The sequence below is a fragment of the Thermobia domestica genome, chromosome 7 (genome assembly GCF_964235325.1).
Source record: "Thermobia domestica chromosome 7, izTheDome1.hap1.1, whole genome shotgun sequence".
Taxonomy (NCBI): Eukaryota; Metazoa; Arthropoda; class Insecta; order Zygentoma; family Lepismatidae; genus Thermobia; species Thermobia domestica.
The window spans coordinates 300,688,756-300,810,651 of NC_137460.1; the positions used below are offsets into that span (position 1 = coordinate 300,688,756).

The 121,896-nt window shown below is 36.1% G+C and overlaps 1 protein-coding gene and 1 non-coding gene across 2 annotated transcripts; both read right to left on the minus strand.

Annotated features, from left to right (window-relative positions):
- Positions 1–28,756: 28,756 nt before the first annotated feature.
- Spt5 (Transcription elongation factor subunit Spt5) lies at positions 28,757–121,499 on the minus strand. Its single transcript, XM_081766809.1, has 20 exons — positions 121,390–121,499; positions 109,863–109,962; positions 106,734–107,033; positions 95,938–96,173; positions 94,269–94,409; positions 88,959–89,284; positions 86,504–86,628; positions 84,673–84,856; positions 79,689–79,909; positions 79,011–79,264; positions 64,483–64,678; positions 61,931–62,056; positions 59,976–60,150; positions 57,535–57,653; positions 54,238–54,349; positions 51,195–51,362; positions 49,237–49,362; positions 42,975–43,139; positions 40,566–40,681; positions 28,757–29,177 (listed from the first exon to the last, which is right to left on the minus strand). The coding sequence occupies exons 2-20, from the start codon at positions 109,935–109,937 to the stop codon at positions 28,944–28,946; spliced, it is 3,399 nt and encodes a 1,132-aa protein (XP_081622935.1). The 5' UTR covers positions 109,938–109,962; positions 121,390–121,499; the 3' UTR covers positions 28,757–28,943.
- On the minus strand, positions 53,650–53,722 carry TRNAQ-UUG (transfer RNA glutamine (anticodon UUG)). The gene has a single exon. It is a non-coding gene; the product is annotated as a tRNA-Gln (tRNA).
- Positions 121,500–121,896: the final 397 nt, after the last annotated feature.

Here is a 121,896-nt window from a genome sequence, read left to right on the forward strand (position 1 = left end):
GAACTGGCACACTTGCTACAAAGTTGCAGCAAGCCTCCGAGGTAAGTAAAATTTAGCAAGTAAAAATCAAATTACGACATTTGCGGGTAACTCTTTCAAAAAGCCTGCAGCAGGTGTACAGTGCACGGAAAGTCTAGCAAGTTAAAATCCAACATAGTGAAAGACTTGCCGAAAACCAACATGCTATTAGGGATAGTATAAGAGGTTTCAGCTGCTCTTTCCACTGGAACTAAGTTACGTAAGAGGAGACTGTAGCGCCGCCACTTAAAGCAATTGGGTACCACGAACTACTAAAAGCAAAAACGAATCAAATCGTTCAGAGCACGTGAATTTGATAGAATTAGCCAATGATACAATTAGCTACTGCCAGTAGCAGACGATGCAGTTAGTTACGACTCTAGCTGGCAGTATCGCTGATATCACTTTCGTTGCATTGTGGGAAAGATTTGAATTTCAATTGGGTATATACGGAGTGATGCATTAGGGTGATCAGTGATTTTAGGCTCAGTGGTGACCCTTGATTATCATACTATCACTTTAAAGTGAAGTGTCTACTCTTCACAATTCCCAATTCCAATTGTGTACCGGTACCAACTTGTCCTGGTGTAGTGATTATGCTCGGATAAGCACTAGGGAAGGAAGGGGGGTCGACGCGAACTTGTACCTTCATCAGCCTAAGGGTCTAAGTGCCTCTGAATATATAACCCAGAATTTTAAAGGGAAAAAGAACAAAGTGTGGTTACAATGAATGTTTTCATTGCCAGGAAATTCCAACGTAATAGTAAAAACAAGGGAATCTTTTATCGTATTTTCGTAACAGCATATCCAACGAAGGTCTAAAAAAAGTATTTGATGGCCTTCCTTCAAAGACTATGATGAAATTTCGACTAACTGAAGAAAATGTCCGTAAACCAAGTTTCCTAATCGAACATACACCTGCCAAGAACGTTGGTAATCAGTGCATTAAATAGAACAATATTGTGTTATCCACTCCGTCAACATACGGTCAAACTGAGAAATCTTTCTTGCTACAAGAAGTTTTGTTGGCTAAACAGTATGTGTAACGTTTGCAGCAGAGTGTGAAAGTCTGGTCCCTCGAATATCGAACAATAATTTTGTCAAGGAGTAAGAAAAATTAAGGAAACATGCTAACAGCAGAGGTCATATGGGTGCTTTTTGAGTTTAAGCATGCATGATGCTTGGAACGAACAAGGAAGTGAATGTTGGGAGCAGATTATAATCCATACAAATCTCGAAGCCAAACCCAGCAACAGTGACAAAGTACCTATTCGGTTGTATGCTCTCTCGGCTTAAGACTGCATGAAATCTGGAACGACTAAGGAAGTGATGTCGCGGAGCAGATTGTAATCCTCATGAACTGCGAAAATAAAGCCAACAAATCAGTGGCAAAGATCTGATTAAATTGGGTTGATGCACTATCAGTTTCACGTCACATGAGACCTAGAATGAAGATGGAATGAATCTGCGGAGTAGACTGTAATCCACGTGAATTCCGAACATGACATGGGCTAATTGGCGACAACGGACATGTTTTAATTTGATTGGTGTTATCTCAACTTAAGGCTGTATGAAGCCTGAAACGAACATGGAAGTGAATGCTAAGGAGCAGATTGTAATCCACGCCTTTGGCGAAGCTGAAACCAGCAAATCAATGAGAAAGAGCCTGTTTAAAATGAGTGGGTGTTCTCTTGGCTTAAAGCTGCATTAGACCCTGAACCAAAAAGGAGTGAATGCTGCGGAGCGGAATGTGATCCACGGAAATCACGAAGATAAAACCAGCAAATCAGAGACAAAAAACCTGTTTCGATTGGCTAGGTATTCTCTCAGCTTAAGACCGGATAAGAGCTGTAACAAACAAGGATGTGAATGCTTCGAAACAAGCTGTAATTCACGGAAATCGTGAAGATGAAAGCAACAAATCTTTGATTGTATAGGCGCTTTTTCAGCATAAGGCTGCATGAGGCCTAGAAGGAACCAGGAAGTGAATGCTGCGGTGCATATTGTAATGAACACTAATCACGAAGCTAAGCCCAGCAAATCAGCGACAAAGAACCTATTTTACTTGGATAGTTGCTCTCTGCTTAAGGCCGCATGAGGCCTGAAATCTATAAAGAAGTGAGGATTGCAATCCAAACGAATCTCGAAGATAAAGCTAGCAAATCAGTGGCAAAGACCTATTTAAATTGGATGGGTACACTGTCAGCTTGAAGCCGCATAAGGAATAGAATGAAAATGGGATGAATGCTGCGGAGTAGAATGCTCACTTGCTGATCTGTTGGCAGGGGGCCCACCGGTGGCAGTAACCGCCAGACCGTTGAGGCGAGCGTACAGCTAGAGGTGGCATTAATTTTGCGGCGTCCTGTTTTTGTTCGTGTCGACGATGGATAATAATGAATATATAGAACAAAGAATCAACATCAAATTTTTGGTAAAGCTGGGGAAAAGCTCTCAGGAAATTCATAAAATGTTAAGGGATGTTTATGGAAATAACATACTGAAGAAAAACAGCTCTTTTCAAGTGGATCAAGCGTTTGCGTGAGGACCGTGAAGACTGCAAGGACAAGGCAATGCCAGGACGACCAGCAACCTCCTCTGTTGAAGACAACTGAGATTTCCGATCGTCGATTGACTCTCCAAATGATTGTTAATCAACTGAATTTTCATTTGTTCATGATTTTAAGAAAACATTTGAAGTTGAGAAAATTGTGTGCAAAATTGTCAGAATTTGTGCCCCGTAATTCAATCACAAAGCTAGTTCACCCTCCCTACTCACCAGACTTAACCCCTGTTTTTTCGAAATGTAATATGGTCATGTGAGGGCGGCGGAGGGACAAGTGGAGACAATAAAATGTGAAACGACAAGGCACCTGAAAAGCCTAACTTCTGAAGACTTCCATGGATGTTTTCAACAATGGATATGGAGATGGAAGAAGTGCATTGCTATAAATGGGGAGTATTTTGAAAGGGATAAAATTGATGTACCCTAAGTTTGTACAGTACAGTGTTTATGATGTCAGTTCGCGTATTTATTGGATAGACCACGTATTTATGCGTATGAATGTCTGCATTAAAAAAAAAAAGATTTGTTACGGTATCCCTTTGTGACACTAATTCCGGGAGCTGTCTAACGAATTTGGGACAAGTTTCCTTCTTTTCGTGGAAATTGCAATTGACTCTCTTTCAGTGAAGAAGTGGTTGAAGAAAGTCAGCTAGGCTGAGGGTAATCACCAGAGGAAATGAGTATAACACAATCAAGCGTCACGAGATTTTTTTGTACAAAAAAAAGTAATTTCTACAGTTTTTATGTAAGTTATTTTGTATTTGTTTAACAATTAGTTTACGGTATGTTACACTTCTCTGCCCTGTATTGTGCTGGAATTTTCATTAGAGTGATACATAGTGTTAAGATACTTGAGTTCAAAACTAAGTAACACTACGATATATTATATTTTAAAGGTAATTTAACTTAATTCTATTTACATTATATCTTGTGTTTATTAAATTTTATTATCTTACGAAAGGTTTAAAAAGAAATTATGCCATGGAGTTTATTCACATTATTTACGATTCTTGGTTTTTATTATGAAACAAGATACTGCAAGCTAGTATATTACATCAAGAGAACTTAGTAGTATTTGCGTCACCTGAGGACACTTTTTGGCCCCTGGGTTCCTGCCTCAGGACCCATGGTCCCTGGCCGGGGTCAATGACCTAGGGGTACATAGGACCACCCCCTAAATTTTGGCAGGGGTACATAGGACCACCCCCCTTAAATTTTGGAAATTGCCAAATCTAAAAATTTGATGTGGTAGCCTAGGACCATAGTATGTACCTCTATCAGTATTGGGTGTCTATGTCGTTCCCTTTCATGGGTAAAAAATTGCCAAAAAGTCAAATTTCGGGGGTTTTTGACCTAATTTATCCCCTTTGATGAGGTGTTCTTACCCTATATGGTTATATGGGCGTATACAGGGGTCCATTCCCTTTTATAAGACATGGGTATATTAATGCACCCCTTGAAAAATTTGGGAGGGGTACCTTGGCCCACCCCTTAAATTTTGGAAATTGACAAATTTAAACATTGGGTATTATAGTACAAGACCCTAATATGTATTATGATAAATTTGGGTGGTCCACCTCGTTCCCTTCTATGGGTACAAAATTGCCAAAATATAAACGTAAGCAATACGTAGTACCACGTGTTTGGTTTTTGGTCGATTTTATCCCCTTTGATGAGGTGTTATTATCCTATATAGTTATATGGTCATGTATAGGGGTCCATTACCTTTCATAAGATATGGGTATATTTGTGCACTCCTTTAAAAATTTGGGAGGGGTACTTTGGCCCACCCCTTAAATTTTAGAAATTGCTCATTTTATATATTTGGTATTATAGTACTGGACCCTAACATGTATTATGATAAATTTGGGTGGTCCACCTCGTTCCCTTTTAGGGGTACAAAATTGCCAAAATATAAACGTAAGCAATACGTTGTACCACGTGTTTGGTTTTGACCTAAGTTATCCCCTTGGATGAGGTCCTATTACCTTATATGGTTATGTATAGGGGTCTATTCCCTATCATAAGACATAGGTACATTTGTGCACTCCTTTAAAAATTTATGAGGTGTACCTTGGCCCACCCCTTAAATTTTAGAAATTGCTCATTTTATATATTTGGTATTATAGTACTGGACCCTAACATGTATTATGATAAATTTGGGTGGTCCACCTCGTTCCCTTTTAGGGGTACAAAATTGTCAAAATATAAACGTAAGTAATACGTTGTACCACGTGTTTGTTTTGGCTCAATTTATCCCTTTGGGTGAGGTCCTATTACCTTATATGCAGGGGTGTAGCCATGGGGGGGCCCATCGGGGCCCGGCCCCCCCAAATGACTTCCTGGCCCCCCAAATGACCAGCTTTTAAAACATCATTGTAATATTACCTCGCTTCAGTCACTTGAAAATAACAAAGTTTGCATATAATTGATAATTTACGGTAAAACAGTATGGGAAAATACTATTTTACTATACCAATCGAAAAATTGTATGGTATTTCCTCCTTATACCAGTCGGAAAACAGTATGGTTTATTTTTTTTATTTTTTTATTTTTTTTTTTTTTTTTTTTTTTACAGCAGATCACACAGTTTACTGCGATATATATTTGACACTTTGAAAACAAATGTTTCAACAATTTACTGTAAATACTACCAGAAAACAATGGTACTAAACTGATTTGTAAGTAGGCCTGCATTACATTTTTTATATGCTGTAACTAGTATTAAAAAAAAAACATTTATATCAGATTAAAAATTTGGTGAAAAACAACGTTTTTCAGTATGGATTTCAATTAATCGGTAATTTTCAATTATTTTTACATGTCACCACCCATCTTAGGAGTAATAATGGGGACTGAATTTAGATTTAAACGGCATCAGAAGTGGCACTGTTCGTATCAGCCACTCCGAAAACTATGATTCAACATTAATATTGGTCATTTTCGATCATTTTTGTATATCTCCCCCTTCTCTTCAAAGTGCACATTCAAAGTAAAGCTATAAAAAACATTCCAGGCCCGAAACTCATCTACGTTGAAAAGTTAATCGAAATCAGTCGGGTGGCTCAAGAGTTGTTACAAATGTAGTAATTTCATTATATATATATATATATATATATATATATATATATATATATATATATATATTACAGAGTGAATGGTAACTACGTGGACAAATTTGGGCGGGTGATAGTTCATCTAACAAGAAACAAAAAAAAAAAGTCGTAGTGAACATGGGAAATTCCATCCCGTTTAGGACTGACAGAGTGTCGAAAGCAATACATCATAGAGAGTGCGGTTAAAAATGTCACTTAGAAAGTCATACCTACTCTGTTGAAAAATGCATGTTTGGAAACACAGCTATGCGTGCGCACGGAATTCCCCAAAGGAACGGAGGGATTCCCGGATATGCTGTAAAGGAAAGAAGTGTGGATATGTTGTTAATCCCGTGCGCACATGTAGCTGCGTTTTTAAATATGGATTTTTCAATAGAGTAGGTATGACTTTCTAAGTGACGTTTTTAACCGCACTCTCCACGATGTATTGTTTTTAAGCTGTTGGCCACTGAAGTACATGTTCCCATGCCTTCAACACTCTGTCATTCCTAAACGGAACGGAATTTCCCCCATGTTCACTAGAACATCTTTGCTTTTTTAAAGATATAATATCACCCGTCCAAGTTCGTCCACGTAGTTACCGTTCACCCTGTATATATAGATAGATAAATAAATAATTACATTATTTCGGAAAGTTTCGAACTATAGCCTATATAAATTGAATCATACAGAAGTTATTCGAAGACGCACTAGACACCAGCATGACTGGTGAAGAAATCTGTGTGTATCACAATACAATAAAACTCGGTTTTGCGGCTATCGCAGCATTGCATTTACGTCACACGATTTTCTGGAGTTAGTTGTTAGTGATCGTAACCACCGCTTTAAAATTCCTTCGCGTTCCCACTTGTATCGCTATTTCTGAGAATATTATTTAAAACTTCTGATTCGAATCATTACCCACTCTTTCCTTCGAAGAAGTTTCGCATGTGAAACAGAAGAAACTTTTCTTTTTCTTGAAACATTTTTTGACGGAACAATGCACGATTTGTAGACCTAAAGATATTAAAAACCTAATTCATCGGATATTATTGTCGTACTACTTTATTATTATTATTTTTGGACTTGAATATTTCTGAAGAAATCGAGTTTATTCGCATTCTCGTACTATTTTTTTTTTTTTTTTTAAAGAATTTGTATAGTGGTAAACTGAAGTCCGAAGTGCAAAGAAGATGCTCGAAAGCTTGTTTACAAACGAGATGTCCCTGCTCCTTCACGTGTGCAGCCACTTTGAATCTGTGGTCGACGAGGAACAGAACTCTGCATCGTTAACACTGGCGAACTTCAAATGCACGAAGCACCGTGTATCTCGGAAGAAGAGGTCGATGTTATTTCTTTAAATCCTGTTTTAACTGCATCTTCCGCAGTACTTTCTTCTTGCCAATCACCAGTGACCTAAAATGATGGGTGCGACCTCCTTGGTTAATTAAACAACCTTATGGGGATAAAAGATTATTACGAGTCTACCATTTTCTAATACTTTGATTTGTTGGCGAAAAACGCTATAAATATATTCACAATAATATAAGCATTTTCTAATAAAAAGTTCTACCATTAAAAATAGTTTTTATTGTAATAACCCCTAAAATAATCAAAATAATGAAAAAATAAAGATCAAAAAGTGTTACGTAACAAAGAGGTGGGGTTCGGCCTTGCGTTACGAAGTGTGACAAGCAGGAGGGTGGGGTAAAATTGGTCAAAAATAGCGTTACGTAATATGTGGACGGCCCCTAGAACAGGAAATAAGACATACAGTACTGGCACAATTATTATGGATTTTTGGACAAAACATAATTTTTCTACAAAAACGACATTTAAGCAAACAAATAATAATGCAAATCAATTTTATTCACAAATAGTGAGTACGTCAATTGTAAACAACTATTTTAATATTTAGTTTGTTCACCCTTTGCATTAACAAGTGCTTTAACACGTCTGGGTGTTCCAGTGATCAACTTCCTGCACAATTCCCTGATTCTACCTGAATGAATACATACTTTGATAAGACGTTGTATGAGCTCTGCTTTGGTCGTTACGGGAACTTATTTCATCTTTCAATACAGACCATAAACTCTCAATCGGATTCATATCCGGGGAATTTCCAGGCCATGAGAGCACTTCTACACCATTTTCTTCAAACCAGGTCTTCACTGACCTTGCCGTATGACACGGGGCAGAGTCCTGTTGAAAAATCCAAGGTCTATCGTCAAACCAGTCCCTTGTTTGAGGTAGCAAACGTCTTTGTAGTACTTCTTTGTACTTATACTGGTCCATGGTGCCATCAACAATCTCCAAACGAATTGTTCCATGCACAGAAATGGCTCCCCAGACCATGACCTTCTGAGGGAATTTTACAGTCTTCTTTAACCATTCCGGTGTAAATTGCTCACCTGATCGCCTGTTACAGTCTGCACACGGTCGTTAAGCACTGCAACGATAGACTCGTCACAGAACACAATCTGCAACAATACAGGCCACAAAATAAGGCGTTGAACAGCTGATGAAAGTGATGGAAGCAATTGAATAACGAGTAAGCTTAATGACGTGAAAGTCTGCAAGGCTTAAAATTGGAAGTTAAGTTTAATATTTTGCATAATTTTAATTATTTGTGTTATTAACGTTTTTACATGAATATTTTAAACTCTTTCTTTCTCCCCTTGCTCAGATGTCCAGTCAACGTGAGCCTCTGCCCAGGCCTTGCGAGCCTGTTTCATCTTATCAGTAAGGCGAGGCTTTTTTCTGAGACGATATGCTTTTAGTCCACCTTCCAATAGTCTCTTATTTACTGTTCTGCGAGCAATGGTAGTGCCCTCTGCTTCAAGTTAGTTGGAAATCATTCTGCAAGATGCTCTTCTGTTGTTAATTGCCATTTTAATTATTTTTCTGTCCATTCTCGGTGTTGTTTTCTTAGGTCTACCACATTTTCCAACCCTATTTGATGCCAAACTGTGGCCATATTCCAATTTCTTCTTGATATTACTGACGGTTTGAGTTGAAACTTTAAGTTTCTTCCCTATTTCTTTCTGTTTTAAGGTGGTTTCTTTCAATAAAACACTAATCTGTCAAACTTTGCGAGAACTCAAATCACGAACTTTGCCCATGTCTGCTCAATTGCATAAACACATTAGAAAATCTGGGGAAAAAAGTTGGTATTAAACTTGAATGCACAAGCACACAAAACTAAAGTGATAACATGCAAATGGCAGGCGGACAATGCAATAAACACACATTTCTCCACGCAAATGCCAGACTATTACTGAGCTCTGTCCAGACAATGCAGTGATTGTGTCAGGGTTGTCAGACATTTTCTCTCTGTATTGCCAGACACTCCCGTATAAGACTGTAAAACCAACCTAAAATAACTAATAAATATTTGTTTGGTACTGGTGTGGTAAAGTAAATAAAATATTAGTTAATAAAATTGTTTGCAAGACATTTTTGCACAAAAGTTTTGTCTTTATGAAAAATCCATAATAATTGTGCCAGTACTGTAGATGTTAATAAAATAATTATGTTTTTTTAGTCACGAATAATAAATAATTATTTTTGTCAGGAAATCTTAAAGAAAATAAGTGAAATTTCAAAGAAAATTAGCCTTATGTAGATAGGTTCTGCGTACAAGGGCTTAAACTAGTTATGCAAAAGGTATATTCCGGGTCCGGTAAGGAATTTGGTCCGGGACAGTGATTATTGGTTAAACATAATAAAACTACCTGGAATATAATTTATGCACAAAAAGCAAATAATAATAATAATAATAATAATAATAATAATAATAATAATAATAATAATAATAAGAAGAAGAAGAAGAAGAAGAAGAAGAAGAAGCTGGAAACCAAAATTTGCCGGTTTTTTCATGCCTCAAAAACACTAGCTGCAACATAATTTCTTTTGGCTTTGTAGCTGGCCCCCCCTCAAAAACGACGGCCCCCCTACATAAACCTGCTGGCTACACCCCTGCTTATATGATTATATGATTATGTATATTGGTCCATTCCCTATTATAAGACATGGGTATATTGATGCACCCCGGGAGGGGTACCTTGGCCCACCTCTTTATTTTGGAAATTGCCCAATATAAACATTTGGTATAATAGTATAAGACCCTAATATATATATATATTACTATAAATTTGGGTGGTCCATCTCGTCCCCTTTCATGGGTACGAAATTGCCAAACTTTAGTATAACCACGTGTTTCGTTTTTGACCTAATTTATTCACTTGGATGAGGTCCTATTACCTTATATGATTATATGGTCATGTATATGGATCCATTTCCTATCATAGGACATAGGTAGATTGATGCACACCGGAATGGGTACCATAGCCAATCCCTTAAATTTTGGAATTTTTCCTATTTAAGCATGCGCTATCATAGTACATGACCTCAATATGTATCATGATAAATTTGGGTGGTCCACATCGTTCCCTTTCATAGGTAAAAAAAATTGCCAAAATATAAACATAAGCAATATGTTGTACCACGTGTTTGGTTTTTGGCCCAATTTATCCCGTTTGATGCGGTCTTATTACCGTATATGGTTATATGGTCATGTATATAGATTCATTTCCTATCATAAGACATGGGTACATTGATGCACCATTTAAAATTTAAGAGGGGTATCTTGGCTCATTCACTCAGTTTTAGAAATTGTTTAATATAAGCATTTGGTATCTTCGTACAGGTCTTCAATATGTACCACTATAAATTTGGATCGTCCACATCGTTCCCTTTCATGGGTAAAGAACTACCAGAAATCAAATTTCGGAGGTTATTGACCCCTATTTAACACGTTATATGGTTTATTACCTTTATATGTTTATGTTCTCTTTTAAATTTGGGAATTATAAAATAACATAATTTGGTAAACGTTTTCTAGGACCCATTGGTGTTCCTCTTATGGCCAAATATTCAAAAGTTAAAGGTTATTGACCGGCTTTATTATTGAATAACTACAAGATTTATTACTTTTTCATAAGACACAGGTGTATTTGTGTACCAATCTTAAATTTTGGGAGGGGTACATTTCTTATTGTCATATCAATAATTGGTAATTGTTCTTAAAATTGGATAGTATCTCATTCATTGGGTAAATCATTATGATCACGTGATCAGTTATTGACCTATGATGGGATTAGGAGTCCAGGACATTGGTACATTTAATCTTTGTAGGATAATTTGAGAATGCGTCATTGTTATTGATTATTACAGCCAAATATAAACGTAAGCAATACGATGTACCACGTGATTGACCTTGATGAGGTAGTGTACAGGGATACATAGCTAACCTTATTGAATCTTATGACTCATAGTCTTAAGGGAATACATGCTACAACACTGGCAAAGTTATTGTTGATGCAATTTGATTGGTTGATCACTATCTTTCGTGCAATCTGAATGGCTGATCACTATCTTTCGTGCAATCTGATTGGTTGCTGATTTTCAAATCTTTGCTGCAATCAGTTTTAAGTTTTGTTTAACATTTTAAAAAGTTTTTGAAATTTTTTTTTTGTTTGAAACTTTGGTTGGACATTTGTTTTCGTTTGATATTTTTAGTTTGAAAATTTTTGTTTCGAAATTTTTGTTTGAAATTTTTTTTCAAAATTGTTTGTTTGAAACTTTGGTTTGAAATTTTTTCGTTTGAAATTTTTAGTTTGAAAAATTTGTTTCGAAATTTTGTTGCAAAAATTTTGTTTCAAAATTTTTGTTTGAAAATTTTGTTTGAAATTTTTTGTTTTGAAATTTTTTTCAAAATTTTGTTTGAAATTTTTTTCGTTTAAATTTTTAAATTTTTTGTTGCAAAAATTTTGTTTGAAAATTTTTTGTTTAAAATTTTTTGTTCGAAATTTTTGTTTTGAAATTTTTCGTTTCCAAATTTTTTTGTTTAAAATTTTTAAGTTTGTGCACTCGTTAGTAAAGAACCGAAACTGTTTAGAACAGAACCTCTGGCAACATTGTGGTGCAATAGTACACGTCAGAACATGATAATGCAACGTCATCAGTTTTGCATCATATATAAGTATCGTTCGAGTTAGTATTCATGATAACATCATCATGGCTACTTGTTTGCAGTTTCTAAACACACGTGATGTGATGAAATCATTTACCAAGATTACTAATTTACAACAGTATGTGCCTTATAGAATCTTAGCTAGCCAAATGATCCCTACAAAGTTTGGATTAAGAATCGTAGTGTAGCTTGAAAATTATAAGAATATAATTTTACCAGCAAGATATTTTCCCATGGAAGCATCAAAACAAGAAGAACTGCTGCGTTTCTTAAATACTGGATCTGTATCTTTATGTTACAAAGGATTCTTGGGTCGAAGTCATCAATTTGAATTTAGTACACAGCCAGATTCGTCAGAAAATGTGATGAAATCATGAATTCAAACGTCAGCACATTCCTTTACGTCAGACATGGTTGTATAAATTTGGTTGGTCAGCATGACGTCAGCAACTGTGATGAAACCATGAATTCAAACGTCAGCACATTCCTTTCCAATGACGTCAGCCGTAGTTCTATAAATCAACCAATACACTGTCATCCCACGAAATCATTTGAGCAAGTGCTTTTCAGGAGGAAAGATGTGTACTTCTAACGATAAAGAGTTCATCTTCGCAAGCTATTATCCAATAAATATATTTCAAACAAAACATGTGATGATTGGTATCAGTGCTAGAACATTTGAACCAGTAATTCGATTGGGCAAAGCAGAACAATTTGGTGTACAACTGACCTTTGAAGAATGGCAAATATTATGTTCACGAATCGACCAAATGAACGATTATTTTCATGATGAGCTAAATGTGACCATAGTCAAATCATTAGGCTCAAATCATGAAGTGGTGCTGCGTACAGTCCTCGAAGAGAAGATGGTGCTGTTACGTAAAAAGAGTATATTCCATGTCCCTCGCAACATGGTGTATCTAACGCAAACGGAATGGAACAAATTCATCAGCGTATTTCAGTGTGTTAAACATGCAGTGGAAGTGTGCAACAAAACAAGTATATTTCTAAAAAAGTACTATTTTGAAAAATGTGTTATGCATATTGTACAACATGTACCTAGATATTGTGATGGTTGTCAACATCGTTCGTGGGTGCATACCTGTATTGATAAACAGTTTATTTGTGATCAAATGGACATTGAGTTTCCACCAATTGATATCGCAATAGACCTTAAAAGACTTCAATTGGAATTAAAATTATACGCTAAAGACAAACTAGTGCAAGAAGTTCAAAATACATTGTATCGACAATATCCAGAACCACTATCTAGTATGGATGTATGTGGAGTGTAATAAAATGATCCATTTCAATGAATTGTGTTTTTTCATTTCAAGTACAACCCCATATTCTGATGTGTACTATTGCACCACAATGTTGCCAGAGGTTTTAGTTCTAAACAGTTCCGGTTCTTTACTAATGAGTGCACAAACTTTTAAAAATGTCAAACCAAACTTTCAAAACAAAATTTTTGAAACGAAAAAATTTGGAAACGAAAAATTCAAACAAAATTTTAAAACGAAAAAAATTTTCAAACAAAATTTTGAAAAAAAATTCGAAACAAAAAAATTTAAACAAAAAAATTTGGAAACGAAAAATTTCAAAACAAAAATTTCGAACAAAAAATTTTAAACAAAAAATTTTCAAACAAAATTTTTGCAACAAAATAATTAAAAATTTTCAAACAAAAAAATTTCAAACAAAAAATTTTGAAACATAAATTTCAAAACAAAAAAATTCAAACAAATTTTCAAACAAAAACTTTCAAAAAAAATTTTTTCAAACAAAAAAATTTCACGTTTCACGGTTAACCGTCAAACTATCCGGTTTTAACTATTCGATTAACAAATAAAAACGGTTTTGATCAGATTTATCAGAGAGTGCAAAATGTTGAACGAAACCAAGATTTTTAAATGTTAAACAAAACTTAAAACTGATTGCAGCAGATTTGAAAATCAGCAACCAATCAGATTGCACGAAAGATATTGATCAGCCATTCAGATTGCACGAAAGATAGTGATCAACCAATCAAATTGCATCAACAATAACTTTGCCAGTGTTGTAGCATGTATTCCCTTAAGACTATGAGTCATAAGATTCAATAAGGTTAGCTATGTATCCCTGTACACTACCTCATCAAGGTCAATCACGTGGTACATCGTATTGCTTACGTTTATATTTGGCTGTAATAATCAATAACAATGACGCATTCTCAAATTATCCTACAAAGTTTAAATGTACCAATGTCCTGGACTCCTAATCCCATCATAGGTCAATAACTGATCACGTGATCATAATGATTTACCCAATGAATGAGATACTATCCAATTTTAAGAACAATTACCAATTATTGATATGACAATAAGAAATGTACCCCTCCCAAAATTTAAGATTGGTACACAAATACACCTGTGTCTTATGAAAAAGTAATAAATCCTGTAGTTATTCAATAATAAAGCCGGTCAATAACCTTTAACTTTTGAATATTTGGCCATAAGAGGAACACCAATGGGTCCTAGAAAACGTTTACCAAATTATGTTATTTTATAATTCCCAAATTTAAAAGAGAACATAAACATATAAAGGTAATAAACCATATAACGTGTTAAATAGGGGTCAATAACCTCCGAAATTTGATTTCTGGTAGTTCTTTACCCATGAAAGGGAACGATGTGGACGATCCAAATTTATAGTGGTACATATTGAAGACCTGTACGAAGATACCAAATGCTTATATTAAACAATTTCTAAAACTGAGTGGATGAGTCAAGATACCCCTCCCAAATTTTTAAAGGGTGCATCAATGTACTCATGTCTTATGATAGGAAATGAACCTATATACATGACCATATGACCATATACAGTATAAGACCGCATCAAACGGGATAAATTGGGCCAAAAACCAAACACGTGATACAACATATTGCTTATGTTTATATTTTGGCATTTTTTTCTCATGAAAGGGAAGAAGGTGGACCACCCAAATTTATCATGATACATATTGAGGTCATGTACTATGATAGCGAATGCTTAAATTGAAAAATTTCCAAAATTTAAGGGATTGGGTATGGTACCCCTCCCGGGGTGCATCAATGTACCTATGTCTTATGATAGAAAATGGGCCCCTATACATGACCATATAATCATATTAGGTAATAGGACCTCATCCAAGTGAATAAATTAGGTCAAAAACGAAACACGTGGTTGTACTAAAATTTGGCAATTTCGTACCCATGAAAGGGAACGAGATGGACCACCCAAATTTATAGTAATATATATATATATATATATATATATATATATATATATATATTAGGGTCTTATACTATTATACCAAATGTTTAAATTGGGCAATTTCCAAAATAAAGAGGTGGGCCAAGGTACCCCTCCCGGGGTGCATCAATATACCCATGTCTTATAATAGGGAATGGACCAATATACATAACCATATAATCATATAAGGTAATAGAACCTCATCCAAGGGGATAAATTGAGCAAAAACAAACACGTGGTACAACGTATTACTTACGTTTATATTTTGACAATTTTGTACCCCTAAAAGGGAACGAGGTGGACCACCCAAATTTATCATAATACATGTTAGGGTCCAGTACTATAATACCAAATATATAAAATGAGCAATTTCTAAAATTTAAGGGGTGGGCCAAAGTACCCCTCACAAATTTTTAAAGGAGTGCACAAATGTACCTATGTCTTATGATAGGGAATAGACCCCTATACATAACCATATAAGGTAATAGGACCTCATCCAAGGGGATAACTTAGGTCAAAACCAAACACGTGGTACAACGTATTGCTTACGTTTATATTTTGGCAATTTTGTACCCCTAAAAGGGAACGAGGTGGACCACCCAAATTTATCATAATACATGTTAGGGTCCAGTACTATAATACCAAATATATAAAATGAGCAATTTCTAAAATTTAAGGGGTGGGCCAAAGTACCCCTCCCAATTTTTTAAAGGAGTGCACAAATGTACCTATGTCTTATGATAGGGAATAGACCCCTATACATAACCATATAAGGTAATAGGACCTCATCCAAGGGGATAACTTAGGTCAAAACCAAACACGTGGTACAACGTATTGCTTACGTTTATATTTTGGCAATTTTGTACCCCTAAAAGGGAACGAGGTGGACCACCCAAATTTATCATAATACATATTAGGGTCCAGTACTATAATACCAAATATATAAAATGAGCAATTTCTAAAATTTAAGGGGTGGGCCAAAGTACCCCTCCCAATTTTTTAAAGGAGTGCACAAATGTACCTATGTCTTATGATAGGGAATAGACCCCTATACATAACCATATAAGGTAATAGGACCTCATCCAAGGGGATAACTTAGGTCAAAACCAAACACGTGGTACAACGTATTGCTTACGTTTATATTTTGGCAATTTTGTACCCCTAAAAGGGAACGAGGTGGACCACCCAAATTTATCATAATACATGTTAGGGTCCAGTACTATAATACCAAATATATAAAATGAGCAATTTCTAAAATTTAAGGGGTGGGCCAAAGTACCCCTCCCAATTTTTTAAAGGAGTGCACAAATGTACCTATGTCTTATGATAGGGAATAGACCCCTATACATAACCATATAACCATATAAAGTAATAGAACCTCATCCAAGAGGATAAATTGGGCCAAAAGAACAAACACGTGGTACAACGTATTGCTTACATTTATATTTTGGCAATTTTGTACCCCTAGAAGGGAACGAGGTGGACCACCCAAATTTATTATAATACATGTTAGGGTCCAATACTATAATACCAAATATATAAAATGAGCAATTTCCAAAATTTAAGGGGTGGGCCAAAGTACCCCTCCCAAATTTTTAAAGGAGTGCACAAATATACCCATATCTTATGAAAGGTAATGGACCCCTATACATGACCATATAACTATATAGGATAATAACACCTCATCAAAGGGGATAAAATCGACCAAAAACCAAACACGTGGTACTACGTATTGCTTACGTTTATATTTTGGCAATTTTGTACCCCTAGAAGGGAACGATCTATTATCATTCCAAATTTATCATAATACATATTAGGGTCCTGTACTATAATACCCAATGTTTAAATTTGTCAATTTCCAAAATTTAAGGGGTGGGCCAAGGTACCCCTCCCAAATTTTTCAAGGGGTGCATTAATATACCCATGTCTTATAAAAGGGAATGGACCCCTGTATACGCCCATATAACCATATAGGATAAGAACACCTCATCAAAGGGGATAAATTAGGTCAAAAACCCCCGAAATTTGACTTTTTGGCAATTTTTTACCCATGAAAGGGAACGACATAGACACCCAATACTGATAGAGGTACATACTATGGTCCTAGGCTACCACATCAAATTTTTAGATTTGGCAATTTCCAAAATTTAAGGGGGGTGGTCCTATGTACCCCTGCCAAAATTTATGGGGTGGGCCATGGTACCCCTGCCAAAATTTAGAGGGGATTGTCCTATGTACCCCTAGGTCATTGACCCCGGCCAGGGACCATTGGTCCTGAGGCAGGGACCCAGGGGCCAAAAGTTGTCCTCAGGTGACGCAAATACTACTAACTTACATAACGAAACTGTTAAATAACTGTCACTAAATCAGTATTTTAACTTCAAAATTGTATCAGCGAATGTTTGTAATATTGTAAAATCTTTGTACTCATCTTTTTCAGTAATTTCTTGGATTGCCAGAATTTAAAATATCTGGAATTTTGTGTCCTGAAAATGTTAAAGGTTTTTGGTCTGCAGAATGTTCTTTCTCAACTGAGATCCGCCGTACTGGCTGAGGCCGTTGCCGTCTGGAAACTTCTTTGAAAATCTGCAATCTCATGTTTTTTCGGTCATATAAAACGTTTTCTTCAAAATTTCAGAAAGTGTAGAAGAGAGAAACGAGAGACGCGGACTTAGACGCTAATCGAGTCACCAACGTAAAATCTCGGAGTAACTTCTGAGCATAGTTAAATCGTTTCATGAGTCACATCTTTGAAGTATTACGCGCCTCGCAGTGTGCGAATTGTAAATTATCATTTCGATATTATTTGTGTTTGAATAGCGTTTGAAGGATTCAAGGAAGACATTTTTGTTATGTGCACTGACCAACGAACTTAATAATTTTTGAGGATATTTTATATCAGCTGAGGACAGAACTGTGGATAAGGATCTTTTGACGGCGAGGAACCAGTGGCGCAACAGGTACGACATTCTTATTTTGACCAAATTCCTTTATCATTATCCTTCACGAATTCCAAATAGCAAACCACGAACAATCTAAATTTCTTGAAACCTTAATTTTGTACGATCCTGTATCTAATAAATCGAATTAACGTGAACAGAAAGACTATTATTTCCCGTATCAGCTTTAATAATCATCACTCTAAGATTTGCTTGCAATTTATACAATTCCTGCTCAAGTTTTAGGAGCATTTTTGAAAGAGAAATTTCAGATATTTCTCTAGTTTGATCTGGTTTTTACTCAATTGCTACTATCCCTATACACAAATACAATTAGAGTAAGCCAGGCTAACAATAGTAAAATATTGTAAGTTCTGAATAATTCACTACTTACTCTGTAAAACTCAACATTTTCAGTAACTTGTCATCTAGTCAATCGGCATTACATCGAGCTTCTGCGACTCTATTTTATAGTGAATTCAACATGGTTCACGATAAATCACGATTGTTATGTCCGTAACAAAGTCTCTCTCAGAAGCAGCTCGTCCTATTTTCACTTACAGAATTGCCTAGGAATAATAACATTTATTTTTGATTCTATGAAGGGCACAAGCAGTTGCGGATCATCAGTTTCTGACTAGATTGTGTGAGCAGTTCGCCACAGCAAACTATTAGACACGCTTCGCGCCAACTTCGAGTGCGACGGAGTACAGTGCATAAAGTGGTCTCAGATTGTACGGGTACAAGGTTCGAATTGAACAGGTAACCAAGCCGAACGATCCTCTATCAGAGGAACATTTTGCGAACCTAATGCTGACCTGATTTGATGAAGACAATGAATTCTTGAACCATGTGTGTTTTCCCGATGAGAGGCTACTTTTCATGTGAGTGGATTAGTTATTAACTGTAATGTAAAGATCTGGGGATCCGAAAATCTACATGTCATACACGAACACATTTGGATAGTCCAAAGGTAAATATGTGGTGTGGTCGAGTAATTGGCCCATTCTTCCTTGAAAATGCAGTAACTGCAATTGTGTACCTAGATACATTGATCAACTATGCCATTCCTCAGTACACAACATCAGACGGTTGTTGTCTTTTAACAAGATGGCGCTCCCCGTCATTGGGTAATTATCTTAATCGAACTTTTCCAAAACATTGGATAGTCCATTCCATTAACCCCCTGATCTCCTGACATAACCCCATAATTTCTATCTATGGAGCATATTAAAGATATTGTGTAGCATGCAACAGCTCCTAATGTTCTGATCTTGCGACAGCGTCACATACGTCATTCACACAATCTCCTCCAGAAATGTTGAATACGTGGCGTGAAATTGAATGCCGCTTGGATACTTTGCGTTGTGCCAGGAGTGCATGTGGAAGTTTAGTACTTAGAATGTAATAATGAACTTCGAGAGTTGATGCATTTGAGGTTCAATCCATAATTCGTTAACTGTACACAATCAAGAGTTGCTTTTAATCACGATAAACATTTATCGACAATTTGTATAATAAATGTTGCTTCTGCAATATAAAATTTCTGCATGTAATAAGTGTCTACGTGTGCTATTCACACATCCAGTGATGTAACTAAGGTGTGACAAACGGGACTTGTACCCCGGACGCCGGGTTGAAAGGGCACAAAATTGGGCAAATATTTATTTTCTCTATAAAGCAAGGAAAAGAGTTTAAAAAACTCAAATCCATAAAAAAAAAAAAATACACCAGAAATTTAACAGGACAACAACGATTCGCCAAAACCTTAGGATCATATGCATAGAGCATAAGTTAGCTTCAAAGCTACCTTTTCAGAATATCTTTGCACCCAAAAGAGCCAACAAAGTTAAATTTCAGTTCCAATTTTTTGTCTTTTCATTTAACTTACACCGATTTAGGAGATTCGCGAAATGTTCGAGTATGATACTCAAGACAACAGCTTGACTGTTTGTCATAATTAAATATTCTATTCTAAAGCAACAGACTGTTGATTCATTCTACACATATGCACGTCCCGATTTAATTCCAACAACATTGTGATTTGCAGTTATTATGATAAGAATATGTTAAGCATGCTACTTTCAGATTATTTGGCAATGAAATACTAATTACTTTGATGTTTTATCTTGTACTAAAAATTAAATTATGTACCTACAATTTTGAAATGAACCTTTACGTACCACTTGAATTTTAGAAATGAAATGAAATGAAATCTGTGAGTTTTACGTCTCACGGTTATGCCGGTTAGGCTAAAAGAGACGGTGATAATGAGAAATGAATGAAATGGTGGAATGAAGAGTGGGAGGAAACGGGAGAACCCCGAGAAAACCCACGAGCACGGTTTTTGTCCACCACAAAGTTCACTTGGCGGGAGCTGGGATCGAAGCAGGTACCCCAAGCACCGGAGCTGAACGCTCTACCACTGAGCCACCGCGCCCCTGCCTTGAATTAAAAATAGAATAGAAGAATTATTGGGTGATGCCAATATTAGGTGTAGTCGAGGAGCGTTTTGGTTTGGTTGATTAGGGGCGGGCGCTAAGACGAATTCTTGCCCCGGGTGACAACTAGCCCAGTTGCGTCGCTACACACATCTTGATCTAAATGTAATTTATGTAAGTTTATTTCCTTCGAAAAGTTACGGTACACTTTATAATTGTTTTATTTCTTTCACTTATGACGATAGATGCAGGTAAGATTGAGAGTTGTTAGCAAATCGAGACGTCCGTACCATCTTCAATGAAACCTGAAAATCAGGCTATCGTTGTGAATTTACAGACCGCTGCCTACACTGATCCTGTGGTAATCAGCAAGAATTTGCGTTGTTAACTTTGTTTTCTTTCACTTTGCTATACATGAATGAGTTCATTATTTGTCATAAATTTCCTGCAAGTTTCCCAGACAATAAAGGCTAGTTCATCTAGTCTAGACAAACAAATGTTGCAATTTAAAAAAAAAAAAAAAAAAAAAAAAAAAAAGAGTATGAATGGAAAGGCGTGTCTCCATACACTTGCCGACAGCCCTCATATAAAGTAATCAAGTACGACAGCTTCCGTATTTTTAGCAGAGTTGGTTTGAATAGACAAGGTTTCCCCGTTTCTTGCTTGGTTTCATTGACCTCCCAAAACTGTTTGTTGTTTCATTCGAGTTCAGCAGCGAGGCTATGGGAGACGTTGACCTACAGCTCAACATGGGATTCGAACTAAATGAGCTCCCACCGGGAATCAAACTGTAAAATACGTTTTGCAAGGACTTGTAAGAAATGAAGACAATTATCCTCACTCTCGGATGTTCAGGTGTCCAACATACACCAGAAGTAAATTTAACATTAATAGCAGTGGTCGAAATGAGACGGTATGCGGTGGTATGCCATACCGCCTCTGGTTTTTCAGTGATCAAGTTATACCGTCAGTGAAGAGTAGATAATAAATCCAGTTTTCTACACAGTACATAATTGATGAATAGCTTTGCAAACAAAAAGATTTTATTTATGTAGAAATAATTTCTAAGTTGACAACACCGACATTATTGTTGTTTTTCCTATCTTTTGTTTTTAAAACGAGGTGTCTTCAGAGAAGTTCATCTAGTTTATATTTTGATGTAAAATATAACATAAGCATGTCAAGCTTAAATTACTATTTAATAGTATTTTTCTATTCCCCAAATATCGAATTGTTTCTCATGTACGTGTGTGTCTTCTTGCCTTGAATATAAATGCATATAAATGTATTTATATCCATATGAATATAAATGTCGTGTTTTGAGCATGGACGAAATTAGGGGTTGTTTGTTGTGGAAGCGATCTTCCGGGGACTTGAAATATCCATCAGTCGAGTGGAGGGGGGTCGCAGAAAACTGTTAATATAAAACCTCGGTTTTTGAGGATTTTCGTGTATACTTCTTTATAATACAACGTAAGGTGATATGTTTTATTTTTTCAGACAGTTGTTGCCGGAGAAGTCTCTCCATGTCTCTCCCCCACGTAACTATAAGGAAACTCTTCAATGGTTTTTACTCATTATGTAAATAGAAACTCAATCTTTAGGCAACATATCCTCATTGTTTTTCAACATTTAGATAGCCAGTATGTCAAGTCAAAATCGAAATAAAACACACAGTCTCTGCTTTCTTTTTCCACTTCAAACACGGATTAACAGCATAAGACTGCCGTTGTTCAAATGCAGGCAAGTAGTCTATTGTACAAAGCAGAGTTTTTTCTGTAATTATTGTGGTAAGCAAAATTGTTTTATCAAAGAAATGTTATAGTCAATTTTAGAAGTATACCCCAGAATTTCCTGTTTTATTGTTATGAAACTATCTTACGTTAATAAAACTTATTGCTTCTGGAGTGAGATTCGATGCGGTGCACAAATAGGTGACTCAAAGGAGACTCGCTTCCTTTACATGAACACAAAATAGAGATTTTATGATCATAGTTCGTTACTTCCAAATTCACGAATACGTTATGTTCATCCCCTTTCCATTAGAAAATATTGATTCAGAAACAAATACGTTTGCCAGACAATATCTTTAAACCTAAGAATGCATACTACGGATAAATAGCAAGATGTAACTTTTACATCAGAAGTTTTCTTTGTATAATCGAATTGCATTTTTCTTTCCCTTCTATTGCTGCGAAAAGCGCTGCACGCAGTAAGAATTCAACTTTACGAAGAAATGTAATAACTAACGAAAAATCGTCAATTACACTTTATGTAATTTTCAGAATGGAAACAGGAGTCACATCGAGAAGGATTCGAAAATGAAACAAGCCAACCCTCAATTCACCAATCAAGGCGCTCAAGCTGTGCACCATTTCCTCCTGACAATGAGGTACCTGATGTCAAAATTACGGACGGAAGAAAGCACGCCGTGGTATATTGACGTTGAATGGAAGGAGCTAAAAAGATCCTGGCACAAAATCAAAAGAAAGGTTACTTCCTGCGTGTGAAACAGCCAAACGATTTCAATAATCAACTCAAGAAAACTGGTGACCACATGAATATCTAAGAAACATGTAGAGGAAACACAGTAGTAGATTTTTGAACGCACACGAAACATGAATTGACATTTATTACAGCCATATTAGAATTTTGGCATTGCAAACTGCAGAGACTCACGATTTTCAATTTCAAGCTATTGTCAGCTGAATTTTAAACTTTAAGTCCTACTTTAGATGTCTTCATTCGTAAGATATTACGGCAAACTTTCAAATCAATTTTCTCGTTAACCTATTTGGTCTAGGAATTAATTCGTGCGGTTGGTACGCACACATTGAAGCTGTAGTACAAACACAAAATACATAAATACCTTAAGAAAAATATTGTCCATCGCTAGCCACCACTTTCGCCCATCTGTCAGGCAATGTACGGATTCCGTGGCGAAAGAAGTCCTCATCCTTGGAAGCGATCCAGTCAGAGACCCATGTTTCGATATCTTCTGAAGAAGTAAACTGCTATCCAATCAAATCGTTGTTCATGCAATCGAACAAGTAGTAGTCCGAAGGAGCAACGTCTGTTGAATACGGCGGGTGGGGTAAAACTTCCCATCCGACATTTTCTAAATAGGTTTTGACCGGTTTTGCGACATGTGGGCGAGCGTTATCATGTTGAACAATAAGTTTATCATGTCTGTTCTCCCATTCTGGTCGTGTTCTGGCCAGAGCTTGCTTCAAACGCATTAATTGTCGTCGATAACGTTCTCCATTCATAGTTTAACCCGGTTGCAGCAGCTCATAGTACACCACACCTTTCATATCCCACCATATGCACAGCATAACCTTTGCACAGTGAATATCTCGTTTTGGTTGTGATGGACCTGGTTCACCTGGTTTCACCCAGGCCTTTTTTCGTTTAGGGTTCTCGTAATGGATCCACTTCACATCACCCGTAATAATTCGATGCAGAAACCCCTTTCTGCTTTGTCGTTGAAGCAGCAATTCGCAAATGGTTTTTCGTCTTTCAACGTCTCTGTCTTTCAATTCATGTGGAACCCAATGTGACATCTTTTGAATCATTCCCATGGCTTTCAAGCGTTTGGAGACTGTTGTTTGATCAACGCCTAATGCTGCTGCAAGTTGTTCCTGCGTTTGACACGAATCCTGCTCGAGCAATGCTGTCAATTCTTCGTCTTGAAATTTTTTTGGCTGTCCAGCTCGCTCTTGGTCTGCCAAGCCGAAATCACCACTTCTAAACCGTGCAAACCACTTCTGACACGTTCGCTCAGCTAGAGCATGGTCACCATGCACTTCCACCAAAATACGATGACTTTCAGTCGCACTTTTCTGCATGTTAAAGTAATGCAGCAGGACACCCCGCAAAAACACTTTATCAGGCACAAATTGCGCCATGTTCACTTAACTACAAACTGGTGTTGACGCTTTAATCCACTGCCCTATACTACGAACGATACGCGATGACAGGGGTTTGCAACACATGTGTGGATACACGGAACTGTGGGACGCTCCGTTCGTTGCGCCATCTCTTGTCCACCCGCACGAATTAATTCCTAGACCAAATATATGAAATTAAGTTTTCTAACTTTACTATGTTACTCACAAAGTATTTGGAAAACTACGTGGCTTGGCTATACCTCCTTTGCAACTAATGAAGTTCACGTCTCATATCGCTTATTTGTAATCGCAGTCAACTTCAGTTGACTAATCATGAGATACGTCAGTGTATGCTTCTAGATATAGCTGTTATGTATGTACACTCAGGTCCAAAATTATTGTCAAATGTCTATAAATATGTTGTTGTAGGAATATAATTTGATAACGAATTCTACCGGTATTTCTTACAATGTTAGTATGTATATAATCGGCAAAGACATGGATGTGACAAAGGGTTTTTCCTAGTAAGATAGTGAAATCGGCCCTTGATCCAAATTCGGTCGCTGTTGACCCAAAAGGTTACCCTTGACCTAAAACTATATCAAAAGAATTTTGACCCCTCCCCTTACCGAATTATCGTATCATACATGCTCAAAATTTTTTTTTTTTTTTATTTTGGTGGGGGTGATCGAAAAATTTTGAAAGTTTCACAGATTGTAGATACTACCTAGATGTAAATGTACATTTTTTTTCAAAAACATCGATGTATATTTTCTTTATTTTTTTGGGTGTCGAAATTTTCAAAAAAATTGTAGAAAAAAAATTTGGGTGGGACACGTCGTTGATTTTTTGGTTAAAGAATTTGTTATACCCTTAGGTACAACATATATTTTTTTTTTCGGGGCTTGAAAGTGATGGCAACATCGTCAAAAAGAAAAAAACTGAAAACGAACGTGTTTTTTGCACAATTTTTCTACCATTTTAGGGCCCTCAAGGTGAGGGCCCCTTCAAACAATCCTTTGTCAGAGTTCACAATCTTCCTTTCTCTTGCCTCCCTTCCGCTTATTTCGTTCTTCCGCTGCTTCGATTGTGTCCATTTCGGAATAGAAACACCAAATACATCTCCGTAACAGTGCTTCCACTTCAAGCAACTCTTGCACAACCAAGTTACACACCTCGCGTCGGCTCCGCGTATCTATCAGTGCTTGTTTCAGTGGCCACACATAGTGGCGCTCTCTACCGCGAGCTCTGTGTATAACTTGGTTGTGCAAGAGTTGCTTGAAGTGGAAGCACTGTTACGGAGATGTATTTGGTGTTTCTATTCCGAAATGGACACAATCGAAGCAGCGGAAGAACGAAATAAGCGGAAGGGAGGCAAGAGAAAGGAAGATTGTGAACTCTGACAAAGGATTGTTTGAAGGGGCCCTCACCTTGAGGGCCCTAAAATGGTAGAAAAATTGTGCAAAAAACACGTTCGTTTTCAGTTTTATTTCTTTTCGACAATGTTGCCATCACTTTCAAGCCCCGAAAAAAATATATGTTGTACCTAAGGGTATAGCAAATTCTTTAACCAAAAAAATCAACGACATGTCCCCCGAAAAAAAAAATTCTACAACTTTTTGAAAGTTTCAACACGCAAAAAAATAAAGAAAATACGCATCGATGCTTTTGAAAAAAATTCACATTTACATCTAGACAGTATCTAAATCTGTGAAACTCAAAAATTTTCAACGAAGCCCACCAAAATTTTAAAAATATTCAATTTTGAGTATGTATGGTATAATAATATGGTAAGGCGAGGGGATAGGGGGTCAAAAATTCTTTTGATGTAGTTTTAGATCAAGGGTAACCTTTTAGGTCAATAGCGACCGAATTTGGATCAAGGGCCGATTTCACTATCTTACTAGGAAAGACCCTTTCATGTCAAAAGAGAAGTAAATAAGAATAATAAAACGAAAATAAAACTTTCTTGACCATTTGGCAACATTTTGTTTTACTCATTCTAATTTTCGTATTTATAATTCTTTTCCTATGAAATTTACTACAAATATACATTTCCCGATTATACACATAGTATCAGTATTAAAAGTACCCTGCAAAATCATTATCAAATTATATTCTTACAAGAAGACAGTTATAGATATGCGACAATCACTTTGGACATGAGTGAACATAGATTTCGGAACTAAAGAAAAGAAGCTCACATGAATCATCAAATAATTATTCTTTACAGATTGAATCGAATATAGAAAAAGAATCAGAAGATCTTGTGGGCTGAGTTCACCTATAAACTTCCACGCTTCATTGGGATAACGAGTGCTACATGGGCAAAGGAAGAAAGTTATTAATTTGTTTTGTTCTGTTGATCTACCAGTTTGATTTATGAGATTAGTAACTGTATTATAGTTGTGATTTAAGGACATACGGCAATACTACGTTGATATATGTGATCGAAGAAACAGAGCTTTTGATCTAGAGGCAACAGTATTAGTAGTGTGTTGAGAGGTACTGTCTGAATATTCACTAACAAAGTAACCGATATTGATACCAGGACGTTCTCCCTCTCTTAAATTCGGCTGAGCATTTCTTCTGTGACATACGAAGGGGTACAATCACTATCACCTAAAGTAGCAGCCATGTTAGCGTGGATCTCCTGTAGCTTTAAGCTTTTCCTGTGGAGATATTCAATAACTTTCAGGGTTCATTGGGATAACGAGTGCTACATTAGCAAAGGAAGAAAGTTATTAAATTGTTTTGTTCTGTTGATCTACCAGTTTGTTTTATGAGATTAGTAACAGTATTATAGTTGTGATTTAAGGACATACGGCAATACTACGTTAATATATGTGATCGAAACAGAGCTTTTGATCTAGAGGCAAAAGTATTAATAGTGTGTTGAGATGTGCTGTCTGAATATTCATTAACAAAGTAACCGATATTGATACCAGGTGGTTTTCCCCTCTTAAATTCGGCTGAGCATTTCTTCTGTGACATACGAAGGCGTACAATCACTATCACCTAAAGTAGCAGCCATGTTGGCGTGGATCTCCTGCAGCTTTAAGGCTTTCCTGTGGAGATATTTAATAACAGCTATCGCCTTCAAATTCTCCACTTGGTCACACTTTGCTCACTCTTCTGTCTTTCTGGACCTGTAACAACGAAATAAAAGTCAATACTACTACCAAATTTGGTATGATATTATAGAAGATTCAATAAATACGGCCTAAAAGTATTGCATGTTTAGTTCAAGTATTTCTTGGTTAGGCCTAGACTCGATGCAGGGTTGGCAAAAACCATGGTTTTTATTGAAAAAACCAAAAAAACCAAAAAAAAACAGCTTTTTTGTTTAAACCCGGTTTTTTGGTTTAAACCCGTTTTTTTTTTTTGGTTTAAACCCGTTTTTTTTTTGGTTTAAACCCGGTTTTTTTGGTTTAAATAATTTACTCTATGTATTTATATTATTTATGGACAGAAATTAGTTTGTTTCGCCTTGGTGTTATTATGCAACAACAAGGTTATGCTGGATGAGGTCACATAAGCTTAAAGCGGAATCCAAACCACTTCTCGGCTTCATTCAAGAAAAATTGTCCATTTCGACACGAAACCGGGACTAATTGGTCACAAATGTGATTGCTAACTCACTCACGAAGGACTCCTGATAAAAATTCGTTGTACTGATCTTTCCATAGACCTAGTTGTTAATATAATTGTCAAGAGTCATTTCAGAAGGACAAAAAGATAAACAGTTACACAAGTAAAAACATTATACAATTATATATAAATCGGGAAACTCCCGCCTTAGCCATTGGGAAAATCCTGTTACTTTAAATGTATTTGTATATAAAATTTTAAGGTCAACGTATCACAATCACTACGCTAAAACTGAGGTATTAAATTACAAATTTGGTATGTAGATATCATTCAATAAAATTAAAACAAAGTCAAATCCAAGCTGATGTTGGAAGCTGTGTAAGCAGTTGATAAATTTTGCCAATTTCTATCAATATATTTAAGCAACCTTGGCTTCTTTATAAAACAATAGGCATTCAGGCAAGTAGAAATATATAATTTCGTTTCGTTTCGTATGTTTAGGCTTAACATCGTTATGAAATACCAAGGTTATCACGGAGAAGACTTTCGCTTACACATAGAATCGCTAATTGGTTTACACTTGAAAGATGGGTTGTGGTCGACCGAGAATTGAACACGGGACCCCTTGATTAAAAGGTGAAAAGTACATAAACGTAATGCAGATGGTTTCATATGTGGAGACGTCACCATGAAGTTCACACGATTTAAAGCATTTTTCGTTCTTTTTTTGTTTGGTTTAAACCATGGTTTAAACCACCTTGGTTTAAACCAGCCAACCCTGACTCGATGTAACAACCCTCATACTCTTGAAGCATATGATGAAGGGACGTATCGGCTTTTTGAGTAGATCAATTATAATGTGCGGTGAACGGTTAAAACTCCCAACATATTAAGACTTCCAATGAAAATAACTTTTTATCCTTAAGTGTTTATTTCCAATACAGAATAATAAAGGAACATAGATAGTGATTTACAGTGAACTGTACAAAGTGCTTTTTGGACCACAAACAGTTAAAATAGTTAAATTATACATTGGAATAGGTCCAATACAATAACACGCTTCGACTTGCTAATATTTTCTATTTTTCTTAAAAAAATTCTAGGACCTCATTTTACACAAGTATCGCAACTGAACCATTTTGACGTCACCCTGGCTGAGCTTCACGACGCCCTCCATGTTGTCGATGGAGAGCAACGTCCCCACGGCCTCCCGCTCGTCTCCCATGATCACCTTCACCTGGTCACCGTGCGAAGGCACCACTGGCTCCAGATGCTCAGCTAAGATGTTCACCACACGGTCTTCCTCCGGCAGAAACACGGTGCACATTCCTCCCTGGTGAAGAGAATAGACACAAATGAGATACTTCAAGTTACAGGATCGGAAGCCAACTATAAAACCTTGGTCGTAGTCCAATATTACTAACCTAGATTACCTGATCGTCAGTGATTGGTTGGAATAAGAAGGACAATCGGACATTGACATATTTCAGACGAAGGCCAGAACGTCTTCAGAAATATACGTTAGAAACTTAACGGAATTTGGCTACGCGACCAGGATTTATCAGTTAATCAATGTCAATAGCCACCCAAGCAAAACTAGGTTTAAAAATTGTATGTTTGAGATAATCATCTAAGCTCCCGTAAGAGTCCTCTAGGATAGATTCAGTTATATAGCTTGTATTGTATTCTGGGATAGTCGACACTCATTCCTACTTCTCCGGGATGTAAGATATTCAAGCCGCAAGTGCGCAAAATAAGATTATGACATCTTACTGTTCCTGAAACTGCAGCGACATGGCAGCAACACGTGTCTGGTTACCACCAAAACGAAATTATGAATTAATAGGATAATGTGTCTGATGTTTTGTATATTCCACGCTCTTAAGACCAAAATATCTCATCCACGAGTTACTCAACAGACAACGTTATACATAGACATTAATTTCCCGAGATTTAAGTAAACACACAAAGACATTGAATAAAAGCTGCAAAAGAAAGTATGATTGATTATTACTACTGGTAAGACATAAATTACCAAATACAGAAGAGATTTTTTTTTACAGGATTGTTTAATTATTTCCTAGAAGAATGTCGCCTGCTCCAAGAAGGACGCCCTTGACGCTGGAGGACACTATGATAAACAGGTAAGTACAAAGCGAAGGTTAAGAAGATTAGGGATACAGGTAACTATCTTAGATAAGTGTTAGGATAGGTATGATTAGCAAGTACATGAGTCTTGCTGATAGCTCATTTTTATAGTTGATGTTAATTTTGAGTTTAACGTCCCTTTTAGCAGCAAGGCTCTATGAGACGGAACCTAGTGATTAATGTGGAACCGAACCACATGAGCTCCCGCCAAGCATCGAACCCAGGTCTCCAACACCAAAGGCACATTCGCTAACCGCTTAGCCACGAAGGAGCTCTCTCATTTTTATAGTAGCATCCTTATTCTTCTCTATGTACATATTATTTGAATAAATTATACGTCACCTTAGATAAATACAAAAATGCATAAGAATTTCGCCTATTTATTCATTAGTTCCAGAAATCTTACTAAATCTTTACTTACTTATTTTACTCATATCCAATTGCTTGTATTCCTTGATTAACAATTGTTTAATTTCTTCCAGATGATAAGGGGTTAAATCAGAAATCATACTGCTGCAATCACTAACAAGAATATCCATACACCACTTCCAAGAAAACTTTCTGGTGATTTGGATTTTCTCTGGGATTTTGAGGCATGTATGATTAAATCTATAATGTTGACATCGCTATGATTCCAAGTGATATCAGGACAAGAAGGGTCCTGACTAAATTAGCAATCCATATTGTTCGTATCAACTATTATACCAATTCCGAACTTTACAAGCAATCTGTTTACTCAAGTTAAATTAAATTACCGCTTTACCAGGTTTTCTGGTTTATTAGCAGATTTATTGCTTCTGCTATTTTCGTGGATTAACTTCTTCTATTTCCCAAAAGTAAAGTAATCTGGCTTATGTGTAAATCTCACACATTTACCATGCAGTACATATTTTCTCTCTTTTCTTTTCAGATCATTAATGGCATTGGCTCGGACTAAAAATTATGTATGGCCCATGATTTCGGGTTCAATCAAAGTAAGCAGTAAGCAAACCAAATAAATTAAAATGCATAATTCTTCTTCTAATCCTTTTTCGAGTCAGCTGCAGTCGCCTCCATCCTCCAACTATTTCTATCTTGAGCCATATCGTTCCTAACACAGTATTTCGAAAACTTACATGTATTTCATTAAAAGGTTTTATCTCGTGCGTTATTGATAGTTTGTGAGATTCGGTGTCGTGAACATCGTCCTAGTGTTCTCTGCAACCATGAAAATTTTCACTGGTAGCTTGACATTGTAGTGCACTAGTTAAGTGTTTGTGTGAATAACAATGGGGAAGTCCTATTACAGTACGGGCCGTATTAAATGTGTTGATTATTGTAAATGCCATAAGAGGATTGTGCACAGAAAGAATTCTAGACAAAAATTTTATCTTGCGGTAAAATATATGGATCGCGTACAGCGTGTCTGACAAAACGTACTATTAGGGGAGAATGATTATTTGTGTCCTGTACACAACGCGATTTGAAAGGTAGTATGAAAAATTTTGAGAGGTGAATCCTTCACCGAAGTCTAGGTTTCACCGATAACGGCTGTTTTTAATGGCGACACATTCATGTTTGGCATGTTAACTGTCTGGTTGATGGTTTCCAAATCTACATTCAGAGGAACAAATTCTTTATCTTGCTGGTGCATAATTTCATATTTACACCTTCTTTCGTAGTCACCAATATCTCACACACATTCATGTTGTTCACGGTAAATATTCAAAGCACCGTTTGCACAAATAATCATTCTCTGCTAATACTACGTTTTGGCAGATGCGCTGTACATATATTTTACCGCAAGATAAAATTTTTGTCAAGAATTCTTTCTGTACACAATCCTCTTATGCCTTTTAGAATAATCAACACATTTAATACGGTCCTTACTGTAATAGGACTTTTCCATTGTTATTCACACAAACACTGTAACTAGTGCACTACAATATTATGTTACCAGTGAAAACAGTTTTCGTGGTTGCAGCGGAACTTCTTGAACAAGTTCGAACTTGATGCGTGGAGTTACGAGAGGTTTTGCAATAATAAAAGATAAACTTTCTTCTTCTTTGTATTATTATTATTATTATTATTAATAAACATTTAAACATTTAAACATTATTATTATTATTACAATTTACACAGACGTAGTTTTTATTCGACATTTTGATTTTATTAATGATGGCAAAACCACACTTAATGTTGCAAACTATCAATAGCGCACGAGATAAACCTTTTAATAAAATACATGTAAGTTTTCGAAAACTGTGGTGATGTGGGGAAAATTGTGCTTCATGTGATGTTTACAATCATTAATGAATACCAAATATCAAATAAAAGCCACATAGTGTCATTTGGAAACAAATAAAAGTTCTACCAAGTTGGCAACCCTGCCAACCGAATTGCAACACACACGTAAAAATTATCATATTGATACAAATCAACTTTCTGAACTTCATCATAACTTTAACACACAGTTCTGATTTAACGCGAAATTTATATTTTATTTTCCATTGTCGCGAGCCGATTTTGGGTCCTGAGTTAGAAACCCTGTAACTCGAAAACGAAAGGGAATTCGACTCATGTTTATAGGTACTTTTCTACTGGATTTGATGTTAGGATTCATCTCTCAAAATTTACATACTCCCTTTCAAATCACCTTGTGTATAGGATCTAAATGCCCATACAGAATATTTAATTTCAAGTACAAAAATCGAAATTTCAATAATTAATTGCGAATGTTAGGGGCTGCAGCCGCATGAACGGTTAACGGATATTAAATACTTAGGTACTTCTCCAATACATGTAAAAAAAAATCAGATTTTTAAAAGGTGGGGCTTTTGAGAAAATAGCATCCAAACATGGCGTCTTAATGAAATTTTCAGCTTTTCATAATGCTATAACGTGGGATGTAGTCAGAAACGTAAGTCCTTTGCATTTTCAAGAGACCTTATGGACTAGATTTCGATGCTAGAAGCAGATGGTTGATACTGCTCGTGAGGACAGAAAAAAATGTTTGAAGTTAGCAAAAATTTCACCAAAGTTGGCAACATTGCGAGTGAATTGCACGATTCCTATTGGACCAATAGACGAATTTTGGCCCTCCACCGAAACATACAACTTTATATTCTTCCTGCTATTGCGATTATGTTACTAAGTACACTCGTACCTCTACAACAAAACTTTTAATTTGACCTGTTTTCTTTTTCAGTTTTTTCAGTTTTTAGAGCAATCCGAGAGGAGGGCAGCCATTTTGGAAGGCTGCATATCGAAGGATTTTTTTTTTTTTTTTTTTTTTGAGCAAAAAGAAAAAAAAATATGGGTCTAATAATATTGCATGTAGATCCCATATAAAAAAAATAAATGAAATCTGATACTATGATGGGGACCAATTGTGGTTTGCCTGGACGATTTGAAATGGAATGGGTGATATATATATATTAGGGTGGAGCGAAAAAAATTTTTTTTGAAATTCGAATTTGGATAGGGGGCAAAAGTTGCATCATATCGTAGTATTTTACCATAGAAAATTTCAATTCTCTAAAATAATTTTTAGCCGGGGCGCAAGGGCCTTTAAATTTGAAATTTTGTAAATCAATTTCCGTTTACTATGTAACCATTTAGCAAATGTTCGCTGAAAGTAGACTTTAATTTATATTGTGGATAGAGGGCAAAAGATGTATCCTTTGTCAATAGATAACAACATGAATCTTTAATTCTCTAAAATTATTTTTAGCCGGGGCGCAATGGTCCTGAAATTTGGGAATAATAAGACGAAAAGTGATCAACTATAAGCATTTTGCGAGTCTGTCATAAAGAAGCTCTTTGCTATTTAATAAGACTTCTGATATCCTACAATGAACTTTAGGCAGTATTGTTAATAGTACAATAGTTTGGTTGGTGGTGACAGTGGTGTAATTAGGGGGGGAACGGGGCTTGTGCCCCGGGCGTCGAATTGGAGGCCGCGAAACCGGGCATATAATTATTTTCACTATAAAGCAAGGAAAGGAGTTTTAGCAAACTAAATATTATTTTTAAAAAAATACCTCAGAAACTTAACAGGATAACAACGATTCACCAACCTTAGGATCATATCCATAGAGCTTATGTTGGCTTCAAGCTATCTTTTGAGGACTTTGTAAAACCTTTGCATCCAAAAGAAGCCGTAAGGTTAAATTTTAGTTCCAGCTTTTTGTGTTTTCATTTAAGTTACATCGATTTAAAAGATTTGTAAAATGTCCGAGTATAATACTCCAGACAACAGCTATATTGTTTTTCATAATTAAACATTCTATTCAAAAGCAAAAGATGTTGATTCATTCTACACATATCCACATCCCAATATAATTCCCAAAACATTGCGATTTGCAGTTATTTCGTTAAGACTGTAAGAATGTGTCAAGCATGCTACTCTCAGTTATCAATCAGTTACAAAGTAGTTTAGTGTTTTATCTTGTACTAAAAATTAAAATATGTACTACAATTTTGAAACCAAGCGTTATCACTTGAAGAACGAATGGAATAGGAGAACTACTGTCTGATGCCAATATCAGATATAGTTGCGGAGCCTTTTGGTTTGGTTAGTCGGGGGGGGGGGGGGGGGGGGATAAGGCGAGTTCTTGCCCCGGACGATAACTAGCCTAGTTGTGTCGCTGGGTGGTAAGTAAAAAATGATATTCGGTATTATTTATATTACTTGGACAAAGAAATTCAAGAAAAGAGAGGGAAGGAAAGCCAAAAAGCGATCTTACGGTGAAGCTTTCACCCAAAAAGTATTATACTTTACTATAGTTACATTATCGAATCTTCAGACTACTTGTCATCTTCGGAAACAAGATAGGAAGGCAATAAAGAACACACTGAAGCTGGAGGAGATAATATTTTAGTTGGAAATATCCTTTGAAGAAGACAAGAGAGCAAGCACAGATTGGATGCACGCAAATTAGAAAATTCGTCCCAACATTAGCAAAAGTGAAGGAGAAAACCGGCGTGACTAGAAGAAAAATTGCAGCAATTGCTACTGCGGTTTTGGAAGACTTTAAATATGTGAGTCTAGAGCAGTCGCAAAACATAATTGACAGAAGTAAAACTCAAAGAGCGGTTGTGAAAAATGGTATAAGTGTAAAAACTAAGAGACTGTTAATAAAGTGAAACCTCGTGCCATCTATTTTGATTGGAAGAAAGACCAAACGCTCACGATGTCCGGAAGATGAAGATGGAAGAACATTATTCTATCCGTGTAGAAACAGATAACAAATTTCTCGGCTATACCGGAAATGCTTTGACCGGATCAGCATCAGCAAAGAATATTGCTAGTTTCATCTGCAGCGAATTACAAGAAAATAATGTGGACTTATTAGATCTAGTAGCTATCGGCTGCGATGGCACTAATATTAATGTTAGGCCCTTGCAGTGATGATATGCTTGTTGCATTTCATTGAACTACCACTTCGTCATTTACTAAAAGAAATCGATGGTATAAGTGCTGGCCCTTACACTTTCTCTGGCTCTATTGGTAGATCATTAGTGTATTGTGAAACAAATTCAGTGTACGGCTTCGAAAAGATTTCTTCAGAACCTCCTACACTCCTAAATGTGCGTGATCTCAGTTATGATCAGAGGTACTTGGGTGAAATACTCCAATCTGTCATAAGATTAGACTGATAAAAGCCTAGCAGATTAAGAAACCTGGGAAACTTGGGCATGTTCGCTGGTTAACAGTGGCTTACAGACTTTTGCGTCTATAGGTGTATATATCAATGCCAAATCCTTCAGAGGAGCTCAAAACTACATCAAAGTTCGTGGTAAAAGTGTGGTTCAAAATCAAACTCAAAACCTCTTGTCATATACGGAGCTAAACATTTGTTCCTGACCATAAAACTTTCGCGATGTTTACAAGAACCATACAAGACTCCAGTCAATAAAGTAATCTCCAGAAATGCATTCTATGCGAATCCTTAAAACATTCTCATTGCCATGATTGGTGAAAACAGATCAGCTACACGAATCCTTGCTGCAGATAAAATATTCTAATCCAGAAAGCAGTGTAAACCTTCTGAAATTCGTTCCTTCGAAGTGCCAGTATTAAACTTCGAGACTAATAATTACACAGAAATGATTAACTGGAATGAGTGTAATATAACAGAACGCTAATACTGACTCATGAGACACACGAAAAATTGCAAGAAATTCGCGCTTCAGAAAATACATGTGTTGATATCCCTGAGTTCAAATGTCATACGCAAGTAGAGGAAAGATTGATTAGTGAAATTAATTAGTGAAACTTCTTTCAGTATCTGGGGCACGAGAGAGCGTTTTCTCTATTCGTTCCAAAATTAACTCGAGAAAAACAATGCCTACTTTTGAGACAGTCGCAGTATTTTGCAGGAAGACGTGAACGCAACTTATGAAAAATTCAATCTAATGTTGGCGGGTGGGTGGGATTGAACTCGACAGCAGTCACCTCTTAATGATAAATTTTGGGTTGATGTAGCCTGTAACATAGAATATGAATCTCGGTAGCTTTAGAAATTCATCTCGTCGCGACAACGAATCTTAACACCTTCAAATTACAGTCTACTTCAAGCGAAAGGCTGTTTAATAATTACACAAATACACAACAAACATGTATTCGTTTACAAAATCTACGAAACTTAAGGCCATGGAGCCCCGGCTAAAAATATTTTAGAGAATTGAAATTTTCCATGGTAAAGTACTACGATATGATGCATCTTTTGCAACATATCCAAATTTGAATTATTTTTTTTAAATGGCCTCTTTTCACTTATTTGCATAATCTTCCAAACTTTAGGCCCATTGCGCCCCGGCTAAAAATTATTTTTGAGAATTGAAATTTTCCATGGTGAAGTACTATAATATGATGCAACTTTTGCCCCCTATCCAAAATCGAATTTCGAAAAAAAATTTTTTTGGCCTCTTTTCACTCCACCCTAATATATATTCAAGAAGCAGATAAAAATACAGCTATACTTGCAGAAAGACTAAATCATATTGATCTGCGGAGACTACAATGTTGAACAAATACGACTTGACTGTATAAAGAAGCAATTGTATACCAGTCTTTCCGTCCATATATGGGAAATATCTTTCGTACATCATATCGATCAAGAATAGAAAAAATAAACACTGCTGAACAAGACTGCACTTATTTAATATAAAAACACATTTACACATGACGTTTCGATCTTCTAGCCAAGATCCTCATCAGACGTACAGTGAGTGATGCAAAAAATTACTCAAGTATATATACACAATTCATCTCTCTATCTGCTCTCTCATTGGCCCGTTCAAACAGACAATCAGAAGCGTGGAAATCTATCTGAACTACATTCATAACATAACATTCTACCAGAAAGAAACAACAAGGAGCAAGCAACCATTGAATACATTAATTCATATACATTTTTCTGAATTTATCAATAATATTTCTCCATTCTTTATTAATGCTGATACCTTTGGTCCAATTCATTAATTTTACATCCTCTTCCTTTTCTATCCACCAGGCCTCTTTCCACTTTCTCGGCCACAATCTTTTTTCCCGTTCCAGCACAATAACTTCTTCCCGGTTCACATCATGTCCCTTTTATTTTACATGTTTAAAGATTGCGTTTGTTTCTCTGCCATATTTCACATCACTTTTATGTTGTTTAATTCTTTCTTTCAATAATTTCCCTGTCTCACCAATATATTTCATATCACAATCCTTACAATTTATACAATAAATGACACCTTTCTGATCTCTCTCTTTTTTCTTCCCTTTGCTTTTGACCATGTCCAACAACGTTCTGCTACCTTTTCTATACACCTTGACCCCTTGCTTTCTTAACATCTTTTTTAAAATCTCGGTATCTTCTCCTAACCCTATAATGCCTTTCCATACCTCCCCACTTTTACCTTTCCCCGAGACCACAGATGCTTTAACGATATCCCTTTTACTATAACCATTCTTATACAGCTGTTCTTTAAAGATTTCCACATTCTCTTCTACATTCACGTTACAAATTTTGGTAATTCTTTCTAACATATTTCTTATGAAATTAACTTTCGTGCTTCTATCTACATTACTTCTCTTATTACAATAAATACCAGCACTACATTCTTTTTGATACCATTGAGTCTTAATTCTTTTCCCTTCCTTACTCATTAAAATGTCAAGATAACATAATACACCTCCCTGCTCTGTCTCTAGTTCTAATTCTATTCCCTTCTCCTTATCTTTAATACTACCAACGAACTCTATCAACGAAGAATGAATGTGTGGGAGAAGGATGTGATAGAAAAGGGGAAAGAAAAGTTTCGATTTTTATGTAGATACGTTGATGATTGTTTTGGGATATGGAAAGGATCAAAAGAAGAGTTGATAGAGTTCGTTGGCAGTATTGAAGATAAGGAGAAGGGAATAGAATTAGAACTAGAGACAGAGCAGGGAGGTGTATTATGTTATCTTGACATTTTAATGAGTAAGGAAGGGAAAAGAATTAAGACTCAATGGTATCAAAAAGAATGTAGTGCTGGTATTTATTGTAATAAGAGAAGTAATGTAGATAGAAGCACGAAAGTTAATTTCATAAGAAATATGTTAGAAAGAATTACCAAAATTTGTAACGTGAATGTAGAAGAGAATGTGGAAATCTTTAAAGAACAGCTGTATAAGAATGGTTATAGTAAAAGGGATATCGTTAAAGCATCTGTGGTCTCGGGGAAAGGTAAAAGTGGGGAGGTATGGAAAGGCATTATAGGGTTAGGAGAAGATACCGAGATTTTAAAAAAGATGTTAAGAAAGCAAGGGGTCAAGGTGTATAGAAAAGGTAGCAGAACGTTGTTGGACATGGTCAAAAGCAAAGGGAAGAAAAAAGAGAGAGATCAGAAAGGTGTCATTTATTGTATAAATTGTAAGGATTGTGATATGAAATATATTGGTGAGACAGGGAAATTATTGAAAGAAAGAATTAAACAACATAAAAGTGATGTGAAATATGGCAGAGAAACAAACGCAATCTTTAAACATGTAAAATAAAAGGGACATGATGTGAACCGGGAAGAAGTTATTGTGCTGGAACGGGAAAAAAGATTGTGGCCGAGAAAGTGGAAAGAGGCCTGGTGGATAGAAAAGGAAGAGGATGTAAAATTAATGAATTGGACCAAAGGTATCAGCATTAATAAAGAATGGAGAAATATTATTGATAAATTCAGAAAAATGTATATGAATTAATGTATTCAATGGTTGCTTGCTCCTTGTTGTTTCTTTCTGGTAGAATGTTATGTTATGAATGTAGTTCAGATAGATTTCCACGCTTCTGATTGTCTGTTTGAACGGGCCAATGAGAGAGCAGATAGAGAGATGAATTGTGTATATATACTTGAGTAATTTTTTGTATCACTCACTGTACGTCTGATGAGGATCTTGGCTAGAAGATCGAAACGTCACGTGTAAATGTGTTTTTATATTAAATAAGTGCAGTCTTGTTCAGCAGTGTGTTTATTTTTTCTAATTTTATTCGCAAGACGTTGACTATGAGTGTGTGTCGATCAAAAATAATGACGGTGTTTAAAATTTTATGCTCTGCATTGGCTGCGCAGATAATAATGAAAATGGACATATTAATATTCATCCACACAGCTTGAAGAGAATGTAGAATGTTTTAAAAAAAACAAATAGTTACTGAAATTAAACTAATTTGAAGAATCAATGGTTTATATTAAGAAAATATGAAATTTCAATAGAAGACGTAATAATATGAGGAGAAAGGATGGTTGGAGCAAATGTACAGAAGAATATAAGAGAAAAGTGAACGGAATTTCTAGTTCAACGTCCTGTAGGCTAAGGAAAAGGGATCAATATTGTAACTGAATGACTGGGAAAGAAATCTCGGAACAAGAATGTGAAGAGAAACGGGAGAACTCGAAGAAACACACAGACACGATGTTGTCCACCACAAACAAGCATGACCCCTTTCCCTGATATCTAAGGAATACGAAATTGTAGACGAATGGAAAAAGTGAGATTCACAATTGTGACAATGATCTAATGGCTACTTATAATGAGGGATCATTAAATTCAAACACAAAACAGCGGCAAATCTTTTAAAGAAACAAAAAAAAATGCATCAAAAGATTGCGATCTTGGCCAATAATCAGTTTTTAGATCAGGGGCCACGAAATTTTTGAACGGACCCTAAATCGAGTTTTCGTTTATTTATTTCGGAATAAACACATCATACTGAGTTAAGTGATAGTTTGGGTTTCACTACACTATATGTAGTTCTCCAGATATAAGGCTTACAAGAATTTTTTTGGCTGAAATATATTGGATCTTTTGATCCAAAAATATACTCAAAAATTCTTGACTAGAGTATAATTTTTACATAAAAGTCTAAAAGGAATCATTTTGGTAAATAACAGTTTTAGGTATAGCGGAAAATTGGTCTTCTCGCAATGTATTTTAACATATTTCAGATCTTTTAAAACGAAATATCACGCCTAAATATAAAATAGGACTGTATCTTACATTAAAATCATAGAACTATTGCTGAGTATTTCATAGACAACGAATCATGACTGCAACCCTAAAACTCACCGAGATGCCTTTAATGGTTCCTGTCTGTGCAATGAGGCCTGGGTCATCATGCGTATCCCTTATTCTCACTTCTATCTCTGTCGTATGCCACTCTTGCATGGGAGCTTGGTCAATGCCTGAAAAACAAAATAACCAACATCTATACTCAGAAAAGTACATTTGATTTCAAACAAGATACATAATATTGTAAACGGTTTCAGATTTCCAAATTTAAGTGATATGTCATAAATATTGAACAATCACTTGCTTCACGCACATGGAATTAAAACTGTAACACAAAACCGTTCTCGTGCCTGAATACATTGTGTTCTGTACAAATGAGATTAGTAACTGCCCTACCATGTTATGTCATTTGACATGCCACCGTTGTACCAGCATTTAGAGACCGCAACAACTCCTGAAGCTTGTGCTCTACACCAACCACAGAAATGTTTTGCTTCACGTCCGATACATCGGAAAATTTCGGTACGATTCGTGGAGCTATCTTCTGAACGCACATTTGAGAAAACGGCAAACAGCACATTTTTAATACAATTCAACAATGCTCCCAAACTTTCAAGGCACAATGGATTTAAAAAAAAAAAAAACAGCACTGTAAATAATTACAACACAAACGGCAACAATTATTCGAATTAGTAACAATAACGCGAACAATAACAACGAAACTATAAAACAAAAAGCAATTAACAAAGTAAAACTTAGCAGCAATGTGCCAACAGTGAACCGTCAGGAGATGCTCTCTGTATAGTGTGAGCATGATACTGTTAAAATTTCATGGATAGATGTTCACGACCGGAACATATTCTGGCGTTTTATTGGTAAATGTACGTCAAGCTTCACAATTCCTTGCGATCACTACAGTAGTGTTATCTGTACAATTCTAATCTAGAAGCAAAACTTTCATTGTAAATCAAAGAACAGCGGATTTATCTAAGAAAGAACAAAGAACAGAAAAAAAGTTCTTTCTTAACGCATCACTGCATTAATTACGGTGACGGGTATCTACGGTCGAAAGGTTGTTCCCCACCAATGAAGCATTATTCAAGATGGTAATTCGACAATCCACACTGCTGGAGTTGTTGAGGCGTGCTTTCATGAACATCGGTATGTACAACATATTTCCTGACCCCAACCCTCCCACCCTCGCTGACGGAACTCAGCCACGTGGATTAGTACAAAATCACTAATGATTTAAATGCCTTCAATTCTATGACGTATTACAGTTTTTCTACACGCTAATGCGGTCACATGCCTTATTAATAAGGTAAATTGCATTTTCTTCAGTCGTTCCCGTTATTTTGATAAAAATTTGTATCTGCCATCACTGTGGCTATTTGTGATCATTGTGAGCTGGCTGGAAGTACTCGTATCACACTTGCTATACTGCTCTCTTCAACAGTTTTTCTTAAAACCAATCTCCCCCAAAAAAGAAAGAAAGAAAGAAAAATGTCTACGTATTCCACCGCTACGAAATAACTTGCATACTGAAAACGAAATATACGATGATATAACTAAATAACAGTATGTGGAAAAGCTCATCAGTGAATACTGTCATGTCCCAAATCAATTCTACCTGCCCTAAGATCCACCCTCAGCCTCTCCATAGACCTCTTTCCTATAGGGTTTCTAACCTTTTGTCACTCGTGCGAGTCCTTTTGTAGAATTTCCTTCAAAATTTTATCTTCGCATCTCTCAAGCTATGTTCGTTCTTCTTTACAAGTAAATAACGAACTTTCACATCAACACAGTAAACCATACAGTAATGTACTTTTGTACCTTTTTACTTTTTTTCCGTAATAGTAGCGACATTTAGAAGTAGTAACTACATTTAATTTTCTCGTCAATTTCTTTTTTTCTTACATCTACATATTTACTTTCCTATTTTACTATTATTATTCGTAACTGCTATACCTCCATTGGTTCTGTGATTACTGCCTCAAACATAGCCGTCAACCAGCAATGATTTAAAGACGGTGGCCGACGGGAGCTATGAAATTTCTCTGGGTTCACTTGGGTGTCAGTACTTTTGGAATACTACTTTCATCACTCTTTATTAGAACCACTTCCTGCCCCTATCCCAGGAGAAAATCTGAAATCATAACTGCCACCAACAGTCTTGTTACGAGAAATTTCAATTTGCGAAAAATAAGTTTTATATCTAATGATTTAATTTTATTTGTGGATAAGAATTCAAGACTATTCTAAGAGGGGTGCGTGGTCAGATTTTGAACAAGACTGTACTTCGATCCACTACGTTCTCATTGAGACCAATTTCTTTAGACGCTGACAATAGCGAATACACAATTTGTTGTATACTTGCGTGTTCTAGTATGATAAAACTATGACGAGACTTAAATCCTTAAGATCTTCAAATATATTTAATGACTGCTGTATTTTGTAATCACTCACCTGATCCTGGCGTCTGTGGATTGTATGGCGATGGAGTTCCTCCAGGAGTCATTGGACTGTAGCCAATGGGAGAAGGAGTGGCGTACGCGTTGCTTGGAGACGGACTCGGTTGATAGCCACTTCCAGGACTAGGAGTGGTCACGTACGCAGTGGGGCTGGGAGTTCCTGAAATGGAATGATTAACGTTAAATTTCCAATCACAACTAGCACCTAATTTATTATTTTCTATTTATTTTTTAATCTCATTATATTTCACTAAGACACATTTACGTAATCACCAATTACGCAATTACACAGCTATGCTTAACACTTATTGATGGAAAATACAGTCTCATACTTCCAATCATAACACTGCAGATTGTCCCATGCAAACATTTCTGTAACAATCTAATCTACCGGTTTCTAATTTAAACAAAATTACCTCTACGGTTTTATATATGTATATATACAGGATGGCGCAGATAGAAGTAGCCCATGTAACAACAAAGGAAATGCACTGAAATAACAGAAACGAAGAGCTGAATACATGTAGACTTCTTTGGGCTCTGAATAATTCTTCAGCGAGTGTCTACAATAACTTCTGGCGTGCAAACTGAAGCAATTCTTTGTCGTTTTACATTTTGCACAGATCCGTAGATGCGCCAATTTTTATACAGCCTCTCTATTGCTCTCTTTGCTGGTAATCCTCTATCCGGATACTTGATCCCGAAAATTTCGACAGTTTCCTTAATCGAACCTGTTTTCATATATGCTCCCACAATTTCAATTGTTTCTTCTATCGAGAAAGTCATTTTGCAAACCACAAAGAAAAACGTCCTACTTCACTAGGAACTGAAATGTTGACCGAAGAATGCTAACAAAAATGCTAAGAATCGATAAATCTTGAATGCCGATTATTGTATATTATCGATTATTGAAGAAATAACAATCGATAATTGCATAAACTGTCCATTGTTGTAGAAGTTTACTCAATTTCAAGAGTCGAATTATTGTATTCGCATTCAAAGGGGACGTGGGCTACTTTTAACTGTGCCACATGTACAGTGAATTAACATTGATTATTTTCTTTCTTTCTTCCTCAAATTTCTCTTCAAGTTTCAACAAGCTGCTTCTGTACTGCATGAAATCCCCCAATTCATTTTATAGGAAGAATCTAGCACAGACAAGCCAGGGAAAGAACGAAATCAAGGAAATATAAGAACTACTACATTCATATGATCCACATGGTTATAATGTTTTCTCAGCTGAAGTAAGAAAAGTTCAGGTGGTGGCCAGCAAAACATCTTGTTCCCAAATCTTCTTTTCGGGGATCAAAGAAAACTATTTAAATTGATCAATACGTTTCCAACTGTCAAAGGAACACGCCCAGGAGAGGATATGTCTATATCAGTTTCTCTTTTGTTACCATGTAGGAGATAGAAAAACATTTTGTTGGTGGCTGTACTCTGTACGCAGTGGTGTTATTCAGCCGGTTCGCACCGGTTCGTTAGAACCAGTTGTTAAAATATTTCGAGTTCGCAGAACAGTTAGTTATACCAAGGTACAATAGTAAATTTTGCCCAGTTATGCTCAAGAACATTAAATTTTAGTTTAACTAACTTTGTTTTTAGAAATTCTTACAGGTGCAGGGTTAAATCGTGTGATCTCTCAGAACAAGGTATAAACGTTTATTTCTTAATCTCAAATGCTCAGATAACAAAAATGAGAACTCGGATCACATGAGTGTAGTGGTGAGGGTTATTTATATTTGAAACGCATACATACAATGCAGAGTCGTTTTGACGTATGATTAGCGTCATACTAAAGGCCTGACTACTGTAGGAAACATGTTATCGAACTTTAGTATGGCACTAATCACGCGGCAGAAGGACTCTGCATAAGACCTATAATCTCTGAGAACAAGGTTTGATTGATTGATTGATTTTTAGTTTAGCGTCCCGTTTAGCAGCGAGGCTATATGAGACGTGGACCTACTGATTAACGTGGAATCCGAACCACATGAGCTCCCGCCGGGAATCGAACCCGGGTCTCCTCTGAGAACAAGGTATAAGCGTTTATTTCTTAATCTCAAATGCTCAGATAACAAAAATGAGAACTCGGATCACATGAGTGTAGTGGTGAGGGTTATTTATATTTGAAACGCATACATACAATGCAGAGTCGTTTTGACGTATGATTAGCGTCATACTAAAGGCCTGACTGTGTAGGAAACATGTTAGTCGAACTCTTTAGTATGGCACTAATCACTTGTCAGAAGGACTCTGCATAAGACCTATAATCTCTGAGAACAAGGTTTGATTGATTGATTGATTTTTAGTTTAGCGTCCCGTTTAGCAGCGAGGCTATATGAGACGTGGACCTACTGATTAACGTGGAATCCGAACCACATGAGCTCCCGCCGGGAATCGAACCCGGGTCTCCTCTGAGAACAAGGTATAAGCGTTTATTTCTTAATCTCAAATGCTCAGATAACAAAAATGAGAACTCGGATCACATGAGTGTAGTGGTGAGGGTTATTTATATTTGAAACGCATACATACAATGCAGAGTCGTTTTGACGTATGATTAGCGTCATACTAAAGGCCTGACTGTGTAGGAAACATGTTAGTCGAACTCTTTAGTATGGCACTAATCACGCGGCAGAAGGACTCTGCATAAGACCTATAATCTCTGAGAACAAGGTTTGATTGATTGATTGATTTTTAGTTTAGCGTCCCGTTTAGCAGCGAGGCTATATGAGACGTGGACCTACTGATTAACGTGGAATCCGAACCACATGAGCTCCCGCCGGGAATCGAACCCGGGTCTCCTCTGAGAACAAGGTATAAGCGTTTATTTCTTAATCTCAAATGCTCAGATAACAAAAATGAGAACTCGGATCACATGAGTGTAGTGGTGAGGGTTATTTATATTTGAAACGCATACATACAATGCAGAGTCGTTTTGACGTATGATTAGCGTCATACTAAAGGCCTGACTGTGTAGGAAACATGTTAGTCGAACTCTTTAGTATGGCACTAATCACTTGTCAGAAGGACTCTGCATAAGACCTATAATCTCTGAGAACAAGGTATAAACGTTTATTTCTTAATCTCAAATGCTCAGATAACAAAAATGAAAACTCGGATCACATAAGTACAGTGGTGAAGGATTTTTATATTTGAAACGCATACATACCATTATCAACAATTGTTGATCCATTGTTGGATTAAGGCCTTTCCAATACTTCTGACAAGCATCTATCTTGGATAATTCGTTTCCAAGATATTCGCAGCATTTGTATTAAGATGCTGTATAGTTCTCTATTTGTCATTTGTGAAATCCAGAAGAAAAAAAGTGTTTCCTACTTTGTATGGTTTGTTTCCTAAGAGAGTTATATCTATCTAGCTATCTATTTACTATCTCTCTCTCCATATCTTATATATATATCTATATCTATCTATCTATCTATCTATATATATATATATATATATATATATATATATATATATATATATATACGTCATTGATTATATAGTTGATATACCCAAGGAGGGAGCTTTTGTGATTCGGATCCAACGTTAAATTCTAGGTCCGACTTTTACACAAAGGTTCTTTTGCATATCTAATGACGATTTCTACAAACGATAGCTGCACAAAGTGAATATTACAAGTCGAATACATGCATTGCAACACGTGTGGTAATCATTCGTGTTGAAGACTGCTACCAAAGATTCAATCCGAGATCACAGCCAAATAAAGTTATAGTGCCATAATCAAGATGTACAATGAACGTCGAAGAATGACATAGAATGTGTGTTAAAAGTGGCAGAAGGCTGAGGAATATTCATGTAGAGCAGAGACAAAGCAACCTCCGTGGTGAAAGAGAAACGATGCTGAAGCGTCCCCAAAGACTTTTCAAACTCATTATGATCTGGGATTGGAGAAATGTCGAAGGAGATGTTCAGAAACGCATTATAGAATATGACACCAACTGTTGATGGCTCTGCGAGCATGGCTCTAATAGCAAGCGCAAAAATACTGATACCACACTGTATAAGGAACATGTGTACCTCACAATGACTTTAAGAAGCAGCACGCAATTTCTTGCAGAGAATGTGGTGTTAAAGACTTTTAAAGAAATATCGAGAATGTAAGGAATATTTTGGTGAGAAATATGTGATCATTGCTGGCTGTTGTTACAATGGGAAATTAAAGATACGACGTGTCATCAAAAATGGCTAGCTGAATTCCAATTATTATCAGACTAACGCCCTAACTCAAATCATTTGTCATGACATTGCTCGTCTATATAGGAGGGAAACAAATCCCGAATAACTGCACCAAGACATAGGATCCAGCCATTGCTCTCACTTCATTGTCCTCTTCCTTCAAAAAATGGCAGATAAAAACTGGCATCCTGACATTACCTTCACCATCGAGTGAAATCTTTGAATGACTCACCAACGGAATACTGTGCCTATGGTCCTTCTTAAACGGGTCTTGGCAGAGCAGAGACTTCAGACCATTGACAACCTGTGGCGACTAGACATGCCCTACACTGCTTGCTAGCCTTCTTCGATACAAACTTCGATGCTGACCGATAACCAGAATACAAAACCAGTAAATAGACCATGAGTGCTAAAGTTGATCCATCTCGAAATGGTCACTATAGATCGGACAGAACCTCCGAACAAATATTGATGTTTACGCGTATAAGGCAATTGACTTCCAAACTAATGACACTGGTTTTAATTTTAACCTGTGATTTATAACACACGGTAATTGCATTGTAATTATGAAACAACGACACACTTCCAAACTCTAGGGACTTAATAATGAAATCGGAAGAAACAGATCCGCGACTTCCGGTTACAACAGAGAAAACTTTTTCTAATTTAATGTCCCATGATTAGCTCTGAGGCTACAGAAGACGGTGATAATTAGAATAATAATAAAAAATTGATGGAATGAAGCACGTGGGAAGAAACGAAAGAAGCTCGAGGAGAAATACACACACCGTGTTTGTCCACCACAAACCCCACTTGGAGCAAGAAACTTGTGCTTGTGATGCTAACTCCGTATTAAAAAGTCATTTCTGGCTATTTCTGACCGTTCTCGTTCTACGGTGATTAACGTTGAAACTGGAGTTACTGCTCATTTCCGGTTTGAATTGAAGGTCAAGGGAGGAGACGGAACATATTCTTGGAACACAGAAGAATGCATGTGAAGAAGAAGAAGAAGAAAAGTTTCTTGTTATTTCTTATCGTTCTTGCTCTGATACCTGTCGACGACGAACATCGCCGTTCTATAACACTTACCACAATTATGGATACCAAAGCTTTAACCTTATCTTTTAAGTTTTACGTCCCACAGTTATGCCTGCTAGGCTAAAGGAGACGGTGATCATGAGAAATGAAGGAAATGGTAGAATGAATAAAGTGGGAGGAAACAGGAGAACCCCGGGTATTTGCCCACTACAAAGTTCACTTCGTGCGAGCTGGGATCGAAGCAAATACCCCATGCACCAGAGGTGAACGCTCTACCACTGACCCACTGTGGTCCCCAAAAAAGCTTTAAGTGTGTAGGAAAAATTGCTAATGACAAGAAACGAGAAACTTTCCACGTCTACAACAAAAAAAGATTACATTGCGGAAACACTGAAAATTGAAAAATGAAATAAAATCTTTAAGTTTAACGTCCCACGGTTATGCCGGTTAGGCTAAAGGAGACGGTGATAATGAGAAATGAGTGAAATGGTGGAATGAAGAAAGTGGGAGGACACTGAAAATTGAGTGATCAAATTCAAGCAGTAACAGGTCTATGCTCAGCCACTCAAACCACAACCTGAAAACCTCGAGTCGGCGATATCTCGAAAGCAGCACCTCCCATTTGAGCGGATCACCGACTCCAAACTGACAAGTGTCTTCGCCAAGAGCTGAAGAAACTGAATTTTTCTATTCTAGATAACTCCATATCTAGCTCTTACCATACACGATAAATCAATGAACACTTACGACAACTAAACTCGGTTCAATGCATTAGACATTATATTAGAAATGGAGGAAACAATCGACCATGAACTCCACGAAGCCCTATTTTAAGATCAAAATTGAGAATGGTCAATGCATGGAACTACTACAATGGATTCCCAGTTGCGTCCCACTTCTTCATGTTTCGAATATCACTCAAATTTCACCTGCGGAAAATATGACGATAGAAAAACACAACGTAAGATAATAAAAAGGGGTTGTTTTCTCTTAAGCAATGAAGAGATGCTTACCCTGATACCCTGCTGGTGATGGCGATGGCTGATAAGGTGAATAGGAATGATCAGAGCCATACATAGTGCCAGGTGTCTGCGGTGTGTAAGGGCCCTGCGGAGTCTCGGGTTGATATCCTGGAGTACCTGCAACATAAACAAATCGTGGGATCAAGTTATACAGGTAGGTTTATTATAATTCTAATAAAATATAAAGAAACTACCAAAAATACACTTATCTACACTATTACATAACAGAGTAGAAGTGAGTGACTGATCACACAACTATAGGTATGGGAGTGAAATTTAGAGAGAATACTCCGTTTCTCATGAAAGTATGAGAAGGGTTTTTGTAATAAAGGAAGGTTCCAAATTCCTCCCAAGAATAGTTTATCTAATGAACCTCGGCACATGAATGTCTATTAAAAATAAGGAAACACGTGTTTCAGATTTTCAAAATTCCACTCCAAAGGGAGAGGGAGAAAAAGGACATTTATAAAATACTCAAATTTCCCTTCATTTAATCAGATAATAAGAACGTGAGGATTCACTTAAGTTGGAGATCTGAGGCTCTGCATATAGACTTAAAAATAAGGGAACACGTATTTCAGCGTTTTTGATCATACTGCAGCAAAGAAAAAAAATAGAGGGCAATTTCAATCATATCGAAATTTCCCTTTATTTATTCACCAAGTGCCAAGTGTCTCAATTCGCTTAAGCTGGAGATATAAATTTCGGTACACGAACTCTTGAATAAAAATACCAGAATATGTGTTTCAGACGCATTCAAAATTTACGTTTCTAGACAGGATTTTATTTATTTATTTTTTTTTAAAGTAAGGAAGTATCCAATGTGCCCAATGTTGAGCTCAGTTGATTTTAAGTTTAACGTTTCTTTCAGCAGTGAGGCTATATGAGACTTACTGATTAACGTGGAATCCGAACTACGTAAGCTCCCGCCGGGAATCGAACCCGGGTCTCCCACGCCAAAGGCGCGTATGCTAACCGCTTAGCCACGAAGGAACTCGAAGTGTCCAATGTGACTTGAGGTGAAGATGTGAAATTCTATATATAAACTCTTCGTAAAAATAAAAATTTCGCTCCTAATGGGGGAAGGAGGACAATTTCAACACTACTAAGATGAAACTCGGCATATAAACTCATTACAAATAAGCTGACGGACACGTGTTGTAGTGTTTCCAAATATTCACATTTTAAGAGGAAAAAACTACTATTATTGTTGTTATTATTATTATTATTATTATTATTATTATTATTATTATTATTATTATTATTATTATTATTATTATTATTATTATATCTTCTTTTTGAATCTGCTTTGATTCTTTGCAAAAAAAAAAATCTTTGGCTGTTCTATGAAATACAGCAGATCTCCTTAAATCTCGACACATTTTGAACTATTTTCCTCACTTTCGTTAACTTACTTTAATTTCCCTCACTTTCAGTGACTTTCAAGGTCAGTATGAACCCTCAATAAAGAAAGTAGCTATTGGAATTTAAAAAATCATAAGAATTTAGTATGTCGAAGACATAAACTTTCCGAAAGCAAACCGAAATGTCTAGGTTTAGGTTTGCTTTTTTTTTTTTTTTTTTTTTTTTGTGCGTTACTTCTTTTTTTAAAAAAAAAAAAAAAAAAAGTTTCAACTTAAAGGCCCTCTCGCACTGTGATTGATTTATTTGGCATCGTCGTACACAGTAATGCATCAACACAATACTTTTCCAAACCACATCGTATATAAATATACGTTTCATATCATAGTGTTGTAGACTAAATCTAATTACAATACAACAAATAATTTCCCCCTTTACACTATCATTTTCCCGCTTCACTATTTTATTCGGAGATGCTGCTGAATACTTACGTGACAACAGTGAAACTCATTTTGTTTATGCTTATGAAGAAAACAAGTCGATTGGCTTCATTTACCTTTCCCTAATCACACTTCCTTTCTACTTACTTGGGTTATATCCTGGAGAGGGTGACGCTTCGTCAAAGGAGTAGTCTTCGAACTCGGAGGTCCGAGCAGGAGTGTTGGTGATGTTAGGATCCCAAGCTCCGGACTGCCCTGGAGTTCTTGATCCATCGTGGGACGGGGTCATGCTCCCATAATGAGGAGTTCTCGAACCTGTAACAAAGCCCAACATGGAATAAGAAATACTGCGTTTGTTAGTACATTTAACATTAAGAATACTTTGCAATGTTGTGCAAAAAGGACACACTATTTCAGTTTTATTTATTCTTTCAGTTATATGTCCTGATCTTCTTTTAGGTTTACCTTTTAGTTACTTGCACTCGTACCTTCTTCTGAGTCACGGTTTGAAGTTTGATGAATATCGGTTTAGTTAAGTATGGTTAGGGATAACCTACATTAATACATCGAGTTTTTATTGTTATTATTTTTTATGTATTATTATTCTTCTTCTTTTGCAATGGTGAACACAATTCTCCAGAACTAGTTTTACATTACATATGTCATTATAAAAGAAGTTCTAGTGCAAAACTCTTGCAGTAGTAGATCGTTCAGCCGAGTACAAGAGTTTTCCATTAACAAGAGTTTAAAAACCGCCATTTTTCAACTGGTCACGCAAAGAAAGTCGGAAATGAAATTCTGAGAAGTGGCATGAAAGAAAAACTTTTTCGTTTCCCAGAACTACTGACAAAAATAAGAACAGTTTAGTGCAATGATATGAATTCCGACGGAAAAGTTCTTACACTTTCTTAGAATTATATAAATGTGAACCAAATCATATCCTTGTCTTCAGTTGTGATTTGATGCAGCATTCTCTGCTTTCTTTGCTTGTCTTGTTGATTCATCTTCCCTTTTCACTTACATTACAATTGCCAGGTTGCTTTGAACCGGAATATCCTAGTCTGAATAATTTATAACTATACGCCTAAGGTCAGTATTATAAAGTAACGTAGAAATAAGGTTAATACTGCATAAGTACCAACAAATGCGACCAATCACTATACGACAAACCTTATTAAAGTGAACTATACAGTTAGAACATAACAGTGACATAGCTAAAAATTATTCAGACAGGGATATTGATTGGTGCAGCTGAAGCTATTACAATAGAAAGACCTTAAAGTTGAATGATCCTTTGGAAACTGCCATGAATATGTTATACTCAAATTTTTGTTAAGTTAAACTCGTAGCACCTTCAGAATAAACAATACAAAGAAAAAACTAAATCAGGAGGCGTCAGAGGAAGAACAGAAAGAGCATCATAATAAACATCAGCTTAATACTCTGTATTTTAGTGGTTAGAATAATGGATTCTCATCCGCGCCGTCCTCGTTTCCCAATTTTCGGCGTCCACTCAGCGTCGTGAGTAAAAGACATAAGTCTAGAAAGCTCCTAAGACGCCTCTTAAGAGACAGGACGACCATGTGTTAGTTGCTTGGCTGGACGTAGTTCAGCTGATAGGTAACAGATGGCGTTGGAGAAGCTCAGGTTCACAAAAGCTGTTACGCCGAGTGCTATGGATTGGTTTTAATACTCTGTGATTAATACTTCACTGCCAGAAGTCTTAGCCATCTGTTTCAGACGACATATTTACTCCAAACACGTTCATCTCCGGTGAATATAAAAACGATCGAAAAATTCTGAGAAGTTTTGCTACCTAACAGTCAATTGTCTTGTTTACAAAAGAGAATACACAGGAGATGGCAATTGTATTGTGTTTCTTACCAACCATTACTAGAGTGATTTGCGTAGCTCCCATTTAATTCATTCAAATTTTTTAACATAAATATCGAAGGATTAAGTTCGACTACTCAACCTATTTTTAGTAAACTATTAATCGTTTCATAACGGTTATTCGTAACGTAGTCTTTTTGATATCCGCCTTCATAAACTTCCACCTTTAAAATATAAAATTAATTACACGAATATAGAGACTACTGCCTGGTAAATATCACTGCACTTACACACACTCCTATCCACTGTGTTGCCAGTAACATTATACCTCTGAAAGCAATAGTTTAACCCAATATGACAATACGACTGAGAAATAACCGAGAACAATATTTTCTACTATAAAATTAATACCAAAACACAACAGTTTCTTTGTAAATCTCAAACTGTGTGAAGAGCTGTCTTATAAGTAAACTCAAAGGTGTTGAAGTTGGGATCCTTCAGCATCGTCACCAACAACAAAGCAAATAACGCAATATCAAAGACTTTTGCACTGTGGAAAACCTCACAATGTTTAAGTTCACAACTTAAAAAATGTGTTATGTACCTACTTGTTCAAAGTTAAATTTTTCAGTTTTACGTCCCACGATAAGCCGTATAGGCTAAAGTAGACGGTGACGATAAGAAATGAAATGAATGGTAGAATGAATAAAATGGGGGAGAACCTCTGGAAAACCCACACACACGGTTTTTGTCCACCACAAAGTTCACTTGGCGCGAGCTGGGATTGAACCAGCGGCCCCACGCATCAAAAATGAACGCTCTACCACTGAGCCACCGCGGCCCCATGTACATACTTGTTGCGTCTGATAACTTTCATTTATCGTACCTGCGCTTAACTGATTTTTTCTTACTTCCACTTGCCAATGCTCATACTAAAGGCAGAGAAAATTCTACAATTGATGAACTTTTCAATAAACCGATAAGTGTGTAAAGAAGAGCTAAGAGTTCAGTTGATTATAACAGTTACTCGTTGACCAGGCCTTGATTCTCTGAAAATATAGACATCGGATTTAAAAATCGTTCTCCGCTAGTTTAGATTTCTCAAAACAAATGGAAGAGGCAATGTTAAGATCTGAATCACGTAGCTGTTAAATAGAATGTTTCGGGCATTATTATAGCTGATGACTTTGATGGCATCATAGTATTATCATATCTCATTTCTCAGCACTATAAACTAATTAAAACCTTTCACCACTGTATTCCATAGTACTTTGTTTTAGACAGTTCCACAGCTGCTTCAGAAACGTAAACTGACGCCAATTCCACTGACTTGCTATTAAAATAATTATTAACTCACCGTCGTACATGGGAGTCTGGGAACCATACATAGGCGTCTTTCCACCGGCGTACATAGGTGTCTGTCCTCCACCATAGGCTGGGGTGCGGCTGTATGAGGAAAATGAACCACCCTGCAGTGAAAAAAATAAAATTTTATTAATATTTCGAAAACAACATTAACATAAACCTTCTCGAAATTAAATCGTCTTTACTGAAATAACTGTAGGATGAAAATATGTATTATCCTTCTTTACAACGCAAATGGGATTTCTATGAAAGAATTCTATTTCCATTTACTGAAAGTGCTTTGAAGGTTCCTGCACCAGGTATTACATCAACTATATTCAAAACATTGCACCTGAAATACAAGGTAATTCAAAAAGAGCGCCGCTTTTGTTACATCAAATAATAATAATAATAATAATAATAATGATGATGATGATGATGATGATTGATGATTGATGATGATGATGATGATTATTATTATTATTATTATTATTATTATTATTATTATTATTATTATTATTATTTATTAATTTATTTATTTATTTATTTATTTCTTCAAAACTAACTAACTAACTCTATGGCGTATGGAACCCGGAGGTTCAATGCCGCGTTCACAAAAGCTCTCCACTGACTTCTATCCTTAGCTAACTGCATCCAGTTTCTACTTTGTATTCCAATCTCTGCGAGATCCATCTTAATATTGTCCTCCCTAGGTCTTCCTAATGGTCGTTTTCCGTTAGTCTTCCAGTCAAGACTTTGAAAGCGTTTCTACTTTCTTCCATTCTAGCTACATGACCCGCCCACCTAAGCCTCCTAGACTTGACGACCCTAACAATGTTGGGTGAACCATATAAATTATGTAGTTCCTCGTTATGAAGTTTCCGCCATTCCCCATTCCCGTTCCTCTTGGGTCCGAATATTCGCCTTAGGATCTTGTTCTCAAATACTTGCAGTCTATGTCCTTCCCTCAGAGTAAGTGACCATGTTTCGCAGCCATACAGAACAACAGGCATGATTATCGTTTTATATATTTTAAGCTTCAGATTCCTCGACAGAATTCGCGACGACAAGAGATTTTGAACAGAATAGTAACATGAATTTCCTGCTTTTAGTCGACATTGAATTTCTTCAAAACACACTAACAAAATTCATAGTCCGATTTCAGGTATGTTAAATGACGTCGGGCATATGACCTCCTCTACTGTGCTGCCATGCAATAACTCTGTTGGTTAAATTCGCTATAAGCGCCTGATTAACAGCCACACTGTCACGAACCACCCCAATGTTTTGCTCAGAACGAGCACTACGACGATGGCCAGGACTTTTAATGTTCACTGTTGAACCCGTTTCAACGAACTTTTTCATAACTGCGAACTGTTGATTCATTCGGTGCCTCATTTCGCCTAGCACAGCGCGAAGTCGCCTGACAGTTGCTGCATAACTCTTTCCGTTCTGATAAAAAGTTTTCACAATTAGCACACGTTGCGCTATAGTAAACTGCTCCATGCCTAGATATAGACTGAAGAAATGCGAGAAATTCAGAGTAAGGCGACAATCGGAATATTTGTAGGTATAACTCGACAAGTTTCAAACCAAGATGCGCAGATCGCTGCGGAGCACTTCGTATTCCGCCGTCCTCCCCACTACTCTTCCTTCCACTGGTCTGGCTTTGTAAGTTCCAGTGATACTAACTCAGCAAACTTATGTTATAACAAATATCACCTGCTAAAATGTTTAAAGTCCGAATCTTACTTTTTTTTTTCAGTAGGTAAGTAACCTCATGGTAGAGGTCTGCACGAGCTCGGGCCTAGGGCTGGGCCCGGGACGTAAATTTTTAAATAAACAATAATATTTGTCTGGACCTTTTCGGGCATAATACAACGATATTTTCTGGAGAACTTTTTACGCACACCTAAATTTGTAACTTGAGACGCCCACACTGTGCAATTGAGAGAAAAGTTGTGTAATAGAGAAAAAAAAAAAAAAAAAAACTAAAAGTAACAGAAATAAATATGCTTAGCTTGTCTGAGTGAAAATACTGCTTCTTACACTGAATTAAAGGAACAAGAGCATTGGGAACAACGTGTCTTGGTTTTTTCTTCAAGTCAATGTCAGTTTATATTATATGAGAATTTATATAATGACTTCTTTTTTTAAGAGAATTCATAGTTAACTAAATGTAAAGGATATCCTTTATTTCCTTGTAGTCTCTGAATCATGAAAACTTTTAAACTGCAAAATTAAACATTTAATTGTTGCAAATAAAAAAAAATACACTTTTGCCTTAATTGTTACGTTTTTGTAATTCGGGCGTATTTGGGGCTCATTTGATTATCACATGGGGCCTGGCCTAAATGCTAAAACATATTTCTAACTCGGGTCGGGCCTCATATTATTAATTCACGGGCCGGGCCCGTGCAGACTACCTCATGGATACACTGTAAGCAGTGAGCTTTCCGACGGGGCGATCCCTTCACGCCTTCTGAAAGGAAAATTTCTCTTTTTGTTATTATTTTTTCATTGGTACGAACTGGCACAGTCAATATACAGGTTTTACACTCAAATGTCGTAGGAAATCCTCAGACCATTCCGCTCCCTGCAGATTGCAACACTGCAAAACATCATCGTCGCGGAGAAGGGAGTGGGGAAATGTAGGATTAGGTGCGCAATAGCTAGGCTGCAGCGTTCTGTTTATAAACTTTTTTACTTATAGCGCAACAATACAAAACAATGTCGGCAACCGAGAAACAAAAATTTGCCAAACGATCCAACCCTATATACTATGGCAGGTACTTGAGGTTACCTCCAGAGGCTGATTCCATATTATTCCATAAATGCTTCTAAGCAAGCAGTGAATCTAATATCATATGTGGTTAGTGTTGCATAGGTTATCAAAGCATAATTTCATCAGCATAATTTACAGAGTGCAATTTACTGAGCATGGGTGGTAAGTAGTTGATACTGTTCCTTCCAAATTAGGATTTCCATTTTCCCATATTATTGTTTTAATATTGAATGATGTTTCACCTGTACGCCAAACTGTTAATAAATATATAATTTTCCACAGTTCGAAAATCTCCAATCATCAGAAACTTTACACCAGGAATGATCAACCCTTCGAATTTCGTACTGTACAGTATTGAAAGTGACATTTTTCATAATAAAAACGAGTAAGAAAAAAAGAAACTCATCTATTTCCTTTACAGGAAGAAGTTCCATTTTGCCATGTTCTAATCAGTAACTTAGTTGTTTTCAAAAATAAAATCTCTATGTAGTAGCAATTGTGATATATTATAATAAAGCGACTAACCTTCGTTGGTTGTCCAACCACTGCGATATGGGATCGATCAACTGAAATAGTTTGGCAGGTGGAATGAAGCTCTACTCTGGCTGTAGATTCCGTCGCGTCCTTCACTATACCCACGTTGCCTACGAAAATAAAGAAACAAATAAAGTGTTGCATTAATGGGATTTTGTAAGTTGCGATGCATTACAAATGTGACTGAACCTACCGTTACTTAAATACTCCTTTCAACTTTCTCTGGAAGAAATGAAAATATTAAAACTCCGTCAAGAAAACTTCAGACAGTTACTAGAATGTATCTCGTTATGACGTAAAGCATCATCTGATGTCCGATTGGGATATTATTGAGCAACTGCTTTCTGTTAAGAGATTTGACAATTATACCAAACTAGCAGCGTTCACCCCGCTTCGCTGCGGTCACCCCGGAACGCAATAAACTTTGTTACTTAGATAATTTTTACTTTTTCGCTTTCAAGTGATATGATAAAAACCATAGAAGATTGCAGTAAATCTTAACATTATATCGCCTGTCATTTATGTTAACCCGCCCCGCTTCGCTGCGGTCATCCCGGTGCTGGCATATTGTAAAAGTGTCTGTAAAAATAAGCAAATCAATTAAAAAATTTTAAACAGAAGATTCAAGCTATTTTCCGCTGTATATCGCCTGTCATTTATGTTAACCCGCCGAGTGACACGGTCATGCGGGTTGCATATAAATACGTTTATTTTTACCTATGATGAACTAATAACAAAGGATTTGTACGTTATGGACACCTGAATGGTCAATTATCTCAAGACACTGGTAATTAAAAATTAAAGTGATATGATAAAAACCATCTAGGGTCCAAATCCTAATAACCCCCCAAAAATGAAAGAAATTGGTTCAGCCGTATTAGCGTGATGAGCGGACAAAAAATTGTACGTTCTCTTTTATATATATAGATAATATTGTGAACGTTATAACTATTATATATATTACTTATCTGCGATCAGAACAGGAATTAATGAAAATGAAATAAAATCGTTAAGTTTTATATCCCACGGTGATACCGGTTAGGCTAAAGGAGACGGTGATGATGAAAAATGAATGAAATGGTGGAATGAAGAAAGTGGGAGGAAACGAGAGAACGACGAGAAAACCCATGCATACGGTGTTTGTCCATGACAAAGTTCACTTGGCGCGAACTGGAATTGAACCAAGGAGCCCATGCACCAGAGGTGAACTCTCTACCACTGAGCCACTGCGGCCCCCCAGAACAGGAACTATTCGAGAGGTTAGGTTGAGTTAGGGATGTGCATCCAAATAGCATCTGTCTAAATGAAAAGATCATATCTAGTAAAAATGAAATGAAATCATTGAGTTTTACGTTCCACGGTTATGCCGGTTAGGCTAAAGGAGACGGGAGATCATATTTAGTTTTCACTCTGTCCATACGATTTATTTCAATAGCAAAAGTGTCTACTGGTCTTTGGTAAAAGTAACATCATACCAACAGATATTTCTAGTACTTACTTTCCCCTTTGTTCATGTCTAGCCCTTCGTTTCTTCTGGTGGTCGATGGATCAAACTCTCCCACACCTCAGACGATTGGTGTTGGGCAGAGATCCAATCAAGAATAACTATCGTCTCTTTAAGAAGTGGGTTTCTCTAGGTTGAATTCAGCAGCTTTCTACCATTAAACCCGGCAGTAGACTAAAGAATACGGAATTTAGATAGGGTGGCAAGACCAAGACAGAGCAACGTACTCACACGAAATATAGTAGAACTTTAATGAATCGTTCTCTCCAAGAATGACATAAACAATATCAGAAAATAATGAAAACATAAACACATACACTAAAATATACAGTCTGGGGGCTCTTTCGCTAAAGCTTTTAATTACATGACGAAGAAGGAAATAGGAAGAAGAAACTGTAAAACAGTAAAAACTGTAAAGTTTAGAAGCATTTCTCATGAATAAAATGTACAGTGAACTGGATTTCTGTCAGAAAAAGTGCACTAATTTCCTTTCCTTTCCCATAATCTATGCAAGCAGGTGATTGGTCAGCTGAACTAGATTAATCTTAATGATGCTCCATCATCTCAAAATCCGTACATTCATTTCTGACTCATTTCCAAACAAGCTGGTCACCCTAATTTCTCAAATACCCTCGAGGCACACAATAATATTACACTTGCTACATTATAACCTCACCATCAACACCCGGGATGCAGAAAAGGACTCCAACACAACGGTCACAAATTACTTAAACTATCGGTCCAAAGCTCTACAGCTATTACCAACATCCACTCAAGAGAGTATTCCACCTTACCACCTTCCACTTTATTATAAGAATAACCAAACTTTATATATTTTATTTTGTTTTCAAAATCCAAAAAAAAACAGTCTTCTTCTTTTAGTTTTCGTAGCTGTCAGTACAAAAATAATAGTAAAGTACGATTGTACCTTTGTAGGGTCCTCCTGTGATTTTGATTGTCTGTCCAATGAGCTCTCGGTCTCTACGAATTCCTCCGCCTCCTCCTTTGCCTCGGCCCATTCCTCCACCGCCAGGGTGAGCTGGAGAAGAGATCCGAGGAGACATAAAGCCAAAGCCGCCTCCTAATGTGTTCCCACCAGACGACTGAAAAACACAAAATTCATAATGTTATAATCGAAAGAAATGCATCTCTCACCTGGAAATGTGAGAGCCACAAAATGAACATTTTGATGCGAAACAGCTAACAATTGTGGGTTACTGATTAGCTTGTTTCAATTAAATGAAGTGAAGTCAAAGCTTTAGTATGCCGTTTCACATACTCCAAAAATATGGTAAATAATAATAATAATAATAATAATAATAATAATAATAATAATAATAATAATAATAATAATAATAATAATAATAATAATAATAAACTCTATGCACAAGAGAAAAGTGCTCTCTTGAAAATGTACACTATACTTCTAATTATTCTTTTGTCCTTCCACCCAATACGAGTTACTCACATGCACAGAAGTCAGTTGTGGCTAAATTAGAATTTCCGGTGAGAAGTCATGTAGTTGGAATCCCATGTTAAGTTCTAGGCACGGACAGATCCAGAGGCCCCCGATCGCCCCTCCGCCCCCTCCCAAGAAGAGGAAACTTTTTTATTTTATGTATAAATAAAACCCATCCCACAATTTGCGGCTCTTAAAAGTAGCTCTAAGTAACAGTATTACAAACATCCCCTCCCCCCCCCCGAAGTCCGTCCTGGATCCGCCTAACCTAAGTCCACATCTCATAGCGCCTCGGTGCGCAAGAGCCACGTTAACGTATATATTTAACAGTAGTTCATATGGTATTTCAAGAGATCAATTCGAAGTATCAAATTTACATATAGGTACATAAAAGTTTTGAACTGAAACTTCTAGCTATTTTTTAGCCTTCATTATCTTTCTTTCCCCCTCTCGATAGACATATCTTTAATAACAATACATAGTGTGTGTGTGTGTGTGCCTGTCATTAACACTTCCTCTTGAGTGAAAGGAGTCACCTTAAGCCACCACATTTTGTACACAGATAGATGTTGACAAGAGCTAATCGCGTACAAAGGCTTATTTTTTAATTTATGTTCCGCTAGGGAAAGAAAGTGAGGGTCCAGGTTGTCAAAAATTAAGGAGATTTTTTTTTTTCTGGTGGAAAATTTACGAATTTAATATATTGTGGAACACCTTGCCTATATAAAACCAACATGATATCTTAGGTGTGCGGGCTTACATAAACAGGACAGGATAAATACTCGGCCAATGGAATATTTGTGGGAATATTCCTTTAAAGACACTCTTTTTCTCCGTCTCTCTTCCTATGCAGGTTCTCAATTAAGACCTGGCAACGATGCGTGCTTACAGCCGGTAGTTAAATTATCTTCATTGTCCTTGTGTCTGGAGCCATGCTGTATAACCTCTACAGTAGAAAAGTAAGCATATAGCTCAAGTACATTATTATTATCATTATTATTTGTGTTTTTCTATATTATTACTACGTTGTACGAAAAAGCGAATTGCTTTAAATGCGTTTGCATTTTTGACGATAACGTATTCTTTAGTCCTCTCAAAGCATGTAGAATTCAGTTCAATTTTCTTGACTAGTTCATTTGAAGGCTTTCTGGATTATATAGTTATAGAACTTTATTTCGTTAACTAGTTGCATGGATAAGATTTTCGAATTTACTAGCAATTCTTCAATTAAACATTTGCCTTTTCACAGTAATTTTAAGTAACACACTGGCACATTCTAAAATTTACGAGAAGAGCCCGTTTGCTTTTTTTTCTTCAATTAGAACTGATTCCCAAATCAATTTTTGTTAACTTGTTTCTCACCTTTATAGGATCATTTCCACTCAGTTCACTTTATTAGAGAAACAGATTTTAAAAGCACTCACCTTGGAGCCACCGGCCAATTGAAGATGCCTTGTTTTACAAACGAAGATTCCTCCATTCTCTAACATCATGCGTGAATGCAAGAACGCAAAATTCCTATATAAATGCTTTATTTCTCCACTGCGACCCTGTGAAAAGCAACGAATACTTAATGTATAAAATGCAGTATAAAATAAGGAGAACGTATTTATATCAGTCAAAAAAAAACAATAAAAACAAAATACAGTTGTTTGGAGAATGAGATTCTAAATAGTTGCTCAGGTTCTTTATGATGTAAGGTACTATTATCGCGTATATTATTATCTGTGTCATTCTAACGTGATTCCTACATTTATTTCATTTATTTATTTATTGAACAAATTCCCAGATACAGCATAACTTTGCCATTTTACACAGGGAAATGTAACAGAAAGAAAGACATTGTTAACAAATAGTGTAAAAGTAATATTATTTCGTCAAAACTCGTTAATTGCTCTTTCAAATACCGGGTAGCTCGAAAAAATGTCCACATCAGTTGTTAAATGATTATAACAGTCCGATATTCTGTAAGAAAAGAGGCTTCTCGATAATTATCAACTTAGGACGGGCACGATGGAATCGGTGGGTATTCGGTGTTATGCGGGAAAGGACTCGTAAGGATAGTTCCTAAAGTAATGTTTCCAATCTTAAGTTTCCATTAACTTTTTTATGATATATTCATAACAACTTGGCTTTACTGCACAGAACAAGCTATCAACAGTTACGAAGCTTTCACTAGCCATTACAAATGTATTACACAATTCCTTATTGTTGATGCCCATAATGTAAACTTAAAACTGACAGGTTAGGACAGATCGTTCCATAGAAATTGATGCAAAACTTTGCCACTGAAATTGCTACAACACATTGTTTTGCAGCTGCATAGGCAACCCAACTTATACCGTTGAGTGATTAGTAACGTCTGGTTTTCAATTTCTCCCGATCCCTTTACCTAATCTAAAACAGTCTTCGTCAACTCATTGCTGCCGTGACATAATATACTCCTTCCACTGAGACAGAAATTCGCCTCGATAGGTTTCATGTGTTCATCAGATTAACACCTTAACTAAATATAAAATTATTTTGTCACGTTTGAGAAACTGTTTCCGATCAAAGCAGGATTCTTCTCAAAAAAACAGCATTACCTGGAGTATAAACTCGAGAAGAAACATAAGTTACTCCCTATAGTTACTAAACATATGTGTTGAATCAAAATTCGTGGTGGACGATATAGAGCGAGATTTAAATACAGAAGCAGAGAGAAATCCAATATTCTTCGAGGCGAGATAGTATGTTGGGAACTGCCTATACCGTGACGGTTTACCTTCCATGATGACCCAACTACACGGGGTTCAAGATACGCTAATACTAAGTCCCGTCTTTCATAACCTTCGTACTGCATCTCTCTCTTCCCCTACTAGGAGAGGCAACAAGCCAGAAGAGACTGTCAGCCTCCCAAACCACTGGGCCAAAGGAGTGCGCGTGGTACCACATCACGGATATTGGTGGGACAAACTTGTTGTAGGCTCATCTATCGAAGGGAGAGATCAGTGCCCCCTAGTGAAGATGGATTACATCACCCAGTACCTCTTTTATAAAATGAGAGTAACCCTGTCATCCCTATTGGGGAAGAGAAACCCTAGGGATACCACCCAAATAAGCGACTACGGCGTGCCCTTGGATCCAGGAGGTAGTAGTTTAGGTGCCATCTATGGTACCTCCTGGCGCTCGTTGAACAAGAACATAGGCAGAGCTAGGATCCGAGCCTCGCATAGGAACTCCTGGATAAGGTCGGACTCTGCCGGGTTGTGATCATACCGTGGGATTCGGTAACTTGGGGCTCCGAAGGGAAGACGAGCTTGCCTTATAATCCTCAGGAGCCATTACTGTATACGGTGGTAGGCCTCTACTCGCTAGGACGCTAATAACAAAAAGGAGTGAGGAATTATATGGGTATAACTAAGGGAATTTTTCTTTTGAAGTCCATTATAAATACTCCATACACATGCATCCTGGTTGGTCATAAGTGTAAGGCTTGTCTTTTAAGGTCACCCTCGATGGTGATCACGAAGAGTGTTGCAGACACTCTGTTCCCTTACTTACACTCACTCACTCATTCATTCACTAACTCACTCACTTATTCATTTATTCATTCTCTCTCTTTCGCTAAGACTTAGACGACATTAGTTGATACACTTTGCTTTATCGATAGCGCCTACTATTTACGTAACCTCCGAATCACGCCGCAATATTCAATCCGTTGGTAGGTGTACAAGATCATCTATCATAAAGATGCACTCGCTTTGAAGAAAGATTGATTGCAGGAACCTGAAAGCTTCAAAGAGAATAATTTTGAGAGTATTTAACATGTTGCAAAGAATGCAAAGGAATTACTTACGAATTGATAATACGAGTCCATAAATCTTTGCATAGAACAGTTTTTACATATTAGGATAAAACAGAACTTAATTTCCCGTAAAACAAAGTCTATTGAAGTACTGTATTTAATGAAGTTAAAAAACAAAGCGATTCTTACGGAATGTGGTCCATCGATGACCTTGACGATGTCTCTCTTCTGAATGCTATTCTGTTCGGAGTCCAAGGCGACCGTATACCTCGACTCCTTCTTCTTCTGCAGCGCCTGAGGCTTTCGCTCCACCACACGACCATGCATGTTCAGGATGTGGAAGTTCTCACGCTCCAGACGAACTATCACTCCCACCGTCTGAGGACTACATAAAACACAAACTTAATACAGACGGCACTTATTCATCTAATTGAGTAAAACACGTTCTCAATAGAAGAAAGGTTTTCAACACAGCATTAAACAATCAAGTATTTAGGGTCTATATATTGGCAATTACCACAGAACTAAAGAAATATTCATTTTCTCAAAATTTCACCAGATATATATTCGTATTAAGCATCATTTTTTAAAACAAATTATACAATACATAATAATGAAGACTCCATACCATAATCAATGGAAGCACTGTAGAAGACAATTTTTCAATGTACTGGATGTATTCTTCCATATGAAAGCATCAATTCTGTTCCGTATCTTCAATGCTATGGTCGTTGATTTCAACTATGTAAGGCCAACTTGTATCAATACCGAAGGATAGAGGGTGTAATTCCCTAATCACACTTCCCTCTCTCAAAAGAAAAAAATTACATTTAAAAATCTATGCACCAATTACACTGGATATTGTATACCCTCGAACCAGTTGGGATAAGCGGAGTTGGAAAAATTTATGAAAAATTTAACTGATTAAAATTAAAAATTAACGTTGCGAAAAAAACAATTGATTACATTAATGTCAAAAAAGTAACGATTAAAATTAATATTTGTTTCTAAATTAATATATTAAAATTAAAAATGACAATTTTTACTATTATGCAATGCGAAATGTTGATATTACTGAAAGCTAACGTGTAATTTAATTGATAAAATTAAAGGTGTTGGGAAAATTAATCTGTTTTCACACAAAACCCATAATGAATAAAAATAAAATTAAAATTACATGACATTGGAAAACAAATTATCAACTAAAATATACATTTTTAATTTAACTTTTTAAAATATTTGGTAGTTACGTAGTTGTATGAGGAACATTAGTCCTATACAGGGTGGACCATTTATCTTGATACGCTCTAGTGACTTTTGAACTAATGAACAAAAAGCGCTGAAATTTTGTTCCATGCAAATATTCGGAGGGAAACACTGTTTGGCATGTTCTGTGATACCACATATTTAACAGTTTTTCCAACGAAACATAAAGAACGTCGTTTTTCAAATGGCATTTGGTTACGTTATTACATATTTCAAATCTACATCTAAACAGAAAACAAACAATACCACACTTGTCATGCTATGTTGCAAATAAGGACGCTACAATATCACCAACATCGAAAAATAATCAAAGTTTGGAGGGTTAAACAACAGTGATAACTAGGGCCCGGGACTTTATGCCCTATAAAACTGTAAAATATGTATCTAAATATGTCATAAAAACTTTAAAAAATGTCACGAAAATTTCAAAAGAGTCAAAAAATGTCATCTTCCTAAAACACACAAAAAAAAAAAAAAAAAAAAAATTAGAATATGAGTACTTAATTTACAAACTCATTTTTAGGAAACATTTTGTGGTTTCATTTTTTTGTATTTTTTAAAATGTTTTATTTGAACTTAGTTGACAGCCACAAAAGGAACAACTTTCCAATTGTGTTTCTAAACAAAATTTTTAAGGAAAGTTCTATTGTTTTTTTTAATGTTTTATTTTATTTAGCTTATGGTTACAAAAGAACATTTTTCAATAAAACAATTATAGATGATTTTTCGTGCTAATTTGAACAGCTTGTAAGGAATGTCTAGAACTTGTGATTTCAGTTTCTTTTAGTTGAACACACACACAAATGGAGAGAGTGTATGTATTTCAATATCATACACCCTGTTTCAAAAAGAATATACGTATTACGAAGAATTATTTTGCCTCGGCTCGGCTATTGGAGAAACGAATACATAGTTTAGTTTATATTAATAGCCGCTAGATGTCAGTTGTCTTCTGTTTTGCTTGGTAACCGTCATATGTTTAAAATGCCTACTCCGCAACAGAAATCATTTTGTGTTCTCGAGTTTGCGAAGTGCAATTCCGTGATTACAGTGCAAAGACATTTCAGGTTGAGGTACCAAATTGATCCTTCGAATGGGTGGAACATTCGCAGATGGTATCGACAGTTTGTAGATACAGGATGTGTACGTAAAGGAAAGAATCCTGGCAGCCCTCGTGTTCCTGAAGAAATGTTGCACGAATTCAAACTGCTTTCCAACTGAGTCCTTCAAAATCAACTCGACGTGCCAGTCGGGAGTTACAAATGCCGACAACAACAATTTGGCGTGTTTTGAGACGTCGGTTGGTTATGAAGCCGTACAAGTTACAGCTGTTACAAACCCTGCGTCCTGATGACAAACGTAAACGTGTGGCATTTTGTAAAGAGATTCTGGATACTATTGACAATGATAACACTTTTGCACAACGCATCGTGTTCAGTGATGAAGCGACTTTCCGTGTTAGTGGTCAGGTAAACAAACAAAATGTTTGAATTTGGGGCCTACAGAACCCACATGCAGTCATTAAACATGTACGAGATTCGCCCAAAGTCAATGTGTTTTGTGTGATATCCCGATCATCTGTTTACGGCCCAGTCTTCTTTAATGGAAACACGGTCAGCAGTATCTCGCAGTATCTCGCTATGTTACAAAACTGGTTGTTTCCGAGGCTGCACGGAGACAACTTCATTCTTCAACAAGACGGGGCATCCCCCCTCACTAGAGTCGCCAAGTGCGTGAATATCTGAATGAAACTCTACCGAACCGTTGGATTGGTCGTTAAGGAGCTGGCGACTTAGCATGTCTCAGCTGGCCTCCACGGTCACCGGATTTGCCACCCTGTGACTTCTTCCTGTGGGGTTTCGTTAAAGACAACGTTTATGTACCACCACTCCCACAGAACCTGAAAGAGTTGAAGAACCGGATCCGTACTGCCATAACATCAGTGACGCAGGACATGCTTGCCCGAGTATGGGAGGAATTTGAGTATCCATGTGATATTGTTCGTGTCGCTGATGGAGGACATATTGAACATCTGTAATTTGAACTTTGAACTGTAATTTGAACTTGAGAGGTTCGTAAATATGTGTGTAAAATTTCATATTCGTATGTATTAAAGTTTAATAAATATATGCATTCGAAATACGTATATTCTGTTTGAGACAGAGTGTACTATGCTATACAATTGAAAATGAAAAAAGATCGGACAAATCAATAGGTAAAACTAATTTTAAACATTACATTGTGACACGAAAACCTTCTTCAGGTTCTCTTCTGTGAAACTTTGCCTGTTATCTACAAGCAGCGACTTGTAGCGTGAGAATGTAAGTTCCACATAGCTCGAAATCAAAGAAGCAAACCTCAAACATACCGGTACTGTATCTGCAGCTATTAAATCTTCTTCAACATTATTGAGAGTTAATTCTCCGTCACCACTCAGAACAGCGGCGATGTTGGTGAAAGTGCCATATCCAGGATTATTGTTCAGGATGGCAGTGAACTTGTCTTTCACCAAATCTGCTCTTGGTCCCTTTGCCGTTGACAACTTTGTTCTAACATCTCCTACGGTTTCAAGTCAGTCTTGCACACTGAGACCATTTGTCTCCAATCGCTCAATGGATGACACCAGAAACCCAAAATTTGCAGAAATGTACACATCTTTTAATTTAATATCATTAAGCAATTTCTGAACAACACATGTTGCATCTTCAGTTTGAAATTCAGTAACTATTTCGGCAAGAATAGGCAGATTGGCGCAGTAATATTGAATTGCTTTAAGCCATGTTCCCCACCATGTCACCACCGGCTTTGGTGGCAAAGCAATATCCAGGACAGCCTCTTTTAGGGCCTGGCGTCGTGATGGACACTTCAAGAAAATTTTCTTCATATTTGACACAAAGCAACCTACGTTGGTGTATTTTGCTCTAATTTCTTCAGATAGTCTGTGGACTCCGTGTGCCAAACAGGTAATGTGAATCATTTTGGGATATAGAACTTTCAAGGCTTTTCCTGCTTTCACCATACAACTAGCTGCATCCGTTACAAGTACGAGAAGCCTGTCACGAGGAACGCATACAGTAAAAACCACCTGCATTGCGTTTTCAATATAGCTAGCGATTGTAGACTGGTTAAACTTCTCCAACTGCTGAACACGCACAAGAAAAATTTCTCCAGCCTGTTCCGGTTCCAAAATACCAAGCACAACATTGGCTGTATAATGTCCGGAACAGTCTGTCCTTTCGTCCACTAACAACCAGAAATTTTTATTTTTTCAGTTTCTGACGGATGTTACACAGTTTCACTATAGACATTTTTCTTATAGACCTTCCTAAGTGTGGATTCGTAAGGGATTTCCTTGTCGCAGTACTTCTCCAAAAACTCACGAAGATTAGCGTTTTCCAACTTCCAAAGATGGATATCAGATGCGATAAATGCTTTACACAGGTCCTTGGAGAAAGAGAACATTCGATTGCTCTGAGACGATGTCACATGTTGAAGTAGCATTTGTGATTTCGCTTTCTTCCTACACACATTTCTTTTATACTTCGTCGTATCTAAATGTTGCAATACAGAAGATCTCTTCGAATATCCCACACTCGAATGCATAAAATGACATATCTGTGGGACTTTTTAAAATAATCTTTGATTTATTTTGCTTCTACGAGATTATAACAGTAGCTTTAATAATATGTAATTATAAGAACTTCCCGCAATCACATAATTTTAAGAAGTGTTGCAAACTTTAACAGATTTTACTATATCTCCAGAACAGTTTGAGATATCGCATTACAATAAATAACATTGTGATCTTCACATCTATTGAAAACAACTAACTGGATGAGCTACTTATCTAAGTAGTTCTTCGAAATAAAGACTTTTGAGCAAAAGTCAAATTGTCAATCCCCTGTAACCTTCTATTCATTGGAAATCCGTTATCATAGTATGAAAATCCTTTACACGTGCATTCCCTTGTCTCTTTCATTTCCGTTATTACTGCTAACGAAGCCGCAAAATTTGAATGTTTGTGCTCCTGTAGCGTCCTTACTTTGCAACAGTAAATAATAAAATTAACATTGTAAGCGTAAGTTTAAGATGTTGATTTCAAATATTTAATAACCTGACGTACTGCTATTTGAAAAAATAGAACTTTATGTTTGGTTCGCAACACTGCTAACTTTGTGGTATCAAAGAGTATGCCAAACCAGTCCCCTTTCCAGTTTGCATGACACAAAATTTCAGTTTTCTGTCTAGTTTAAACGCGTATCACCATAAATGGCCCAACCCTGAAAATCAATTCTTAGTTCAACGTTTATTATAATAAAGAATATGATGTACGTTCTTACATACTTAAAGTGTAACGAAAAGCAACGCTTTTTATTTATTAAATTCATTTACACAAAGTATTTCCCTACAAACAAGAAGGATCTTCTCTATGGAAAAGGAGGAATTTGAATTCAAATTTCTTATAACAGACAATATTATATCCTATTATATTATATATTGTGTTAGTGCATAAAACAGGGTCATAAAAATTCTCCTTGCTAACTATGGTTATTTTTCAAAGATTTGTGGGCAATCATCCTAACTTTGGGCGGGTTCTTTCTCACATCAACCATACGTTGGTGGGCAACATGGAAATTTTAAAAGCTCTTTCTCCCTTAGGAGAGTTGCTTTATACTTTGATAAGGTTTCTTCTTCGTAATTGCATGTAGATATTCTATCCTTAGTCTTCCTCTTCCTCGTTTTCCTTCTGCCTTTCCCTCTATCAACACGGTGATCCAATCGGAGTGCCGAATAAAATGGCCAAGCATGTTGCTGCTTCTTTTTCCTATTATCTTTATGATCTGTCGTCCTTCATTAACTTCCTTTAGTACGTCTTCATTCCTTTTCCTTTCGGTCCATGATATGCGCAGTATTCTGCGTCAACATCACATTTCAAATGCTTGCAGCTTGGATATTTTAATGTCCCCGTCTCTGATCCGTACAGCGCCACGCTTCACTCTGAGTACTTAGGGCTTAATTTTCAATATTCTCAAGAGTCTGTAGCCAAATTTCTGATTTAATTTACTAACTTCAACATCTCATAAATTATTTTTAAAATATCATTAAAATTAGATCTTATACAGAGCGATCTTGAAATTTTTGTAAAGTCTGAAGACAATTTAGCGATTATAATCCTCCTCCTCTCGCGTGCCACTTGATCTCTCGCTGGGTAAGTCAGTTGCAATGGATTTCCGTCCTTGACTTCCCATCACGAACAACAGTTCGACCATCTTTAGATTTTCTACACAACATCTTCACTCAAATGTTTTGATCATATACACGATTTATTCTACGATATATGTCCACTGCATTATGCCCTCGTACCTACAGAAAATGAATATCTTCAGCTTCACTTCCTACTACTTGGTGTACTCTTTGCCATCTAACGAAGGTTGTAAAATAATTTTCGTATTTATTATTATCCACGGTACTTTGGACACCATATTCTACAGATACATTGCCTTCATTAAATTTATTTTAATTTATACCAGAACTAGAAGCCTTGCTGCAGCCGATTTAAAAGGCAAGAAAAATACTGTAAGTTACTTTGGAACAAAAATAAATTAACGGAAAATAGTCGTGAAACTATCTGTAACAGTGATGTTCAAAAAAAAAAAAAAAAAAAGGTTTTCATCTCGATATAGAGAAATGAACATTATCTTTGAAGTTCAAAAACTCATGATAGATGTCAGGTTTCCTTGTATTTGTAATTAATGCTCTATTTTGTGCTGCCATCTATGGACAGTTACGTAAAATATTGCAGCATAGAACTCCTTACAGTATGGAAGGTAATATCATAGTGAAAGGAAGTCAAATTTTTGTTGGAAATCAGTTGCGGTGATTTACGTATAATGGAGGAAAAAATATAACGTTTTGGTTTGTAAATGGTAGATAGAGAATCAGGAGTTTACCGTATGTAGAAATTTATTTCTATTGTAGTTTTTATTTTACCCTTTTTTTTGTAGTAATTTGTTACTTTATATTTCTTATTGTTTCAACATAAGGCTAATTACTGATTGCCTATCAATCATAGTAGTGAGATTAGTTTGTAATGTTAAATTGTATTTTCGGAATAACCTCCTCAAAATTTACTATTGGAAATTAGATCGTAATAAATTCACCACGTGCAACGTATACACGGTAAAATTGATCCAGCAAAGATTTCGCTAATCCCTTTCGATATATTTGTATTTAATGTTAATTGTTTCATATTTAACTCTTGTAGAATTCAGTTTTTGTTTGTTATAATAAATTGTTAATTATCGAAAGGAGAATTTATCATTATAAGCCGGTTCCTGCAACTATATTACAGCTAGGCACATTAAACCTAACCATTGAGCTGTTGGTACCTCACAGTACCATTACACAGCCACATATTTAAGTTACCTTCCATACTGTCTGCATTGACTGCCGTGCATTGGCTGTCATGCACTGCGTGCTATGTCATTACTTAAAGGCTGGTAATAATATAGTTGCAAATAAGGATAAAAGGAACTGTAAAAATAATGAACGTCTGTATTAAAAGGGATTTTATGGAAAATGAAAGTTAAGTATTACGCAGAATCTAATGGGAAGTTTGTAATAAAGTTAAAGTTTGTAAGGTTCAACTACGTAGTTAAGACGTAGATGCCAAGGCGTGAACGTGACCTATATTTATTTGGTTATTTAATTAGAAATTATCTACCTCATCAAAAATGGAGAATAATGATTTGGTTGATTTTTCCGAGGTAGACGAGTTTTGGTCACGCTTAAGTAACGGCCCACCGGGGGCCACCGGCTCGGGCTCCCGGGAGGATCGTCATGATGACGTGTCACGTGAGTTGGATGGTGGTGTCATTCGAGAACTTGATAATTCACGCTCGATTGAGTCCACTACCCAGCACCTGGCGCAAGGTCATCCGTCAGCTGGTGTGTTACGACCACCGATAAAATGTAATTTCACTCGGCTCTTTTCAGAAAACATATTTAACTCCTTGAGATTACAAGTTAAAGAATTACCTGTTGTAAATGGAAATAATGGTTTTCTATTATGTGAATTTCTTCTTCGTTTAGATATTATGATAAATAGAAAGATAGCACCCATTGATGTAATTTTGGTAGCTTCATTAGAAAGGTGTAATGGTAGAGTATATGAAGAAATGCAACGGCTACTTTCAACCACTACAGATTGGGATTATATCGTAGAAAGGATTTTTGAGAAATTTGTAACACGTCTTGTTAGTCTGGAATTTTATAAGAGTAAATTTTTTCGTTTAATGACAGAGAATGAATCATTAGTGGGTTTCATTATTGAAAAGAGTGCTGTATTGCGTATCTTAGGTAAAGAAATGGAAGATCTCGAGTTTTGTCGATTAGTAATGAATTTGGTTAGACCTGATATTAGAAATACCATGTTGTTAACTAAGTTACCGGTGACATGGGCGGAGCTCATGGAATTTGCGGAATGTTACGAGCTTAATTATCAATATGATAGTGAATATTACCAGATCCTAGGTAAACAAAACTTGTGTAATAAGATATTAATGGGGAGAAATAAGTATCAGAATATTCAGCGCGCTTGTACGTCTTGTGGATTGTCATCACATACATGGCGTTTTTGTCCTCATAAAAATAAAAACAAGAGAGAATCTGATAATATGTACTGTGGATCACGTGATGAGGAGAGTACGTGTTTGCTCCAGATGCCGATATCTATTTGTCACGATATGTTTCCCGCTATTATTGATACTGGATCGAGTTTGAATCTCGTTGAGAGAAAGGTTTTAGATAAAATACGTACTAAGTGTAAGCCATCGTCTAAAACTGTGAATCACAGAGTAGTGGTCATGAACAATGAATCGGTTCACATTGGTGAAATGGTTCAGTTAATGTTTTTTGTTCATGGGACCCGGTTCGTGACTTGGTTTGGTGTGATTGAGCATCCCGTGCTTAAAATATTATTAGGCTTAAATTTTCTGCGTGAAAATCATGCGCATTTGGACATTCCCAATAAAACCTTATTTTTCCAAAAACTAAAACAACTGGTTAATTTAAGTGATTGGAACAATAGTTCACCTGTTCTCAGTGATCTGTCGCCTTTGAACTCTCATTGCAGGTCTCCTTGTGTGGACTCCGCACCGTTAGGCGCCAGTGGTGTGGGGGAAGTGCAGGGGCCTAGGCCTGTATATGGATCGAAATTTGAGGATGGTGGACAGCGTAATTATTTTGAGAATCAACCTGACTATGGCGAAGACACTGTGAGGAGAAGTAATGGAGCGAGAAGACCACCGCGGGGGCGGTCTTGTCAGTGGCGGTTCCAGAGGGAAGTCGTCCAGTCTACCTCAAAGCAACCTAATGAAGCTAGGGGTGTCCAAAACAGCATTCATAATGTACCACGAACTACGATGAGTACTACATCTCGGCAGAAGAACCGATCCAGAGGAAAATTCTTAGGGACCAACCACATGAGGCGGATTTCGGCGGCCAGTTTGGTACAACCATCAACGTCGGAAGATCGAGATGAGGTTTGTGCAGATGATTCTAACCATTCCTTAGGGGCGAGTTACACCAACCCACCTATTAATAGTCGTTTGGAGGTCCAAAGAGAGGGAGACGTGAGGCTTCAACCTTCTGCATCCCGACCATCTACCTTCCATGGTGAATGTGATTGTGGAGGCACTTCACGGTCAAGACCAGCCATTCCGAGGGTGTCACAAGAAGTTGGCCACAAGTCTACTGCGTGTTCCAGTACATCTTTAGGGGCGTATCATACCAGCCGTCATAACGCAGTTCAACGTCCAGTAGGGGTTTATGAAACGAGTCCAGCTGGTGTTCCAGTCGAAAATCCTGTTCGACATGAGTTTGACCAGAGAAATCAGGATGGACCAAATATGGATCAAGGTACGGTGCATAATACTAATGATATTTTTTCTCCTTCCTTAATATCTTATGTAAATAATCTCTTACAGCAATATAATGATGTAATCAATGAAGAACTTGGTGAGATACGTGGTTATCAACATAAAATACAGCTTATTGATAATAGTCCTTGTATAACACAACCGTATCAAATTCCAAAGCATAAGCTTAGAGAATTAGACTCATTTATAGATTCTTTGATAGAACGTGATATTGTTACTGAAGTTGAGAGTTCTCCCTTTATTTCCCCTTGCTTTTTGGTTACAAATAACGACGGTTCTAGGAGATTAGTGATAAATTACGGTCAAATCAATAAACGCGTGATTATAACAGGGTTTCCAGCTCCACATATAGATTCGACTATTGCAAACATAGGGAAACATCGTATCTTTAGTTGTTTAGATGCAAAAAATGCCTTCTATCAAATATCCCTTCATCCAGACTCTAGAATTTATACTACCTTTGCTACTCCTACTCGTCTATTAATGTTTAAAAGGATCCCGATGGGTTTTGTAAATTCCGGGTTTGTGTTAGCGAGTCTGATGCATAAAATGTTAAGAGATTTAGTGGGAGAATATTTAGACATTTTTGCAGACGATATAATAATTCATGCTGACACTATAGAGAAACATAATGAAATTTTAGAGAAGGTATTACAACGTTTGCGAGAATATGGAGTTACTGTCTCGAAACATAAGATTAAATTATGTAAAAGGAAAATTAAAATCTTGGGGTACGAATTTTCAGACGGAAATATGAGTATAGATGAGGATAGAGTAAAGGTAATTCGAAATTTACCACGCCCAAAGAATAGAAGAGCGTTGAATAAATTATTGGGATTTCTAGGATATTATCTTCGATTTGTAAAAGATTATGCTGAATTACTTGGTCCATTGTATAAATTAAAGAGTGATAAAACTCCCTTTGTGTGGGGTAAAGAAGAAGATCGATTATTGGAAAGGATCAAAGAAGCCATTGTAAACCATATTGTTTTGAAAGTTCCGGATTTTTCTAGTCCCTTTGTGATTCACGTTGATTCCAGTTCCAGATGCTATAGCGCTATCTTATCACAATATGATGCTTCTGGGTTTTTGAGACCAGTATATTTCTTCAGTAAAGTTATTCCTGAATCTGACTGGTCCAAGAATATCTTCGCCTTGGAAATGACAAGCTTAGTCTTAGCGTTAGAGAAATTTGATATGTATTTACACAATAAGTTCACGGTTTATTGTGATAACTCTAGTTTAATCTGGATATTGAAGAATCACAAGAGACAGAAAAAATATGGAACTTTAATAGAGAAAATAAGTAAATATAACTTTAATATAATTTTTGTACGGTCTAGGAGTAATTTTTTAGCAGACTTTGTCAGCCGAATGTATAGTTATGTTGATTTTGAACCACCAGATAGTGAGATTAAGGAAATTGATAAGGTGAATAAGCAAAGAGTTCATTTGTCATTTGTTAATTTTTGGAAATTACCTTTGTTTAATTCTCCTTTAGGTGATTTGCAGAGGCAAGATCCTAAATTAAGACAAATTATTGCCGAGTTAGAACAAAATAAGAAAGTTGAACCATATTTATTGAAAGATAATGTATTGTTAAAACGTACGTATGGGAAAGTATATGGTGGACTGAGAGCTGTAATACCAGAATCCTTACAATATTCCGTGATTAAATTCTTCCACGATGAGATAGTGGGAGGGGGACACGCTGGGCGAGCCCGCACTTATAGTAAGCTAGCTTCCCGATTTACGTGGAACGATATGTACCGCCAGGTGTCCGAATATATTCGCAGTTGTGAGACCTGTCAACGTATAAAGGACAGAAATCGCCCTTTATACGGTAAATATTATTCTGAGAAGGATTCTTTCGCGAATAGCTGCTATCACGTAGACATAGCTGGTCCATGGTTACCTAGTAATGGATTCAAATACATACTTGTAGTAACAGATGCCTATAGTCGGTTCGTAATTATTGAACCGTTGAGAACTGTAACTTCTAAAATAATATGTAAGAAGCTTGATAAGATCTTTTATATGTACGGCTATTGTCATAAGCTTTTGCATGACAATGCGTCTTATTTCGCTTCAGATTACTTTAAGCATTATTTATTCAGTCTCGGTATTCAGAACATTTGTACGGCACCTTACTCACCGTCTAGCAACCGTACGGAACGTCAAAATCGTAATATAAAGCTGGTTTTGAAAGCATATATTAGCAAAAATCAGACGAAGTGGGCCGATCATATTTACAAGGTCCAATATACCTTAAATGCCAGCGAGAATGCTGAGACTAGGAAAACGCCAGCAGAGATTTTCCTTGGTCGTCATTTATTAAATCCATTAGATATCCGTTGGATTGTAGACCTAGGTATATTAGACAGTTCTCAAAATAAGGAACAAGTAACTTCCACGATAGTGAATAATATAGAAAAGGCGTGGAAGAGAAAGGAAGTGATTTACAATAAGAAACATGTTCCTATTACTTTACCTGTAGGTGAACAGGTATTAGTTAAGAAGGTCTTGAAGGCATCTATTGAAAAAAGGGTTATGCCTCGTATGTCAGAGATATATGATGGTCCTTACCAGATCCTTTCTTATCCGACACCAAATACCGTATGGTTAATGTCAATGAAGGATAATAATGTAAAGATTAAACGGCATGTTTCATTTGTTAAGAAATATTATCCTCGAAGAACTGTGTCATAACTTACTTTCATTGCTTGTAAACGATAACTTCATGAAGTAATGTAGTATGAATTAGTATTGACGTTCATTTCATAAAGATATTGTACAGAACTATTTAAAGGTAAAATACGTAGTTAGTGTATGACTCATATTTGTTATATTTGTATACTGTGTGTTTGTATTTGTATTCCTGCAGGATGTGCCAAATGTCCTAAATGTCCGAGATGTCCGGAGTATCTGTTTCTGTCGTCGTTTGTCACAACGTCTGAAAAGGGATTTGGAAATGGTACCTGTCATTTGTATGGGAAATCTGACTTCTAAGCGAGTTAAGCCAGGAAATCATCCATGCTACCAATCAACAACTTCTATGCTACAGCATTTAAGGTTGTGAATCGAAGCTCCAGCCAATGGTGTGTTCTGAATCTGGTGGGCCCGAACTTTGTCACGATCAAGTAAGATAGTTGGAACTACATGGTGGTGAGTTCGAAACAATTTATTGTGCATGTGTGATTCTTCCGAAACTCAATCAAGTATAATAGTTTATTTTTTTTGAACATTTAATATCCTGTTTAGAAATTTTTTGACCCGAGCAGGGCGATATATGTAACAGTGATGTTCAAAAAAAAAAAAAAAAAAAAAAAAAGGTTTTCATCTCGATATAGAGAAATGAACATTATCTTTGAAGTTCAAAAACTCATGATAGATGTCAGGTTTCCTTGTATTTGTAATTAATGCTCTATTTTGTGCTGCCATCTATGGACAGTTACGTAAAATATTGCAGCATAGAACTCCTTACAGTATGGAAGGTAATATCATAGTGAAAGGAAGTCAAATTTTTGTTGGAAATCAGTTGCGGTGATTTACGTATAATGGAGGAAAAAATATAACGTTTTGGTTTGTAAATGGTAGATAGAGAATCAGGAGTTTACCGTATGTAGAAATTTATTTCTATTGTAGTTTTTATTTTACCCTTTTTTTTTTTGTAGTAATTTGTTACTTTATATTTCTTATTGTTTCAACATAAGGCTAATTACTGATTGCCTATCAATCATAGTAGTGAGATTAGTTTGTAATGTTAAATTGTATTTTCGGAATAACCTCCTCAAAATTTACTATTGGAAATTAGATCGTAATAAATTCACCACGTGCAACGTATACACGGTAAAATTGATCCAGCAAAGATTTCGCTAATCCCTTTCGATATATTTGTATTTAATGTTAATTGTTTCATATTTAACTCTTGTAGAATTCAGTTTTTGTTTGTTATAATAAATTGTTAATTATCGAAAGGAGAATTTATCATTATAAGCCGGTTCCTGCAACTATATTACAGCTAGGCACATTAAACCTAACCATTGAGCTGTTGGTACCTCACAGTACCATTACACAGCCACACTATCCCACAACACAAAAAACTATTAAATAAAGAAATAAATAAAATAATTATAAGCTAAGTCCTAACGCTTCATTCGATGAAAGAAGAAGCAGTGCGAGTTAAAGAATAACTCTCCAACTGCATGTTCTTTCTTAGTTGTTCAATTGTTTTTTATCTCAATGCAATGATTATTGTGTGATAATGTTTTGACTATTTTCTGGTAAACAGTAAGTCTTCAATGTCCGTTTCGGGATACATTTGTTCTAAGTAAAGCTGAAATATTGTGCAATGTTCAAAAGTCACGAACATACAGCTTCATCTGAAAAGCCTTGAAAACTTTCATTACAACCAAACCATCAGTGATCGACAGTACAATGGTTCCATCAGAAAATGCTTCAAAAGGATTTTCAAACAGAGCCTTCTATCTACTCTGAAATAAATAAACTTACTCGATTTGAACAAGATCACCCCACTGGAACTGGCCGAGGGAGTCTACGCCCGTAGCCATGTCGGAGCAGAGCTGTAAGTCCCTCGGCAATACTTCTAACTCATGCATCGTGAGATCAGAGAAAAGGACGACACGGTTTTCCTCCACTCGGACGATCAGTCCTGTATCACCTTCGTATCTTCCGTGAATCACCTTCACGTGGTCACCCATGCGGAAGTGCTTTCGCAATTCAGACGCCTGGAACTCCAGCGGTTCCTGTAAAATTTCCAGTTCATGTTATCAGTTTCTGTGACAAGTACTCAGCTATAATACTAATATCGCCAGAGATACATTGGTATGGCAGAATTTTTATGTAAGATTTTAGTTCTAAAACAATTCATTATTTGTATTTATGGCAAACAGAAAGTATTTCTCTCTACAACTTCACACACGAGACTGAAGTAAAGCTATAAATGCCCAAACACTAAAAGAATAAACAAACCTAAAATACCTGACGTCTTTAAGAAAATACATTATTTTAATCAAAACTGAAACAACAAAATCTGAAGCTAGTAATGGTCACTACGATCCGCATGAACTACCTCTATAAATACCGTATACGATTAAAAGGAAACAGACAAAAGCTGTATTAGTAATCGCGTAACGCAATGCACTAGGAAGAATGACGTAAGTCTATTACCTTCAAATCTTCGTGTTTGGGAAGGACGGTAATTTTATTTCCATCGATGGCCAAGATCTTTCCTTGCAAGTTGACCAATTCACCTTCGCACACTTCGACGTTGTCTCCTGTGGAGAAGCTGTGGGTCACCTCGTCCTTCGACGCCGTAGGAGCCAACTCTATGTCAATACCTTCGGGCGCCTCCTCGAACTTCTCCAACTCCGACAGAATGGGCTTCACTCCTACAAAACAAGCAAAATGATAGGAAAGAGATTCCAGTGTTCAAGCATTACTTACTTTCATTTCATGCCACGTCATACGCTCTGTCCTCCTATTTTCCTTGATTATCAGATTTCAAAGATGTAGAAAATTAACACAACCTACAGACCACCGTTCGAATTTTTAAAAACAAATCACGTTATGCTGCAGTTATTAATAAAACATTTATTTGTGAAATTCGAATAAATAATAAGACGTTATTTGGAAACTTCGTCTGAAGAAAATTCCCCCTTTGCAGATATTTTTACAAAAAGTGATTTAAGCAACATTGTAAGTTATTAACGAAATATTGATTCATGACATACGAACGGAATCGCATGAATCGTTTCGGAAAAAAACTTCCCCCACGAGTGAACTATTGCTTGTGGATTATTTCATGAGAAACGACTGATGCCGTATTGTGAGGTTATTAATAAAATATCAACAAAATCGACTGAAACGTTTCCAGAAAATCGCCCTCAAAAAAACTCACCATCACAAAAGTAAACTACCTTTGTAGATTTTTTTTTTCTTTTAGGACAAATCAGTTATCCCATATTGTCATTCATGTTAATGAGGTATTTATTTATGAAATATAGACAAAATCATTTGTGCCATTTTTGAGAAAACCGACCGAAAAAAAAATCACCCTATGAGTAAACTACCCCTTGTGATTTTTTCAAGACAATGAGTTATGCCAGAATGAAAGATTTATTTATTAAGTACGACCAAAATGATCTGAGTCGCTTTTGAGAAAATCGTCCAGAAAAAGCTCACACCCGAAAGAGTAAACTACCCTTTGTGGATTTTTTCAGAATAAATGAGTCATGTCATATTCTCACGTTATTAATAAATATTTATCAATGAAATATCAACAAATTGCCGTTTTTGAAAAGTCGTTTTTGAAAAAAAAAAAAAAAAAAAAAAAACATCTAAGTAAAATTTACCTTTAAGAGTAAGTTCCCGATTTTTCCCGGAGAAACTACTTATACCACACTGTGGAATTGCTAATGAAATATTATTGTATGAAATATAAACAAAATCGTTAGAGCCGTTTTTGAAGAAAACTGCAAATTTTTATTTTACCTTTTTAGTAAACTTTTTTGATTACATTTATATATATAACATAATGTTCTAAAATGACTCAGCTGACACTTTAACCGGACATCTAACACAGAAAACATTTAGTGAAGATTCCCCTAAAAGCTTCTTACGATGAATTCACTAACGAAAACGCAACAATGGATCATTAAGAGTTTTGCTTGCTAAGCTCAACTGTCTGTCCTACAAGACCACGAACTTCAATCGAAGCAACACATTTTCTAACTATGTAAGCCAACCATCCCCTTTCTGCCCTTCAGTCATTTCACAGTTGCTTTAAGCTCCCGTAAGAACACACCTTATTTCCAAAAATATTTGTTACATCCTTAGTGTTTCGTTTAGAACGTTTTTAAAAAATGTAATCAATTCCATCCGCATATCCTTTGGCTACAACATAGTTAGAAAATGAGCATGTACATAAAATTAAGCTTTTCTCACAATAATGAAGATTTACTTCGTTGACTGCGTAACGCCAATTTCTGTTTCTTTACATCATTACGGATTCAGGACTTTAAAAACAGTTCCATATGGACTCATTCAAAACCAGCGTAGATAACTGTAGAATAACAAAAATATGATTTCTAAAAGTATATACGAGGGTTACCGCAAAAGTCATGGCAAAAGTTCTTTTTCGAAAATGGTAACGGATAAAAAAATTTGAAACATGGAAATGGAACGTTAGTCCATATGTAAACGTTACATGTATGAAGTTGGATGAACAGACATCACCATCAGGATATAGCATGAGAAAAATGAGGGGGAAAATGTTTCATATGTGTTTTACTGTAAAACACATCATCACAAACTACGTATGACATTACAGATTACATGTATTGCACTTATGAATACAGGGAAGAAACATATACCCGTGGTATGTTAAGAGTCCCTTGAAGTAGCCTCCGAAAGAATCCACTACACAGTCAACGTAATGAAACTTTTTTTATGACTATTGCACTAATCCTCATATAATTGTTATTTTGTTACTGCTTCTTCACTACTTCGCTTTTTATTATTGTACTTTTTTCTAATTTCTAATATACGAAAGTTGTTTATTTTAACTATATGTCTACGTAAAACAGTCAAATACATAATAATAATAGCTATTTTCCTTTCCTGCTGAAACTGCTATACAAAATTTAAGAACTGCTATTAGCATTTTTTTTTTTTTCCAAAAGCAGTATCTTATCGCAATTTGCTCACAATCATAGAAATGCGATACAAACGAAAAATTTAGTATAAAAATGCAAAAATGCAGTACATGTATGATCATTATATATTACCTAAGAGTTATTTCTGAGATTTAGAAAAAAAAAAAGTTTATCGTTGTTTTTACTTCCTTTCAGGTCGGTCCTCTCTCAATCTCACATATACGAGAGTAGAAATTCGGTAACTGGTTCCATTAAAAACCCGATCTTTTCATTTAGGTGAATCTTAGGTTTTTAATGTCAAGAAATCAGCCCACTACGTACCAGGCATAATAATATAGGAACTGGTCATAGAACCAATGACAGTGAGATCAGTTTCACACTTTAGTGCATCTGTAAATGAAACATCTCAATGGATTTGAAATATTTGTTTCTGAAATACCAATAAAATCCCACAGAGTAGTATTTGAGGAAATTGTCAGAAGCAAAGAGAAGAAACTCAGTCTGAAGAGTAATCTTCTATTTTTATCTTTCTTTCTTTCTTTCCGACTGATTTACGCAAGGCGATTGCCTGATTTGTTTTTATAAATTAAGACACTGGATTCTTTTCATGAAAAAAGTATTTATCTCATTTTGTAGAGTCATTAATGAAACATTTATTTATGAAGTGAACATCAAAAATCGTTCGGAAAAAGCTCACTTCCACGTATAAACTACTTTTAGATTTTTTCCACAGAAATTACACCTTTGTATAGGGTTATTAATGCAATGTAACAAAATCGTTAGAGCCATGTTTTTCTAATTTTCAACATCCAGTAAACTTAAGAAATCTTATAAAAACCTTTGCTTTAAAATTTGGTGCGGATACGTTGACAACAGTATCGCTTCTAGGCGAGTGTACATACATTGGGAAGAAGTCTTTGAGTTTCGTCCCACGCTTATGCCGGCTTGGCTAAAGGAGATGGTCCTATTGAGAAATATATGAAATTGTGGAATCAAGAAAGTAGGAGAAAACGGGAGAACTCAGAGAAAATCCAAGCACACGGTGTTTGTCTACCACAAAGCTCACTTGCCGCGAGCTGGGATCGAACCAAGGACACCACGCACGACAGATGAACGCTTTACCACTGATACATCGGGAAGAATGAACGGACAGTCCAACATTCAAGAACCTTCTTTTCCACCACGTATGGGCTATCTGCTGCTCTACATGTGTATCTGCAGTACGTGTGAATCTGCTGAAATGTGGAATTCGATTGTTTTCACAGTCACCGTACTTTCTTTCCTTCTATCATCGCTCTAAAGTAAAAAAGTGAAAAAATTCACTGGATTTGCGTGCCATTTGCTTACAATATGAATTAGAAAACGAACATTTGTGTAAAACTGTATTTTCGTCATAAATCTGGAAGTTCATTTCGTGGACTGAGTAATGCCGATTTCCCATTTCTTGACAATATTATGGATTCAAGACTTTTATAAATAGTTCTATATGTACACATTGAAATCCAACTACTAGCTTACACAATCTGTAATATTAATATTTTGCTTCGCTGCCGGAAATGTTCAAATGTTACAGGTTTAAAAATTCCTATTCAAATTTCAATTCGCTTCCCAGCTTGCTGCGCCAAAATCAGTCTAAAAATAGCTCTTTATATTCATACTATGATCAAAATAATGACAACAGTTGTAGTTTCCAATACGTAAGATGTGAGACGGAGGGGGAATCCGCAGGATATGCCCATGAGAATATTTGAAAACGCTACGAAGAAACTGGAAAAGGTAAATTTGGAGAGGAAAGGCACATTTCGGGAGAATGATTTATTTTAGGGATTGCACTCAAGCCTTGCTGGGGGAAGCATAGGCATCACTGGTGAAGTGGTAACACTCAGAATGTGTTCACTACTTAGCCGTTGTTAGTGATGTGTTAGAGGATCATCTGCAGTACGTCAGGACAGAACGAAGGCGTGTGTTGAAGTGGGAAGACAGTGGTGATGCGAAATGGCACCTAAAGGGAACCGTCCGTTTTCGACAGAACATTTATCACCCAACACTAACTACATGCAAGAAAGAAAGATAGCAGTTCTCAAGGAAGATGAATCAATTAGCATTGAAATTGTATTTCTAGGCATCACCGGTACATATGAGCTTTTAAGCCCATCACGTCTAAGGGATAACGTCCTTCGGCGATCGCACTATCCGAAATAGTGAAGGAAGTTGCCTGGAACCTTTTATGTTGGATACTATTTTGGCATTTGCCTGGTGCGAATGAGGAAAAACCAGAAAAAAAATCTGTCAGAATGACAAGTCTCAAAAGGCTTTTACACCATTTCCATCAAATGTGAAAGAAGTATCGAATTTTGATATTCTATTTATCGTCTGCATCGTATTCTATGACTTCGCGTAGCAAACTACATTGTGGTACCACTTAAATAAAACACTGATATATGTATTGACCTTAACGACACAATCCAAAACTTACATAAGGGGAAATAATAAAGTACCTTCTGCAATAATGGCACTCATAGTAAAGTTCTTGTAGAGGAAGCCCTTCCTGGAATATCTGTTTCCCTCGAAGATGAGGAAGTCTCCATCGCTGGTGACTTCCCCTCCGATCGCTCGGATGGCCTCGGGGTCGAAAGGTTTCGCAGGAGGGCGACGTTTCTTCTTTCGCTTCAAGTCATTGTCCTAATAATAAACACAAAACATATTATAAGAAAAATTAGTTTCCAATATTATTCATGAAAATGGATAACAGAGTAATTTAAGAAATCAGAAAAAAAAAAAACAAAGAAAATATTTAATTTAACAATTACTAGAATAAATAACATGTACAGAAACAGAACAATCCTAAAGCAAATCACATAGTAGAGATAACTTTATATACAAAATCAAATTTCTTCTTCTAGCATAAAAAAATCAGATAACATAAAGAAAGGTGTTTTAAAGAAGAAAAATCTCCTCTAGCTCTTTACTTGGTGGTATGGTTCCTAATATAGAGGTTACATTACCTCTTTGCACTGCCATACTTATTCTCTGAATTAGGAAGGTGCTTGCTCTATCATCACCAGATACTTTAGTGATGTGTTTATCTACTTCGTTTATAAAGCTGAGGCCTTCTTTGCCCCAGGATCCACTAGATTCAATGGCAATGGGCACAAATTGGTACTTCTCTGTTAGGTTACTGTATTTTCTTTTTTCTGTTTCCTTCGACTGGCTACATTGCCCGCTTGGAGTGAGGAGAAAGGAAGGTTGGAAGGAGCGAAAGTATCTGTGCATGTAAAATCCCAAATAAATGATGTGCCTCTCTTCCAAGGTATTAAGGTCATCATCCCATCTGGTCTTTTACCATCCGTTGTACTATATCTATTTGGCTCCCTTATTGCCGGTATACCTGCTGAAATGAGTGCTCTCATTATAATGTCATTGACATTTGAGTGTCGGGATATACTACCTGTACTTTTTAGCGTCTTGGGTGGGTTAAGAAAATAACGTAATCTTAACCCACCCAAGATCAAGTTGAGTAACTGGGTTACTACAGATTAACAAAAAATTGGCTATCTATCAATATATCTTTCCGTAGCGAAACTAAATATTCTTCAAACATATCGGAACAATATGGTAGTTCCGTGTTGTGGTAAAGTCACAGGGATAAAAATGGATGAGAAAAATATGGTTTGGAAAAAGGAATACATACCATCAAATAAATATAACGTGAGAGATGGATACTAAAACCATGAGCTTGAAGATAGTGCGGTGTCTATGTTACGTTACTATTGCCAGATCCAAAATATACAGCAAAGGTACGTACCCAGATGTTATCAATGTTGTCAAAATCCAGATTTAACGCCGGTTTACATTTACGAATAAAGAACGATTAAAAAAAAAAAAAATGCCATCCCGACAAACCCTTCTCTTGTAATTTTTGCAATTGTCTAATGTGTTTTTAATTCGAATGTTAATATTGTATTTAGTTTGACCTATATATGAAGAGTCACATTCATATTGAGCACAATAAATGCCTGACCTATTTAGTGGACCAACTAAATAACTTTTAATGGTGGTATGTATTCTTTTTCATACCATATTTCTCTTATCCGTTTTTGTCCTTGTTCCCTCACCACAGAAGACAGAACTACCTTATTGCTCCGATACGTTTGGAGTATATTTAGTTCTCCCGCGGAGGATTTATTGGTAAGTAACCAGTGTTTTGTTTAATAAAATACATCTTGTTCTTTTTTCAGTCTAAATATGTCGTTATCGTCGGTGAGAGAATCAGTTTGTTATTAGAAGACGATATGTTAAAAAAGACATTGACAAAAAACTCGCACTTACCGTTTGTGACGTCCGCAGCGCCCCTCGAGGCCGTGTGTAGTCAATCCTCGGCAGCAACTTCAGATGAACCTGGTTTTGAGCAAGATCCACGTAATCCACTTGAGCGATGTCATCCTTATATACACCTACGAAACAAAAATAGTTTCATAAAGTATACACAAAATCCAGGTATTCGTCACTAAAAACCGTTTCTCTACACTGCATATTCACTTATCGCAAATTAAATCAAACATTAAACAGTCCAAAAAAAATCTTTTGATAATATTTTATCCCATTCGTATACAAATATATATATATATATATATATATATATATATATATATATATATATATATATATATATATATATATATATATATATATATATATATATATATTCGGTTGTTTATCCAATTTTACTTAAGATTTCAAAATCAAATAATTCAAGTAATTTACAGCATTTTAGATCATTTTAAGAATTTCAACCTGATAGAAATGATTATAGAAGATTTTCATGAAGTTTTCATCGTTGACTAGCACGTCAGCATTACGATCCTCTACCTGAACATAAATAAAGATAAAATTCTAACTTATTCTCTTCTACAAAAGAACATCAAAATCAAAAAAACAAAAACACAAAGAAAAATAGAATATTTTCTTCAAGAACATTTCAACTACTCGCTATTTACGCTACCACACTTAAATACTACGCACAGTATTTGCTACTTTACTAAGGAACAACAGCGTGGCGTAAGAAAATGAAATGAAATCTAAGTTTTACGTCCCATAGTTATGCAGGCTAGGCTAAAGGAGACGGTAATGACAAGAAATGAATAAAATGGTGCAATGAAGAAAGTGGGACGAAATGGGAGAACCCAAGCACACGGTGTTTGTCCACCCCAAAGATGACCTGGCGCGAGCTGGGATCGAACCAAGGACCCTACGCACCAGAGGTGAACGCTCTACACTGAGCCACCACAGCCCCTTGCTAATTTGAATGGTGAGTTCGTAATCTCTTATTTCAACTGTGAACAACCATTCTTGCAATCAGTCTTTATTATTTTTTATTTCAGTACTCACAAAAGATGCTTTCGTTCTATCTAAAACTTCTTACATCACTGCTAGCCTTGTTTGTATTTCCTGTTCCCATTTCAGGCCTTCACTAATAACTACAGTTACCCACCGACTTACATAACTAATACGTCATGTAAACCTTTACGTAAGTAGAATTTGTAAGTTCCTTACGTATTACTACAATATTTATTATTATACGAGTACGTATACAATATTATTTTATAGAGGAAACATCATGCAATAGTACTTACTTGAATATTAACTACGAAAGTATTTTAAAAAATACGTAAATTGTTCCATACTGCAAGGGATGTCAAAGTCCCAAATACAGGGTGATTCAAAAAATCGGGAAATGTGAAGATTAAATAATTTCATAGAAACAAATTTTTTTTTAATTATTTTTCTTATTTCATTTAATAGTAAAAATAATGCCATTTTAGAATACACAAAAAGAAATCACAAGCTTACAAATCAGGGGATCTGGGAAGCCATTGAATGTCACCATTTTACACGTTCCCCAATCAATTGGTGTACAGCAGCCATCGATATTCGTGCTGTGTAGGACGTTGATCCTTCTTGTTGAAACCACGCTGTATCAATAATGTGAAAATCTCTGCAGATGTTGCACAACAAAGGTTTCATGCATGACGAGGTAACGATTCGATGTAATTAATCACATGGCCATTCTCGTCTTCAAAATAATAAAAGCCCATCACACCGTATGAAGACACAACACACCACACAGTAACTTTGTTTGCGGTGCAATGGACGTTAGTGTAGCTCCATAGATTCTTGTGCCCGTGGCGTCCTAAATTAAAATGACGGCGGAATTCTCTACATGACCCCTTTACATCGGCATTGTTCTTATAAAAAGCTCTGATCGCGAAAGTATTGGGCCACTCCAAGCATTCACGATAACTAAATGACAGGATGTTGTTGACAGGCTGGCGTACGTTATTCAGTGTTACCAAATTCTCACTGTTGCCAACACAAATTTCAAAATTTCCCGTTTCTTTGAATCATCTTGTATATTCATCTTGTAGAATTCATACATTCTAGTAATAGGAATTTTGGATATTTATGACGTAACTGTGAATTGGCATAAGCTGGATGTTTACTATGCTTCAGTCCCTACAACTACCGAATTCTTCTACTTCCCACCCTGTTCACACAACTCCCTTCAGTCAATCATCCCTGCTTAATTATCTATACAGAAATCTCCCCCATTTTCATCATTCAGTTAATTTTCGTTTCAGACCACTATAAAAGTCATATGATCTGCAGAGTAAATAGACTTAACCCTTCTAATCTGCTACTAAAATATACTCTGATATATACATGTTAAATAAGAGGAAGCTTCTGCCTCTACCGTTTTGTTACGAGCGACTACAATGAGACTTACCTCGCTTGAGACGCACCCACTGGCCTGGCTTCAGCCCAACCTGTTCCTTTACCACTCGGAGGACATCCGTCATTTCTTTGATGGGGACCATCTGCTGCGACCAAATGCCCATCCGCAGGTTGCCAATGTTCTGAATGGCCTGTTTCACGTGTGTCTGCTTGTATGCCTCGATGTAGATGTAACCTTTGACTCCCTCCGGAGCCACCACAGACTTGATCTGCAGAGGCTCATTGGAGAACTGGTAGGCGATGAACTTTCTCATCAGCAGAAGCACCGTGCTCTTCTCTTCGCCAATGCGACATTTCACCATCCACAAGTTAGGGTCTCTACAAAGGAGATATAGTACATGCTATTTCTAAGTGTACGCTCTCTCACGTCTGCAATTATTAGTTTACCACCAAACAAAAACATAAGGTGGCCAAAAGTATTCACAAAAAGTAAGGGCATCTTTTCATTTTTTAGTAGATCAAACTTTATTCCTATTTGTTTATAAGAGTACTCTACGTATGTACGTTGAATCCATACAGAGTTATTACAAATGGTTGACCCGATTTCATAAATTCACTGTAGCTTTATTATTGAACCTATTGTCACAAAATCTTCCAGACGTATTGAAAATGTTTTTTTATTCGATTTTGATTTCTCCTACGAGAGTGCAGCAGTGAGCATTTATTCAAGATGGCGACTGGAGCAGAGAAAGCTTATGTTGTGCTCGACCAACTGATAAGTCCATTCGGCGATGGTATGCATAGTTTACAGCTTCAGGATGCCTTTGTTAGGGAAAACCAACTGGTCGGTTTACAGTGAGAAATGGTTCAGCACGTGCGAGCGAGTTTTGCGTGTAGCCCACAGAAATTGACGAACAGAGCTCGCAGACAGCTGAACATTTCACAACCTATCGTTTGGAAGATCTTACGGAAATGATTGAAGCAAAAGCCTTACTATTTGCAATTGGCAGAAGTCCTGACGCCTGATGACAAAGTCAGAGACTTTCAATTTTCAGCACAGATTCAACAGCTTACGGAAGAAGATGGGTTCTGTGAGAAACTCATCTTCACTGATGAAGCAACATTTTTTGTGAATGTCACTAAAAACAAAACTTTTGGAGTTTTTCAATACGTCTTCAAGTTTTGTAACAATATGTCCAATAATAGAATTACAGTGAATTTTTTAAATCGGGTCAATCATTTGTAATAACCCTGTATTTCAAACAATTTCTCGCACTGTCTTACAGCTTTTGCTCTACGGTGATCAATACTGAAACCGGAGATGGTAGATTCCTAGGACTTCCGGTTGAATAGCTTATTAAGGCAGATAGAACGTATTCGTAACGTACGGAATTCATAGCTTGCACCTTTTATATATATATATATATATATATATATATATATATAGCTGTGGACAGACGGAACTCTTTCTTAAGACTTTCTATACTTGTGCATAGGATAGTTTGGAGTCTCACTGTTTTTCACTCTTTGCAAAAAAACTAAATAAAGGAAAGCTTCGATAGATGCTTTAAATAAAGGAAATCTTCGAAATAAAAATTTATATTTTTTGATTTCTAGGAAATCAACTTCCTCTTAAAGTGAAATATATTTTAAAAAATCGAGTTTTTATCGTCACTCTTTATTGAGGTAAGTGTTGAAGTTACAACTGAACACATCATCTAACGTTCTTGGCGAATGAAATGAAATGAAATGAAATCGTTGAGTTTTACGTCCCACGGTTATGCCGATTAGGCTAAAGGAGACGGTGATGATGAGTAATGAATGAAGTGGTGGAATGAAGAAAGTAGGAGGAAACGGGAGAACCCCGAGAAAACCCACGCACACGGTGTTTGTCCACCACAAAGTTCACTTGGCGGAGGCTGGGATCGAACCCGGGACCTCAAGCACCAGAGGTGAACGCTCTACCACTCAGCCACCGCGGCCCCTTTCTTGGCGAATGAGTTGACACGTCACGTAACATATGGTATGAAACTTAGCAGGGCTAAAAGTGTGGGGCAACGCGGGGGGACGTCCTCCCCCCCACTTCCATAAAATATCGATGGCGTTACCCCAAAATTACAATGGGCAAAGATAGACAAGGGAGACGGTGTGACATCCCCCTATCTTTTCAGATCCACTTTTACCCCTGAAACAGTCCATAACGAATGCAAAGCACGTTTTCAGGATTGTACTCCAACGAAACCTGAAAGATTCAATGGACAGGGTATTTATTGAACGGCTCTCCTATATGATTCCTGGAGGAATATAATTTTCGATTTCTTCAAAACATGTGCAAAGCTAATGCAGAAATTTGGAACATTAGGGGGGAAGGGAAGGAAGACTTACTAAAGAGCAATATCGAAAAATGCATGTCATGTCTCTATTTTGTAGTTGTTATAAATGGTGTCCATTTTGATGTTCCATAAAATTTCATATTTCAACGATTCTTTCCATTCAAATTTAATTTATAAAAATATGTATGAGATTACTTGCTTTAAGAATTTACGTTGGCCAGCCTGTAAGCCAATTCCTACGCTCACTGTCGATATAATGCAAGTTTAAAGAAACGACAAGAATTATGCATAAAATAGTGGTGACAGAGTTAGATATTAGAAAAACAAAAAACCTTGTTTCCAAACTATAGAGTCCTACTGCTGAAAGACCCTCGTTGGTATTACCTATATAATGATCTGGAAAAATCTTTTTCCCGCTTTGAAAAAAAAAAAAAAAAAAAAAAAAAAAAAAAAGCGCCATAATGTTAAGCGAAAGAAAAGGTTATCCTAAGCGCGTAAGGACTGCTCATGTACACCAGAAAGTGCTTTGTCAATATTTCACGAAATACAAGCCGAGACCAAATCCTGTTTGAAGATGCACAAAATCTGTTCACTATGTCTTTTGTTCTTCCTGCTGCGATATAGAAATCTGAGTTTTTCCTATTTCATTATTCTTTTCCAAATTCTAACTGCACACAATTTTCTTGGATTACATTATTTGCTCACAATGGCATTTAAAGCATCAAAGAATGGATGTGATATAAATCGATAGGTTGATTTTTATAACCATCTACAACCAACACTCAAAAAAGTTCTATTCACGTGGAATATAGAACCAACACAAACTGGGAACATGGAATCGGATAGTAGGCTCACAAATGTTAACATGGAGTGGATTGGATAACCGTTATTCGATCATCATCACTCGAAGACTAATTCTTCGCAGATTATATCGAGTGGGATCTAGAAAACTGCATACTTTCGTAGCTCAGATCTGAATCCCGAATCTGATTACATCCCTCGTTGGTAATGTAAGCAAATTATCCTACTGGCTTTTCTTACACTTTAACAGATCAACAATTTGCATAAAGAGTGAGAAGTTTAGCCCCAATTTCATCTCCCCATGAATTTGGCCGAACGTGACTGCAATCGAAAGCTTCCGATGCGCAGAACACGCCTGTGAAGGAACCAGAGTCGTCAGATGCACCGTTCCTGAGATATCGCCTTCCAAAGGCGTGGGATGTCACGAGATGGCTAGCATCGAGATTAAGTTCGACGTGGCACTTTAGTTTATGAAACTCAATCAGAAACATCCTCATCATCGGAAGCATCTTCAATGCGAAGAGAAACGTTGGACAATCGATGACCGGGCATAACAAACTCATGGTTGTGGCCATAAGGGAAGTACCAAATAATGGTACCAAGTACAAAATACTCTTTCTCTCCTTTACAGAATAGATTATGTCGTCATGTTCCCATATATGCCACATGCTATTTCGCTTCAATCAGTTTATGATTTCTCACAGTGTTGCCACCATTTAGAGTCCTCATGCTAAAGACTACGAACCAAGCTATCTTCATACCTTTACAATTGGATCCTTCCTAAGCCGATCTGATTGTAACTCGTAAGAACATGACAATTTGATACACGAGTAGGATAAATATTCAAATAACTTTACGTGCTACTCCTGTTCCTAGTGCTCGCTATTGAAGTGCCGTACTTGTGCGAACATAGGCCGCTCCTAAACTTTTAAGACGAGATTATAGAAAAAAGTAAATCTCGAATATAGGCCGTACTACTATTTTTATGACAAAGTACAATCAGACATTACTTTAAGTTACACCTCTCTCCTTCCCCTTCTTCAACTCATCACCAACCGGACAGGTTTTCCACATTGGGAGGTCTGGTGACATGACTAAGCGACAGCATAACGAAGTTCAAAGTTGGTTTGTGAATGACGAAGGGAAAGGAGCATACTTGTTGCACAACAAAATTTTAGCTTCAAGTTATCAGCTGTGCAAAGGAACACGGAAAGCGGGAAGCTGGACGAAGATTTGATATTGATGAAAAAGACGTCCGTCGGTGGTGTGCAGAAGAAGAGGGACTCTTAAATAGTTTGAGAAGTCGGTGCTCATTTCAAAGGCAAAAGTACAAATATCCAGATGTGGAGAAAGATTTGCTTGATTTTGAAGATTAAAACAGGAAGTGTGGATATGATGTTAGAACTGAAATAATTCAAATTGAAGACTGGAAAATAATACGTGTATAAGTCATTTTGAAACTGACGATTTATGAACTGAGTGGGAAAATCTCAATTATAAGCCGCACCATGATTTTTCAAGCCAAAATGTAGGGTAAAAGTGCGGGCTATATTCGAGCAAATACGGTAAAAGAATTTTAACAAATACGAGTTCGAAATAGTCTTAGCTTGTGGGTTCCTTGCATATAAATTACAACAGCATAAATTCTACTGTTACATACGTTAAAAAATTCTTATTATTACAGACAGTCCTCCACTTATGTAAATAAATCGCTACCCGACTCTTCTTGTAAGTCGATTTTTCAAAATATCCTACGATTTCTCGCAAACATGTATAAAAATACCAAAAAAAAAAAAAAAAAAAAAAAAATCTAGAAAATAGTACAATGCAAAAATTATTTCGTAATGTGCTCTATAAACTACAGAAACTTATATTCTCACAAAGCCAATGGTAAGAAAAACTAATTTAGAACACTACGACAATACTTAATTACCTAATTAGTTCATACCTCAATCACTACAAAGATCTCAAATTAGAATTTAGAAATTTAATACTAATTCTTACTTCACATTTTAGCTACTGTTTGTAAATTTTACTTATGTCGGAAATTTTTTTCGTAAATACGTAACTCGAGCACTGTCTGTATTTGATGTCCGAAATACCAAAGTTCCGCTTATACTTTATCTTAAGAAATAACTTATTTCAGATTTATGTAGCGTACAGCTGTGCTGTAGCGTACTTTCTGTTCAATTACCACAATACTAGAAGAATAGAACTGGAAAACTTACTTGACGCCTGGCAGCAATGTCTGTTGGGTGATTTCATCCGACATTTCCTCGCCTCCATCTCCAAAGCGTCGTGCGGCAGCCGTATCATCAGCGTACTTCTTTCTATAGTAATCTTCAATCTCCTCTTCACGTTGGGACAGACTGTGGACAAACAAACACAGGAACAATGTAAAACTAATTTTTAAACTCTTCTGTTTATCTATAGTTCATAAGCTATAGAGTTAGTTAGTTAATCATAATTACAGTTTCAATTTTCTTGTTATGCATTTAATTTGAAGCCTGGTATCCCACAAATAATATCCTGAGGATACGAAACAAAATAATTACACATAAAAAGAAGTAAAAGCAAATTATACTTCGGAAACGTATTGTTATATTTTTGAAAAAAAAAAAATATTTTTCTTTTATTTTAAATAAAATCAGAGAGATTATTATTATTTTTATTATTAATAATAATAATAATATGATGTAAGGTTCTCCCTTTCGCCATATAACACAATACATCTCTTCTACGATAATTTTCGTATGAAATTAACAACATAAAATTATGATTAAATATAGAATATTTTTAATATAGAATCTATTTTCTTTGCATCTTAAAAATCAACTGTTGGTAGTAAAGTAAAATGAAACTTTTTTTTCAGTTTCAGATCATAACGGATCAAATGATATCTTCTATCACGAGCATAATGTCATGGAATCACCAAACGTCTTGCAATGGTTTCATATTTATGCTTAACAGATACGGTCATAGATTCTCTGTTGTATTACAAACCCTTCGACAGATATCCCAGGCTCTTGTTGAAGAGTGACAATGACTTCTGTCGACTTGTGTGGATTTGCACGCAGCTATGAAGCCTCCACGGTCACGAAGGACACAAGTAATTTGAACTTGCAACTCTGCTACTAGCCGGAGAACCATCTTGGCATGGTTTTTCTTTTTTTTTTTTTTTTTTTTTTTTCGTATATTTGGGTTTGTATGCTGACTATAAGTTACAGACCCTACGGCAGCATATCCCTGGCCTTTGTCAAAAAATAAGACCGGCCTCTCATTTAACATTTGCAACTCTGTTATCAACCGAAGAACCACCTTTGCATGATTTCTTTCCGTATATTAGGGTTTATATATTTTTATTAACTAGGAGTCACAAAGCCTCCGGCACTTACCCCAGGCCTATGTTGAAGAATAAGACTGAGCTCTGCCGACTTGTGCGGACTTGCCACGCAGCCGTGAGGCCGGCCGCTCTCGGAGGATACATGTATTTAACCTCTGCAACTCTGCTACCAACCGAAGAACAACCTTATATGTTTTCTCTTTGCATATTTGCGTTTGTATCGTGACTAGTAGTGCATTCACAGTGGTTCTGAAGCAAGTAACTTCGGAACTCGATAGGACCGTCGATTCGGTGGTAAATGATACATCCAGAAACATTTACAACATAAATATAAAATCCCGTTCTTTCCAAACAATCCGTAAGAAAGTAAGAATACTTTCTGGTGTATATTTTTTCAATCAACATCCAATATTTATTCTACTTTGACAACTTTCTCTACAGTGATAGCTAGGACAATTTTTGTTTCGTATTTGTGTCATTCTCGTAAGCAATCGTATACTCTTAAACCTGGACAAAGAATAATAACAATAAAATATTGAAATCTTTCTACTTACTCCCAGAGAGCTCTCCTGTTCCTTCCTTCGATGTCCCTGGCGGTGAGTCCCTTCTCTTCCATGTCATTGTTAACAACCGCGTACTCATGGGCTCCTTCCTCCCATTCCTCATCATCCTCAACCTCATCGTCTACCTCAGCTTCCTCCAGGAAGAAACTTTTCAGAGGATCCTTCTTCTTCTTCTTCCGAGGACGGTCGTCGTCGTCCTCGTCCTCCTCATCATCATATTCGTCCTCCTAAGAAACAGAACAACAACCACTCAACATTATGGAAACACAAAAATGTCGGAGCACATTTCCAACAGTCGATAATCCTGAGCTCAAACTCTCACACAAACCCAAAATAAACCTTTAATTGTACAAGAACTTAACACAGAATCAAGGAGCATTTTATTTCATGAACTGAGAAAGTAACAGATCTTGTTTTACATCAATTCCTCTATAGATGCGAATTTAATAATACAAAGAGTGACTGAGCCAGGATTTCAGTCCGGGTCTTCGGCTCAGGCACTGCTACTCAGTTCGCTCCCTGAACAACCATACATCCTCTCACACTCTTGAATTCCGTGCTAAGCCAAGCGAGTTTGTGATCGACAACGTCGTATCCATGGGTTTCCTCCCACATCGTTATTCCACCAATTATTTATAATCGTTTACTTTCATTAAAAGCCTGTCTTACTTTAAATAATACAAAATTTACCATTTTTCTTTTGATTGTTTATTCATAAGTAAAAAGAGATAATAAGATGCAACTTACCACAATCATATATAATGTTATTCTATAATGAGAAAATATGAACCTCAAGAATTTTCAGTGTTGCCAGAATAACATTTCCCCAAAAATCTAAGCTAAGGCAGCGACTAGAGGAACACAACTGCACTTGATTACGTATCATGTTGTCTTGGAATCCTGTAAACTACTTTTTAAATAATAGTTGTATTTAGTTTGTAATAAGCAAAACAGTTTTAACATACACAAGGTGTCTACTGAGTTTCAATTTCAAACATTCCAGTATATTTCTAGTATATTCAGTATAACAATCAGCAAAATTCCAGCACCTACTGCAATGATTTTTTTAACCTCTTCAGGAAGCTTGACACATATGTTGTCATTAATTTGAATGCTATTTTAACGGTCATTTGCTCAACTTTCACGATTGTTGCCTTTAGCATTGTATTTTCTGCCTGCACTTGTTTTATTTTCAGTATGCCTTAGATTTGCTGTTACAGAGAAGGGTGCATAGACCATGAGAGGATGCAACATAGAGTTTCTTTATAAAAGTTGCTTATTCTTCTTCTTCTAGTGATTGTTGTTGGCAGTTTTTTTCTGGCTAGAACTTTTACTAACATCGAATACAGTGTTTTATTCTAGTTTAAACTGTTGTGTATCCAATATCGTGTCTACGTGCGTTGCAACCAGGGTGTTTTGAAACGTACACATTTGTGTACAAAGCGCATTAGGGAAATCTATCTTGTCCCACATACAGTGAAAATGAAATCTTTAAGTTTTACGTCCCACGGTTATGCCGGTTAGGCTAAAGGAGACGGTGATGATGGGAGATGAGTGAAATGGTGGAATGAAGAAAGTGGGAGAAAACGGGAGAACCCCGAGAAAACCCACGAGCATGGTGTTTGTCCACCACACGGCGCGAGCTGGGATCGACCCAGGGACCCCAAGCACCGGAGGTGAACGCTCCACCACTGAGCCATCGCGCCCCCCTACCCACATACAGTGAATACAATTGTGTGAAAAGACGCTGATATACGTTCAGTCATTAGTTTCTCTGGATTTTTTTGTTGTTGCAAAATGTTCAGAAGGTAGAAAGTTAGGAAAGAAAGATAATCTAAAAATTCTAAATTGTGTTGACGATCCTAATAGCTCTGATTTGGATTTGATTGCAAGTGAAGAAGTGAGTGAATCTGGAACTCTGATGGACCATTTGGATGATGATACCTACAATCATGGTGGACTGATTTAAATCACGATTTAAATCGAGATTTAAATCACTTGATTTTTTAAAATTAAAATCGTTGATTTAAATCAAATTCCCAAATAAATTAATTTAAAGTGTAAATAAGTAAAATCCAGTCTCTGGTGTGTTATTTCAATTATGGAAGATAATCATAATACAGTAAGATGCAAATGTATATACAGCACAGTATGAAAACGAATGTTTCATACAGAGGATGATTAGGGAAAATTCCGTTTTGAACAGGTAACGGAGGAATTCTGCTTTCTTATTTATCTTCGTAACATAAGTTTTTAAATCGTTAACTATTCCAACGAGAAAATCACCATGGACATTTAAGACGAAAATTCTTTTGTGTGCGTGTCTGTTTGTTCCCAGATAAAAGGGGCGTATTTATAAAGGGGCTCGATTCCCTCTCTAAAACTTTTTAATTTTATAACTTTAGGCGAAATTTGCGTATTTTATATGTAACTTTCGTGAAAAAAAAAAAAAAGTATCATGTTGATAAACATCGCCGTACTTTTTCCTTAGTCCTTAAGAAACATTGTTTGGGATCAGAGATGCAAAATAGCCAGCTTTTTTGAATTGATGTTATTTTTAACATAAAAAGCCGGCTTTTTAGGGAAAAAATGGAAGTTTTGGCTTTTTTCATTTTCATGATTTTTCCATCTAAATAGCTTTCTTATAGTATACTCTATAGTTAAATAAGATTTCGTGACCTAAATGCCATATTTCCCTCTAGAATTCACCATCAGGATGGATGGAGCACATGTTTTATGAATTAAATATTAAGTACGTAGTATTTGAGAGCAATTTTAGAGGCTATATAACTTTATTTTAACTTCTGAGTTATCGACATTTTTTCCTCTTTAGATCTTTTCATTTTTAGTTATTCGTGTTTCATTTCTTAGAGCTTAGTACTCTAGTTTCTAGCACATAGTTAAACTTATGTCTTTCAATATATCCGTCAGAGCATACTTCCACATTTCTGTTATATTGTAGTTGTGTAATGATGTAGCAATATACTTCCGGATGCAACCTGGAATACCATTTATACAAATAATCAGTATGGATTTAGAAAAGTGTTTTGGAAGGGTTTTTTTCTTATTGATGGTTAGTTTTTTTTTTTTTTTTTTTTTTTTAAATGCGTGATTTTCATCTGAGTGGAGCTTGAAGTTTATGAGTAAAGACATAACTAAAATTTCGTATTTTAGAAATTCCGTAATTTCGGAGAACAGGCTTCAGTCCGAAAGACACCCCACCCTAACCCCTTTCGCAAATCCGTCATTGCTGGTAATTAGTAATAACAACAATGTAAAACATAAGAAATAAAATCAACCAGGAATCACAGTACACGCACTATCTCTACATTCACAGATGGAATTAAGAACTTTTGTTGAAATGGTCGAATGCGGGACTGAATCCCGGATTTCCCAATAGAAGCGGAAAAGCTAACCACTCACTCATGTTTGTTGTGCTTGACTTAAATGTATTTCGTATTTTTTTCTTTCTTTTTCTCTTTTTTTTTAAAAAAAAAGGGAAAGTTCCGTAATGACATGTTGAATTCTTGTTAAAAATTCAGAAACCTTCAGGACTGGGTAAACCGTGATGGTGGTTATATATTCCAGAGCCTTAAAAACCAAACGCTCAGATGAACGGTATTACGCATATGATCCATGAACAGAAAATTCAGTACTTTTCTGACTCTAAACAAGCTTAAGGAACAGTTTGTGCATTACAGAATTTGGGACTTTACCGATTTTGCAGGTCCGAAGCACCTGATAGGTGGTAACAGATTATTACCTACGTAATAAATGAATAGAAAATACATTTTCAACATTTCTGTTCCATTTCAAACAAGTTCTTGTAGGGACAGCAAAGGAGGAAGCAAGAGGTGCATTAACAAATTAGATGATTTTTTAGCGTCCCATACAAAGATTGCATTTTTTTCAGTCTTTTAAAGTAATACGTTGAATTGTAATAAAACAATGATTGTTTTTCATTGTTACTCTAGTACGAATGTTTATGAAAGTCTCGGAAGTCAGACATAATAAACTTATAGGCTATAACTGATTGACAAAGGAATGATATTTATTTATTTATTTAACAATCACCAGATGCAGCTCAGAGGCTATTTTATACTGGATATCTAACAACATGGAAAGGATTTGGGAAGGTTCGGCCAGGGCCTGTTTTAGTAGGTACCATCCCGGAATTTGCCTGGTAGTACTGAAGGAAACACTGGAAAACCCCAGTCAGGATGGTGGGCAGCGGGAATGGAACCCATGACCTCCCGAATGCGAAGGCAACGTTGTACCACTTGAGCCACTTGATATACGTAATGAACAAAGAGAAGAACATGTTATTTTTGAGAAGGCTACGGTGTCGAAACTTAAATTTGTTTTGTGCTGCGATTGTTCAATAAATATATTATCTTCCCGATGTGTTATTTGTTTGAACTCACACACATAGTACAATAAATTCTGTATGTCTTGTAACACTTTTTCCTTGTTTTTGTATTTTTAATTCACAATAAAAAAAATTGCTTATAATGCATATGAAAGTTAAAGCTTAACTGCAACTTATTATATATATGTACTAATTTTTTGGAATTCATAATAAAAATGTGTTAAGAGTTAAAACTGTTTGAAATATGTTTTCGAAATTTGTTTATTTTCGAGGTTATGTATTATTATCTTCATCCACTACTACTTAAATGAGTTTTTGTATTGTAGAGAAGCTTAACAAAACCTCCTTTATCAATTTAAAGCGGAATTTGGAAAAAAGCCCAAAATTTCCCAAGCGAAGCAGAAAAAACCGAGTCCCCCCCCCCCCCCCAAAAATAAACTTTTTTGTCGAACCCTTGCACCTCTATTTTGGGATTAAAATAAGTTAACGACTGGCAATCAATTCAAAATTCAAGCCCAATACTTTCACATAAATGGCATAATTAATATTTAATATTAATTCCTAATGTTTTATCTTCAGTTCGTGACTTGTATTACGTGAGAAGAAAGATTTGATCTAAATCAAAAAAATCAATTTAAATAAAAAAAAATCAGCAATTTTTTTTTTTTTTTTTTTTTTTTTTTTTTAAATCATGATTTTTTTACCCTGCCTACAATGATATACCGTAAGTGAAAGAGTGGATTCTTTCATAGCAAGTAGTGATCAACTTGGAACTTCAAAGGTAGTAATATCCCAGGCTGGCTCCAACAGTGTTGAACATCAACCTACACCCTCACCACAGACCTTGAGAAAGGATTCTACCAATCTCTTCATTCTACTATAAGGGTGAATCGTTTACAGGGAGCTGAGAGGTGACTTGTACCGACATTTGCGAGTGATCCTGTGGATATAGCAAAACGATGGGACAAAAATAATCATGCTTATATAGAAATTGAATGACCTCGTATTGTTGGGAGATACAATCAATATATGGGTGTTGATATCACGGATAGAATAGTAGCTCATTATCCCAATGCTTTCAAAAGTAAGAAGTTTTATCTGCGCATTTTCTTCCACTTTAACAATATACCAATAATTAATGCGTGGTGTTTATATAAAAGTGTTGCTAAAGAGTGATGCCCTTGTTGGAATTGAAAGCATCTGCTGCTAATACTATAACAGAGATCACAACTACAGGAAACAAACGTGGAAGACCCAAGTAATGACAATGGACACATGAAAAACAGGCAACGAACCAATTATTATTATATTATATTATATTATATTATATTATTATTATTATTAGTTTTATCTGAAAAAATCTTGTTCTATAAAGCTTTGAACATTCCGTATTGGTACTATATGACTAAAAGCAGAAAAAAGAAAAACTGAAAGTTTATTTAGGGTCATGTACCACAAATTTTATTCGCAAATTACTGCATCGTTTTCAATGTTAGAATAATTTAAAAATAAGAATAAACATAGTCAGATAAATCATCGTAATTAAATCATTAGAAATGTATAATTATTGATGGAAAATGATTAGCATGTACCTAAAAATGCATAAGAATGAATATTGAATTATAAGCCCAAAGTAGAAAGGATATCCCAAGAACCCGATGAAATTAGTCTGGCTATCTATTGAGTATTGACCCAACGTACAATCTGATGTGGAACTTTATCAGGTATTTTTGTAAACTCATAAGAACTTCCGAAATAAACCTTTTTCCGAATTAAAATACATTACAATAAAAACACAGAAGCCAAAAATCTTTTAATTTGTGTCGTAAGTTATACAGAACAGAACATTTCGATAAAATCGAAATTAGGTGAACAAAAAAGAAAAAAAAGTTGGAATTGTGTGTGCGTCAAAAATAAATTTCTCATGGACCGCTGATCCGACTGTATTTTGTGGATAATTCACGAATATGATATCTGACATTCCACTGCACAATAGAAAGTGAAAGGTAATGCGTATAACCACAGAACATAAGTCTGTTACATTACATCTCTTCGGAATACACAGGTAAGTTTCTAAGTTCGAAGCTGTCAATTAAAAAACACGCACTCAACCAAAGCTGAAATCATCTTAAAATTTTCATTTCAAATGATTTTAAAATCTCAATTTTAGCAAATCCAAATTATCTGATTCTTAGAAGAATTCCCTGTCTTCTCAAATTCCCTCATTTTTCCTGGTCTCCAAAATCTGTTACCACCTTGAATAAAGTTTATGCAATTAGAAAACAAAGAAACGAGTGAAATAATTAACGAAGAACAACGCTGAGGGCTTTGCTGACATACCTTTGTTGCTTAAACTTGGGCTTAAATGTCATGGGAACTGTTACCAATCAGCTTAGCACCACGAAAACTATGAAAAACTCGGGTCGGTCTCCAAAGACTTAGCCACGAGGGAGCTCGATTCAAATCTAATCTCGACCGATCTCTTTCCATCCTGCATACTGACGAGGCGTATCTGGAGTGTCACTATTCATCCCAATGACCCTGAAAACTATGGATTCAACACTAATATATTTCCTTTTTGATTTTTTTTTTTACATGTCTGATCCTTCTTACCGTCACACCTAGGGGTACTAGGGGTGTCTTAGCCCCTCGACGAAAAGGACAATGTCACTGAGACAGTCACCATTCAGCTTAGCGACCCAGAAAACTACTGGTTCGATACTATTTGTCTTTTTCGATTATTTTTACGTCACCCCTTCGAGGAGTGATAATGGGAGCAAAACTTGGACTTAAATGGCATCGGAAGCTTGCAAATTATGTGTGTACTAAGTTTGATTGAAATTGATACAGGCTTTCCAAAGTTATGCTGGAACAAACGTACATACATATATACATGCTCCCTTCTTTCGTTAAAATGGGAACTGTTCAAAACACTGGGACACAAATACTCTATTTTCAATGGTGAGTTTTTATACTAAGTTTCATCTTTCTAACCTGACAGGATCGTAAGGTGCTAAACTTTTTCCATCCGTTTTCACCGCCCCGCTTTTCCTTTAGGATAGGTATTTCCATCGAAGTAACACGATAAATCATAAGTTAGGTCATGATTTACTCACATAGCAAAAATCCTCTAAATTGGTGCAGCGGTCCAGTAGTTGCTTTCAATTTTATTTATAGATATATTTTATTTAGTATATACTGTACAGAACATATGGACAAACTCCTCGTAGTATACATAAAACTTTTTTTTAACGGAAACATTAACATGAAAGCTATATAAATGAGTTTGATCCCTTGATACAACTTGACAAACTCAATAAGAAGTCTGAAAATAATACACCTTAAACTACATTGCTCTTACACAAATTCAAGATTGCATTACGTAAAATTAGATACCGCCTTTTCATTGATTGATGCCAGTTGTCATCAATACCTGAACAGTTATTTCAAAGGTGTAACACTTTCTTAGCTAAGGTTAGTAAGAAATCCCATCCGGAAACTGTAGTCAACTTAAAGGAATCTTACTCTCTGTACATACACTCTCTCTCTCTCTCTCTCGCCTTGAAAACTTCCTGCGACAATAGCTGGTTCTATCATTTTTCTGAGGGCAACAATGACTGAACATTTTGTTTGGCAATTGTCTCATGTGATATTAATTCGATGACCAAAGTAAAATAATAAAGAACATATGAGACCTGACATGTTATCAAGAAAAAATATATAACATTCGTTCAGTGTTCTTTCAATGATGCTGTCAAAACAAACCGCTATGTACAATAAAATAAAATACAGTAAAAACTATTTTGAACTGACCCTTTATTAAACGGAAACTTGCGTTAAACGGAAATATTTCACGGTTCCATGAATTTACTGACGAAAATCATGTTAAATTCCCTTCATGAATTTAACGGAACTGAAAATAAGCCTATTAACCCCTTGCACTGAAATGATGAGTCTAGCTCGTCATGACCTCCCGCTGCCAAATCACACAATGACGAGCTACACTCGTCATAAAATTTAAACTATTGTAGGATCACGTACGGTTACTATATTGATGTTTTTAGAGTTATATAATGATAAACCATCTATAATACACTTTTATACCTTACACTTCAAGAAATTTGATGGAACGGAAGAAGGGCCAGGAAATTCAGATAATAAATCGTAGTGGAAGGAGTTAACGGAAAATTTCAAGTTTCGGAATGCAACATTTAGAAAGTATTTACGTATCTTATAAGAGGTTAGATATATTTTTTAGCAAAACACACTGTGATGTGCAGATCGAAGTAGATACAATGGATATACATGCTTTAATTAAGAATTATACAAGTCTGAAAGAAGAGGAAGTGGAAGAAGAGGAATTGGCACTGAGTTAGAGGAAGAGTGTAAACTAAAGACTTATCAAAATTCTGTCAAAAGTTTAAAGGAACTACATTTGTCTTACGTCCAAATGACACTGATATGCTTAGTGCGGTTTCTTAGGCTAAAGTCATTGTGTCAATTTGAGCAGACAAGTATCAATGTCTATAGAAAACTCTCCTTCGTTGACTATTGGAAAAAATAAGTTAACGTGTGTACAGTATTTTCCTGTTCATTTTAAGTTTTGCGTGTATTAATTCATAGTAGAACTAAATATTGGAAATTGACGAAGATACGTATATGCTTTTTTTTTTTTTTTTCATCATAGGTCTACCTTCGTTAACCAGCAACCTATCTTAACTAACCTTTTTGCTAGTCCTGTTCGGTTTCGCTAAAGACAGGTTTTACTGTAAAATATTTACCCTGACACATGTTGTTTTCTTATTGTCCCGATATTGCACTAGCTCTTGACTATTACTTTTATCAAGAGTTGATGATTTGAAGAAAACTGAGGGCTTCTACTATGTTTTTTTTTTTTTTCCACATCCCTCCGACCAACTTCCTGTGTTACGGTTTCCCTACATACCTTAACGGGTTTTTCTTTCAATTTCCTATAAAATGTCTGCAAAAACTTTCATTGCATACAACTTCTTTTGATACACATCTATTTCTTTTAGTGTTGCTAATTCCTAAATGCAACTTATTCTATTTAAGGTGTCGAAAAAATAAGTTCTATTCTTAGACTTAGGAACTGGAAACATTGAAATAAATGAACACGTAACAAATAGGTTGTGAATAGTGGAATTTATTCCTCAAAACATTAATCATATTTATTAGCTTCTTGATATAATTTCTGCAGACATTTAATAGACATTTTATAGGAATTTAAAAGAAAGACCAGCTAAGGAATATAAGAAAACCGTAAAAGACGAAACTGGACAACGAGGTTGGGGAAAATAAATAAAAGATTAATACAGAAGAAGCTCTGTTTCCTTCGAATCAATTATCCTTAAAATATCGTGAAGAAAAGAACACGTACGAAGGTGTCCATAAAAATACTATCATACTTTAAATCGTATTATTATGTCGCTTTGGATAATTGTATTTAAATGAAATACCTCACATTTGAAAGAAAAACTCAATTATATTTATGCATGTCAACAATTGACAATGAACAACAACGTCAATAATAGATGGGATCAAACACAGAACAACTAAATTTACTCATATTTACTTTGTGATTAGACGATATGGGTTCATTGTTGGATATTTAGCAGGTAGTTGCTGTTTCTGTTGAAAGTCACCTGGGAAGCTTTTGTTTGTGTTGTTATGCCTTAATGTGCTAACGCAAATTTATTTCCTTTTGTTGTGTTCTTTTGTTATTAAAGAATAAGTTTTAAAGAGTTATGGCAACCCCACAAGAAAGAAGTTGGTGTGTTTTGGAATATCACAATACGCAGAGTCTGGTGCAGGTTCAGTATGCTTTCAGGCATCAGGCTCCACACGTCAATTTTGAAGCGGTACCGTGATTTTGTGGGTCGTGGCTGCATGTCAGCAAAGGAAAGAACATTCAGGGAGACCATCTATTAATGCCGGAATTGTGGAACAAATGGCCACCGAGGTCGCCTGATTTGACGATCTGTAACATATTTTTATGAGGTTACGTAAAGGATTGTGTCTATGTATCACCACTGCCTCAAAACCTGCAAGAAGTGCAAATTCGTATCAGTGTTGCCATCCAGTCCATTTCATTAGATATGTTGGAGCGCGTGTGGCGTGAATGGAAATATCGTCTTGATGTCTGTATTGCCGCTCGTGGGGCCGACATTCAATGTCTTTGAGGTATAGTAAAAAAATTCTGAGTTTTTCTTTGAAATGTCACCAATTTCATTTACATACGATTATCCAAAGTGACGTAATACCACTTTAAACTGTGATTAGTATTTTTATGAACACGTAGTATTTTATTTTAATCAATTATACACTAATATACAAGTCTGTAAGAGAAAATGCATACTTTAATCTTTAAACCCCTGGCCAAAAATATAGTAACACTTACATCTTCAGAGCCTAGATCTTCCCCCTCAGGTTCCTCTTCGTCCTCCTGGGCCTCGTCCTCATCACCTGGCGCCGCTTCCTCTGCCTCATCATCCGCTATTGATTTTTCATCTTCCGAGCGGTTGTCTCCAGCCTCCGAGCCTGCATCCGAGCGGTTGTCCCCAGCGTCCGAGCCAGCATCAGAGCGGTTATCCCCAACGTCCGAGCCCGCATCGGAACGGTTGTCTCCGGCGTCTGAACCCGCGTCTGAACGATCATCGGCGTCAGACTTATCGTCTCCTGCATCCGATTTGTCATCAGCCTACAAACAACAAATACATCAATGTTGGTTACTTCAGATTCATGACAGCAACATAAAATAAAATATCATTAATCATAACACCCAACTTCAGCAGAGTTACTTATACAGTTTTAACCAAGAGTTTTGTGCTATAGTATTTCACTATATAATAGTGCTTCCTCGAGAATTCAGATTTACTCTATATACGCGTACACTGTCAAGAAGGAATTGTACTTCCGCCAGCGCTTTTCAATGGACACTTACGGAATGTCATTTGCAAGAAATAGCAATACATATTAATTCTCCATGAAAAGACGAATGTATCTTTCTGAAAAAATAAATATTTACACTTTCCTCTGAAGTGCTATGTTATTTCCTCAGCCTCAGGTGTTGTGATGAGTTTGTTGTTTTGACACTTAATCCTCTAGCCATTAATAGAGCTCCTTCGTGGCTAAGTGGTTAGTGTACATGTGGTTCGGATTCCACGTTAATGACTTGGCCCCGTCTTACATAGCCTCGCTGCTGAAAGGGACGTTAAAATCAACTCAAGTCAACTTTTCTATCATTAAGTGTGGCACTACTATATGAAACAACAAAAGTGGTGACAGAGTAAAACAGAGGAAGCTGTTATCAACTTTGCAATTCGGAGCGAGGAAAGTGAGAGAGATCAACATTTTAAATCAGAAATTGGTTTACGTCTTAAGTGAGAGGTGAGCAACCAGTCTCTTAATGTGAAGGTTGATTAATTTTTATTTCTACGTAAGCCTCAACAGGGTGTCTACTAAAATCCCAAAATGAAATTTCGTGACTTTTTCGTGACCTTTTCTTTACGAAACCATAAAATTTTCTAATATTTTCAAGAGCGAATTTGGGTGCGAATTAGGCCGAATTTTCATCCATGCGATAGAAACTTACTTTGCTTGCGATTTGGTAGCGTCTAAAGCCGAGTATAGACATTTTTGGTGGTGAATTTTGGCGTTTTATACAACGAAATTTTACAATCTGTACTTACATTTGAACAGTTCAAAAAAATCGTGACCCAAAGGCAAAATTTCGTGACTTCCATGACCATTTTCTGATTTCATGACTTTTTCGTGACCGATAGACACCCTGCTCACTATTCTCTTCTGCAAGACACATTCTTTTAGAATGCAAACGCGGAAAAGCTTCTCTTGAGTGCTGAGTATGGGATTCAATTGAAGGCGGAAGGTGTTTTGCGAAGCAGCACAAATTCTGTCGTGTCGACAGTGATGAGTTAAGTATAAGATAAACGTGATGTATATTGTTGTCAGTTAGTTAATGGAACAGAAGATCTGGAAAGACCTTTCAGATAATTGACTATTGTGATAATATACGTTATGAACTGATGAATGTCCTGGGTTGGAATTAAGCACGAGCTGCAAATTGGAAAGAGCGTCATCAAAACGATCGATAGAGTAAAGCTTGATTCATGCAGTAGCCTACATCCTCCGTACATGGTAATTACGCAGTAACTCAACATAAGCTGCACCGATACATACTGAACATTAACACTAAATAACATTAGCTGAAGCAAACGATGAATTGAAGTAATTCACATTTGCACTGACCATGAAACCTTTAAACTTCAGATACTGTATCCTTTTTCAATTGTTGCCCTGCTCCTCACGGAACTGCACTTATATCTTTAAATTCTTGAGTCTGAAACTTGGGAATAGGTTAAGAAAATTTTTTACTCTTCAATCTCGAAATGTCAAGATTGGTCATTTCTGATCCCTGTACTTTGCTGTAACAAATTACAAAGCCGCACCAACTTGCCATGAGTCAGTAGAAGTAAGCGTGTAATGCTATCTAAACTATTATGACTTGTAGTGATGTTGCCTCTATTTGGAGAACAACTCATTTGTTGCATATATATATAAACATGGGTAAACAATGACCCAATGTTGGCATCCCGAGGATTAAAAAGAACCTGGCTTTTTATTGTCGCTGAAAATAAAAATAAATTTCATTCTTGGATACATTAATTAGACTTTTAATAGTTAATTGTTAGTCTGTTATGTTTTCCAAGAATAATACTTTCTTTTGCTTTTAAAAACTAGTTTTATCTGGACCCTTAGGTCGCATCTCCATTGCTTCCGAATGCGATTACGAATTTCCCAGCACGTGTAAATAAATTGGAGTGCCTCGACTAGTTCCCACCTGCGAATTGCGAAAACCGACGAAAAGATGCGAATGTGAACGATCCCAACCTGCTGGGATTGTTCGTCCGAATGGAGAGTCGTCTGCAGAGGAATTGAGCGCTACGTGAGAGAATGAAGTTTGTTTTGTGTGAAAGCAGACGACGTTGCAAAGTGCGGAGATAAAATAAATAAATAAATAAATAAATAAATAAATAAATAAATAGATAAATAAATAAAATAAATATAAGGATGGAAATAGATGTTGATGCTTTAGTAAATTGTGTTTTTGATAAAGTTCCATTGTGGAACCAAGCTCATCCAGATTACCACAAACTACATGTGAGCAAATTATGGGCAGATATAAGCAAGGAACTTGGAGTGGAAGGTATGTATAATTTTCTTTATTTTGTTTTTAAAATATGAAGATTTAATTAATACACGAACATTAATATATTCAAGCAAAAATATTTCACATTGAAGCTTTGAAAGAGGCATTGCAACTTAATTCGCAATCGCATTCCAAAGCAATAGAGGCGCGGACTTACATAACCAAAATCATGTTCAGGGTAGCAACATGTCTAAATTTTTTTTTATGTTTTTGCGTTGATCTGCTTATGATATTACAATTATGTATTTCGGACAATATTAAAAACAGTATACTTTTGCGCAACTCAACAAATCCACTTACTTCGCTATCATTTCCTTTGAAGCTTTTGTCTTCACTTTCATTGTCCGAGTAATTGCTAGCTTCACTATCCGACATGCTTCTTCAATCACTTGTAATGCACCTGCAAAAGAGTTCCAAAAAATTAGTAAAAGGCTATTGAATGAAGACATAATTCATTTTCAATTAGAACCAGAATTTATGTTACTCGTTTCTTTTATACCAGCACTGGTCGTTTATTTCAGAACCTGAATTCAGTCACAGATTAATCTAATTACTCAACTCTGGAAAACACATTCCATGCACGCTTGTGTCGGTCAAGTTAGGAAATAAAAAAAATTAAAAAAAAAAAAATAATAAGTTTAACTTTACATTAGAAACTGTCATGGTTCCACAACCCTTTTTTTAAGTATTGCTTTTAAATTTATTCAAGCGTGTTGCACTCATTTATTGCAAATAATATCTTACTGAATTAAATAAGTTTATTTCCAGCATCACCCCTAAAGCAGAACAACAGGCGACAGTGCGACAAGGTCACAGAAAGAAAATGTAAGCTGCAAAATGATTGGCTACCTCTAGACGAAAATTACTGCCTCAGAAAGATTGTCTACTCTATAAATAAAGATTACGATTGCAAAAAGATTTTGTTCTCCACAAATAAAACACGATTCAGAACAGTTCAATGTTTAATAGTCATAATATCTATGACTATTATGACTCCTATAGGATAAACTTGAGAGGAGCAAAAGAGAAGAGAAGTGGTACGTAGTCGCCAACATCAGCGCTACAGTACGCGCAGCTAAACTGAGACCCTAGCAGACAGGTGTCCGATGGCGGGATGCTTGCTGAGCCATTGCGCATTGCTTGGTAGAGCTGCCGTGGAGGTTATAACGTGATTCTGATACCTAGAGAATGGCTACCTCAGGACGATTTGTGAAAGCTGAGGGTCTCTAATTAGCAGTATTATGACTAACCGCCCTGCAGCCAGTGATTTTTCGTTTGACGAGATTGCCACAACTAATATGTTCGCTTCTATTCAGATAAATGGACAATCTGCTGGTTACAAGGGAAACAGGATTTTTTAAAATCGCATTATGTAAGAAATGTGGTAATCAATATTACAACTTCAAGCCCATTTGTGGATATAAATTAATGTCTAAACAGGTCATATTCAGTTGTAAGAAGGATTCAAGGAAAGTTAAACAATTCATCGTTATCTTTTAAGATTAAAAAACACAAAAAGACGTGCCTGTAATTCTTTTTGAAATCTTTAAATGAAGTGAAATCTTTAAGTTTTACGTCCCACGTTTATGCCGGTTAATTTAAAGGAGACGGTGATGATAAAAAATGAATGAAATGGTGAAATGCAAGTGTGAGGAAACGGGAGAACCGCGAGAAAACCCACGAGCACAGTTTGTCCACCACAAAGTCCACACGGCGCGAGTTGGGATACCCCCCACCCCCCACTCTATAATTCTTTTTGAGTAAATATATATGTAAATTTCTTGATTTGTTAGTTATTCAGTTATTACACAGCCCTCTAAGTTCCCTGTATATCTGCCATAAATAAAAATCCTTGCAGAAAGCTTTTTGTATTTTTCGTAAGTCCTCCCAGAAAGTTAAAAAAATTTCTGCTTTGAGGTTCGACACTGACGCATACGAAATATTGATACAATACTTGAGAGAAACTAAAAACTACACAATTTTCAACGAATATCCTATCGTAAAGAACTTGCGAGTGGTGCAACAAGTCCCTGATTCGATTTTAGGCCATCGAAAATCCAGTAGTTTGTGATAGACGACAGAGTGTCCGCAAGTTTTCTCGAGTTTCTTCAATTTCTTCCCACAATATCGTTTAAACCAATTTCCCCATAATCATTCACTTCCATTAATCATCCATAACTAAACAGCGGTCAATTATCATAAGACAATACTTTATACACTGCTGTTTACGGTAAACCTACATGGTTCTTACCGGAGACCAATTTGCTGTCGTGGTGTTCTCTGCGAAAAGAATTCAGACTGACGGTACGATCGTTCAGTAATCGCACCTCACAGCGCGGCTTTTCAGCCGACTGACTATATAAAACAATTGAGCTGATCCACTCAGCTTTCAGAGAGTGGATGTTACTCCCGCCTTCTTGCGCCTACACCTTTCGTTCCCGTTAACGGGTATCGCTAGCAAGGTGTGACAACATATGATGCAACACTGTAATTTCACCTATCCGAAATTGTCCGCGACCTTGCACTTGTTTACAGCTTTCTGGTTTCTCGTTTTCTTTTCTTGCTTTCTTTTCACTCAAATAGTTAATTATTAATTAACCAACTGATTTAAGTTTAAGAATAATTGTGCATCACTAGAAAGACTTTGCTTTGGACTTTGCTTGCTTCTTGTTCTGTCTTTGACTTTCTTTTTTTTTCTCTCTCTCTCTTATGCTCTTCTTTTTATGATGGGAAGAGACCAAATATGCGCTAGTCCTGGTTACTTTCGAGTTAAATAATTGCACTGAGTCCGTAGCTTCCTAAATCAAGATCTACTAAAATTCCAAAATGAAATTTCGTAACTTTTTCATGACCTTTTCTTTACAAAAGCATAAAATTTCGTAACATTCAAAAGCTACTCTACTTTCAAAGCTGCTCCCTGGAGCGATAAACACTTGGTGTCTTCTCACAATTCAATAAACTCGTTAGAAGCGTAGGTGGTCTCGGCGATTTGTATCGCCACTGCTCAATGATGCCATCTGAAGGACAATCAAGAGCGAACTAGGCCGAATTTTCATGCATGTGATAGAAGCGTGCTTCATTTGCAACTTGGTAGCGTCTAAAGTCGACCATAGCCATTTTTGGCGGTGAATTTTTACGGTTTATAGAACAAAATTTTCCAATCTCTACTTATATTTGCACAGATAAAAAAAAAAAAAAAGAAGAAAAGAAAAACAAAAAAAAAAGGACCAAAAGCTAAATTTCGTGACTTTCGTGACCGATAGACACCCTGATCCTGTAATAAATACACATTCTGTTCTGGGTTTCCGTTAAGTTCAATGTCTTTGGCATCTATTTGCAGAAGTGTCCTGTTTGTGTTATGGGCTTGCCTCTCATGGTGTCGACTGTAGTTATATTCGTATCTTACGTATTTATTCTTCTTGAGCTGCACCAGTAACCAGGGTTGGCTGGTTTAAACCAAAAAACAAAAAAATGTTCGTAAAAGTGTAAGTGTTTGTAAAATCTTGATGAACACACATTTGTGGGTTATCACGTTTCACTCCCGTATATTATTCGTATTATATTCAGACCTAAATTCCCCATTCATTACTCAAAAAGATTATACTACAAAAGCAACTTTTTTTTTTATAAGTTTATAAATGTTTATTTTGTGATTTTTTGTAGTTGTTATTATTGTTATGTAATTGCAATCGAAGAAAAATTCTAAATATTGTTTCGTTTCAGTGTTTACTATTGATAAAATACATCGAAAATGCCGTACTTTGTGTGTGTGTGTGGGGGGGGGGTCATACAGACCCTACGAGAGGCATTTAGTGAAATAAGTATCTTTGGTATCTATTTATGTATAAATGAGTCTGAGTCAAAGTGGACTCAAATAATTCGTATTTTTATTCACTTTTCTTATTGATATGCAGATTAAGTCGGTGTATTTCTTTAATTTGGACCAATAAAAGTCGTTGTTAACTAACTTGAACTAAATTAGTTCTTCTGTACTCCGTAGTACTTTGAAATTGTTCATATGTAATTCTGTGTAATGGTTTCACTTGTGCAACTGTTTATCTTTTTGTCCTTCTGAAATGACTCTTGACAGTTATATTAAGAAGCATGTAAAGATCAGTACAACGTATTTTTTTAATCAGGATTCCTTCGTGAGTGAGTCGGCAGACGTATCGCATTTGTGGCCAATTAGTCCTGGTTCCGAGTTCAAATGGAGGACAATTTCTCTCGGATGTAACTCGAGAAGCGGTTTTTATTCCGCTTTAAGCTTATGTGACCCCTTCCAGCATAACCCGGTTGTTGCATAATAACATCAAGGCGAAACAAACTTATTTCTGTCCATATATGATATGAATATATAAAGGAAATTATTTAAACCATAAAAACCTGGTTTAAACCAAAAAAACCTGGTTTAAACCAATTGCCAACCCTGCCAGTAACTAAAGAAACAGGGGGCAAAGGTTTGATGCACTCCTGACCGGACTCGGTTCGATAGCATTCGTTGGTTCGTGTTTTATGTACTAATTTTTATGCCATACGTTCACACTGAATTTCGAACAATAATCACAACCTACTAATTTGGGGGAGAAACTAATTAATATTCTTTTTTGTCGTGTGGTCCTTTGATACAACACTAATGCCTCTCTTTGTACCTTAAATACACTTAGCCTATCTGCGAATTTCCATTTCGCTACGTTGCCTAACTTTTGAGTTGAGTTGACTTTCAGTTTAACGTCACTTCAGTAGCTATATGAGACGGGACCTACTGATTAACACGGAATTCGAACCACATGAGCTCACACCGGGAATCGAACCCGGGCCTCCCACGCCAAAGGCGCATACGCTAACCGCTTAGCCACCGATGAGCTCTTGCCTAAGTTTTGTTTCGAAACCTGGAAGAGTATGTACACTCATGTCCAAAATTATTGTCGCATGTCTATAAATATGTTGTTCTAGGAATATAATTTGATAACGAATTCGCCCGGTACTTCTTATAATGTTAGTATGTGTATAATTGGCAAAGACATCCATGTGGCAAATTTAATGTCAAAAGAGCAGTAAATAAGAACAATAAACGAAAATAAAATTTTCTTGTCCATTTAGCAAAATTATATTTTACTCATTATAATTTTCGTATTTATAATTCTTTTCCTATGAAATTTACCACAAATATACATTTCCTGATTATACACATGGCATCAGTATTAAAACTACCCTGCAAAATCATTATCAAGTTGTATTCTTACAAGAAGACAGTTATAGACATGCGACAATAATTTTGCACATGAGTGTACCTAACCCTGTTAACTATAAGGGCAACGAAGACATAAGCATGAGCGTCTTTTGAAGTCACTGATGTTGTAGATTCACAATAGAAAATGTTATTAACTAAACTGTATATGCACATTTAAAAACAATTAGAATAGCTTCCAAATGCACACCGTTGATTAATTCTGCATAATACATTTCTTCCTTAATACATTTCGTATGAAATTGTTGTCCTTCCGACAATTATCTACACTTGAACCATGTCAATCATATAATTATTCTTTTAATTACCCATGAGGGGTTTCTCTATATACAGATCTCCATATTTACCTGACAACAAACCAGGGTTGGCTGGTTTAAACCAAAAAACAAAAAATGTTCGCAAAAGTGTAAGTGTTTGTAAAATCTTGATGAACACACATTTGTGGGTTATCACGTTTCACTCCTGTATATTATTCATATTATATTCAGACCTAAATTCCCCATTCATTACTCAGAAAGATTATACTACAAAAGCAACTTTTTTTAAAAAAAGTTTATAAATGTTTATTTTGTGATTTTCTGTAGTTATTATTGTTATGTAATTGCAATCGAAGAAAAATTCTAAATATTGTTTCGTTTCAGTGTTTACTATTGATAAAATACATCGAAATGCCGTACTTTGTGTGTATGGGGGAGGGGGTCATACAGACCCCACGAGAGGCATTTAGTGAAATGAGAAGTGTCTTTGGTATCTATTTATGTATAAATGAGTCTGAGCTAAAGTGGACTCAAATAATTCGTATCTTTATTCACTTTTCTTACTGATAAGCAAATTAAGTCGTCGTATTTCTTTAATCTGGACCAATAAAGGTCGTTGTTAACTAACTAGAACTAAATTAGTTCTTCTGTACTCCGTAGTACTTTGAAATTGTCCATATGTAACTCTGTATAATGGTTTCACTTTTGCAACTTCTTATCTTTTTGTCCTTTTGAAATGACTCTTGACAGTTATATTAAGAAGCATGTAAAGATCAGTACAACGTATTTTTATCAGGATTCCTTCGTGAGTGAGTCGGCAGACGTATCGTATTTGTGGCCAATTAGTCCTGGTTCCGAGTTCAAATGGAGGACAATTTCTCTCGGATGTAACTCGAGAAGCGGTTTTTATTCCGCTTTAAGCTTATGTGACCCCTTCCAGCATAACCCGGTTGTTGCATAATAACATCAAGGCGAAACAAACTTACTTCTGTCCATATATGATATGAATATACACAGCAAATTATTTAAACCATAAAGACCTGGTTTAAACCAGAAAAAAAAACGGTTTTTTTTGTTTTTTTTAATAAAAACCATGGTTTTTGCCAACCCTGCAACAAACTTTCATCATCTTCATTACTACAAAATTACCTGGCACCACAAAATGTGCCTATAAGTTACTATCCAACCGTGCAACTGAGGCTTAAAATACCTTAAAAATTCCATAAAATAGTTCGTGATTTTATAGGGTTTCTAATACTTTTGCTAAGAAGGCTTATGTTTGCATTACTTACTTTATTACTACAGTTATAGATATACCTCTTGCATGGTCGAGTTCTTTGTCTTTCCTTGTGAAGTGATAAATTTTGCGTGTAAAATTCGGGAAGGTTCTAAATTAATGGTCCCCCATGCAGGTTAGTAGCTGGGTTGGTTTCTTTCTATAATAAAGGTTATGCATTGAATTTACACAGTATTGCCGAGCGAGCGTTAGCGAGTGAAGGCGGGTTAGAGCCCCACCGGGCACGTTGTTTTCTGTCATTATTACTGCCAAATGGGAAGGGAACCAGTAATCTAGAACCTTGCCGTAAAATTCTCATTGTTATACTGGGGTATTCTTAATCAGAGCCATTTTTGATGATCCTCTTTTTGCTGCTTGATTTTTAATAAACACCTCATGGATTGCAATCCTATTTTAGGTATACATACATGATTTCATTATTTATGTAGTTATTTTAGCAGCAAATGCACTGCCAGTACTACATGAGGCCTATGTTTAGCAGAAGCGGTCCAGTTCTTTTCTCTAAAAGATGTTACAATTTTGGTAATTTCTGTTCACATTCGGTTAGTTTAGGTTAGGGTTTGTCAGTTTAAGTTAGTTTAGGTTAGGTTACGTTAGGTTAGTTTAGTTTATGTGTAACGATTTATTTCGCTTTCTTCCTTTCCTCAGAATTTGGCCTAGGTTGAATATTCTCCTGGGTACTGAAGGTACTCCAGGCTATCCAACCGTAACTTAAATTCTATTTGCACAACGAGAAAAAGAACTTAAGTTAAAATATAAAAGAGAAATAAAATAACATCTGCAATAATGAAGAAAGGAAGATTTAAAAAAAAATAAATAAATAAAATTAAACTATACTTTGAATCAGGATCTTTTCTCCTGTTGAGACCACTGCGAGAAGCACTGTAACCGTTGATAATATCCATAAAGTTTAATTCTTTCATTCTGAAGACCACTTGCCAATATTGTTAATTCAGCTTATAACTAAGGGATATTCAGATCTCATAAACACAATGACGACTACTTCGGACAGTACAAACTAAATTTATTGTTAGAACAGAAAGAAGAAAAAAAAAAAAAAATAAAACTACAATGACAGAGCTCTCCTTCCCGCACGGAGAGGAAAAAGACTGAAATACATTGCAAGTGGGAAAAAAAAAAATAATTAGGTTTGAAAATTTAGTCCCAAATTATGTTCTTAATTCCAAATTTTGTCTTCACCAAACTTGCCTTTACAACCATATCTACGCGAACAAAACATTTATTTTAATGCACCTCTTAAGTTCCAAATAAAATTTAGTTCAGGTTATAGTTAGTTTCATACAATATAAACTCTGTTTCGTCAATCCGATTCTTAGTGCAAGTACATTTTTTTGCATTTTGGAGATTTAGAATTACATAGTACAAAATTACAAGTTCTGTTTATATCGGTAAAAAAAAAAATAAATTGTTATGTTGCCTGAATTCAATTTCGTCACAAATTAGTATTAAATTTTACAATCGTTTTTAAGCACTATTACATCATTCGAAAGGAAGGGGGGGTGGTAACATCTCTTTCGCCTGCTGACATACATCAGGAATACAAAGTAACTATTACAAAAGGTTTACGGCATACTTATTAACTCGGTTCACAAACTGAATACTATTTTCACCCAACAGCTTTACTAATGGCTGAACACCCTATGAAAGTGGCAGCGGTGGAGATAGAGAATGGCCGGGCCTACATAAACGCACTGAAGAAATAAAATATTATCTGCCTTCGAGCGGGCAACCTGTCTATCTCAGGCGCAACACGTCTCTAAATACACACTTTCTTCATATATTTAACTATTTCTTTGCCCATGGCTCATTAAATCTCAACTTCTCTAGTGTCACTTTTGTGTAGCACAAATTTTTAACTACTGATCGTATCTGCCAAAAATTTCTTTAAGTTACAGGGCGAGCGGACAAGCTTCAGGTAATTCCATTATCACAAGCATTTATGTTAACAACATGCCAGCAGGATAGAGAGAGAAAGCAGTGAACGTTCTAAACATCACCCTCGGTTTATAATTCCATATTTAAAGTTTACTAGAAGAGTCCTATTAACCACAAACAACAGAGCCAATTTCAGATTTTGGTACACAATAGTTAACAATACTAAAACTAACCTAACTACTATAACTAACAAACAAAGAAAATAAATTCACACAAAACGAAAGAGATTTGAACGAAGATTTGATATGGAGAGGTGCTGAGCTAAGCGTAGATTTTCGATATTTGAAGTTCCAACAGAGACAAGTGGAAGTGGAAATGAAGGGAGAGGAAGGACGAATTCTATCACCCAGGCGACTGGGGACCCATGCTTGACCGGAAAGATTTACTTTAAACAATCATGTTTCTAAATTCCATTACTCTAAAGAAACTCATATAATGTTATTTTTATCCTTGTAGAAACAATTTACAATAAGCAGGCGTATATATTAATTTATCTTTGCTCCCCCCTTTTTATCTGATATATAAAAAAATATAAATTTTCGAAAACTGAGAATTTAGTTCATAGTTCAAATTTCAAAGGTTTGTCACGGTTTATAAAACATCAGCCAATTCGTCCGAAACTAAATTTAGACGGCAGCAGTCACTTCCCCTACGCCTGGAATCTTCCGAGTCGCATGACCCTTCCGGATTTACAATTTATCTTCTAGATTTACTCCAGCCGCATTATAAATAAAAAAAAAAAGCATTGATGTTACCTTGTAATCCTGGAAACTAACGTTCAAACCTTATCCACTGCAAACTAATCCATTATGGGTGAAGCACGTGCATCCTCACCATGCAAGAGGGAGTTGTCAATTTTGTCGTAGTTGATCGAATTATTACACTCAATCCATAGCTGTCCTTCAGGTTTTCTCCCACCAACCGGTTTTGGTTTCACTAATAAGTTTGACTTACATATTACACTGCGGTTAAGTGGATTTTGTCAGAAATTTCTCCCTGAGTTGGCTAAGAAGCTCTCACCACTTCATGATGACGCGTAAAAAAAGGACGCTATCCCCTACCGGCGAGGATAGCTTCACTTCGCCCCCCTTATTTTTCAATTGGTAGATTTCCTACCGGGAGATTTTTTTTTTTAAATTTTAACATGCTTATCCACCTATTAAATGTGGTAAAATAATTACGATTAAAGTAAAAAATATTTAAATTACAACTACTTACTTGAATAAATCTAGTTTGAAATTTTAAATTTTCTCTTCTTAAAAAAATACTTGATATTTGTTTGTTTTTATTCTAGCTTTTCTCACTTGGTGGCAGCACATTCGCGCACAGCGAGGACTATAAACAAACACTTGATGTGGCTTTGGATCGAACTCGAAGGGCGCCATTTTGGGTCCTCAGGTCCCAACGATCTCATACTAATATAAACAATTATACATGAGCGGAAAGGGACCGTCTCATATGTTATATTAGTGTAGGAGTCCCGCATAATTTTCTTTAAAAAAAATGATAGAATTTCGCTTATTTCTACTGATATAGCGTTAGTTTAGGTTACTTTAGGTTAACTTACGTTAGTTTATGTTAGGTTAGGTTAGATTTGGTTACGTTATGTTACATCTAAGTACTTGCATCACTCATTTCTCCTGTAAATTTTGTGTTTTTTACGTGCTTCTGGACCCCTTGTATTAAACATACCCCCTACCTGATATCTTATAGGAGGAGTTGCTTTCCAGGGTGCGCTCGGTGCAGACTGACTTTAGGAGGGATTACGTGTATAAATACGTCCAGACATTTGCTGTAAAAGCTAGTACAAGAAAAACACCACCAACTTGTGCCACATTGACACTAAAAATTACGAATTACATCTAACCGAGTCAGTACAGGGGTGAAGCAGGTGAACCCAGCTAAAGGGAGTGCGACTATAGCGAGCAGATATATTAGTGATGGTAGGTATATGCGTAAAAGATATCACCAAAGAACACTTTACATGTTTCTTCCGTACATCTTAAGAACAACTATCCCATGTAAAAACAAATTAAGGGTAAACTTTTTAAGACATGCTCCAGCTGCGCATCGATAAGTATGGCCTTTATAAAAAGTATAGTAGAGTAGAGTAAGATATAAATAAATAGGATAGGGGTTAGGAACGGGTTAACTTAAGGTTAAGTAAGTTTTGATCAATTTTCATAAAATTATTAGTGTAATTTCTAGTTTCTGAGTGAGTATACCTGTTGAAGCGACCGTTGTAAAGTTAACCCGAAATAAAGAACATTGTGGTCGACCAACATTGTTTTCAGATAGAACTTGAGTTAATCATAGCTTCATTATGTAGAATTACATGGTTAGAAGCGCACAGATTGCACTACGTTTTGTAATATTATGCGTCACAGGGGCAAATTTTTACTTTGACTCCAACTGTGACTTCTGTTAAGAATTATACTATAAGTACAAGGGCCACAATGTTACTATACGATGTTAAGAATTATACTATAAGTACAAGGGCCACAATGTTACTATACGAAGTTAAGAATTATACTATAAGTACAAGGGCCACAATGTTACTAAACCTATAAGAACCGATTAAAGTCACAGTTGGAGTCAAAGTAAAGACTTGCCGTCACGGGTTTCTATATATTGTAATTATTATACATTGCTCTTCTGAAAAGATCATCATATATTTCTTCCGCAAATTTACAAATGTGAGCATATGTAAACTAGGATAGCACCATACCCACGGCGTTCCATTACTAGTTTATCTATAATGTTTATGTTGCACTAATATCATAGAGTAAAAAACCGTTGATAGTAATACAAAGCCTAATTTGTGATTAAATACGTTTTACAATGATAAATGTTCGTCACAAAGAGTTATACCACAGAAGAGGGGCTCGATTGCAAATTTCCCCTAATTTGAAGATGATGTTGACAATATGTAAAATAAATACAAAATTAATTATCTGATTCTCTTTCTTTACTTTTGTATTATGAGATAGTTGTACTCGATTAACAATTTATAATAATATAAATCTGTAAGTAAATAATCAAATAAATACAAACGAAAATTAAAATTACCTTTCAGAATTAACACTGCTTTCTGACACAGATTATAAAAACAGATGTATGCCAAGTGTCAGTAGTACCTAACATCATACATAAAAAAATGTAAAGTAACCGCCATATTCTATCCAATTACAACAATAGATAACCAAAATCTATCTTTTTTTTCAGTTTTTCATTTAAAAAAGAATTCTAAATGCAGGCATGAGGAAAGGGAATAGATCGGATTAAGGTGACCTGTTGATTTCAATTTGTAAAATTACTCATCTCAATAAATTTAATAAACATATGTTTTCTGAAGATGCACAATTGTTAGAGGTCTGCGCGGATGCGGATATCCGCATCAAAATGGGTATTTGCGGATATATATCTCTTTTCTGTGCGGATAGAGGATAAAGTTGCGGATAATGTTTCCTACATTTTTCCTACCTAAAAAAAAAATGCTGCGAATTTTCTGATAATGGAAAGAGCAACAGAAACGTTCGTTTTGAATTAAAAGCTTTAAAACCAGTTGAAACATAC

Bases quoted from the DNA above. Each gene is read 5' to 3' on its own strand.
- Spt5 (XM_081766809.1), bottom strand. From the start codon at position 109,937: ATGTCGGATAGTGAAGCTAGCAATTACTCGGACAATGAAAGTGAAGAC. The intron at 51,363-54,237 runs GTGAGTTAATAA...GCTTTGTTACAG, and splicing joins CCAGACTCCCATGTACGACG to GTTCGAGAACTCCTCATTAT. The intron at 49,363-51,194 runs GTAAGTAGAAAG...TTTATGTTGCAG, and splicing joins CTCTCCAGGATATAACCCAA to GTACTCCAGGATATCAACCC.